The sequence below is a fragment of the Micromys minutus genome (genome assembly GCF_963924665.1).
Source record: "Micromys minutus genome assembly, chromosome: 14".
In the NCBI taxonomy this organism is placed as follows: Eukaryota; Metazoa; Chordata; class Mammalia; order Rodentia; family Muridae; genus Micromys; species Micromys minutus.
In genome coordinates, this window is record NC_137983.1 from 7,075,014 (window position 1) to 7,219,192 (window position 144,179).

The 144,179-nt window shown below is 44.3% G+C and overlaps 2 protein-coding genes across 3 annotated transcripts; both read left to right on the plus strand.

The window, feature by feature from the left end:
- Positions 1-5,466: 5,466 nt before the first annotated feature.
- On the plus strand, positions 5,467-111,342 carry KLHL2 (kelch like family member 2). Its single transcript, XM_080928320.1, has 15 exons — positions 5,467-5,661; positions 19,774-19,899; positions 32,633-32,739; positions 42,962-43,083; positions 72,685-72,847; positions 87,693-87,802; positions 91,844-91,960; positions 93,252-93,401; positions 97,501-97,618; positions 99,074-99,271; positions 99,986-100,087; positions 101,861-101,989; positions 102,520-102,660; positions 108,197-108,340; positions 110,217-111,342. The coding sequence occupies exons 1-15, from the start codon at positions 5,636-5,638 to the stop codon at positions 110,243-110,245; spliced, it is 1,782 nt and encodes a 593-aa protein (XP_080784446.1). The 5' UTR covers positions 5,467-5,635; the 3' UTR covers positions 110,246-111,342.
- Positions 111,343-118,595: 7,253 nt separating this feature from the next.
- On the plus strand, positions 118,596-131,469 carry MSMO1 (methylsterol monooxygenase 1). Of its 2 annotated transcripts, none has more exons than XM_080928790.1 (6): positions 118,596-118,663; positions 122,256-122,540; positions 126,555-126,703; positions 127,099-127,225; positions 129,193-129,347; positions 130,510-131,469. In XM_080928790.1, the coding sequence occupies exons 2-6, from the start codon at positions 122,286-122,288 to the stop codon at positions 130,703-130,705; spliced, it is 882 nt and encodes a 293-aa protein (XP_080784916.1). In that variant the 5' UTR covers positions 118,596-118,663; positions 122,256-122,285; the 3' UTR covers positions 130,706-131,469. The 2 variants fall into 2 exon arrangements, with proteins under 2 accessions (XP_080784916.1, XP_080784917.1); XM_080928791.1 differs by having other exon boundaries at positions 118,597-118,663; positions 122,219-122,540.
- Positions 131,470-144,179: the final 12,710 nt, after the last annotated feature.

The following is a 144,179-nucleotide window of genomic DNA, read 5'->3' on the forward strand; positions in this document are numbered from 1 at the left end:
GAAAACATAGCTAGAAATATTGTCATTATGATTTAATTTTAGCTGGTTCTTAACAAAGACTTCAAAATGGCTGCTCATGTTGATTTTTAGTTCAGTGAAGAATAACTCTCGTATACATGTAGTTTGAAATTAACTCTTGTCTGACTGGATCATTATCGAGATCCAACAAGGAAGATGAAGAAATATAGATGCTTCAGGGAATAACAACTTACCTTCTGTATCTGGTGTACTTCTTCAAAGTTCACCAGAACAAGAACTAAGGATTTCTTGGCAAAGGATCCTTATGTGCAGAAAGAATTCTAAGACATGGGCCAAACTCACATTTTGTGATTTCTCTGGAAATTCCAACATATCTTTTTACATTGCCATGTGAACAATTTGGAGAAGCAATAGAAACTTCAACAGATTCATGCTCAAAAGGTTTGTGGTTCAAAAAGAATATGTTCCACCTGCTAAATTCGACATGGCTTCTTAGCAAGCAAAGTAAAGCGTACTTTTCATAGTGTTGTGTAGTAAAACAACTGTTAATGAAAACAACGTTTAAACTTTATGATTCCTGCCTATATAATGTAATTTAAATAATATGGAAGTCATTAGAATGCATCCTGGAGTAAACAGAAGAGGAAATTGAGATTTATTTAGCTACAATGCCAACACAGTGCTAGGGATTGGCTCAGTCCATAGAGTGCCTACGTAGAAGGTACAAAAACCTGGGTTTGACCAGCTGTGCAAACTGGGTATGGTGGCTGTGGTGGTCTGATTAAGTTTGGCCCATGGGAAGTGGCAATATTCGGAGGCATGGCCTTGTTGTAATAAGTGTGGCCTTGTTGGAGGAAGCATATCATTGTGTAGGTGGGCATTGAAGTATGCTAGTGCCCAAATTCATCCCAGTGTGGAAGAGTCTCCTCCTGGTTGCCTTTGGATCAAGTGTAGGACTCTCACATCCCTCGCCAGCACCACATCCACCAGCAGACTACTGTGCTTCCGGCCATGATGATAACAGACTGAACCTCTGAACCTGTAAGCCAGTCCCAATGAAATGTCGTCCCTTCTAAGAGTTGCCTTGGTCATGGTGTCTCTTCACAGCAATGAAAATTTTAACTAAGACAATGGCACACACCTGTAATCCTAACACTTGGGCAGCAGAATCAGAAATTCAACCTCTTTCTTGGCTATATAATGGGGTTGAGGCTAATCTGGGCTACGTGAGACTCTGTCTCTATGTATCAATAAATCAGTGTGTGTGTGTGTGTGTGTGTGTGTGTCTAAATATAAGGTTATTCCATGTACTGGAGCGCCACCCCATACTCATTCTGTTGACTGCTACCACATCATTGCAGATGTTTACTGGAAGAGGAGAGGAACACAGGAAGTCTATAGACAGTGAGGGCTAGCAGGGAGGTGTATTAAAGCTAACAAGGAAAAGGGGGAATTGGAAGAATGAGAATGTCTAAACAAACTGATTCAGAACCTGCTTGGGGTCTGTCCTCACATTCCAGTGTAGGGGCAACCAGAAGCTGTGGGTGGGTACTCCTGTCTGTGTGCATGCATCTGTGTGATCCGAGATGAACGGCCACAAGCAAATGGTACTTCACAGAATTTATCAAGAGTTTGGTCTTGCTTTCTCCTTCCAGCACTGCTGACTGTGTAGAAAGCTGTTTAGTTCTAGATAATTCTACAATGAGGCATTACATCACCAGACCATATAAATAGATACTATATAACTATATACAAGTAAAAATAGATTAAGTCAATTTCTTTTCTTAAAAAGACACAGAAAATGCTCACCTGATATGCATTAGTGTGAAACCTATTTTGGGCTACTTCCTGGACCAACTCAAACAGATTTTTCAATTAAACTTCACAGCAAATGATTTTCTTTCATTTCTCTGGGAACTTGCGACACAGGGTAACGGGCAGGTGTGGCATGCTGGAGGTGGGGAGGGACTCCTCTAGACATAAAAACAAGGAAACAAGCATTTGTAGATAAACTGAACTTGCAGGCATAAAAGACAGCATGAAAGAAAGGCTTTTCTATTAGTCTGGAACAGAAGAATTACATTACCCCATCTGGGATGGTAAGGCTTACCAGAAAGACCTTCATGTATTGTCAGATTCCCAATAACAAAGACTCTGGAGGATGTTCTGAAGTGCTCCATAAGATTCTACGTACAGTAAGCCTTCAACCCGTAGGTACCCAAGCAAACCCTCCAGCTCAGAATTACTGCACCTGGGCACGGTTCCACACACCAGCGATCCCAGCCAGCTCTTGGAGAGACAGAGGCAGGCAGATCTGAGATCAAGGCCAGGATGCTTGATACCTATGGAGTTCCAGGCCATCCAGAGCTGCTTGGTGAAACTCCATCTCAAAATGAAAAGGAAAAAAAAAAAATAATAGTGCAGCCATTTAAGTGATGCACTTTAGGCTAACTGTAGGGTAGAAACTTTTCAGAAGATTTCCGGTTTCCTTAGTACTTATCTGTCTCGGTTTTAGGGAAGGGTCTTTTTTGTGGCTCAAGCTGTCCTTGTTCTTCAGGAAGCAAATGACCCTTGTGGTTCAGCCTCCTGAATGGTGAGCCCGTGTCACCATAAACCTGCATGTCTTTTAAAGACAGAATTTCCCAATAGAGCTGAGGATGACCTTGAACTCCTGATCACGCTACATCTTCCTCCATAGTGCTGGTGTTATAGGTGTGTGTCATGTCACCATGTCCTGCTCTATGAGCTACTAGGATCAAACACAAGGCTTCCTATCTGCTAGGAAAACACCCCATCGACTGAACTACTTCCTCAGCTCCCAGCTTGTCTGAATGAGTGACTTTCTTTCTTTCTAGTACTTTCTTTCTGTAGAAGGGGTTTCCAATAGATGATCTGTTTGATGTTCCACAGGGGTGTGAATACTTTTCATCACAATGGCTTTCTCCTCCCAGAGGTTCTTGCTTCCTTGCTGTGACACCAAGTTTGTGCCTGCCACGTCCAGTCACTAGCTCTATTGAAACATCTGATTTCAATTCGGTTAAGTAATTCCCGTCACTGACACTGCCAAACACTCCCTCACCCGTGTGTGTGCCATCCTCTGCAAGCGGTTCTTTCTGGCATTTTAGATTCTAGTGTTTAGGGACTATTTTATTTTATAAGTATAGCAAATGGATGCAGTTTTATGTGGTTTCCTCTCTTGGTCCAGGGCAGAAGGATTCTTGAAGAAAATCAGGGATCTGGAAATACGGCTCAACCATTAAGAGCCTTTGCTATTCTCATAGCAAGCTGGGGTTTGGTCCTTAGCATCCATATTGGGTGGTTTACAAATACTTGTGATTCCACCTCAAGGTAATCCAGCCTACTTTTCTGACCTCTTTGGGCGCCTGCACGCATGTGTGAACATCATAATGGGGAGATAAATAAAAACAAGCACCCTTCCGGGTTTACTTCTGAAACCTACAAATAAAGTGGTAGTAAAAAAAATTAGACATTTAGAATATTAACATAAAATTGGGATGGACAAAGGTGAACCAGAGGAAGATATAATGGGGGCTGTCACTCAAGGTAAGTGCTTAGTACACTGACACACCCTTTAAAATTATTATTATTATTATTGCTTTTCAGTGCTGGATCGAATCCAGAGCTTTGAATATCCCACTCTCTGTCACTGAGCTACAGCCCCCTATTTAATTTATTTCAACTTATTATGAGGCAGAGTCTCCCTAGGTTGCTAAGGCAGGTTTTGAACTCACTGTGTACCAGGCTTACCTTTTGCTAATGAGCTCAAGTGCTTCACACCCACCTTTTCATTCACTCTTGACTTTATAAAGTTTTCTTATGGCTCAGACAGCTCCGTTGCTAATACCAAGGAAACACATGCAGGCCCCGCATATGGTGAGTCAGTAATGAATGGCCTCAGAATGCAGAGACATGGCTCATGGCAAGGCTTATTTTCTTTTATTAAAACAGGCCACCAGTGAGTATCCTTTCTTGGCTTCCCGAGTGCTGGGATTAGAGGCACACAGCACGTTTGGTATTATTTATGTACTTACTGGTGGTGCTAGGGATGGAACCTTGTGTTCCCCCAGGCAAGATCCATTTCAACCCTCATTTTAGTTTCTTAATGTTGGAGTGCCCCAGGGATGTCTTGGTCTTCCTTTCTGTAGCTACATTACAGAGCTTATTTCAACTAGTTTCGTGACTACGTGCCATCTACACGGGTCAACCGCCACATTTAAGTTCACTCCGGATGCTACTTTTTCTGAAGCCTGATCCATCAGGAATTCTTACTGGGTGCTTTATCATCTAGACTTCTGACCACTTCTTTCAACCCCTCTGACTCCAGTCCAGCCATCTTTCTTTTTCCTTCTGGCTAGGCTAGGCTAATCTTGACTGCTCCGTTCCCTTCCCTCCCGGAGTGTATCACTAATACAGCTAAAAGTATCCATTTGGCCAGTAATGGTCTGGCACTGCCTCAGCTACAGAAGGGAGTGTCCGACCTTAGTGGGCTCCAGCACCATCTGGAGGACCTTCAAACCGGGAATCCAGGCTCTACCTCAAGGGTGGAGACAGTAAATTTGGAGTGGAACTGGAGAATTCCTGTCTCTAAATTCCCAGGTGTTCCTTCCTCTGAGAGGCACTGGTGAATTCGGAACCCTCCCGCCTACTCTTAACGTGACAGGCGTCCGGCTGACAGGGATCCTCACTGATTTTGCCTTAGTCCAGGGCATTCACGCATCCCTTGACTTAGTCAAGGTTCCTCAAGAGGCCTTCCTGGCCATTCCCCATCATACAGCACGCTCTATCTCATCGCAATTTATTCTTCTTCCCAGTGGGCATCCTGCGCTCATTGTTTCTCCTATCACATCCAGATGGGCAGCTCAGCGACCCACGTTTGCTCAGTCACGTCCCCAAGCACAGCCTAGCAGATGCTCATCTCAGTTGTCCAAGGACCAGATTAGGAACACCCAGAAAAGACTCCCACCAGCTGCGGGCTTGGGACACTGGTCAGGCCGATCTCTCTCTTCTTGCCTCGGTTTACCCCTTTGGAAAGACAGTACCTGGTCTGCCCTCCCTCTCCCGAATCCCCACTCCCCCGGGGGTGGGGCGGGGAAGGCACGCGGACGCCAAGAGAAGGACGTGAACACACCGGTGAATCAGAGCAAAGCCGTGCACCGGCGAGCACCCCTTCCGCGCGAGCCCCCCAGCCTCCCAGCTCCGAGCCTCGGTCCCGGGTCGCCCCCGCCTGCGCGCTCGCCCGCCGCCTCCTCCAGACGCCGCGGAGGAAGGGGCGGCGCCGAGGGAGGGGTCCCTCCGCCGCGGGAGGCCGCAGCGCCCGCCCGTCACGGCGCCGGCGCCGGCCCGGAGAACCCGGAAGTGGCCGAGCAGCGCGCTCGCCCGCCCGTCCCGCCGCCGCCGCGGTCGCCCGGCACTCGGGGGAGCGCGGGAGCCGCGCCAGGCACAGGAGCGCGCGGGGCCGACGGGCCATGGCCGCGGGGGCCGCCGCCGCAGGTGGTGGCGCGCGGTGAGGAGCGCTGCGCCCCCTCGGGGCGGATGGAACGCGGCTGGGCGGGCGGACAGTGCCGGCGTCCGCGGCTGGTTATGGTGCTGGCGGCGGCGGTCGGTGCCTGCGTTCTGAAGCCCGCGAGGAGCCACAATGGAGACGCCGCCGCTGCCTCCCGCGTGAGTGAGCGGGCGCCCGGGCGCGCGGCGGAGGGAGGGCTGCACGGCTGCGGCGGGGCGCGCGGCGCTGCGGAGGACACGCCGCGATCGCGGGGGGCGGCGGGCGAGGGGAGGCGCGGGGCGTGACGGGGCGCGGCGCCCGCAGTCCGGAGGGCCACGGCGGGACCGGACTCTTCCCGGCCGGCCGGGCGTGGGTAGGGGTTTCTCAATCCCGGGGCGAATTGAACGTTCGAGATGGGGCTGTGCGTGGGGCATGGCGGGGTGTGTGTGCGCGCGGGGGTGGGGGGGGCTACGATCGCCCTGTCCGTACCCCCCCTCCCAACCCCCGAAATGCATGGGCTGATGCTGCCCATCTCGCCTACCCCTTTCTAGTGGGGAGCGAGAGGATGCACAGGAAACTGGAAAGTACCAGACGCCTGAAGTCTAAAATGAATGCAGTCTGAGGTGGCTTGCTTCTTGGAATTTCTAATAAAATTAATATCCAAGGAGCTTTTTACATCACTCCAAATGAGCTGCGGCCGTTTTAGGGCATGTGATCTCCTACCTGGCACTGCAGAAAATCTTTTATCCAGAAATCAGAGCATCTCTCGTTCCCTTGGTACCCGGGGGCACGTTGGTAGTATTACCGACCTGTTAGGCACAGGTGTCTTTTTTCCGTGGTGCCCAAGTGCATTCAAGATCACCTGCAACAAAATTACTTTCTAGAAATAAGACCTTTAAAAAATCATGTGGATGATGTTATTTGGTACAAGATTTTTTTTTTTTTTTTTGAAGTGGCCTGCAAATCTTCAGGAGTTTGAACGTTTCGTGCCCCCATCCCCCCCCCTCCATCCGTTTAACCTTTATGAAGGAGTAAAGAGCCCTTTGGATCTGACTTTTCAAACCGCAAACCTCTCCAAAAAGGGTGAACCTTTTCATCCGATCTGATTCATGGAACCTTATCGGTTTTCAGTGAGATTTAGTTAGCCAGCTTCACTCCATCCACCGTTGCTCCTCACCAGCCTCTTGTGGCTGTTTGGCAGGATTCCAGCTAAAATAAGGATATCTGGCTTGGGCTGAACTTTTTTTTTTTTTTTTTTTTTTGAGTCCTTTTGTGGATCAAATGGGATGATGGAAGCACAGTTTCTGTATGTGCATTACAGGATTTTGAGCTTGAGAGGAACAGGTCGTGGGGATCCAAAGAGTGGGTGGTGAGTCTTGGCCTGCCCCTTCTGGGCAGATAGAGATGATAGAAAAAGCAAGGGATCACATGCTTGCAGATGGTAGCAGCTTTGAGGCTGTGTGATCTGCTCATGCTCCCCAGGAGGTTGGGAAAGCCTCCTGAGCCCCCCACCCCACCCCCCCAGGAGTCATGTTGGTGGGAGGCTTGAGTCTAGTGCCAGCATGTGAGGTTTCTAACCAGCCTCAGCAGCACTGATGGCAGAGCAGAGATAACATGCTGTGTGTGATATAGGGTGTGTAGGTAAGTGACCTGTGGTGAGCTTGCCCTCTCCACTTTTCTGTCCATTCAATGCAATTTTCCCCCCACCCCCTTTGGGAGCAGAGTGAACTGGAGAAAACAAGGGGACCTTACGATGAAGGTTCAAAAAAAGGTGTGGAGAAACATAGAGCAAAAAACATAGAGGCACAGAGAATGGTTAAAAAATACACTGTAGATGACCAGCTAGATACTGATGAAGTAGATTCTGATACTTCACTTGTTTTTGGAACTAGGGGCTTGAGGTGGGTGGAGGAAGCCTGGGGTGCTGAGGTGGAGGAGAGAATCGTAGCTGGAAAGCAATAAGTCCTTTTCATTGTTCACATGCAGTTAATTAAAAATACAAAGACTTTTCATTGGCATTAGGTAGATCTAAGACTCCAGCACTCTTCCAGGGCTTCTTACCTTGCTGCTTAGGTTTCCATTGATTAGACACAGATCTTGGCCTCCTATGTTGTGGCCTCTTTGCCTCTGTTCCCTTTAACAACTCCCTTTTACTTTGGGTCATGCTGTCTGGTGGCAGACATTGCAGGTGAGGTCTTCTGGAAGGGCTTTGCTGGGCCTCCTGGCTACAGCTAGGTTTGGAGCACTCACTGGAATTGCTCAGCTCTTTTTAAGCACCCAGTGTTAGTCTGAGTATCAGTGCACAGAAAGATGTTTGACCTGAACTTAAAGGGCCTTAGATAATATGGTTGGAAGACTCAGAATTCTCTTTGTGTCTTTGTAGTAATTCATTCAGTGTGCAAATTCCTGGATGCCTGTCTCTGCCTGGAACTTTTCATGATGCTTGTCTGGGCTTCTGTGTTAAGAGCCAAGGCTTCATCATTCTCTGGTCCCACCCTTCTCCCCTTAGGCTGCCTTGGAGGGGTGCGAGGCATCTCTGCCTAGACTCTTCCTTGTTCCTCATTTTGATTTCTTTTCTGCCTTTTCCACTCTGCCTCCAACTTTTTCCCATCCTCGGAGAAGTCTCATGGATTGCCACTGTACATCACATTTCAAAGTTGTCTTTTTGCATAGCGTGTATATGTGGCGTTTAGGTTCTGTTTCTTTTGGTCTAGGTTATATTAAGACCACAGGACATTTATTTACCTCTGGTCAGATCTGAAAGATGTGCATCCAGGAAAATTAGGTACCGATGAATGAGTCGGGGAATTGGAGGTAGTGAGAAGGTTGTGCAGACAGAGTGAGGGCTGAATAGCCTTGACCTCCGGGGTACTTTCCATATTTTAACCTTTACAGTTATTTGCATAAAGGAGTTTCCTAATTATTAAACTGACCAAAGCCTGTGAAGTTCAGATTGTGTGAAGAAGCCCTCTGACAACCCCTTTGGAATAGTTTTCTTAGCTCTTGTTTGCTTCCTGTTCCTTCCCCCAAGCTGTCTTACTCTTGGCCTTTCGGTCTTGCTTTTTCTTCATTCAGCCGAGTAATCATGCCTCAGGTGCAGCCTCCTCTGTTCCCAGTGGGCGATTCTGCATCACTGGAGATGCCTGTCATCTGAGGCGTACCAGCACAGCCAGACAACTTGTTAGCCATGCTCTAGGGGCATGTGCCCCCCATAGATGGGCTGAATCAGAACAAAGGTCTCGGTCTTTGGGTTTCTTTGATCTGTTTAAAGGGGAAAGTGAAGTCCAGGATGGAGTTGGCAAGTTTCTGGTTTTGCCAAGTAAAGAAGTGTCTGTTGAAGAGTAATTAGCAAGCCCTACCACTTACCAAGAGCTATTCTAATACTGTTCTCACCAAGAAGGGATGTCTTAAAGGGATGGTGCTTTACTGGCATAAATGTAACTTTGTGAAAACTTGTTTTGTTTCCTTCATTTTGTCAGGAGAACAAAGTAATGTGTTGAAGCTTGCCGGCTTGCAATGCATCAAGCTCCTGCAGAACTAGGGCTCTTTCCCAGCTTCAGTGTGGTGAATTACCAGCCTGCAGCTTAGTGGCTCGCCGTTTATAGGCCCATCTTTCATAAAGCCTGCTGGCCCACATTCTTGTTTTCACTTCATTAGTCCAAGACATTGAAGCAGAGTAACTATCATTCTTCAAACTTTTTTTGTTAAATCTTTGTTTTATGTGCAGTGTGCTTGTGTGTGTGTGTGTGTGTGTGTTTATGTATCCACGTGTTGTGCACATGGGTCATAGGACAACTTTCAGGAGTTGGTTCTCTCCTTTCACAATGTGGGCCCCAGGGATTGGACCTAGGCAAGTGCATTTGCTTGCTGAACTATTTCAGTGGCTCAGTTCAGATTTTTTATTCCCATTTATTGAATACCTACTGTGGCTAAACTTGGGGGATTTCTCAGAAAACAACAAAATCTTTCATCTCATGGCTGAAACTGATAGTAACCAGATATAAAATTGTTGGACATGACAGAGTAGTCAGGTGCAGAGAGATATATCATGTTGGATATGATAGAAGATAGTGTGTGTGTGTGTGTGTGTGTGTGTGTGTGTGAGAGAGAGAGAGAGAGAGAGAGAGAGAGAGAGAGAGAACATGTGTGATATGCCATTCAGATAACCCTGGGAATGTCTTTAATGAGGTGAGGGAGGACTGGTATTGAAGGTATAGGGAAGAGCAAGCATACAGAAAGCACAGAGACATCCTCTCATGGTTTTCCATGGAGGTAACCATTCCAGGCATGCGTACTTGGTGTGGGCGCTTACTGCGCCTTCCTCCATTTTGGATTGTTGACATCTGCTATTCTGGCTAGATCCTCTCACAGATTCTGTCTTGAGCAACAGCCTTTGCTTTTTATGACACCACTTGTTTTGGCCTCCTCCTTTAGTTTTTTCAGTTGCTGAATGTGATTTACATAATTTTATACTTACTTAATCTACTCAACAATCTTACCCTGTAGGTCTCCTATTATTTCTTCTTGGCTGAGGAAATGCACGTTAAATTGCTTTCCCAGATTTGAAAAGCTGGTCTTCTATCACTCCCTCGGGGTTGATCAGTTTTTTTTCCTTTTGGAGACAGAATGTTGCTATGCATACCAGATTGGCCTGGAGCTCTGATCCTCCTGCCTCAGCTTCCTGGGATCGTAGGACTGCACAGTCAAGCTTTGCTCTGTGGTTGCTGCCACTCACAGGCCATACTAGGTCCTCCCAGAAGTGGGTCTTGACCTCATCTGTATTCCCATCTGTATCCTTTTGTTCATTATTTTTTAAGACAGGGTGTCTCACTCGGTAGCCCAGATTGGCATCAGTCACACAGTATAGCCCAGGGTAGCCTTCAGTGTGCAAGAACACTTTTGCCTCAGCCTCTGGAACACTGAGACATCTGTATCTTCAGCCAACACATCTGTGCTTAAGGCTGTGGAATCTTGGGCTCTGGGGGAGTTTCTTCTCTCCTGTGTGAAACTCAGTATTTCTAAGGAGTTAACTTTGTAACCTATTCTCTAACCTGCTCCCAGTGTGACTCTTCTAAGTAGGAATGGGATAGCCATCCTTTGGTTCCTGCCACTGAAAACACTCACAGTCTGTGGTCCTTCCTCCTTGGCCCCACACTTGTCTGTGTGCAGGAGCTGGAGAAGCCTGGAGTCTGTAGAACTCATCACGTCAAACCTGGAAGTTTTCAGTCATCTCCCCTTCACTCCCACTTTTGTTCTTCATCTTTTAGCCCCTCTGCCAATTTGACCTTTCAGCATCCTAGAATCACGTGACCCCTGGTAACCAAAGTCACACACTCAGGAAGCCATGGCCTGTGCCTTAGCCTCTGGAGCTAAACGGTTCACTAACTTTTCACGCCATCATGAGGCAGGAGGATGCCTGTTGCTCACACTCCAGTCTCTGCTTAAAATGATTTGGAGTTCTTGCAGGTCCCAGCTGAGCCCCATTTCCTTTACAGTTTGATTTATTTATTATCTATTTAACTCTCGACTTAAGCCCCTTCTGGCTCATTGTTAGCTTCCTATGGTATGTCCAGGCTTGCATATGTATACTGTTAGCATTTGGCCTTGCCTTGTCTATTAGATTTGAAACTAGAGCAGGGTCTTGGGTCAGCCCCTCTTATCTTGCTTTATTACAGGCATGCGCTAGGCATTTCTGAAGCCGTTATCTGTTTGATTTATTAGCAGCTGTGATTAGCTTTATATTTCAACTTCAAGTTGAGTGTTGCAATGAAAGGCCAAGGTAGGGGATATGAGAAAATGGTCGTGTCCCATTTCGTTCCCAACACCAACATTCTTCTTTATGTTTGTATCCATGTGGTATTTAATGCTTAGACAAGTGGGTGAGGAGTCATTCCCTCTCATTGATTGCGGGTCACTTGTTTAGTGCTTGGCAGAGACAGTACTACTCTTGATTCTCCCCGACTCCTGTCTTCCAGTGGTCCCTCCCTACCTCCCATCCCCCCATGAACATCTTTTAGGCCATCGTCTGAACTGCCAGGTCAGGTTGACACTTTGAAGAGATGACCATTGTAGAAAAAGTAACAAAGGAAAACAAAACAAAACAAAAAACCCAGGAGCTACAACAGACACGGAAATGTTAAATGGCTCATTACCCCCCCCCCTCTTTTCTCTATTTTGCCATCTCATGAAAATGTTTCCCTGATCCTGCTTTGTTTAATTGTTTATGAGATATTCTTTAAAAGATTGATCTTGCATAAGACATGCTCTTTCCCCATCTCTTTCCTGGTAATAGTCACCGTCAGGGACAAAAAGTGCCTGATTGTGCAGTGTTTGTCGTGTAGGTGGGAGGGAAAGAGGAGCAAGCTGGGCTGAACTGAAGTGGAGCTTTTTCCAGCACCATTGTTTCACTATCAGAGAGCAATTATGCTCCAACTTCCATCAGCCTCAACCTCAGACATCCACCCCCAGCAACCCCCCACACAGCCCAGGCCCAGGCTGAAGCAGTGTCTCCCCTCTGCCCTGCAGGAGGCTCTGGTTTGTAACCCCTATTCTTTAATAAAACTGAGCATGTTTCCTTTCCAGCTCTGAGTAATCAGAGCTGTACCTTTTAACAATAAGAACAACAACACGCACACACACAGGATAGGAGTTTAATCTCTCACTGCCTCATATTCAGTTCTAAGGACCTACACAGCGAAGATACAGTCTTTCCTCCCTCACAGCCTCACACATCCTAAGCCGTATGGACCGCCCCTGTAGTACATCCTCAGCCCAGTCCAAGCTCTGGGTATGATAGGGAATACATTCTCAATCTTTTACAAAAGCCATATTTATTTGGTGGATACTGTTAAGTTTATTGATTACAGTTCGTGCAGTGGTACCACTAAAGCCCAAGTAAAGCTTAAGTTTCATACACTTGTAGGAAAATCGCCTTTAGAACACTCCAACAACTTCATCCGTAACTTTAGTGTGAACTATATGTTGACTGAGGAAAACTCATCACTCTCTCAGCCTCTCAGTGATTATTGGGAGACGCCATGGGGGGCGGGGGGTGCCTCTGAGAGAATTTTGTTGGGAAGTCTTATTATAGAGCGGTGTGATAAATATTTATGAAGACAGTCATTAGGTTCTAGTGTGTATTCCCAGTACCTGGTCTTGTTAAGTGGATTGTTGCTAGTAACTTGCCAAGCTTCTGAAAGTACGTTGGGCAGGGAAGACAGGGGGAGCACAGGAAAATATTCTGAAGTACCGGGGAAACTTCAGAACCGTGCAGCACGAATAGTGACTTTGAAAACAACAGCTGCTGCCCTGAACTTGGCAGAAGTGTGTGAGTAATGGTGGGTGACTCACTGCAAGCCGGGGAGTCTTGCGGCTTTTGAGGTGAGCAGGCAGAGGGTAGAACAGAGATGGTGGCCACCCAGGGGCCAAGAATTTACATCCCATATGTGACAGTGTCTTTGGTCCCACGGGAAATTTTGCAGCCATAGCATGTCCATGACTTGTAGCAGCAGAAAACACCAAACTTACAAACAACCCAGATTCCCTAAAGTGCTTGTTCTCAATCTGGGATGATGGGCCTGGGGTGGGAGGGGAGGTGGGTGGTAAGGCGGATTACATCACCTGTTATTGTTTTTAAAAATCATGCATGGCTGCTGTCACCCCTGTCCCCTAGAGACACCACCGTTCTGACATGCATATTTCTGAAAAGGTCTTGCCTGACTCCTTATAGGAGCACAGATGGATCTGCATGGCTTGAGAAACTGATTGTGTTTTTCTTTGTGGTGTGTGCATGCGTGTGTGGAGGTCAGCGGTTGACTTGTGGGAGTCGGTTCTATCCGCCCATCCTGTGAATCCTAGCAATCAAGCACAGAACATTGGAATCAGGCTTGGTTGCCTTTACCTGATGCTGAGCCATCACAATGGTCTTCCATCTTTATCTTTTGAGACAGGGTCTGTTTTGGGAACTGGGGCTTGCTGGTTTTATTCTGCTAGTCTTGGCTGGGCAGCAAGCTGCAGAATTTCCTTTCCTCCCCAGTGCTAAGATTCCAGGTGTGTTTTAATTTGCCCTGCTTTTTATGTGGGCACTAGGGAATCAGATTCAGCGCTCCATGTGTCCGCAGCATGAACTTTACCCTCTGACCCATCTCTCCAGATGTGGATTGGATTTTTCTGCTAACCTTTGTGTATGTGAGTGTGGTATATGTGTGTGTAGTCTGTGGACTCTGGGTATGAGCATGCATTTTTGTGCCAGAGGAGGATGTTGGGTGTCCTGCTTTGTGTTAGTTTATTTCCTGCTATGTGATAAACATAATGACCAAAAGCAACTTGGGGTGGGGAGATTATTTCATCTTATAGGTTACGCAGAAGTCATGGAGGAATGCTGCTTGCTGGATGGCTCTAGCTCTCTTTGATAGTATCCTTCTTCTGCTCAGGCCCTTCCAGCTTAGGGGTGGTACCATCAGCAGTGGACTAGACTGTCCATAAACAAGAAGCCAAGCAGCTCCCATGGGCACACTCACAAACGAGTCTCAGGGGAACAGTCCCTCGAATGAGGCTCCTGCTTTTAGGTGACTCTAGTTTGTGTCAAGTTGACAGTGAACAGTTAACCATACAAGCCTGGTCACTCTCTTCCTGCTTGCCTTGAGGGTCTCTCTGAGCTAGGCTGGTCAGCAGCAAGTTCCAGTGATGGGTCTCTGTCTCTGGTCCCCACAGTACTGGGATCAGGGGCATGTGAACAATTCTGCCTGGCTTTTCATGTGGGTTCTGAGATCTAAACTCAAATCCTCACGCTTACATAGGTTCTTCTAACGGCCATCTCTTTAGCCCTTTCTCATATTTCTATCCCCCACTCTTTAAAACAAACCCAGAAACCACTGTTCCAAATCAAATATCTTGGAAGAGATGATACGTCCTGTCTGCGTTGCTTTTAACCCTTTGCCTGGTCTTACAATCTTGACTCTTTAAGAAGTCTCCAGGCTAGAGTATTTTCCTGGAGTCTGAGAATTATTACTAGGCAGGGTGGCAAGGTCACCTCAGTTACAGACAGCCTAGGAGTCTGTGGAGGTCAGACATGCGGGTAAGGTCTGAGGAGGGTCACCTATGCAGCCTAGTTAAACTGGATGTTGGAATTTTAACTTTCAGAAGTGGCAGCGGGTTCTGGGGCGGATGCTGGTGGCTCATGCCTTTAATCCCAACAGAGGCAGGTGAAGCTGTGTGTTTGAGGCCAGCCCGGCCAATGGATCAAATTCCAAGAAAGCCAGGGCTACATAGGGAACCCTTCCTAAAAAAACTAAATCCCCCCCCAACAAAACAAAACAAAACAACAAAAACCAACCAACCAAACAAACAAAACCTACCCCTTTTCCCTCCAGAAAAATATCGAAAAGAAAGGAAAGAAATGACAGCTCTATAGAAGTGTTTTAGTAACTATAGGCACCTGTTAGAGAAGAGTCTTTGTGGAGTGTAGAGTTGAGGAGAGAAAGGTGAAGGGACATTGAAAAAGTGTCTCCTATTGATATTCCGTAGAAAGCAGTGCCCAACGTTCCTGGAAGAGGCTGCTCTCTGTTCAGAAGGAAAGGAGGGACAGGAACCAGGGCACACATGGCATAGTTTTCTAGGGTAAACTTTAACACACATACACACACACACACACACACACACACACACACACACACACACCCTAGCCAGGTGCCCTCAGCTACAGGTTCTACTGATACAGTTTTAACATGATGTGTCCTGCCTGTTGCTCAGTTCTGCTAATGACCAGGACATCTGACAAAGCCGTATAGGAACGGGGGGCTTGTGGGAAGGGCTTTAGTAGTGGAATAGTGGGGCTGTGTTCCTAAGTGGCTCTCGGTACAAAGAACACATGAGAATGGAAAGCCAGCATTACTTCTTTCTTACTCCTTCCACCCACCCATCTATCCACCCACCCACCCACCCACCCACCCACCCACCCACCCACCCACCCATCCACGCACCCACCCATCCACCCATCCACCCATCCACCCATCCACCCATCCACCCATCCATCCACCCATCCATCCACCCACCCACCCACCCACTCATCCATCCATCTATCCATCCATCCATCCACCCATCCATCCACCCACCCATCCATCCACCCATCCATCCATCCATCCACCCACCCATCCATCCATGTTGAAGAAGGTATGTACTTGCCACATCAGGTGTGTGTAGGTCAGAGGACATGAAGAGGGAGTTGATTCTGTCTTTTCACTATATGGGTCCCTGGGGTTGAAGTCAGGTTGTTTAGCTTAGGGACCAGTGCGTTTACCCCCTGAGGCATCTCATGGGCTCCTGATTGCTTATGTAGGTAGGTATACAGCTCTTAACCGTTAAAAAGCACAGTTCTTCTTAGAGCAGAGTCCATTTGCTTCTGTTCTGAACATTGAACACTCTCCTGTGATTATTTCAGTAATTTTCACTTACAGTATTTTCTGCCTGCTGAAACCTGATTGGACTGTATCTGTGCATATATGCTGTATATGTAGGAATTCCGTATGCATAGCTAGAGAGGGGGTTAGCCTGGGTTCCACACACTTCTGTTGGAATCCCCGTTTCCTGTGCTGTGGGATTGGAGATGCCTGTCTTCTGTTGTAATACACCTCTCCAGTCCTCTCCCTCCCCGCCTTTTACACTTACCAGACCATTTCCTTTCCAGGATCCTGTTCCTTTTTAACATCCGTGCACACGTGTAGTGCACAGGTGTTTGGAGGCCACAGGTTGATATTGTGTGCTTCTGTCTGCAGGTGTCCATCTTAGTTTTTGAGACAGGGTCTTTTCACAGAACTGGGAGCTTGCTCTTTGGCCGGAAGCTGCTCAGTCAGTTCTGGGGATCTTCCATCTGGACTCCCATTGCTAAGGCTGGAGCCATATGTCAGATGCTTGGCTCTTATGTGGGTGCCGGAAATCTTCATCTAGGTCTTTTGCTTGTGCAACAGGCACTTTTCCATCTCCACAGCTTTCTAACACCCTTCTGAAAACAAACAAACAAACAAACCTTATTTTGTCGTTGTTTTGCCTGCATGTTTGTCTGCACAGCATTTAGGGCTGGTACTGACAGAAGCCGGAAGACGGTGGAGGATTGCCTGGACCTGGAGGTACAGAAAGGGGTATGAGCTGCCATGTGGGTGCTTGGGAACTGAACTCAGGTCATCTGGATGTGTAGCCAGTGCTGTTTAACCACTGACCCACCTCTCCAGCCCCAGGACCCCTTCTTAAACTATTCTATACCTTCTCCCCCATAGCTAATGTGCCTCCTGCCTCCTCTTATCTCTCACCGGCAGTGGAATTTGCCTCTGGAGGCTATGCCCGGAGTTCAGCCAGTTGTTCCGCCTTAAGAAACAAATACTGGGGAAGTGGGGCTTCTGTCTGGCTCTGGTCGACATCTGATAAGGAATCAAGTGCTACACCAGTGCTACTCTGGGTCTGGGGAAACAGCAGATTACTGTCTCAGAATTCTGTCACCGTCTAAGTAATGATAATTAATGTGTGTCTACAGCTTTGGGAGTTGGTTCTCTCTTTCTACCTTGTGGGTCCAAGATTGTGAGACTTGGCAAATGTCTCTGCTTGTTCAACCATCTCACCAGGCTGCTAGTTAGACTTTTCATTTCCAACTCGAGGCCGTCTTGGCATTTTTCTCCTGACTTTTGTGCCTCCACATCAGTACGAACTATGTGAGCATGATCTTCAATACCCCAAACTAGTTCCACCCATAGCCTTCCTCTTTGTTGATGAAAGCCCAGTCCTTGTCCTTGCTCAGCCTTTGTTCCATGTACACGTTGGTTTTGGCAACAGATCTTGTTGCACCTTCCTTGACCATAGCAAAAGCTGGTGTGACTTCCGATCAGTGCTTTCAGCCTTCCTAATGCCGCCACCCTCAGTACACTTCTTCACATGCTGACCCCAACTGTGAAATTATTTGGTTGTTACTTCTTAATTGTAGTTTTGCTACTGTTATGATTTGTAATCTGACATATAGGACATCTGGTATGTGATCCCTGTGCAAAGGTCACAGGACCCCCAAATATGCTGGCTTGCTCTCTGGCTCCTGCTCAGCTAACTTTCTTATATATAGAAGTAGAAACAGTCTGACAGACACATCCATGGGTCAGTCGGAGTTAATTTCTTTGTTTGAGGTCCCTTGGGTGATTCCAGGTTGTGTCAAGTTGACAGTCAAACCCAACCTGCCACCTGGCAGTCAGTGGGCTTTGCAAATATAAACTGCAGCCCCTGTTACTTCTCAGCCCCAGCACAGCAGCCTGGCCCTGCCTGTGCCCTCCCCTGGAACCTCCTCTCACCTCCTGGGTTTAGAGGATCTCAGTTCCCACTTCCTGTCCTTGGGCACTCCCTTTCATTCTGAAAATCACCCCTTCATTGCCACCTTCCTACTCTCCCACTTCCTGTCTCATTTGCCTTTTCCTGTAGCACGGTTTCTGTGACATGCTACCTACCCAGGTTTTTTGGAGTCCCAACAGACTGTAAAAACCTTTGTTTTATTCACTGATGTCTTACAAGTGCACTTATAAAAGTTGGTTGTAGGAGTGAATGCATAGTGTTGTGTTTTGTTTTTTATTTTATCATCATCATCATCATCATCATCATCATCATCATCATCAAACAAAGGAACCACCCTTTTAGGGGCGGAGCATGAGAAGAGCAGGTCCTTGTGAGGGACTCTGGCTGCTGTTTTTTGAACGACACATGTACAAGTGTGGTTCTCAGGAGTCTTAAATGTGGTGCCTTGGTTTTTAAAAGTTGATTTATTTTATCTTTATGTGTGTTAGAGTTCACTTGCATGTATATGTGTGTGCACTATATGTATGCCTGGTGCCCAGGGAGGGTGATGGAAGAGTGTGTCAGATCTTTTGGAACTGAAGTTACAGATGTTTGAAAAAACAGTGTGTGTGTTCTGGGAACTGAACCCAGGGCCTCTTCGAGAACAACATGTGATCTTAAGCTCTGAGCTCTCTCTAGTTCGGTTTTTTTTTTTTTAACCCTGTTTTTTGAAGTATAATTTATATTCTGTAAGAATATGTGTAATTCAGTGATTTGTAGGAAATGTCCTGAGTTCTCCGTATATCACTTCAAAAACTTCCTTTTTGTCCATTGAGTTTACAGTTCTTAGCTCACTCCACATTCCTAATTTTGACAAATTTTTTTTGCCCTCACCTCTCAAAAGAACAGTTCACATACAATACTTAAAGTGTTGTGTTCTTAAACATCATAAATGTAGGGTCTGGGGAGCTGGAGGTACAGAAAGGGGTATGAGCTGCCAAGTGGGTGCTTGGGAACTGAACTCAGGTCATCTGGATGTGTAGCCAGTGCTGACAACTCTCGGTAACTCTTGCCTGAGACAAGCCGGCGCCCTCCTGCTACCCTGAACAACCTCCAGCACACAGGTGCATATTCATATCCATTAGAAGAAAACAGAGCTTTTCTTAAAAAAACGAAAACTGACCCTCTGAATGTGAGGTTGACTGCTTTGATGGAAGAAGTGGTAGAGAGTGTGCTCTAGAGTAGAGAGTCCTCAGGTTGGCTGTGCCTTGTACCGTGCCCCTCATTATCTCCTCCCCACCTCAGTCTCTTCATCTGTGAAATGGGCTAATTATGACAATTAGCTTCCAGAGTTGTTGTGATGATTATAAATAACAAGGGCATGCTATTATGCACAGAAGCTGCCATGTGTTGAGAAATTTAGTTAATATGATTAATCTCTTTCTAGGGTAGGCCCAAAAAACATGGGCTGTGTCTTTGCAAAGAGAGCACGTTTAAATCAGATTCTGTATCTTAAGTTTGCTTGAAGTCTAACTCTGTTCTTAGTTTGTAAACAAACTCTCTCTCTCTCTCTCTCTCTCTCTCTCTCTCTCTCTCTCTCTCCCTCCCCCCCCCCCCCCGCCCCTATATAAATGCATGTGTATGACTGTAGTTTGACTGTAAAAGCAAGTTGATTTCCAAGGGAGATTGTTTTGCAGCATCTTTATTTAGAGAGCTCTGTTAAGCCATTTTCCCTGAATCTGCCATGTTTATATTTGACAGGTCTTTGACAACAGTGAGATAATTACCCACTTTTTTTTGTAGAAACCACAGTGAACTGTGGGAAAGGCTCTGACTCTGCTCTGACTCTTGCTTGTGGACAGCCGCCTTCTAAATGAGCAGGGGAGGGTGGCAGGCATTCAACTTGTCTCTCATAGCTTTGACAAGCCCGAACTGGATTATCCTTTACTGAGATCTTTGTCTTCTCCTTTTGTTCTTTTCTCTATGTACAGATGCACAAAGCAGGGTCATCAGAAGCCCCTCGATTCAAAAGATGAGAATCTTGAGAAACACTGCCCACTGACGGTGAACCCTTGGCACATGAAGAAAGCCTTCAAAGTCATGAACGAGCTAAGAAGGTAACATCACTCTAATGTACCTGGACCCGTTAGCCTTCCTTTTATTTCTCTTTCTCAGTAGGTACACCCCTACCCTACCCCACCCCACTCCACCCCACCCCCACTGTTGCTTGGATACAGGGAACAGCAAAAGCTTTCCTGGAAGGGTTTTAGGAGAAGCAAGGAGATCAGAAACGAGGTGATCGAGGGCTCGTGCTCTGTCCAATAGCTTCTGTCACGGGTGGGGAGTGTGAGTTCAAGCTTTCTCTAAGAAAAGTTTATCATGGCTTCCCAAGGAAAATAGTTTATTTGTTTTCTCTTTCTTGCCTTTCCTTTTTTAGTATTAGTGCCGTTGAGATAAAGTCTTGTGTGTTCCGGGTTGAGGCTGACCTTGAACTCCCTTCCAAGGAGTTCCCTTTCCCATCCAAGGCTGGTGACAGTTCTACCACTGTGCTCCGGCTTATAAAATAGGTTTTTAATCTTTAACATACAGATTGTACGTTCGTTAAACATCAGATATTCTGCTTGTTCATTTGCTCACTTATGAGTGTGTGTATGTATGTGTGCATGTGTGTGTGTGTCTCTGTGTGTGTGTGCATGTATGTGTATGTGTGTGGTGTGTGGTGTGTGTATGTGTGTGTGTGTGTGCATGTATTTGTGTGTGTGTGTGTATGTGTGTGTGTAGTGTGTGTGTGTGTGTGTGTGTGTGTGTGGTGTAGCACACATGTGGATACACTGGCAGTTAAGAGGAAAGCCTGTGGGAATCAGTTCTCTCTACCACTGTGTTCAGATATTTGAACTCATGTCTTCAGCTTTGATGGCAAACACTTTTATCCTCTGAACCTGGGGATGCAGGGATTTAAATGGAATATTTTATTGAAATTAATCATGTTTATTTTTAATTTTTCAGTGTGACTACTGGAAAAAATCGTTACTTGAATTGTATTTTCATTTATTAATACTGCGGACTGGCTTCTAATTCCGGCCATAAGAATGGAGAGATACTTTCAGACAGAAACATGTAACTTGTTTTGGTGGGTTGTGGTTGTTGGGGACAGTACCTGCCTGTTGCTAGTAGGCTATGGGTCATGGCCACACACTGGACCTTCCTGCTACACACTTGCAGTCCTAGCACGCGACAGGCTGAGGCTGGAAAGCTCTTGGTCAAGCCCGAGAACACTACATAAAGAGATCTGGTTTTTGGAAAAGGCTTTGGCAAGGGTGACATTAAAAGCTGGTAATGTAGGTCTGGATAGATCGTTCAGCAGTTAGAACTGCGTGATCCTCTTGCAGAAGACCCAGGTTTGCTTCCCAGCACTCACGCTTTGGCTCCAACAGTCCATAACTTCAGTTCCAGGAGGTCCAGTGCTGCCTTTCAGCCTCTTTGGGCAGCAGACATGCATGTGGTGCAAACACGTACACCCAAGCAAAGCAGTCATGCAGAAAATCCAATAAACCTAAAAACCCAAACCAACTAAAAAGATTCGAGTTTAGCAGGCACCTCCCCCGACTCCCCTTCAACCCTTCCTTCTCACTCCCCCTACCCCTGGTGTCTGTTGGGCTTTGTAGCTTTGGTTTCCCTTTTTACCTTGGTCTCTGATTGACCTGGACATGATTCACTACAGCACAGGAACGCAATCCCTACTGCTCCTTCCCCTGAGGCAAGTGACTGTATTTTCAGCTAGGCTGATGTGAGTTGTTGCTTTATCCCAGGATTGTTTAGCTCTGGCCATCCCCAACCTGTTGTGGGTGTGGACTACACAGCTATTCATTGTGTTGCATTATTTCAGGAGCCAGAGTCCCTGGCCAGTGGTTCCTGCTGATCTCCAAACAAAGGAGAGCTTTGAGTAGTTGCAGCTGGCTGCTGCTCTGGAACCAGGTTTGCTCTGACGACGTCACTATCCAACAGTATTTCTAAAATGTACTGCCAGGCTGGCTCAGTGGGAAAGTGCTTATTGCACAAGAATGAGAACCTTTGGAACCTCAGGGCGCACATCAGTAGCCTGGGGCATTAGCACAGGTCTGGCATCTCAGTGAGACGGGAGGCAGAGACAGGAGCGTCCCTGGGGCTCATGGGCCAGCTAGTTCTGCCAGTCTGCAAGCTTCATTGAGAGACCCAGTCTCAACAGAGGAAGAGGCTTGAGGTCAACCTTTGGCCTCTGCGCATTTGCAGGTGAGCACACAGGCACATCCACCCGTGCACATGTGCACATTCACCAACACAAACGGAATGAGCTGCACAGCTGGCAGATGGATACACTGGACGGAGTAGACTAACGCTTATATTCCGTACAATGTATAGAAAAGGCTAAGAAGGAAGAAGGACAGACTCCTGTTTCAAAAAAGGCATTCTTGGGCAGTGTGATGTTGCATGTTTTTAATTCCTACACTGGGAGTCTGAGGCTGGAGGATGTCCGAGTTTAAGGTCTACACAGTGCATACTAGGGCTGCCTAGTGAGAGTCTCAAAAAAAAAAAAAAATAGTCGTCTTTATTTCTTATCTTTAGTGTAATTCTTTAAAAAATACAAACAGAAGAAACTTGAGGCTTTTTATTGTACAGCTGAAAGTCACTAATGACTTCCTGTCCCTGTGTCAACTTCCTGTTGCCAGAAAAAAACGGTAGCCCAGGGTGGTTTCCTGACTGCTGGGAAGAGAGAACTTCCCTGTTCTCATTGCTGTGCCTGGCCTCCAGTGGCCTCCAGCCCTGTGGCTCTAGCCTCAATGTGGCAGTGGTGGGAGGTAGGGTAAGGGGGCCTCACAGCTGTGCATTAGGAATGGCTTTGGTGAACATTTTGCTAGTGGGAACAAAGTCCCTTTCATGAGTCACTGTGTAAGGTATGGTTGCCCACACGTCTACCTCCGGTTAGAGGTAGGAAGACAGGAGCTCTGGGAGAGAGGTTTAACTGAAGACAGACCACGCATCCTGAATGTGGGAGGCACCGGGACTGTGGACCTGGAAAAAGCCATCCGAGTGCCAATATTCCTTCTCGATGCGTCCTTTCCTACCCAGACGTGAATGAGCCCCTGCCAGCATCCTGTCCCACCGTGACTGCACCCTCAAACTGTTACCCGAACAAGTCCCTTCTCTCCCACGTCCCAGGATTCACATACAGGGCTAGGCACAGCAGTCTTTTGTGGTGTAACCAGTTGCACAGCCAGGAAAGGACAGACCTAAGATGAGTGAATGCGACTTTGTGCTGGTACTGTGTAGACGGTGCGAAGCCAGAGGAGAACAGCACCCTGCTAGGCTAGAAGAGTGTGGGTTTTCACCGAATCTTCTGGGCAGTGTTCTTCACTGATGGTTTCTGAGACCACGGGAGGGTGGCTGTCGCACGGCCCTGGTTCTCTGCTACTTTAACATTTTTTTCCCAAGTGCAGCGGGAGGAGTGTGAGTTCAGAGTGTGAGTGCTGTCAGAATCAAACAGTGGACCCGTAACTCCACACTGCTGCCTGGTTCAGTGTGTTCTCTCACTGTATCTTTGAGGGTAAGACTTGCCTGGACAGTATGTCGTTAAAACTATTTACCGTGTGCTACGCGGGGGTGAGTATAGGAGGGGACAACGAAGCAGGGAATGGCACAGGTACCTTTTAAAATTCTGATCAGGGTCTCACTTTGTAGCCTTAGCTGGCCTGGAACTTACCATGATCAGGTTTGGCCTCTAATGCAACCAAGCCCCTGCCTCCAAGTTCCCAAGTGCTGGGATTAAGACGACTGTTACCTGGCCAGCTTTCCCCTTACTCCCATGGTAGAGAATGTAGCTAAGGATAACTGTGACCTCTTCATCCTCCTCCATGCACCTTCCAAGTACTGGAATCCCAGGCGTGCACCGTGCACCGCCATACCCGGCTCTCAGAACTGTTACTTTAATGTTTGTAGACATTAAAGATGGCTGCAAAAGGGGCAGCGTTTTATCCTCAAAAGAAATGAAAAGAAACGCAGTTCATTTCTAGGATATGTGATTCTGTCTGAGCTTGTTGCCGTAATTCTTACTGAGGGTGTGGGCGGTGGGCAGTCGCTAAGTTTTATTAGTAGGAATGTAATTTTTGGCCCTTAAATTAAATCTAGGGGCCAAGCGTGTTCTGTAAGGATGAACTGTGTTTCACCTGTGTGTCTTACATAATCCATACGTACTTGGTTATTCTCCAGTAGTAGTGGCTGTTACCTTGTGGAGCAGGAACACAAGACTGGAATCGTTCCCTTAAAGGAATGAGTGTCACTCTCCGCCCCCACTGTACCCCAGGATTTGACACAGGGAACCCAGCTTCCTTCTGGGATTCTGTGATCTGTGCTGCACCTGCAGACAGACAGCCGTGGCGATTCCTACGTGGCTGTTCACTCTTTGTTACCTAGAGGTCAAGGCAAGTGGATTGAACAGTGAACTCAGACAAGGCCGTTTTGGTTTTGATCCCTTCCTGTCAGTGTTTTAAAGAGATTTTAGAAGGATCACTTAGGGTGTGGCTGTTTCTGTTCTAGTATCTCTGAGATGGTAGAATGTTGCCAGGACTTTTTGGTTTTGTGCACTACAGTGGAATACAAGATCTCCCTTGAAGGACAGGAAGCCCTTCAGTTCTTCCAGATGTATTTATGGAAGAAAGATGGAGAGACAGCCCGGAGAACGAGCAGAATTAACCAGCAGTAGTCTGTAGGGTCTCATAAGCACTGGTGGTTGATTTCTTTTTAATGGTCTTTATTGAGCAGGGAGAGGATCATTAAACTCTTCTAGAATGTGGAGAAGCGACAGTTGAGAATGACTTCACTAGAACAACCTTCTCTCCTTCTCCCTGAGACGCATGAATTACCCATCGCACCACCTCAATTTGCCCTTGGTAGCCTCAAAACCAGAAGTCAGAGTCTGGCCCCCTTTCCGTTTAGTCTCAGCTGTTGCGTCATCTCTCCATCACACAGATTTGTTTCCTTTGTTTCCGTGTGTGTGTGCTCCTGTGAATTCGTGTGCACGGCATGCATAGTATGGCCCCAGGGGCCAGAAGAGGGTATTAGATCTTTGGAACTGAAGGAAACAGTTGTGAGCGGTTGATCTGGACATTTGGGATAGAATCTCACCCACTATAGTAGCAGTAAGCCAGTCGGTGCTCTTAACTGCTGGGCCATCTCTCTAGCACCCCTACCCAGTGCTAGAGAGCTAGGGCTCACGGGCTAGCTCCAGGCCAGCGAGAGATCCTGTTTCCCAAAACAAAAATGGATGACTCCACAGTGACACCAAGCCTGTCATATAAACATATGGACAGATAGATAGGGACATGCAAACACACACACACACACACACAAACACACATATACACATACACACACAAAGACAAACATACATACACACATATATACACACAAACACAAAGACAAACATACATACACACATATACACACACAAACACATATACACACACACACAAAAAGACAAACACACATACAAACACAAAGACAAACACACACACACATACACACACAAACACATATACACACACACAAAAAGACAAACACACATACACATACAAACACAAAGACAAACACACACACACATACACACACAAACACATACACACACACAAACACACATACACACACAAAGACAAACACACAAACACATACACACACACACAAAGACAAACACACACAAGCACACGCACACACATACACACACACACACACACGTGTATGTGCACTGCACCTGCAGACATGCACAAACAGCTTACCTCCTCACTGCAGCTCCCCAAAGCCCAGAAGCCTGCTCAGCTTTACTTTGCTGTGGCGAGGCTGGTCTGGAAACTCCTGCTAGGATTATAGGTATCCTGTGTATGTCGTGCAGGCTCTACCCTGTAGCTAGTCTCACCCACATATTCTAGCCTCCCACTCACCCCCAGCTCCCCAGTGTGACTGTTCTCTCAGGGAGGCAGCACTCCCCACCTCTCTCTCCTCTTCGCCTTTCCTGTACCTCTTCTTTTTCTTCATCCGTCCTTTTACTTTACTCATACAGAAATTTGCTTCTGTTTTTCTTAAGAGCAGCGAAGTGTTTCTGTAAGTCTCCAGATCTGCAGACATCTCTTCTCCACAGACAAGAGTCCATGCTTTCCCCAGGGTCTCCTTGTGGCTCTGCTGTGTCCTTTTTCCTTCCTGTTCAGCTGTCTGAAGTCTGTCCTAGAGAGATGATAGATTCTCTATTGTGGGAGCCATTACTAGTGTGAAGCAGTTACTAAATCGTTGGCAATAACTGGCTTTCCTCCGAGTTCCCTGGTGGACTGTCACCTTGGCTGTGACTGGTTTCCTCTAAGTTTATCTGTAGACCGTCCCCTCTTCATGTGTGTTTGCAAGTCTGAGGCACCGTAAATCTCCTGAGGGGCTGAGTGCTCTCACAGCTCTTCCCACACTGCTGAGCCTTGTCAAGCCCAGGACTTGGGTTTTTCTAATGTTTAGCTGCCACAGAAATTCACAGGTGTCTCCCGCCAGTGTGGCTTTAAGAAGAAAAGGGAAGATAATGGTGACATTTGTTGTACTTGCTCTCCTGTTCTTTGAGACCATTGATGTTTTAGCCCGAGTATACCTGCTGTTCTAGGTAAGGACGTTGTCAGTCTTAGATTTGGTTAAATCTGACTGATTGAAATCAGCAAGTGGGGACTCTATGTCCTGAAAAGCAGCTGGTCAGCCAAAAATATTTCAGTCGACCAAGCACCTTTGAACCCTTGAATGCGTGCGTACAAACAAAACACTGGTGGTTCCCGAGAATCCGTCCATATAAAAGGCTGGAAAGTGGCGGCATGTTGTATTATGGTCTGGGTGCCCCACTCTGCTCCTCCTGGGTAGCTCCTCACTGCAGGTCCCAGGGAAGGCTGCTTCTGGTGTGCTCTGCCCACAGGAGTCAGTGGGGTGCCGCCAGACCTGTGAACTCTGGCAGGCCAGGGCTCAGCAGCGTGCTGAGACTATAGCCTGGCTGACCAGGGCCATAAACCCCTGCCTGCCTGTTAGAAAAGTGCAGAGCCTGGGGTAAGGCTCTGGAATAGAGCTTTCACAGAGGACGAAGGAGTCAGTACCACAAAAGAGCGAGGACCAAGGAGAAGGTTTCAACGTGTGTCTTTATTTTCTCGTGCCTCTTTCCTTTGTTCTGTTCTTTTTAAACAGCCCTGGATCCAACCATTGGATTCCCATAGTTTGCCTCTAAGATTGGCCATAGTTGTTTTTCTAATGCTATGTGTATGTGTATGTGTATGTGTGTGTGCGTGTGTGTGTGTGTGTGTGTGTGTGTGTGTGTGTGTGTGTGTGTATGGGACTTAGGGATTGGCTGATTTGGCTAGAGTCTATGGTACTCTCCTCTGTGGAGGTGGGGTTTGGGGCTTGCCTAGAGCCTTGAACATCTGCCCCATTGTGGTGCATCCAGGAAAAGTGGATTTGCAATCGTGAGTTCAGAAAGCACCTGCCGGTTGACAGTTACCTGTCTTCGTGGCTTCGACTGACCTCAACCATTTGCATTTCCAACTTTGACCCTTCAAACCCACAGCGGCACACACCTTTAATACCAGCACTTGAGAGACGGCGGCACATGACTCTGAGTTCAAGGTCAGCTTGTTCTATGACAGCCAGGGCTACACAGAGAAACCTTGTCTTGAAAAACCAAAAACCAACCCAACCCAAAAGCCAGTATGGTGGTGTGTGCTTATAATCCCAGTGTGGGAAGGCATAGACCAATGGGTCCTCAGGGCTTACTGGCCAGCCAGCCTGACCTACCTGATGAGCTCCAGGCCAGTGAGAGATTCTGCACACACACACACACACACACACACACACACACACACACCTACACTGCACCTGCAGACATGCACAGGCAGCTTACCTCCTTACTGCAGATCCCCAGTGCCCAGAAGCCAACAGTAGGTCACAGGGCCAGGTCCTGAGAGGAGCCCACCCTGGCTCACCCTCACCTTTACTTTCTGACAGTTTCTAATTTCCTTGCCTTTCTTTCCTTGGGCCTCTTTCTTCTGACCTCGTGGTCTAGTTTCTCTGACACCTACGGCTGCTCTCTAGTGCTGAAGCTCTCCAAGCTTCGGTGTGCAGGGATCCTCACCGACAGCTTTTCTCATAAGCCTGGCACCTCAGGGCTTGTGCTGACTTGCTCCTTGAGGCAGGAGGGGCCTCCATACTGTCTCTGGGACCTTAGGAGAGGGGACAGAGTGCCCCCACTTCCAGTCATAAGCACATTTCTTTCATATGACAACTAATTATATCTGATACCTTCAAGTTGGATGGCACATTTCCTTTAAGAAGACACTGCATTTTAAAAGCAGTGGCAGGTTCCTCTGCTCTTAGGAATTCACTTATTTTATATCACAGAGCCAGACATTGCCTTTAATATATTCTAACAGGTTTTATCATTTTCAAAGATTTTTGTCTTTTTTTTCTTCCTAAGAAAGACCAATATTTATTAAATTGTTTCATTTAGAACAGTGATTGTCAACCTTCCTAACTCTGCAGTTCTTTAAAATTATCTTGTTGCTACTTCATAGCTATAATTTTGCTACTGTTATGAGCTGTAAATACATGACATGCAGGACCTCTGACATGGGACCCCCGTGGGGTCGAAACCCACTGGATGAAAATCACCGATTTAGAAGATCAATTCGCCTGTCTCCAGTGCTGTTTGCATTGTACATAGATCTGTAATCTCTGTCTTTTGCTAGGGTTGACTTGTTCTCTGAAGCTTTTTCGGAGTTGGGCTCAGGCTCTTTTATCCTAGACACCACAGGTTTTCTTGTTACAGCTCTGGCTGTGTCTCTTTGCATCTCCTGTATTTTGAGGCAAGGCCTGGCTGTGCTGGTCTTGGACTGACGTTGAGATCCTTCCTCCTCCACCTCCACATGCTGGGGTTACCGGTGTGAGTCACCAGGCAGGCCCTCGTGGGTTCCTTTACTATGATCCATTTCCGGGTGCGCCTCTCCACTCACCTGTATAGCCCTAGCGGTCATGACGCCGCCTTTCTTGTGGTAAGCTGCCAGCCCACGGAGTCTGGTAGGCACCCTTGGAGTGGCTGACAAACAAGTGGATGCAGTTCGTGCTCAATGACAGCTCTAGGTCATTATTTTTGACGTCCTTTTCTGTCTGCAGTCTATTTTCTTAATAGATTTCAAGTAACAGGAGCACAAGCTCAGAAGTTCACTGTAAAAGCTAGGGCGTGAGCTACTCAAGATGCCTTATTTCTGACATCAGACTTTTTACTCCCAGTTTTGTACACCCCAAAATTCAGCTTGTGAGAAAGCACCGTGAGAAGAGGAGTGTGGGGCTGGAGAGATGATGGCTCAGCGTTGAGACCTTTGGTTCCCAGCACCCAGTTCCCAACTGCTGTACCTCCAGTTCCAGGGCATCTGACGCGCTCTTCTGGGCTCCATAGGTACCGGAGCACCCGTGGCATACATTCACACAGATACATACACACATATGCACATACGACACAGGAGGCATGCACTCACACATTTATGCAGATGTGAGACAAACTTACATTCATGCACCCATGCACATACAAAGAATAAAATTTGAAAAAAAGAGAAAGGGGTGACCAGCTGTGCATGCTGATGTATGTTCACTGCACATTCGACAGTGCTGGTCAGGTCTTTGTTTTAAAATATGCAAAAATATGCTTGACCCAAAAGGATGAAACGCAGGTCTAAAAGCAAGCATGTCCACCGTTCCTAATGAGGCCCTCAGACTTCCCACAGCCTCACCCAGGGTGTGCCGGTGTAATATTTTGTTAATGTTTTAGCCTTATTAGTTAACTGACATCAACTAATAAGCCAGTGAGGCCAAGCTAATTATGCAGCAACCAGCAGGTGTTATGCTAGAAGGGTTGGATCAATGAGTGACTGTAATTGAAGTGGACTGTAATTAATTACGCGATTTTTGAGGTAGTCAAGTGTAATGCTATTTAAGATGCATCTTTAATCGAGAGCGGTAGGAGGGATTGCTGACACCAGGAAAACATGGCGAAGATGCCCTTGCCTTGGCATTGACTGGAGTCCACATTCCCACTCACTGTGGGAGAGGCAGCTCTGTGGCTGTATGTAGAGGTGTGTCATCCTACTGACCCCCAGCTCACTGTTCTTGGGCCACAGTTCCCCACTATCCTTTGCGGAGGGCAGTCTTTGCACAGGACAAACTGACTTTATTTTATTTTTTCTGTTTAAGATTGCCTACTCCTACTACTCAGCTATTAGAAACAATGACTTTATGAAATTCCTAGGAAAATGGATGCATCTAGAGAATATCATCCTGAGTGAGGTAACCCAGTCACAAAAGAACAGACATAATATGCAGTCACTGATAGTGGGATGCTAACCCCAGAAAGCTCTGAATACCCAAGAAACAACTCACAGATCATATGAAGCTCAGAAAAAGAAAGGCCAAAAAGTGCAAGCCTCAGTCCTTCTTAGAAAACAAAAAAAGTGTGTAGCACCCACTCAGAGTGGGGTACACCTAGATCATTAATAACTCAAAAGCTAAGAGGATAACCTTGTGACAATTTATGGTATTTAAAAATCATTATGTTTAATCTTTACACACCAAGAAAACTTTGACTGTTTCCATGTTATGTTTTGTTTTACATGCACTTTATGCTCATGGTAACTAGTAAGATTTCAATGCATACTATCAAACATTTAAAAAAAATCAAGTACTGACAAAAATATATTCATATAGTTTTATGCCAAGATGCTTTTAAAAATCTGTACATGTATCTCCGTTTTTTAAAAATAAAGTTGGGAAAAAAAAAAGAGTGCCTTGTTCCTTCCTGATTCATCCCTGTTTCACTATTGCCCAAGGCCGGGCTGGAACTTGTCACCCTCCGGCCTCTTGAGTCGAGTTGGGGTTACAGATGTGAGCTACCCAGTCCCCGGTGACATCTCTGTGGAAGTGCTTTGCACTCTGTCTGATAATGCCTGTCCTTCGCTAGGTGCCTTAGGGCAGAGATGGTCTTGAAGTGCTGTTCTGAACGAATGCACACACTTTAAATTTTTTGTCAATATTTGGTAGAGATAGTCCAGCTGAGCCTTTGATCAGCTATATGTAACATTTAATAATTTCTTGACTAGGCTTGTAAGTGACATACATCTATATCCCCAGCACTTGGGAAGCCAGAGCAGGACCATTAAGAATTCAAGGCCAGACTGGGCTATATAAGAACAGCTCAAGGCCAGTTTGTTTTGTTCAAGCTTTAAGAAAAGTTTTCATTACCTGCTTAGGTGATTGTGTGGTGGGGCGGAGGCGCTGGGTTTGAATAGTGATTACTTGGGGGAGGGGAGGCTGTAGGTAGGTTAGCCCTATGTGTGTGGTGCTGAGGATAGACCCCCTAGGTCTGGTACATACTAGGTAGTCCTTCATCATTGAGGTACATCCTTAGCCTGGGATGTTCACTTTTAAAAACTTTTTCTCCAAGTGTTCATTTTGGGGAATCTGAAAAATTCATATCTTGCTGACCGAAATGGGCTGTGCAGAAGAAGGCCGTCCCCAGGCCTCCACCCTTGTCAGCCTGGCTTACCTGTGAACCCTGCCTGCCCTTCATGGAGTGCAGAGTGTGTGATCCTGTGTGCTGATGGTAGACTTTATCACTGTGCACCCGGGCTGGAGGCATTCCAGATGAGTGCCTCCTTTAATGACTCTAGCATGGGACCTTCCTGATACCACCCACAAGCACACTTCAGTCTGAATGGCCCAGCAGGCCTGTCAGGAATTAGGCCACAGAACACTGTCATATCTCATAGTTTCTCAGTTAAGGAGAGAAGAAGTGAGGTACACTTCCCAGAAAGCTTTGATGTGACCCCCCAGGAACTAGTTCATGAACAAGTGAAAACTGCAGGCTCCTGGGCTAAGTTCCTGAGTTCCTGCTGCTTGTGGGCTGACAGCAGGCTGTCCTTGAAGGAGAGAGGCAGAGGGTTCCCTATGCACACGGGAGCTCAGGGCTCACGTGTTTATGGGTGGGAGGCCTGTCTGCACCGTGTGTGTGTGTCCCTGTCTTCCGTGACATGACTCCCTGCAGACGGCTGGGCTTTGAAACCTTCCTGCTAGTTCCAGAATAACTAGCTGTCAGGAACTTATTAATTACTCACAGAACGCAGTATCATGGAAGCACCCAAAAAGTGCTCACCCCACATTTTAAAGGGAATTAAATGTGGGTGTTTTAGAATTATAATTATGGATTGAAGAGTGTTTGCTTTTAGGTTTTGTTGCTGGCAGTTCGACCTTAAAGGATAATATAGTTTATGTTGGTAAAGTGGTCTAGGTTATGGTTTTTAAGACCAAATGCTTTTTAAGCAGCCAGTGCTTGTTTTAATTTTACCTTTGTGTGGGAACCCAGGGTCACACAAATTTGGCAGGAGGGGTGATTTTGGCTCAGTTTGCTTGTGTGCATTCCTGTGTCATACTACTGTGTGCGTTTCTGCTGGCGCTGTTCTTACTGAGCTGTGTCCTGGGAGTCACTGCTAGTCTGCCTCCGTGACTGCCTGTTGGGTGAAAGGCCAGTGATCCAGTGTGGGTAGATTTCTGTGAAAGGACAGGTCATGGTGAGGTGGACCTATATAGTTTTATGTATTCTTACCTTTAGGCATCATGTTAGAAGGGAAGGGATTTTCCTTAAAGTAGACAAGATTTCAAAAAAAAAAAAAAAAAAAAAAACTGGGTTTTAGCAGCAACAGTTTTGTATAGAATAAATAAAATAATGCTTTTATTATCGGAGGCATTTACATTTTCCTTTTCTCCCGGGAACAGTCAGAATCTGCTGTGTGACGTCACGATTGTGGCAGAAGACATGGAGATCCCCGCTCATCGGGTGGTGCTGGCAGCCTGTAGCCCTTACTTCCACGCCATGTTTACAGGTAGGAGAGATGTCCATTTCTAAGGTGTATTCAGACCTGAACCTGCTGTACGCTAGCCTTTGTTTTTGATGAAATGAAGAAGTATAAAGGGAAAGTATCCCCAGCATTTCCCCCTGAGAGTCTCTGCATCAGGCCTGAGCATTCTAGAACTTACCATGCCAACCGCGCTAGACTGTCAACTGTCCCCAACACCCACACACACCTTTGCTTTGCTTTGTTGTCCTCAGTAAACGTGTTGCACACTGTGACCTAGGTGTCAACTCAGCATTGCCACTGCAGGGGACATTCCCATGTGTCCCCTCAGTTCACAGCATCTTGGGCTCTTAAATTTTTATTGGTTTGTTTTTGTGTATACGAAAGGAAAGGCATCTTTTACTGTTTCATATTTCTTTTCCAAATGGGTTTTCCCATTTGCTGTTTCCAGTATGTATAGTGAACTAAAGGGTTGCCTTAGATGATTTATTTTGGAAATCTGAGAGGAAGGCTGCTGTATCCATACGCTTAGGTTTTACTTTGGCATGTATGAATGTGTGTAGCGTGGTGTTAACACTTTTGGAAAAGAACTAATATATGCTAGTGATGCCTGAAGTGTCGCCAAAAATAAAAAGAGAAAACCAAAAAACAAAACACCAACTTAGAGGTGGGGGTAGAGCCCAGTGGTGCAGAACATATCTAGTATGCACAGGCCCTGGGTTCAGTCCTCAGAAGGTACAGGCTGAAGAGAAGAGAGAAAAGGCGGAGGGGAGGGAAGGAGAGGGAGGTTAGGGGAGGGAAGGGGCTAGTCCTCTTACAGTGACACCCGAAACTGTGGATAGGTCCAAACTCGATGTTAACTGAATATTTTTATGTACACATACCGTCCTATACTGTTTAACTTACAAATCAGGCCAAGAGTAGCAGCCTCGTCTAGGAGTAAATTGGGATAATAAAAATATGCTATGATGAATTAGCCGGTGTTACTGTTTTGTGCTTAGGCGATATTATTCAGTGCAGTAAGGGTCACGTGCACATGCACTTGGCAATGCCATGGCAGTTGATTGACACCCCAGGAGTTGTTGATTGACACCCCAGGAGTGACTGACAGATGGGATGTGCTGTGTGGCTGTGCTGAACAGAGAGACGGTTCATGCCCCAGCCGAGACAAAAGCAGGACATCTCCGAGAACAGGGTCCAGTTTCAGACTTAGGAACTTTATTTCTAGAACTTTCCGTGTAACGTGCTTGTACTGTGGCTGGTACAACTGATGAGGGGCCACTAAGTGCAGTGTGGCACAGGGAACTTGGTTATGTGATCAGCGAGTTTAGTCTTTGTCTCTCCTGCTGCACCAAACAGAAAGCATGTGGTTGGCACGCCAGAAGATGAACAGGTAAAGTTGTAGCTAGGCATGGTGGCATGTACCTTTAATCCCAGCAAGCAGAGGCAGGTGGATTTCTGTGAGTTGGAGGCTGCCCTAGTTGACATGGTAAATTCTAGGATAGTCAGGGCTAATCTAGACAGAGCCTCTGCTGGGGACAGTTGACAGACTCTTGAGCATTTGCTGTGCCTAACATATCAGTACGTCAGGAGAGACTCGAAAGGTATAACTCTGCTTCCTGCTTCAGTGGCTCATTGTGCAGCCGAGGGGGTGAGAGGCGCCCAGTTTAAATGTAGGATGTAGACCTGGGCCCACACAGTGAGTCGTTTGGTCAGGCATCATTGAGAGGAGGGTCCCGACCTTTCCTGTGAATGCAGAGGGTCTGCCAAGGGGACAGGGTCATGTAGGGGGAGTGGGAGCAGGGAAAATATCCTGTGAATCCTAGCAGTGCACCAGACCGAAGTCTTGTTGCTTTGCTCGTTCTGAGTTTAGTCATAGGAATGGAGGAAGGTCAGCCAATGGGTTGTGAGCCAGGTCAGGAGGCACTGTCAGTCAGGGTTGTGAAAAGTCAGTGCTGACATGGCAAGGGTGGCCACATTTCCGTGCACCAACTTTCACTTTATCATCCTTGGCCTAGATCATTCTTCTCTTGGTTGCCTTTCTGGAGAGGGTCTTGGCTTCTGAGTGTTCTCTTGATTGTTGGCCTGGAATGCTCTAGGAAAGACTATACTATACTTGTGGGAACCACTGGGTCTTTGGAGACCGTCTTGAATACTGTGGGCTTCACTTTCACCATATGCAAAATGGATAATATACAGTGAGAATACTGCTCACATTCTGGATTTTTGTAAAGATTGGATGAGGCCATGTCTGAATTTCTTCGCACTTCTCTTGGCTGTTAGAAAATGCTCAGCCTAGCTGGGTGTGGTGGGGTACATCTGTAACCCCAGCAACTGGAAGGTAGAGGTACTTAGTGAATTTGAGGCCAGCCTGGGATACAGGGCATCTTGTTTTTAAAGAACAAAACTTGAGAATGTGCATGCGTGCCTGTGTGTTTATGTGTAGGTGTGTGTATGTGCGTGCGCACATGTGCGTGTTTACAGTAATTAAAGAAGTAGTAATAGATTTGAAAAGATATGGGGGAACAGAGGAGGACTGAGAGTTCAGAGTAGGAGGGGAAATGATGCAGATATATTAGTCATGTATGAGATTCTCAAAAGTATTTTTTTTTTAAATTAAAGGCAAACTAAAAACCAAGAGAAACTGCTCAGTTAGGGCCAGCAGTAAGGATCACAGCCATCTCATCTGAAATTTCGTTTCATTGTATAAGAATAGGAGATCTAGCAAACCTTAGGCTAGATACTTACATTCTTTTCTTAAGAAACTCAGTATATATTAACTTTACAAAATAACTTTTCTCACTGTGACATTTCACACACACATCATACCATGATCATATGCACCCTCTGATGCCTTCTTTTATCTCTCCTCCCCTTGTCTCCCATGCCTTCCGTAGTAACTCCCCTTCCAATTTTATAGCCCCTTCCTCCCTCATGCCCTCCCTCCTCTCCTCCCTCCTCCCCTTCCTTTCTCTTCCCTTCCCTGCCAGCCTTCCCCTCTCCTCTCCCATCTTTTCCTTCCTTTTGAGACTTTGTCTCCCATAGCAAGATCTGGCTTTGAACTTACTGTGTAACTGAGGATTCATAAATATTTTCTTTGCAACATTTTTTTATTCCACACAGAGTAACAACAATGTAGTTGTTAACAACTTAGCTTTACCAGCAATGCGCAGCCGTATGGGCCTTTATCCCAGCTACATGGAAGCCTGTGCCTAGGAGCTGGAGATAGTATAGACAACAATAGTCAGGCTCTAAGTGAGGGGATCGTGTTATATTTATTTAGTTTTGATTTCATGTATGAGTGTGAGCCGGTGTGAGTTTCTGTCCATGTTTATAGGAGCTGCAGAGGCCCAAAGAGCAGCTTCACCTCCTGGATCTCGAGCTTCAGGTGGCTGGGACCTACGTGACACGGGCCTAGAACCTGCATCTGGTCCCGTGCAGGAGCAGTGAGCACATTTAACCACGGAGCCCCCTAACCAGTCCAGCCCCTCACTTTAATCTCCCATAGACTGCGGGTGAAGAATTCATTCAAATTTTAGGATGTAAAAAGAATTGTGCTACTCCATGTAGTTTGAAGTACTGAATAGAGAAAGAACGTGATAAATAATTCCATGGTGTAGTTACAGGTTTTCATCTTGTGAAATCTGGGACTATTTAGAGCCAGACCAGGTGGTTAACTGTGACTTGGGAAAGAGCTTAGCAAATTGGGTTCGTGTGTTTTTAAACTGTTCACTAAAAAACGATTTTGCTGTATTTGGTGGTACAGGCTAAAATTCTTTTTTTTTTTTTTTTTTAGTTTATTTATTTATTTATTTTAAATTGTGTGTGTGTGTGCACACACACACACGTGTGCGCACATGAGTGAAGCTACCCCTGGAGGTCAGAGGTAGGGGTATTGGTTGCATCTAGAGCTAAAGTTACAGGCAATTATAAGCTGGGTGCTAAGAGCTGCACTCTCTCTGGAAGAACCACAAGTGTACTTTTCAGTGAGCCATCCCTCCAGCCCCACAGGTTAAAAGTCTTAAATACTAGTCACAAATAGTACTGTGTACTTTTCTGGGAGCAAATATAAATACAAAGTAGACAAAAAATACAAAAAGAGCCAAGAGACTATTGTTGACTGATTAAAGGATCTAGATGTTGAAAGTTACATGTACGGCTCTGTTTGTCTAAGGCTCATGCTTTGGTGCATCAAGAAACTGAGTGTCTTCCATTTGCTAGATGCCATAGGCTTCAAGGACCACGGACAGCAGTGGCTGTAGAGGCTTGCTGACTGTTGCCAAGTGCTTTGAAGAAAGTGAAATAGGATGGTGCGGGCAGTGAGCATGAGCTAGGAGGCCCGAGGCGTCAAACAGGCCACTCCAGATGGGCCAGGTAGTAAGAAGTAGGCACCAGGCACGGCTGAGCTGCACCCTGAGAGCTATATTAGGAACCTGCTTCCTTCTGTCTCTTTGCCCCTTAACATCCACAAATACCTCCAGGCTGCTCTTCTGGGTGGAGGGTGTCTGCAAGGGTGGAAACAGTTTCTGAGAGACGGAGGGACGCTGTCTCCTTTCCCTGCTCCCTTAGAACTGAGAAGTCTTTACCAAGTGGGACTAAAGCCACAAGTCCAAGAGTTTCCCACGTTTGCCATGTTTGAACTAGGGCAGCGCTGTGGGCCATGGCTGCTGTGGTGGGTGACTGGTGGTGGCCTGTGGAGTCGCTTTGCCAGGCCGACATCCTAACAGCTTCGTGTAGCCCAAACTAATCAGGAACAGGTGTCAGTGATGAATATTGTCAGCGACAAGTAGAACTTGAAAAGCAGTGGGACGGAATTAATTAAATATGACGTCCAGTCTGTAATTAACTTGTTTCCTTTCATTGATTTCTTAGATTCTCGGTGTAGTCAAAGCTTCAGTGATAAGTTTTTGTTTTTTTTAAGTACCCTTGATTATAAATAAAATGGAAATTAGGATAATGGACTTTTTAGTGGACTATATTATATAGCGTTTATTTTAGATTTTCTTTTGCTTATTCTTTAAAATATATTTTTAAGTAGAAATAGAGTTACGTCACGCTTTCTCCCTTCCTTTGCCTCCCTCCAACCCCTCCCAGGTTTCAGAGTTGGCCACTGCATCGGATGACAGAATGGGCTCATTCCTGGGAGAGGCTATCTTTCCTTCTCTCAGTAGTCACTAGTTTCTTTGGTCCTTTGTCTAGGTGTAGGACTGCACAGAAAGTTCCCCTTCCATATCAGCGTGTTCGTTGTTCTGGCCTTATTTGTACAGCCATCTTGGAGAGACTTTTTCATGTCTCTTGGTACCCTAGGATGCTCTCTGAGCCGTGGATGCAGGAGGTGTGGTTATGTACCTTTATCTGCAGGGGCTGGGCCCCTCATCACCTGCTGAGCTCGGCTTTGTGTCCCGTTGTAGCTTTCTAGAGGGTCTTCATTTGTTATGGTGAGAGGCTTTGATGAAGGGAGGTAGCTGCACACATCCAGGAAAGATAGTTTCGCATATATACGTTTACTTATGTCTTAGTTATGTGTGTGGTCTTGCGCAGGAGTGCAGTGCCCACAGAGGGCAGAGTGGGGCATTCAGTCCCCTGAAACTGAGTTATAGGCAGTTGTAAGCTGGGGGCTGAATCCCAAGTCATTTGTAAAGCTAGTTGGGTGCTTGTAACCTCCGAGCCATCTCCCCAGCCCCCGTTCACTTTTAATTTACCTCATTCAGAACGGATAAATGAGGCTAACAGTTGGTGAAGGGCCTCAAGAGTCCTGGTTGAATGCTCTTGATGGAAACATTTTAAGCCACAGTTATATCTCTGAGGTTTTAAAACTTGGATATCATAATTAAAAAAAAAAAATCAAGTAGATGATGTGTTATTTGCTGACGAATCTACGTAACCCAGCTTGCAGCATAGAGCATCGGCTGACTGAAATCCTTCACAGCATCCATGAGCTCAACATTGTTATCTAAGTAAATATGTTTCCCCTTAACTCGGCATGCTTTCCCTCATTTACTTATTAATTCTTGCAGCCAACATTGGGTTTCTATCCAGCATCGTGGAGTGCAGAAGAAGGCTGTCAGCTGTGTCAGGAAGCCCACAAGAGCTAGGGAGGGAGTTCATTATGTTGAAGTCGGCTTGCATGACATGCCCAGCTATAGGGTGAGAGTCCAGTCCAGCTGTGGGCCACCAGCAGATAATGCATCCTGGAGAGGTTCTAGAAAAATCCTGAAGAATGTGTGGAGGTTGGCCTGGGAGTGGGGATATAGAGTCTAGTAGGACAGAGTTCAGCTCAGGTAGCAAGGTAAGAAATTGCTTGGTTTGTGTGGAAAACTACAAAGCATTTCCTACTGCTCTGTTTTATGTCTGGAAGTGAGAGGGGGAGTATATGAGCGTAGGTAGTGAATTATAGGCAGGCTATGCATACTTGCTTAGAGTTTTGCATACTTGGTCAAGGAGCAGTGGACTGATTTAGAACATGGTCATCCAGTTGGACAGTTATTGAGTTTGGTTCCCAGTATTGATGTTTGGTGACACTCAGCTGCCTGCAACTCTAGCTCTGGGGAATCCAAAGTCCTCTAGGACACCTGTGCTTGTGTGCATATACCGTAATGGACCCATGCATTTTCAACTGGGAGAAACCACTGGGGGATGGCTCCATAGGTTTCCCACAGAAGATGAGAGTGGGAGATTGCATTGTCATCAAGCTTTACTTCATTCTGCAGGCTTTGGTGAGTGATGGATTGTGGGTAAGGAAAAGGGCACTGCAAGGCGACCGTTCCTCAGGGTGTTAGCACAAGCATCTATGTGGATGCTTTAATTTAGATAATCGTAAGTAACTTGGTCCACTGAGCGTGTAGAAAGTTCTGAGCGATACAGGAAGAGCTGCACAGCATCATTAGATAGCGCCCCTGCCCGTGAAGAGCTGTTTTCTGTGTGAGTACACAGATGCCTGCACAGCAGTATGCGTGTCACATGCATGCCTGGTGTTGGAGAAGGCCAGAAGCAGGCGCTGGGTTCTTAGGAGCTGAAGTTACAGATGGTTGTGAGCTACCGTGTAAGAGCTAGGAACTGAAGGCAGGTCTCTGTAAGAGCAGTAAGTGGACCTTGCCTGAGAGAACATTAATATGAACCCAGGTATGTCAAGCTGTGTGCGTGAAGTCAGGAGCCATGTAGTTCCTACGTATGCACCTCAGGTCGTCAGCAAGCAATTTCGCCAATGAACCATCTCGGTTGCCTCTGATGGCTTTCAAAAATCCGTTATCCAATACAAATCTCAGAAAGAAAACTGTTTAAACATATGTTCTATAAATATGGCAAAGGGCAGTAACTAAGACGCCGTGTAACACTAAGACTGGATATAAATAGCTCTCACTTCTCCTTCCCTGTGCTTTGTTGGAATTTTTAAATTATTAATGCATTTGGTAGCAAGCTTTTGGGTTTTGCTACTTTAACTTTTTGGTAAAGTTAAGATGAAGATGTAAGATTAAGTCATTTTAAGAACATAATTGAGGTTGACTTTGTTGGAAGTAGATGATTTTTCTGGCGAGATAATCTTTAAAACTGACATATGAGGAAAAGATGTGATTTAGCAAAGTACCTTTTCATAAAACATAATAGTGAGAGTTGCCTGGCATAGGACCATTTTTTACCCCAGCCACATACATGAATTAAGAGACTCATTTTTGTCTATGGCTTTGTCTACACCAACTGATGGTGAAATTTGGGAACTAGGTACACACTTTGCACTTACATTGCCCTGAGCTCTGACAGACTTTGCAAATTCTAGGGGCACTGTGGATGAAGCAAGGTAAGGTGTTTATTTAAGGTCTAGTTTAAATAACTAGAAGGGCAGTGGGGAGATTGCTTAGCTGGTAAAGTGGTTGCCCCATTTCCCATGTTAAAAGGCAAAGCGTCAGAGTAAGTGATTGGGAGGACCAGAACAAAGCCGTGTCTTCAGGCTCACACTGACTCTGTAGTCACTTGCATTAAATCGAGGCAGTCAACATCCTGTCATGTAATGAGAAGGCATTCATGAGCCCTCACCCCTAACCCATAGCTGTGGGCAGTCAATGAGTTCTGACAGAGGGTCAGTCAGTTTTCTTATGGACATGACTCCTGATAGGTCCACCGTGCCCCAGTGTGCGGCCCCATACTTGGAAGTATATGGACAGCACAAATTGGAATTCATAAAATTTAAGAAGAAAAAGAAAAGAGGACAGTTAGTTGGGAGTAAAGAGGTCAGGGGATCTGAGAATAGTCAAGGGAAAGAGTTGGGCGTGAATATAATCAAAGTAAATGAGGGTCGGAGAGATGGTTCAGTGGTTAACTGGCTGTTCTTCATAGGACCCTGGTTCAATTCCCTGCACCTCCATGGCAGCTCACAACCACCTGCCTGACTGGCTTCCAGTATTATCAAGCATGCGCTGGGTGCAACGACTTGCATCCGGGAAAAACATCAGTACTCAAAATAAATAAATAAAGTACATTATATGAAATTCCTGAAGAATTAATAAAAATAAATAATAAAAACCCCACCTCACTTGGTGACACATGCTTACAGTCTCAGTACTGGAAAGGCATAGGCAGGTGGATCTTTGGTGCTCACTGGCCAGCCAGCGTAGTCTAATGGGCGAGCTGCAGGCCAATAACATGCCCTGTTTAAAAGATGATGACATTCATTATGATACTGGAGGTTGTCCTCTCTATCCCCTCCCCGCTCCCCACAACACTATAAGTAGGAACAAGTGTCTTAACGTTGGCACTGTAAAGGCCTTCAGATTGGACCAACCCCAGAGATTGTGAGCCAGGGAGAAGAGGGGTGCATAGGGAAGGCACTGCATATGCAGGTGAATTAATTTCTGTATTCATCCGTTCTTTTTAAAGCCACAGAAACAATGGGATTCTCTCCTCTTTTGTACCCCACATGGATGTTTTCTCCTTGGGCAGTGACAGGGCACAGTTAGACACAGTGCAGCCCTGAGACGAACAGCCTCTTTCTGAGTTCTTGTCAGACCCTCTCTAGGAGAACACACAGTGAAGTGTCTGTTGCTGTGATTAGCACCCCCTGCCCCCATCCAAGGCTTCTCTTTGCAAAGGAGTCTTGTGACATTGTAGATTCCCATAGGCCTTCTGATAGTTCATGGAATCACACTAAACCATGCTGTCTGAGACAGAGATCTTGGGGCCACTGTTATTTTTATTACTGCAGGATGCGGGTGAAGGTGAGAGGTCGTGGCACAGTTTCCCAAGCTTCCCACGAAACCTTTCTGCTGAGGGTTGGTCCTCCTTGGGGTAGCTGCTTAGTTTATAACTGAGGTCGAGTGCGTGCATGCGTGCGCGGGTGTGTGTGTGTGTGTGTGTGTGTGTGTGTGTGTGTGTGTGTTTTATTTCCAGACTGGGTATCACTAAATTACCCAGGCTGGCCTTGAACTCACTGTCACTCACACAGGCCTTGGATTTGTGATCTTCTGGTCTTAGTCCTGAGTGGCTGCTCACCAGGCCTGGCTAGGTAACTAAGGGTTGTCCTCGTCACGATTTCACTGTGTCTCCTTGTATCCTACAATGTTTTGCCTTGTCCTGTTGCTCCAATCTGTTCCTTGTCCTTACAACGTCCCCGTGGTGTGGGGTCATCATTGTTTTCTCTCTCCATCTATATCTGTTTCTGTCCATGTTTGAGGACCAGGAAGAAGGGGTTGTACCACTGTTTGTCAGGCTAAGATGCGGAGGGCTCCAGATTGTATGGCTCGTGCACACACACACACACACACACACACACACACACACACACTAAAAGTCTTAGAAAAAATTAAAAATAAAACCCCAGCCGGATTATGGTGGTGTTCACACACCTTTATCCCAGCACATGGGAGGCCGAGGCAGGCAGATATCTGAGATTGAGGCTATCCTGGTCAACCAGTGAGTCCCATGATAGCCAGGGCTACACAGACGAACCCTGTCTTTAAAACAAGCAACCAACCAGAGAGGAATTCATGAAGGGACAGCATCGGCTGCAGTTTCTGCAGCTGGGCGCAGGGTGCCTTCATTCCTGCCATGTTATCTTCAGGGTCAGATGCCTAACAGAAGCATAGTGTGGAGTTTGCTCAAGACAGCTTTTAGGAGAGTGGCCGAGGCCTGCAAAATGCAGCAGATCCCGTTGCCTGTCTGACTGGGTGTGTTGCGGGAAGATGGGTCAGCCTGTCTCCTGTTGGCCTTTCCTCAGCAGCCTCCTGTTGTAACTTCATCTCACTCTTGGGTGTTTCAGGTGAGATGAGCGAGAGCCGAGCAAAGAGAGTTCGAATAAAAGAGGTCGACGGCTGGACCCTGAGGATGCTAATTGATTATGTTTACACGGCAGAAATTCAGGTCACAGAAGAAAACGTACAGGTAAGGGCCCACACTTGACGCCACTCAGCTCCTCCCGATCCAAAACTGCATTCCCACACAGCATGCACTTTGTGCCAAAGTAAAGATTCATCCTTGAAATTTTATTTCTGAGAGACACTTGGGATGATTGCGTCTTTTTAATGGTGTTTCTGATTTCAATGCCTTTTATATCTTTGCAGACCTGAGACACATCCTTTCTCTGAGTAATGTTCCTTCTTTTGTGACAACACTGTCATTCTTTATAATTCCTGCTTCATGCAGCCCACAGTTTTTCTTTATTCCTTTGAAGGATAAAGTCTACGAAGGATGTTTTTGACTACCAACATCCTTTAATTCTTTATTACTTGGGTATCCTCTTTAAATGAGTCTGGACTTTAGTCAGAATTTGATGTAGCATCTTATTTTCTGTAGAGAACAAGTGTTTTCCAGACGTTTGTTAAATAGATATTTAAAGTTTTAGGTGACATAGAAGGATGTTGCAGGCAAACAAAAAAAGGGAAGTCTCTTCTTAAAATGGCCTGTGCTGGCTGAAAGAGAATGGTCCCCAGAGGCTCCTGCAGCTGAAGGCTTAGTCTTTGGGGGGCGGAAGTGTTTGAAAAGATTAGGATTAGGAGGCCTGGCCTTGGAGGAAGTGTGTCATTGGGGTTTCAAAATCCCAGGCCAGGCCTAGGGGCATTGTCTCATCCTGAGGACCGGGATGGAGGTCTGTCTGCCTTCCTGTCTAAAGCGAGCCCCTGTTAAGTGCTTTCTTTTCTAAGCGTTGGCAGGCTCATGGTGTCTCTTCACAGCTGTAGAGCAGAGACTAGGACAGACCCTTCTCTGGGATCCACCCAACTCCCTCACTCCTGTCCCTCACCCCCATACCTATCTGCTCCCTGAGAAGGATAGCTGCTGATCTTTGAGGGAGACGGGCCCCTCAGCCCATTATCCACTCACCGATTCAAGTAAACGAGTGCATTTACAGGCATGCACAGAATTGAAATTTTCAGTATGTTTTTTTTCTGTATTTGTTCAGAAACTTTGCTTTTCCCCTTCCTTCACTGAACAGAATGGCTTGTTCTTTTGTGTGGTGTCTCATATGGTAATGGGTATACAGAATGCTCCACTTTTATGGATCGCTGCAGTGAATGGGCATCTTAATCTTTGTGTGCAAGAAGTCTACAGGCTGGAACTCCTGAAAGTGGATTTGGTTGAGCAAAGAAAACAGGCATCTTTTAATTCTGGGTGGTGATGCCCTATCAACATTTAAATATTGTATTTATTTATAGTCCTTTCAGTAGGGGGACTATGTATTTTAAAGGTAACAAAGAGAACTTTAAGCTTTTGATAAACTATTTAAGTGCTTGTGTGAGTCTGTGATGCAAGTGTGTGTTCGAGTGCTTGTGGTTTCTGGAGCTGGACTTCCAGGTGCTTGTGAAGTCCTCAGCACGGGTGTCAAGAACCAAGCTTTGCCTTTCTGGAAGAATAACGGAGCACTCTCAACTGCCAAGCCATCTCCTCAGCCCCTGAGCCAGACTCTTAAGAAACAGCTTCTACATTCTACTTGTACAAACAGGGTATGGGTTTTGTGTTTTGTGCCTCCGAGCAGCTGCGGTGTGCTACCTCATGCTTGAGTGTAGACTGAAGAACTGCAGTTGTAGAATGTCACATGCTGTGAAATGTCAGCCGGAGAACCTGAGCCTCCTGGGGACCCTTTTAATGTCCTTTAACTTTGCTGGAACTTTTCATTTATGAGGCAGAATGTTAGAAAGATGTACCATCTGTTTTGGAGTTGTGACTAGGGGTGATACGGTCCTGTTTTTAGTGAACATTGCTTATCTATCTATTATCTATCTGTCTGTCTGTCTGTCTGTCTGTCTGTCTATCTACCTATCTATCTATCTATCTATCTATCTATCTATCTATCTATCTATCTATCTATCTATCTGTGTATGGGGGGCATACATGCCGTAGTAGACATGTTGCGATCAGAGGACAGCCTTGAACATCATTTCTCCCCTTCCACATTATGTCAGATTCGCTGGCCAGCAAATTTCTAGGGAGTCTCCCGTCTCTGCTGTAGGGACTCAGAGATTACAAAACCTGCTACTATACCTGGCTGTATGTGGGGTCTGAACCCAGGTCTTTATGCTTGCATAGCCACCATTTTACCCACGAACCCGTCTTCAGAAGTTCAGATGAATGTTCGTTCCAGCGTGAAGGAATGTGCTGGTGTTATGTCTGGAAATGAGAGAAGGTTGCGGCTGCCATCTTCGGCTAGACTTTTCTGTACACTCAAACCCTTGTCGGGTGATGGAGGCCTTGTTTTCAATAAGGATGCACCTTGTGCTGTTGTGCTTTTTCTTTATTGGTGTGCATGGGGTCTTTATACTCAATACCTACCAGCAAATAGATTGCAGATTTCTTTGACACATAATGGCCACGTGGAGGAAAACTGCTAAGGATGTGCAGGCCTGAAAGTCTGAACGTGAGTTCAGTCTTTCCTGTAGCTGGTAGCCGGTCTTAGGGGAACGTTGCCTGTTAGGAGTGAGACCACTCTACGGTTCCTTTTAATAACTCTCACATCCCAGGCTTACTCCGTTAGTCACGGACTTTGAGAAGAGCCACTTGTCATGGTGGCTTGCCTTCTGTGTACATAGCTCAGGTCCGACGGCGTACTGTAAGAGCTGCGTTGGGAGGCTTGGCTCGATGCTATATTGATTTTCGTTAGAGAGGAAGGTGCTTCTCTTTAGCTTAGGGGTATGCTGGTTTATGAGATCTGTACAGCCCACCAAAAAGGCTGTGTTTTGGAAGGGTATTTGGAAATAAAACTCATGAAGGCAAGCCTCCCTTTTTGTAACAAGTATTTTTCAGTGAACTCTGGGATAAAGGCTTCATAGATGAGTGTGTGTCAACCTCTCACTGTGTTTGTCCAATATGTTCTAAGGAAAGGGGCAGTGCAGTGGGGGTGTCTGGTGGCCTCAGGACAGTTACTCTGAAGGTCTAAGTGGCCACCCAGTGAGACTGATCCGTGTACTGTCTTTCTAGTAGGAAAATCCTAGTGTCTCTGGGATTGTGTGGTGCACTGAAGACTCTCAGTGCTTTAGGATTCCTCGGGCCAGCTGTCTTCCAGTCAGCTGCTGACAGAGCACGGTTTTATCCTGTTCCTCCTGACTTCTAACTTCAGTTCCTTTCCTGCTGTCTCCTCATCACACACTTACGACACTGTGACGGCTGTTTGAGGTGAAGGTTGTTAACTGAGTCAGAATGAAGGAGTGAGTAATTTGAAGATTTCACTCCAAAGAAGGAAGAGTCTCTTCTGTATTATATAAGTAATAGAGCTATTTCAAGTTTCCTCGATTTTGATCATCCCCCCCCCCCCCCCCCAGCTATTACTGGTTTGCTGTTGTTGTTGGATATTTTAAAACTTTAGTTTGGCTGTTTTGTTTCATATATTTCAAAGTTGTCGAACAATCCGAGCTAAATGAATTTACAGTAATTTGGAATCTGAAGGAAAGATGGAAAGGAAATGGGTATTCCTCCTTGCTTCAGTTTCCATCCTCCTTCTAACTGGCTGAAATGTGCTACCACATGTCTGGATTTGGAGACTCCTTCTTTAGCAGACTTTATAAATATTATAAATATAGGGAATAGAGAAAACAACCCTGCAGCCTGCTCTTACGCAGCTTTTTAAACATCTGTGAGTCACAGACATCTCGGAGCCTCTCAGCTTCTCCTCGGGGCAGGGACAGAAGGCCATGCGTGAACTTTTGTGTAGTTCCAGAAGGTCCGTGGGGGCTTTGCTCCTTCCTCACTGCCTTACAAACTCTTCGCAAGCCAAGCACCGTGGCGCATGCCTGTGATGCACGATACATCCTAGTCCTGTGTGGCTCTCAACCTTCCTAGTTGGGATACCCTCTGAGACAGTTCCTGATGTCGTGGGGACCCCCAGCCATAAGACTATTTTGTTATTATTCCCGAACTTTAATTTCGTTACTGTTATGAATTGTAAGTATCTGATAAGCAGCCCACAGGTTGAGACTCACAGCAGGAGGGAGGCCCACTGGGAGGATCCTGAGTTCAAGGCTCCCGAGGGTCAGAGGACACTGCAGGTGTGGGTGTGGACAGTGATCTGAGAGGAGGTGAGGAGGAAAGAAAACCTTGTTCAGATTGATTTCATCAGTTTGAATCAAACCCCGAGGAGTCTACTGGTCCTTGAGGTTCATTGCCAGCATATTTGCAGCGCAGTACAAGGGGAAAGAGCCCAGACAGCAGTCATTCCTATTCCAGATGTACAAAAGAGCTGAAGGTGTGCCTACTTAGAAACTCCCTTACCGCGTGCATGTGACCGTGCAGGTGGGCTCTGTAGCTAACGGGGAGGCTCTGCTGTGGTCTCTGACCAGGTATCAGAGGTCAGCAGGTCATAAAGTACACGTGAAAACTCCCCTAAGGACGAGTTTAACTGGGAGCTAAAGATAATAGTCTAGGAAGTGTTGGGGTTCAGGAGCAGACCACAAACCACATAAACACCAATCTCAGTCAGACAGGGATGGTATAGTGAACGTGTACCTTAAGACTGACGATAAGGGCTGAAGCTCAGATCTCGGGGGCTGAGGCTACAGCCTCAAACATTTCTTGGGGCTGGCTTATATGGGGGAAAAAAAAAACATATTGAGCTCATGTGCAGGTATAGGAAGTGCTGCCCAGTGGTCAGCTCTGACTTAACCTATGTTGGCTAGCTAGACAAAACAGCTCTAACTGACCTTTATTCTGATTGGTCCTAAGTGGAAGTTTTGGTTGTTGAGTTTCTTAAGCTTAACTGACCTCATAACATACAGAAGATAAGAGGGTGTCTAGTCAGTGCGACCCTGCTCTGAGCCAAGTTATTTTTCCTGGGTCAGTGTCTGACAGGCAGATTACAGCAACAATATGAAAGAGCTGTTGGACATGGAATAAAATGGCTCCGGCTGTGCTAAGGGAGCAGGGCTCAACAGGGAGGAAGAATCTGCTGTAAGCATTCTGGGGGATTTAGGTCTGCCTTCACCAGGTCCTAAACAACATCCACTCCCAGCCTTCTGGGTGGAAAACGGGCATTTCGTCACCTCTGCTGAGGAGAGCACCCCCACTCCCCACCCCCCACCCTTAGTGTTTAACATTGCTGGTTGGTTTCCCTGCCATCTGTAGGCCTGAGGAACCTTTGTGCCTCTTATTGGGGTGGGGGAGGACTTAGTAAGACCCCGTCTTGAAAAAAATAAGTCTATGATTGTATGTATCATTAGTGCAAAGGTTTTAATCAGGTATATACTCAACCATGCATTTTGCATGTATGTTGCTTATCTTATTTGATGGTTTTAGTGTTATGTAAGGCATTCATTAATTTTGCTGTTGAAAAAAAATAGGCTCAGAAAACTTAAATAATGTGTTCAATACCATCCTGCATATAAAGAGACTTATTTTATATGTATATGTACACTTTTGTGCATATGTGCCAGTGGTCATCGTGTGTGTGTGTGTGTGTGTGTGTGTGTGTGTGTGTGTGTGTGTGGTGTGTGTGTGTGAGGCAGGCATTGTGTATCACTCTCTGCCTTATTCTTCTGAGGCATGTGTGGTTTCTCCCTGAACCCGGAACTTGCATTTTTCGTTCAGTCTGGGATTCAGCAATCCACTTGCCCTCCCTTCTCAGTGCTGGCATTCTAGAAATGCGTGGGGTATTCCTGGCTGCCTGCATGGGTCTTAGAATCCAAACCCCAGTCCTCATGCTTGCCCATCAAGAACTCTTAGCTGCTGAGAGCCTCTCATTGAACCTGGAGCTTACCAATGCGACTAGTGCGAGTGGCCAGCCAGCCCCAGAGCTCATTCTGGTGTTTCTCTGACGCTGGTGATATGGATTGTCCCGTACCGCACATCTGGATGGCTCACTCTGTCTGTCTGTCTGTCTGTCTTTTCCTTTCTTCTTCCTCTTCCCCTCCTTTCTTTCTTCTTTCCCTCTGGATGCTAGGAATCAATCAGTCATCATATTTGCACAGCAAACGTTATCTATTGAGTCATTTCCCCAGTCCTTATAAATATATTTTTATAACTAGAAAAAATATTGACTGTGGATATATAGTTCCATTGTAGAATACTTGCCAAGAATGTGCAAGACCCCGGGTTAGAGATGGGTATCGCCAAAGGGAAAAGAAACTATCTTTATAACAGAAAAGAAAATTTCCCATATCCCAAAGGTACCAGAGTCAGGTATTAGCATTTTTTGGAGACTAAAACATTTCCCGTTCTTTCACCATTTTGTCCTTTGTTAAATGTGTAGTTTTGTTCCATACATTTTGACGTTTCAGCTTCAGGGTATGTTTAGCTTGCTAAAAGTAGGTGTTTTCCACCTAATGTGAGTGTGAAAATCAAAAATAAAAATGAAGTGTGAGAAACAAAGGATGATAATAGCCGGTGCTGGTGTGAACAATGCTCACTCACAAGGACTGACCGTGAGCACTCATCTGCAGGCTCCATTGCATTAGCAGGCTCGCACTGGGAGGGCGTGGCGGGATGTAAAGAGCTGTCTGACAGCTTCAAATGCATGAATCTTGAGCAATTCATGAAACTTACATGTTGCAGCAGCAGGAATTGTCTGGGATGAGAACATCTCATTTCTTCAAGAAACAGAGCAGAATTGGAGATGGGCATTTTTCACGAGAGCTTTAGTGCCAGTTCCTGGTAATGAACACATTAATGTTCAGCGGGGTTGCAGTGCTGTAGAAAGTTCACCATGGTGTGCCTATTTCACCGGGATAGACTAGGATACACTAGGTTGTATTTGAAGTGCTGCAAATGTGTTTTCCACTGGGTCGGGGGCAGCAGAAGGACTCGGGTTCTGCCAGGCCTGTTGGCGTTGAAGCGTTGGTGGGAATGGAGGACAGGTGAGCGTACTGTTGTCTGGTTCCAGCACCATCGTGGTAGCTCACAGCTCATGACCATCTATGCACAACTCCAATTCCAGGGCATCTGATAGTTCCTTCTGGTCTCCGTGGGCACCAGGTAGGCCTATGGTGCACACATACACATGCCAACCAACACGAAAAATGAAAATAAATCTTTAAAGCCATTTAAAAAAATTAAGTAAGTCACTTAAATCAGTAAAAGGCCATTAAAGTCAAGGCACCATTAAAACATGCATTAATCAGATATTTTATTTTATTTTAACCAGAATAAGTACATATACGATTGTATATCAGTTTTCTGCTTTTGAGCTAAGTGTGATCACTGGATTGGAGATCTCCGTGATTCGCTGCATGGTCACAGCATAAACAGCATCAACTGTAATTTTCCAGGCTAACCATTTTCCTGACTCTTGAGAACTCCGCTCATGTATGCAATGGAATAGGATCATATTCGCCATCATTCCCTGCCACCAACTCTGCTCCTATCCCCTCAGTGCCAGCCCTGCTGAGTTCATGTCTCCTGTGTTCCCTTGAGAGCCGGGGCACTCACAGGGACGTCTCAGTGCAGCCTCTGAGTTACTCACTCCGTGGCTCTGGCACCCGATTAGATTCTTTCCTTCATCCGCACACATTGATCCAGTCACGGCGTCAGTCAAGGCTGTTTTCATAGACACTGCTTCCACAGATCTTTATTATATGTGCACGTTTAGATTACCTGAGTTGTTGTAAAGAGGGGAGTACCTGAGTTGTTGTAAAGAGGGGAGCAAAGCAACGTGTATGAGCTGGCCAGGTGCAGCTGAGCTGGAGAAACAGGAGAGTGTACAGGGGTCTTATTTAATCAGTGAATAGATCACTTGGAGTTTGGTAAGGGTGCTTTTGTTTTGTAAGTTTCTTATATGCAGAGACATTGAGATAAAATTCTCATTAGATGGGTGTTTGTCTTAATGATGAACTGTTAATTGTTTGAAACAGAATCCTATTATGTAGCCTTGGCTGTCTTAAACTCAGAGCTCCACCTGAGTCTCCGTCTGACATGCTTCACCATGCCCGAGCATTAAAAATGGACATTTGAGACATCTCTGTTAAAGGCTGAAGAGGTGACTCAGAGGTTAGGAGCACTGACTGTTCCTTCGGAGGACTGGGTTCTGTCCCTGACACCCACATGGCAGTTAAAACCATCTGTCCCTCCAGTCCTAGGGGATCTGACACTTTCTCCTGGCCTCCATGGGCACTGCCCACACGTGGCTCACAGGCATATGTGCAGACAAAACACCCTAACACATGTTCTTTTAATCTTAAAATTTCTAAACAGGAACGAAACACCCAGTCATTTCAGCAGACATTGATGGATCGTGCTAAGCACGCAGTCCTGGAGCCATGAAAAATGAACAAAGAACAAAACATGGCAGTGGACACCTTTGGACAGGATTTACCTGTCCTGTGGCCAGTTTCCTTAACTTCTCTGGGCCTTGTTTTTTGGGAGATTGTAAGGGCTTTTGAAACTTGTTAGATGACTTGCTAATGTAAATAGGAGACTAGTAAAAATCTGATTGAGATCAGCTGAGACATAAATGACTATGGGAGGAGTAGGGACACTGATTTATGGGACTTTTTAAACTTATGACAGCATTAGTCTAAAGTTAAGTAAGGAGTAACTGGCAAATTCAGACTTGAATGACACATTACAAGGGGCATGGTATTAAGGGTCTTGTGGTAATGATGATGGTAGAAAAAGTGGTGGTGGTGGTGGTGGTGATAGTTATGGTGGTGGTGGTGGTGATGATGGTAGTGGTGGAGGTGGTGGTGGTGATGGTGATAGTGGTGATGGTTGTGGTGGTGGTGGTGATGATGGTAGTGGTGGAGGTGGTGGTGGTGATGGTGGTAGTGGTGATGGTTGTGGTGGTGGTGGTGGTGATGATGGTAGTGGTGGAGATGGTGATGGTGGTGGTGGAGATGGTAGTGGTGGAGTTGGTGATGGTGGTGATGGTGGAGGTGTTGTTGTTGTTGTTGGAAATGGTAGTGGGGACGATTGTGGTGGTGAAGTAGGTGGTAGTGGTGATGATGATGGAGGAGGTGAGGAGGTGGTGTAGGCAGTGGTGATGAAGGAGGAGCGATATTGCTAAGAGCGTTAGTGATGACGGGGGAGGTGATATTGATAATGGTGTCAGTAGAGGAGGTTGTATTGATTGTGTTGGTAGTGATAGAGAAGGCTGTGGTGATGATGACAATGATAATGGTGGTGATGGTGTGGTGATGCTGTTGCTGGTGGTACTCTTGGTATAGTGGTAGAAATGGAAGTGATGGTTGAGGAGGTGAACATGGGGGTAGTAAAGATGGTGGATGTGGAAATGGGAGAGGAGGTAATGCGGATGTGATGATTATACCTCTTAGGCAGATGGTAGTTTCTGGTTCATGATGGGATACTGTTGTGTGAATATGGCTTCAGCCCTATACTGTCTGCATTCTGGTTTATCTATAAAGAGATTTGGTTAAGGATTAGGTGATTTCCATGTCTGAAGGCAAGCATTGGGATTGTGGAGTGCTTGTTTCTATAGTGGACATGGTGCTGAAGCCCAGGATGTGAGGCTTTGGCGTAGTAAGCACAGTGTGTTTAGGGAAGCACAGTCATGTATAGAACAGCCGAGTTCATTGCAGACCAGACTGTACACACTGATTTGGAGTTTAGTTAACTTGGCAATCTAGAGCAGGACTGGTTTCTGGATAAACGGTGCTTCAGTTCACTGGAAGACATGAGGGTGTCAGGACTTGAATATGAACGAGGCAGGTCATCAGTTGGGTCAGGGTTGGTAACTACTGCTGTTCCCTACACATGGCTTGCACCTTGCCTTTCTGAAGTCTGAGCTGTTGACCTTGTACATTTTTTTTTCCACTGCCAGTATTGATTTGATGAATCCCAGTGTCTTAGGGTTCTACTGCTGTGAAGAGACACCATGACCAAGGCAAATCTCATAAAGGACGACATTTACCTGGGGCTGGCTTACAGTTCAGAAGTTCAGTCTGTTAGTATCATGGCATCATCCCGGCAGGCATGGTGCAGGAGTAGTTGAGAGTTCTACATGTTTATCTGAAGGCTGCTAGTGGAAAATTGGCTTCCAGGCAGCTAGGATGAGGGTCTTTAAAGCCCACACCCACAGTGACACACCCACTTCAAAGAGGTGACACCTCCACTTAGTGCCAATCCGTGTGCCAAGCATATATTAACCACGATACCCAGTTCTCAGCCAATCATTTATTAAACATTTTTGGAGTATGTTATTCGGTATGTGCTAAGCAGTTTTTTTTCTTCATGGACAACTCAGTGTCAGACAGGGAGACAAGGTCCCAGTCTGGAAAGCCTTTATGTTGTAGAGGGGGGAGGGGCAAGGCAAACAATTAGCCTTCAGATCCACCAGGTAGTTTCACATTGTTACTGAGTTCTGAGGGGGACTCGCTTGAACCAAAAGCAGAATCAAGACAAGTAAGGAATTATGCAGAGCAGAGGGCAGAGACTCTCTCGAAGAAGGAACAGCTGGTACAGCAATGCATAATGGGGGGAAGCTGGGCGGGTTTAAGGCCAAAAAGTCAAAGCTGATTAATTTTTTTGTTTGTTGTATTTGTTTGCTGTAGGCTGTCTCAGAACTCACTGTAAACCAGGCTGGCCTGTGTCTCTGAGTGTTGAGATTAAAGGCATGTGCCACTATGGCCAACATAAGGAGATTCTTGTTTGAGGAGAATATATTATAGAAAGAATGGAGAGAGATGATACTGGAAAGGTAATAATAGATCTAGATGAAGCAATTCCACTTTAATGAGGAGGGAGGGTTCATTCATTTGTTGGACATTAGACATTGCTGTCTTCTTCCAGTTGCTAAGTGAAAGTTGGGAGGTATTTATCTTTATTTATATATTTAAGTGTTTATGTGCATGTATGTCTGTGTACTACATGCATGCCTGGTGAGAAGGAGGGCAGAAGAGCGTGTCTGATCCACTGTGTCTAGAGTTATGGACAGTTGTAGTCCACTATGTAAGAAGAGTGCCATCTCCAGCCCAGGAGGTCATTTAAATATCTGCTGAGGTAAGCCGACAGAGGGACGAGGGCTTGACGTGAAGTCAGGGTTAGACTTGGGAGATGCTTGGAGTTAGGGCCAGTGATACTGGTGTTTGCCTGGAGGGTGATAAAGGTTAACTGGGAATATCGTGAGCAGTGGAGCAGGCAGTCAGATGGTGAAATCATGGGATCGGGGTACTGCTAAAGTGTTGCTCATCACGGTTTGATTCTGTGCTGGGAAGGGGTTGTATGTCACAGATTGAGCCCCTAGGTGCCATGTAAGTCCCTGCAGAGAGAATGGAAGAGCAAGAAAGAATGAAAGGCAGCCAGTGGCTGCCTGGAGTATTCTATAGTTTGCAGGAGCCAATGAGTAGTAGCCAGGTATATAGAGGGAAGCCACGGGCATGCTAGCCTTAGAGGAGCGAGTCCTCAGAGGAGGGACCCAGGTGTTTGCTGCAGGCCAGGACTGTGGAGGGTGAATTGATGTTGACTGGGGAGCATGCGCAGGCCGAGTGTTATTACTGGGCAGTTTAGCTCACACGGTGCCAGGTTATACTGATTATCGGGTGTCTTGTCTGATTAGTGCTAACTGTACTTGGGATGTTCTGGGTGGGGAATGGTGAACGACAGGGTCACACTAGTCAACAATGACCCTGAAAAGCGGTTTGGATGTGATGTGAAGAATGAGAACTTGATTGGAGTGGCTCGAGGAGCTGGCGGAGATCACAGAACGCTCATCTAAAGCATTTTGCCCTGAAATCCAAGAGCGATGTGCTGGTTTGGAGGGGAAGAGGAGGGTGATGGAGGGATTGTTTCTTAATGTCAGTGTTGTTGAACAGGTTTCTACAACAGTCAGAATGACCCATAGAGAAGCAAAGGGAGGTGAAAACAGGAGACAGAGAGAAAAGGGTATGATTGGGGAGGTTTGACAAAGCTAATAAAAGGTTAAGATCTGAAAGTGCACAGATTTACCTGGGATGGGACAGGGATGTTCCACCATTGAGCCAGAGGGACTGCAGACATGCTTAGAGTTCAGTAGGTTAGTGGCTCTGATGGTGGTTAGCTCCAAGGCTACGTGTCCTGTCAGCCTGCCCGTGTTTATGAAGACGGGTGTGGTGGGAAGTTACCAGCCTAGATGAAGGCTGGGAAAGTGATAGAGACCAGCAATGCTAAGTCGTCAGATTGGAAAGGACAAAGGTGACTTTGCTTCTGAAGCACAGTGAGTAGAAATAGCTTGCCGAGGGCTCACTGGAGATTTGCAGTCATAGTGATCACCTAGAATGGGGGTGTGACTTCTGTAGGCACACCCAGCCGGTTCCCATTGTTCCTATAACAAAGGTGCGGATAGCTACTACTGTAAATGCTGCAGAAGAAACGACAAGCAGATTGACAGGTTTGAGTCACCTAGGTTGAGCGACTAGATGTGTCTCAGGTGTCTCTCATCCTTCCAGATGAATGCAATCTAGGAGATAGAAAACTGGGAGAAACAGGAAGGACTTGGTTGTGCGGTGTCCAGTTGCAGAGGCCTGCTTTAGGAATGATATTTGATTGTGTTTTTGCTCTCTCTGGATCTCTGCACTTTCAAACCCTGTCCACAGCTGTGTTGTGGAGAAGAATGGTGATTTAGGTTTTTAAAACCCGTCGGTAGGTGAATAGCAGTGACTTAGGTCATCGGATAATCCCAGGAGAGTAGGCGAGTGGGAGCTTCATGGAATCTGTGCCTAGGAGGAAGGAAGTACCAACTGACGTCTGTCTGTCACGAAGCAGCGCTGATTTGTAGGTGTGGATGGTAACCAATTAGTGGGATAATTTCAGTAAGTCATCATAAGAAACTAGAAAGATCTATTGCGTCTAAAGACGATCGCAAGTCTATGAAGTAGATTGGGAAATAGGTTCTAGAAAGTTTCCATGTTCTGTGAGACTCTTGAGTTGTAAATTGTAATGTACAAGTCTTACATGGGGTGTGATTTTACCTGGGGTATGGGAGGAAAAGTTAAATAAATAGTAGCTTCATGACTGAATTCTTACTAACTCTGCATAAACACACTGTTCTTTGGGGGTATTTTATATCACACCTTTTTATTCAAACTGCATTATAGTATTGTGTATTGTGTGTATGTATGTGAGTGTGCATGCCACAGTATTCCATGTTTGAGAGGCCATTTTCACCTTTCACCACGTGGGACCCAGCCTTCAGGTCTGTCTCTCCAGCCCCTCCAGACCGAATCCTTCTGGGAGCATTTCTAATATGGAGGTGCTCAGTATGTGGCTGTTGGACCATCAGGGCCGAGTGAGTGCTCAGTAGTAATCCAGGGAGGACATTTTCTTTCCGTGAACAGACATGCAGCACTGAAGATCACGTGGAGTGTCAGCTGGACTTGGAATCCTGGTTAGAAACTGTTTCATTAGCTTCTTTGGGGTCCCGTGGGCTTTTGGAAAGTAGATCAGCTTAGTCAGAATTCAAAGATTAATCCGTGAGTTTTAGTAACCTTATTTTCAGGTATTTCTATGAAGTGTAACATATGTTTATATTATGTAATGTGCACATAGTTTTGTGGTGGAATTTGTAATGAGATCATCAGGTGGGGAGCATGGATCCTAGGGGGAAAGATACTTGTCAGAGATAAAGAGGTGGGCAGAGCCCTACTGAACTCTTCATCTACCCATGTGCTTCACACAGTATGTGTACTAAGTGTTCACTGTGAATCCCAGTGCCCTACCCTTTCCCAGGCTGAACTGGGAAGACCTTAACAGTTAGTCTTCACATAACCTGTGTTCTTGTTTACCAAGTTGGTAGTTACGCTTTTCCTCTCTGGACACTATGGTGGGTCACTAAGACAGTGGTTCTCAACCAGGGGGCCCTGGAATTTTGAGTTCTTCTGATATTTCTTGTGGATATTTTGTAACATGGAATTTAAACTATTAAAAATACCATATACTTGATTATGGGCTGGCTCTCCCTTATCACTTATGCTGAGGATTGAACGTTTAACCTCGGGAGCGTATTAGGCAAGCACTTACAATTGAACTGTGTCTCCAACTCCTTGGTTATGTTTTCTGCTTATTGAAAAGTTCCTTTTCAGGTCTGCTCCCCTACCACAACCCTTTGGTCATCTCAATAGAGTGACCTTCCTTCCTTCACCATGGGGTTACGTTTAGAAGTTGCTCAAGTACCACGAGAGTGGAAGTTCAGTAGGAGACATAGCTTCTAGGTGAACAAGAGCAACTATGAGCAGCTTTGTTCGTGGCCTCTAAGGGACTCATCACTTAAGAGTATAATGCTGAGGGTTTAAATGACAGCTGAACAACTCAGAAAAATAATAATAAGCCCTTAGAGCTGCTCTCTGCTAGAAAACTCCACGGGCCAATGGGCCAATGGACCCTGGCTAATTATCATATGATCATTTATAGCTAACATCCTGAATTACCATTAGCTTCAAGAATAGATTTGAGTAGGGCATTAACCTTTCTGTCTAATCGGCCATTAAGTGAAGCCAATAATGTCTTGCCACATCACAGAATTAGTTAGAGCTTGCAAAAATATTGAAAAGCTTCATGAATGTTGAGCAGAAATAAGAAATGGCCATCAATAAAAGACAAGACTGAGGAAGATGAAGAACTCATTGCAGTTGCCTGGTATCACTGGGTAGAAAATGGTCTTTTGACACTCTATATTCTGAATAGTTTATTGTTTTTGCTGCATTTGTTGTTGATTTGCTGAGGTCTTTTTGAATTTGACTTAGTGTTGAGATAAAGCTCTGAGTGGCTGTTGTACCAAGATGTAGATTTGACTTACAGTAGCCTATTCCTTTGATTTGACACATAGCGACTGGGAAGAAGTAGTACTTCTCCCAGCATAGCACAGGAAGGGCTGCTGCCTTCTACTAATGTTCTGTTTTACTGTGTGAGAACAAATACATCCCTTGTTAGATGATGTGCCTAGAAAGCATAATTGGAAACCTGAAAAAAAAATCATACATAAAAATCTCTTGGACTAGACCCTCAGAACTAACGGTTGCTTATAGCCAACCATTATAGCTGTTCATCAATGAGGTTGTGTCATTGGTATGGGTACCCGATATTCCAATATCCAGTAATCTTCTTAAATATTGTATCCATTGCATCAAGATGGCACACATGTGGTTTTAGTACTATCCAAAGGCAGAAAAGCTTAAATTACTTATAATTAAGTAGTTTCGATGTTGTGTCTTCCTCGGTGGAAGTTTCATTTTGGTTTAATATTTGCGTAGTGGAAACATGCTTTTTCTGGTCATTCCAGGTATGTTGTGTTTTATTCTATGTAAGTTAGGGGTATAGAGCACATAAAACTCTTATTTAAATGTGGTCTGTTCTCATCATTTGGTTGGAGGAACGTGAAGCCGTACATAGCATAACAACATCTTATAGAACTAGGTGGGTTAAACCTATGCTATGTGCTCGGTATGCTAGGTGCTCATCTGGGGCACAGCTGCGTTTCGGAAGCTTTGGTAATTAACTTTCTTGTGGCTTTGTGTCATTAAGGCACATGATCTTTCAAGATGTCCATATAGCTGAATCATTGTAAGACTGATATTTTCAGTAGCTTCATGTGGTACATAAAAGACATTTATCTCAGTGGACAAAAGTGGCTTTACACTGATTAAGACATTGCAAAATGGTAACGATCTCATAGTCATTTGAGCAATAATGAAAATATAGAGGTTAAAAGCCCCAGCAGACAGACCTTTTCATGGTCTTTGATGTTTGCTTCATGCTGTCTAGGTATGGAGCCTGTGTATAGCAACAGTTGCACCAATGTGCGTGCCCTTGTGTTACCGACGGTTTGACTCTTCAAACCGGCTTGGCTAGGAGGGCCTGAGATTCAATTATTTGTGGAATTGACACATTAACTTTGATATCAAACAAAGTTTTGTGAAGCCTAGCTTTATTGTTGTACACATTTTAAAAACGAGTCTGACCTTTTGAACCTTGATATCTTAGGCCCGTTGGAACGTTAAGAAAAACCTGAATACATCATTAACATGTATTCATGATATTAGTGGTCTGTCTTGTGTGTGTGTGTGTGTGTGTGTGTGTGTGTGTGTGTGTGTGTGTGTGCGAGCTCGAGTGCGGTATGTGTATGTGATGTTTGTGTGTGTGATGTATGTGTGTGAGTGTGTGATGTGTGGATGTGTGAGTGTGATGTGTATATGTGTGTGAGTGTGCACATGCCTGTGGTGTGATTAGAGGTCACAAGTTGACATTGAGGTCTTCCTATGTAGTTTTCCATCTTATTTTATAGAACAGGTTTCTCACTGAGCCTGGTGTTTGCCAATTGGCCAGACTGTGTGGCTAACCCCTAAGATCTTTCTGACCCACTTTCCAGTGCTTATAGGTCTATAACCAGCTTCTTATTGTAGGTGCTGTGGATCTAAATTCAGTTCTTCATGTTTCCACAGCAAGCATTTTACCCAGTGACTCATCTTTCTGACCCCAATTAGTGTTTTAAATGGCTTTGTGAATCCTAGGGTGGGAATTTTATTACATAACTACATTTGACATTTTTGTTTTTGATTTATTTTAAATTTTGGATGCTACCAGACAGGGTCACTATTTTCCATTAAAAATAAATCAGGTAGTATGGCTTTATGAATGCCACACATGACCTTCTGGCTGATCTCCAGTGTGTTTTGGTTTTGATGGTGATGAAAAGCCTATTGTATGCAGCTTCTCCACTCAGCTACCTCCGAAGATCTTAGTGTGGATTTTAAGGGCTTGTTGTCTTTTCCATAGTGAGGTATGGTTTATAGCTTAACTGTATAGTTTGCAGAGTTTTAGTAAGTGCAGATACTTATGAACCATGGCGACATCAAGATATTGAACATGCAGAACCTTGGACATCTTTCCCAGACCGCAGACGAGATTTCTGGGAGGATAGTTTTAGCTGTTTTAAACTGTGAAAGCAGAAGCATCCAGGACATGGGGTGGGGAGGTTGCCTTCCATCCCACACTGCATTTAGGTGTTTTCTCGGCAGTCTTTTCCCTCTTTCCTGGGAAATGAACCGTATATGTATTGACTCTGATACGGTGTGTTGATAAGCACACCCGTGTTAACAGTTTGGAGTGTTACAGAAAGACCTGAAGAGCTTTGATGGGGCACACCGAGTTTAACAAATGCGCTGGAATTAATCATTTGTCCGGGTCAGCCAAGCTTTCAGTAAAATGGGTTGATTTAATTTCCTATAAAGTAAAATCTTATTTGATCTTTTTCCCCCTTGGGTGCTTTGCTATGTATCTTTCTTTCTGTTTTTTTTCTAGCAATAATTTAATCTTACTGTCTTTTTTTTTTTTTTTATGTTCCACATTAGCTTTGAGACACAGAGTTAGGAGATGGTTGTATGAATATTTAATGCTAAGAGGTTTCAGAAGACAGATGTAATTTTTTATGAAAAACAGGATGTATCTGTCAAGTATTGATCTCTCCTCCTTTGTAAAAAAAAGTGTGTGTGTGTGGGGGGGTGTGGTTGTGTGTGTGTGTGTGGTGTGTGGTTGTGTGTGTGTGTGTGGTGTGTGTGGTTGTGTGTGTGTGGTGTGTGTGGTTGTGTGTGTAGTGTGTGTGTGTGTGTGTGTGGTTGTGTGTGTGTGTGTGTGTGTGTGTGTGTGTGTGTGTGTGTGTAGTGTGTAGTGTGTGCGTGAGAGAGATAGACAGACAGACAGTGGAAGCATGAACACTCTAGAGCATGTCTGTGGAGGCCAACAGAACACCTCATATGTCATCCTTAGGAACACCATCTGTGTCCTTTGAGTGAGACAAGTTGTCTCATCAGTTAAAATAGACAGGCCAAGAGAGCTGGCTGTTGAGTCCTGGGAGTCCTCCTGTCTCAGCCTTCCCATCAGCTTCACAGCACTGGGATAAGGAGAACATGAACTGAGCCTGGAATTTTGTTTGTTTGTTTGTTTGTTTTTTTTTTTTTTTTTTTTTTTTTTTTTTTTTTTTTTTTTTTGAGACAGGATCTCTCTATGCAATCCTGGCTGTCCTGGAATTCACACTGTAGACCAGGCTGGCCTTATCACAGCGACCCACCTGCCTCTGCCTCCTGAGTGCAGGCCTTAAAAACATACACCACCATTCCTGGCTCTGGCATTTTTTTTGTGGGTTCTGGAAGATGACCTCAGTCCTCATATTTGTAAGCCAAGAACTTTACCAATTGATTTATCTCACCAGTCCCTAAAATAGTTCTTCAAGGGTTAAGATTATATTGTTTATGTATATCTACGTACATGTTTGATTTAGTATTGTTTCTAAGGATATAAAACAGCAAAAAAGATTAGACCTCTCTAAAACTTTAAAGATTTCCATTAGAAAAAAATTGTGTGTGATTTGGAAAGGGGATGAAGCCAGGCATGGTGGTGCAGGTTTGTACCTGCACTGAGAGGGCATGGGCAAGCAGGTCCCTGAGCATGAGGCCAGCCTGGCTTTGTACACGTTGAGTTCCAGGCTGTCCAGGGCTGTGTGCGGAACTCATGTGTTTCAGAAAAAGAATGGGGGGGGGGGGATGCAGGTGTAGGAGAAAGGTCAAGGAGAAGGGGAACAGAGGAAAGATCAGGAAGAGGAAAAGAGGGCAAATGTAATAAAGCAATCAGTGTCCCCAAGGAAGTCTCTGAATTACCTCCCCAGTGTAGGGAATGATTGCCACACAGTGAGGCCATGGCGGTAAATTATTCTCACAATTATATTTGGCATTTAACTTGGCAGTTGTTATCCACAGTTGTGAAGGTGCCCGTGCTCCGCCTCTGAGAGGCAAGAGCATCCTTAGTCCTTCATCTGTAACCTAAACATGCCTTTTAAGATTTTAATGTTTTAAATGTTTGAGGTCTCCTGAGGGTGCAGACTGCTTTCCGTTTTCCATTTCAGACACTAAGTTGGTTCTTCAGCTTGCCAAACTCATTTACCTGCTCTCATTTTGGTTTTTTTTTTTTTTTTTTGTGACAGGCTGGTTTGAACTCGCCGTGTAGTTTAAGATAGCCTTTAGCTTCCCATTCTCTTGCTCCCTCGCCCAGTTTTATGTAGTGCTAGAGATCAAACTCAGGGCTTTTGAAGGCCAGGCAAGCACTGTGTGCACAGCAACATTTTAAGCCCTAAATTATGTTCTTGGAAGGTGGATAGGAACTTAGTGATAGCCTATGTTTTTAGTTATTTGAGAGATTCTAAAGGCATGGAAAGGAGGAATTGTGAATGATCTAATGTGGACATAGATAGCAAATCTGATTGTGGGGACACAGAGCTGTGTTCTCGGTGTGCTCAAAGCAGAGGCCCGGTGTGGGCCAGATAGCATGACCCTGTCTCAAAAACAAAAGCAATATGAACAAATAAACCAAAGCAAGGCACGTGTAACTTGGAGCTTTTTTGATGTTGGTTTTCAGGTAGGATCTTGGATTGTTGCTCAGGCTGACTTCAAACTTGTGATCCTCCTGCTTCAGCTCCTGAATGCTAGGATTACCAGGATCTGCGTTTTCTCATTTAGTGACAGCGTATGGAGACAGAAGTACAACACTTTCCAGAAGGGACCACAGGATAGAAGGCTTGTTCTAAAGCAAGGGGCTGCCTGGGTTCCGAGTCTCAGCCAGTGGGTGGTTTTTACAGCATCCTGGACAGAGGGATGTTTTACAAATGAGAACAGTGTGGCACAGGAGGACTCAGGCTTTCCAGGCTCCGTAGCTACGGTGGAATGATTATAGATTCATGGCCAGAGTGCTCTGGACAGACTGTGGCCTGGTGTCCATTCTATGTTCTTCTCAGTCTTCATGCTCCTGGCGATTTTAGGAACACAGTGACAGTCTGGTGTTAATGTCTACAACTCCTCAACTCCAACCTCAGTCATCCAGGCTGTGGAGTTTGGAGTTCGAAGACCTCTTGGAAGACTGTGCCTACCATACCGGGGTGAAGTGAGCCGTGAATGTCCCACTAAATAAATGGAAGACAGTAAACTAATGCAATCCTTGTTAGCATCTGAGCTCCAGGGTGGCTGGTGGGTTTGTCTCTTGTTCATTTCTGCATCCCTAGAACCGATATCACAGATTCGTGTAGAGGTGGTTGTCCATTACAGATTTGTTAAATGAATAATAAAGAAGTCATTATTAAGTGAGAATGCCCACAAGTTTTTGAGGGTGAATAGAAATTAAGCTACTAAGTCTTCCTTGACATACAAAACAGAAGAAACCCGAATGGAGGCATCCTCAGTCCCAGGCTATGACCCTGGACAGAACTCCCGCCCAGCAGAACCCTCCAGAGTATGAGAAGGTGGGACAGGAGAGAGGAGGTGGGACAGGAGAGAGACCCCGGTTAGTGTCACTGTGGGAAGGGCAGCTGAGCTCTAACTGGGTCTGGGGAATATCTTGTCGGAAATCTAAGGCTACATTAGCAGTGGCATTAAGTCAGCTGGCTTCTTTATTGGTTCAGAACTCTGTCCTGATACAGACAAGATTGGACATAGATGCAGGGTGTGTGGGCAGGAGCCAGGCTGTCATTACAAGACCCAGTAGATCCCTGTCTTTCCTCATGTATAGCAGGACCGATTGTGTGTGAATAACCAGCTTTCCCCCTTCGTTGTAAAACTTGCTGGTCATCGGGCTTTTCTAGTGTGTGAGCACGTCTGTTTACTTTATAATATTATTATACGTTATAGCAAATATTGCATTTATTTTAATTTTGTGGTGCTGGAAATAGAGCTCATCATCTGGCATATGCCAGGCAAAGGCTATACACTATTCAACTATATCCACAGCCCAGAGAAATGGTCATTATTTTAAAAACCGTATTAATCTTGATGCCTGGTATGCTAGCACATTCCTGTAATGCTGTAGTCTGGGAGGTTAAGCCAGGTCAGATATGAGTTCAAGGCTTTCCTGGGCTACATAGCAACTCAGTCAGTCTTCATTTTCATTGATCATAAAACATTTTATCATGTTGCTTTTTAATATTTGAGTCAAGAATTGCTACATGCTTTCCTTGTGCCTCTGAAAAATCAACACTACAGTAAAATGTGTTGTTACAACTTGCTTTTCTTTGTTTCTTTCCTTTCTTTTCTATTTTCTTAGAATATATTTTTAAACATATTCCTGTAGAGTCAAAGCTTCCAAGTGTGTGTGTGTGTGTGTGTGTGTGTGTGTAAATAACTATGGCTTATTTACTTTCTAAGAGAGACTAGGGCCTTCCTTCATGCACATGCATTCACGTTATATATGTGTGTACTGTAATTATACTAATAGTTAATAAGTTCCTTTCTCATTGTTTTAATTTATATGCACTTGATAACTAATAGAGCACTGAGTACTCTTCTCATTTCTTATATATAGATTCTTCTGTAAATTACCCCTGGTCACATCTACTTTTCTTTTGAGAAAGGGCATTACCCTGTTGCCTTTGTTAGTACATAGGATAGCCCAGAACTAGAAATATAGCCCAGGCTAAACAAAAGCTTTGTACTAATCCTCTCTTCCTTCTGTCTCCTGGGTGCTGAGATTACAGGTTGGCATCTGATTGCATCTTTTAAGAATATTTTAAATGTTTTATTGACATTTTAATTAAAAATACTTTTTAATACAATACATTTCCATCACAGTTTCCCTTCTTCCAGATCCTCCCCACCTCCTCCCCCACCCAAGTTTATACCTTTTTTTTCTCTCATTGGAAAACCAGCATCTAAAAAAATAAGTAAATAAATTAAAACAAACAGAACAATAGGACAAAACAAACAGGAAAAAGCACAAGAAACACAGAGAGACAAACACATTCTCTCACACAGATGGCTCATAAAAACACAATACTGGAAACCACAGTGTAAGTAAAAGACCTGTAAGATTAAAAACAAGACAAAACAATCCCAAAGCTCAGAAAGCATTACAGGACAAAAAAGTCTCTACAAAAGTACCACTGGGTTTGTTTTGTGTTGGCCATGTCCTGCTGGGTGTGAGGCCTGCCCCTAACTGGTTTTTATATCCACTGGGATTCTCTTGGAGAAAACTGGTTTTTTTTTTGTTTGTTTTTGTTTTTGTTTTTTGTTTTTGTTTTTGTTTTTTTTTCTTTGTCAACAGTTGTTAATTAGGAATAGCTTCTGGGCTAGAGGGGCTGGGGGGTGTTACTAACATATTAATTATGGGTAATTATGGGTTTCATTTTAAGAATATTTGATCGGAAAGGGAAATTTAAATGCAGGAAGCAGTCTCATCTTGTGAATGAAGAGAGTGGATCCTCGTGTTTCTTCCTCATGGGACTGAATCCCCGGTTCCAGAAAATAGAAAAGCCCTTTAGAGACAGCGTTCGAGACCGTGGGCCGGGCTCCGGGTTAAATGGTGGATATGTTTTCAGCAGCAACGCAGGCAAGTCAGGTGTTGTCCGCACTATGTGGTTGCAAAAGCTCTGGGTTGCAAAAGATAGAATTAGCAGCTGTAAAAAGGATGGTGAGGGGGCGTCCAGACGGCCTGAAGACTGTGTGGCCCCTCAGTTTTTCTTTCCAGCTCCTGATCATACCCTAGGGAAGTCCATCAGTCCCTTATCCGTCATCCCGTTAGAGTCTGTCTCTTGAAACATGAAATGTCTTTGGCAACACTCTCGAGATGTTTGTAATGTTAGCTATGATGTGAAGGAATGGAGGAGTTGTGGGCCCTCCTACTGCTAAATATTCCAAGCCATGGAGCTTGGCTAAGGGTGTGTTGGGCAGAGGAAGGGTGGGAGACAAGGTGTGCTTAGGGGTGACAAGTTCTGGGTGGGTGCTTAGAGCTTCCTGGTTGCCAGGCTTCAGTTCTAAGAGGAAGAAGTGTGACTAAGATGCTAGCAGGGTGCCAGAGACAAACACTTCCTGTTTGTAAACCGCTTGGTGGGTGTAGTCCTGCATCCCAGAGAGAGGAAGCGCAGGCTTCCTCTTCCTTTCGGTGGGGGTACCCGCAGAGGTCTCAGCCCTCAGGTGGCAGTGCTGCTGAGTGGTGCTGTGGTGAAAGGCTGTCCCAAACAAACAGCTGGATAAATAAATAAGATGGAAAATGATTAAGGCTATGCATATGCGCATAGATGTGCATACATGGATGGAGACACACACACACACACACACACACACACACAAAACTCATTGAGAAATAAAAATCAGTGCTTTCCAGCAGCATTCTGAAATCTGCACCCAGTGTCTGTAAGTGAGCATCGAGTTGAGAAAACAGCCCTGTAGAGGATTACTTACATAGAGTCTGGGAACTGGGTGCACATGTTGGGTGTCTTACTCAAAGTCTTTCACTGAACCTTGAGCTCACCAGCTCCACCAAACTAGCCAACAAACTCCAGGAGCCTCACTCTCTGCCTCCCCGGTGCTGAGATGAGAGGTGCTTGCCACTGCTTTTGCCTTTGGTTTGCTTGATTGTTTTTTTAAACTGTGGGCTCCAGGGGGTTAACCTCAAGTCCTCATTCGTACACAGCAGATCTTTGTCCACTGAGTTAGTTTTCCAGATCCCCACGATGAGAATCTTACGACAGCTTCATGTACAGAGACAAGATCATCTCTCTGTCCGTGCCCTTAGGCAGCTATTTCCTTTTTTCCTTCCAGGTCATTGTTTCTGAGATAAATGGGAAAGTGTTGGCACATTAATAAAAACCTACACTTTGGTAGTGCATTTGTGAGTTTACAGTGGCCGAGCTGAGCTGTCAATTTTACATTCATGTTTTCTTAGGTATTAGACTATCTATAGTCTATATCTAAGACTATACTGTATCTCTCTATATTAGTATATAGATAGTGTATAAATATACTGTGCATATAGTATATACATACTATATGAAAGGTACCCAGAACCCTTTGTAGTCTCTTCTTAGTAAACAGACCGCCAATGGCTGAAGTAAAAGATATACTATATAAATTATTTTCCCCATGGTGGAGTGGATACCCAAGCTGAAAATACACTACAGATTCTAATAGCCAGAAGACACGTGCTTGTCTGAGCAAAGCATTGCACGTGTAATTTGGCTTGTCAAATGTGAGCTGTGCTGAAAGCATCTTACTTTAAAGTGTGCAGCTGGTGAACATGGCAGAGGGATGCTAATTGTTCTGCTTGGGCTTCCTTGTGTAGCATTCTACTTGTCTTTACTAATCAGTAGTCCCCTGCCCCCCACCTTCTTTATTCATCACGGAATACTTCTGAAGTATAGCCGGCTATAAGCCTTTAATTTGTCTTGATGTGTTTGAAATTAGCATATCTAAGTGAAAAAATGTTTATTTCTAAAATGACAGCGTTTTAAGTTAGGTTTATTTAATTAGCTGCCATGATATCTTCCCCTTCATCTTTCCCCAAATATGTAATATGCTGCTGACCGCAAGAGCACCAGAGAGATAAACGAGAGATGTCTGGGGGGTTATTGTGCCAGGGTGATTCCACTTTTCTGTGAGATGCGTATGCTGGGGCTGGCGATCTGGCACAGTAGAGCATTTCCTAGTGTGGATGAGTTTTTCCATTTGAGCCCAGTTCCTCTCCTTCCCCCAACAAACAACAACTTAAAAAAAACCCATTGTTCCATTGTCTTTAATCTAGAACAGTGGTTCTCAACCTGTGGGCCACGGCCTCTTTGAGAGTCAAATATCAGCTATTGTGTTTGTCAGATACTTAAATTGCTATCCACAGCCATAGTTATGAAGTGACAACAAAGTCATCTTATGGTCAGGAAGGGGGTCAGCACCGCATGAAGAACTGTATTAAAGAGTCACAGCGTTAAGAAGATGGAGAACCACTCACTCATCTAGCAAGTGAGAAACAAATTTTAGAAACATAAATCTGTTTGTCGGATCTTTTTGTAAGTTTTGTGCATTTTCTTTGAGGTAGTGTCTTATTATGTAGCTCTGGCTGGTATAGGAATCAGAGATCTGCCTGCTTCTGTCTCCTGAGTGTTGGGATTGAAAGTATCCATGTCACGCTTGGCCATGACTAGATATTTTTATCTAAAAATTCTTTCTTAGGTGTTCAGTGCCGCACACTTCAGATCCTCCTTCTGAGGACAGAGAGAAGGCAGGCTTGGGGCTGGTAGGTGGAGTGAGATCCTGCCGCAAAAGATAAAGAAACCTCCTGTTTTACTTCTGGGTTTCCTGTCTCGAAACTAATAGTATGGTTTAGCCAGCACAGAGGAAGTAATGAGCCTATGTTATGACAGCCCATGTACCCTTTTATTGACATGTAAAGTCACAGTGAATACTGAAAAAATGAGACAGTAAATCTGATCTCAGAAACAAGCCTTTTCCAAAGCACAGCCCTTTGCATCACCGTGTTCAGGATTATGAATCCTAAAAACCTTTTAATCCCTTCCTCTACATTGGCTTAATCTTTGCTTAAATGGACTTCTATAATTTAAATAAATGGAAGGTAGCCTTTAGATGCACTGCTGTTAGTTTATATTTTAACATAATACCTATTGATTCTTTGAGAATTTCATACAGTGTGATTTGACCATGTTCCCTACTTTGCGCCTAACCACTCCCAGATCAGTGTCCACTTGCTAGGCCCTTCCAGCTTTGTATCCAGTTTCTCAATTCAGTAACCCATTGAGCCACATTGGTGCACAACATTGTTTTAATGTTTAATAATTGTGTGTGCATGTGTGTGTGTGTGTTTGTGTGTGTGTGTGTGTGTGTGTGTGTGTGTGTGCCTGTGTCCACAGAGGCCAGGAGAATGTTGGATCCCTGGAACCATTGCGAGCTACCCACTGTGGGTGCTGGACACTGCATTCCAGCCCTCTAGAAGAGCAAGCATTTTTTAACCCCTGAGCCGTCTCTTCGACCCCTGGTTCACACTGTGAACCATGAACACAGAATGTCTACCTGCTATCTGAAATAGTTACCCCATTTTGGTTAATACTACTCTAGGCTTGTCTTGTCTCCATGTCATATGCATGGCCTTAGGTGAGTTACACAGCTTCTCCAAGGCTCTGTATTAACTTCTGTATAATGGGGATAATGAGGTGTTACTGGCCACAGGCTCTCTGCCTGTCCTGATACTATATTCAATGGAAGCTACTCTGAGAATGATTTTATTGAGTGGTTGTTTAGCACTGTGACGAAAAGGATGGTGTGGGATACTTAGAAATTATGCAAACACTTCCATTCTGTACCCAGACATGAGAGTGCTGGAGTAGTAAACCAAAAAGCTGGCCAACTGCATTCTGTCCCCAGCTTGTCATGGTGTGGCCATATGACTTAGACATTTTCTCTAAGCCCTCTTGACTTTGGGTTCTTTGTAAGGCAGAATGGAAACTTGATGGAGCCTAAGGTGCACAGCCCCAGGCTCTCTGCTACCTGAGTGGCTCTGGTAATGGGTGTTTAGCCAGATGTTTAATTGATTCAAAGGCAGGTTGTTGATGTGACCTTTGCTACTTAACTGTTGATATCTTGAGTGACAGGGGGTCACCAGATGTCATGTTGACAAGCTGGGATAGTAATTTTTTGTTTGTTTTGAGGCTGTATGTAATTAATTACATAATTATGAATTCTTTCAGTTTGGTCATAGTAAAGTTGCATCACAAAACTAAGTAAGGATTTACTATCGATATAAAAATAATAATAAATATTTTATACGGTTGACACACATGTTCAACATGTTTTTCAAGCCTATAAAAACAATGAAGTCATTGTACCATCCATAAAAAACAATATCCAGGCAGTCTGTCCTCAAAAGAACCTTTCTAGCTCTGCTTTCAAACACTTGTGTAGACTCACACAACTGTAAGTTTCATGATCTTCAATCTTTGAATGGGCTAGCTCTGCGCTTCTTAGTGAACTATATTAAAACCAGTAACGCAGATGAATAAAAATGAAGGGCTAAAGAGAGGGCTTGGCAGTTGCAAAAGGCTTGTGTGTTCATGAGCACGGGAGGACAGATTCCAGTACCCACGCAACAAGCCGACATTGGGCGTCTCCCTATATCCTTGCCCGAAGGAGGGTGGTAAAGGGAGGACCGAGAGACTCGATTAGCTTCTAGACTAACCCAAGAAAGTGAGAGCCTCAGATTTAGGAAGAGACCCTGACCCAGAGTCACAGGCTGAGGAAGATAAAGGAAAATACGTGCACCCTCGTGTGGCCACTGTGAACATGCATAAGTGTGCACACACACAGACACACACACACACACATACATGCATACATACATACATACATACACACACAGACACACACATACATACACATACATACATACATACATACATACACACACAGACACACACACATACATACATACATACACACACATACATACATACATACACACCCACACATACATACATACATACACACACATGCATACATACATACATACATACACACACATACATACACATACATACATACATACATACACACACACACAGACACACACACATACATACATACACACACACACACACACATTTTTAAAGCCTGCTCTAACTGCTTTCTTGGGTAATAACATATATGTGTGGGTGGATATAATGCCTGCTAAAATAGATGCACTGCTTGCTGAGATTTTCATTTGAGAATGCATTGTAGACACTCCATTTGTACAGTTTTTTGTGCAAGGTGTTCCACTGAAGGATGGTAATGGCTGTGTAAGTGGTCTCTGTATGATTCAGGCCCCACCTCCAACCCACGTTTACCCACAGTGACAGTGAGGTGGTCCTCTTCTACAGAGGAGCCTGAGAACGTGTTGGGGAGTCAGAGGATATGAGCCTTGGCAGTTTGGGTTGAAATAAACAAACTGTTCTTCAGTCAGTTCCCCGAGTCTGAATCCGCACTAGCATGTAAGCAAGCTGATTGCTTTCTTCTCGGCCCCCACGCCCCCACGCCCCCACCCCGCTCTGCAGTGTCACCAGTACTGTGGAACCTACTGAAAAGCACCGTGTCATTGCTGGGGAAAAGCCGAGTAGATGGGTGATCGTTACGGTTTATTTGTATAAATTCCAAAGAATGAATATTACACTGAAGACCACTTTGCAAACTATGTATGTTTGCTGAATTAAATAGCTGTGCTGTTAAGTGTCTTGGAAGGTATTTTACGTTGCTTCGGAGCACAGTTATACTAAGCATAGAATATCCTTTCAGTGTGAACGTGATCCACCAATTAAAGCCTTCTACGGAGAGTCATTCCCTTAATGTAGCGAACTACACTCTGCACACGCTGAAGGTTTGGCTGTAACCACCTCGTCTATGTGTTATTCCCATGGTGGATTCCTTCCGTTCTCTTCAGATCTTCTTTCTGGGTTTTCAGAGAAAATGGTAGTTATAGACTGGGGCTCGATCATGGTAAGACATCTTAGTGTTTCATTTTGATAGTTGCTACTGCTGGTGAATAGCATCAGCGAACAGGTGTGAACACACACACAGCCCCACATTCCAGAGTGAAGTCCTCTATGCTTCATGTAGGAAAGTAAGGGGAGCTTGTGGTCACCCCCAAAGAAACATGTTCTCTTTCTCCACCTTCGTCTTACTACCCAGACATGGAAAATCATGAGTGTTTTTGTTTTGGGCTGCAGTGTAATGCATGTTAAAGTAATACTGTTTTTTTTTTTTCCTACACATTCTACATTGAGCTGCATCCCAGCCTTCCAAACGCCCCTGAAGGGACTTAGAAGGTTGTTTTTCATGCTCCTGTAGTCTCTTCTAAAATCGACTGTTTATTCTAATAGTTGACTTGGGGGACAGGGGAGCTGGCCTTCTTTAAAAACAGCAGGAATTTCATGACTTCTTAGATAATTTTTTTTCCCTTATTTTGACTTTCAAATGTGGTATTTAAAATGACAACATCCTAATTCTTTTGCAGAGAAAAATGTTTGCACTCTTGACCTGTTGGATAGTTAACTTGTGATTGGAATTAAATTGCTTGGAGTCACTTAAACACAAATACACATTTAAACATTGCTAGGCAGTTACCTTTTATATATTACTTCTTAGCATACATATTAATTTCTAGAGAAACTGTCTGTGGGAGCTGGAGATGTATATTGAATTTGAAGTTGTCTGATGGATGTCCACCCCATCCTCTGTTTCCCGGGCAAAGCTGGGAGTTACGTTAGTCAGGCAGGAGAACTTTGAGTCTTTTATAAAATATAGTCTTGTGTTATGTATCTCGGGGTCTATCCATTTGCCAATCCTGGAAGTCAGCAACTCCTTACACCAAGGGAACAAAGCTTCTTGTTGAACCATAGCGCCCCCTAGCATCCTAATAATTTGTGTTCTAAAAATTACAGAGAACTTGGGAGATGGGCCAGCATGTAAAGACGATTGCCTGGCAGGCAGTGCTGCCGTAACTCAGTCCTTGGAATCCATGTCAAGATGGGCGAGAGAAGTGACAAATGCCAAGTTTGTCCTTTTACACACATACACACACACACACACACACACACACACACACACACACACACACGATCTTCACACATTGCACACATACACACACTACCAAGTAAAAGCTTAAAAATTCAAGTGGCTGTTTTCTGTTTATACAGTGAGCCATTGAGAGAATCCTGTGTGGTGTCCGTCCATCCATTCGTTTGTGTGGACTATGGGAGAGATGCTAGCTCTCGTCTGTGGCTGGACCCACCGCGTGCAGACATGGCTAGGGGAGGGTGGCTGCCCGCCGATGCCTAAGTGTTTCACTTGTGTGTTGCAGGTCCTCCTCCCAGCAGCCGGCCTGCTGCAGTTACAGGATGTGAAGAAGACATGCTGTGAATTTTTAGAATCCCAGCTTCACCCTGTCAACTGCTTAGGAATCCGGGCTTTTGCTGATATGCATGCATGCACAGACCTCCTGAATAAGGCCAACACGTATGCAGGCAAGTGTAACAGATCTTGACGGGATTTGAGACTGTTGGGAATCAAGCCCCCTGAGATCTCTGTGGCTCTGTCGTGGACTGTGGAAAGTCACGTCAGGCTTCTGGGTCTGCAAAGTTGAAACGTAGTCTTACAGTTCTGAATTTAGAAGCAGCTGTAGGGCTGGGGGTGTAGGTGGCAGAATGCTTGCTGGCTAGTAGGCACGGAGCCCTGGGTTCGATTCTCTAGCATCACATGAACTGGGACTGGGGATGGACATCTGTAACCCCAGCACTTGGGAGGTCACGAGTTTGAGGCCATCTTGTACCTAGAGTTGGAGGCCAGCTTGACATACGTAGTCCTAGTCTCAAAATATAAAACAAAATACAAGTTATTGGGGCTGAATGACAAGAGCTTTTTTATGTAAATATTGAATCCGTAAGCATTCTTTCAAATGCATAGTCTTATGAGAGAATGCGTGCATGCATGATTAAATTATTTTGCCTTTGTGATGTCTTATACCTTTTCCACTGTATCCATGGAAACAATGTTATGGCCTAAAACTCTTCAAAGTAGTGAAATCTTAATGTGCGGGGGCCGATTATGGCCTCTGTGTTTGTAGACGCGGGTGCCATGCCTGCCTGTGGTATCAGCAGAGATTCATGTGGCTGCTGTAAGGTCTGCTCGGACCAACCATCCGCTTCTAGAAAGGAGAGGTTGGCGTTAGGCCTTTGGTTGAAGCTAAGGGTCACAGAAGGAGCTTGTATTCTTGAGTTTATAAACATGTAAAAATGCATGTTAAAGTGCTCATCAGGGAGCATCACACTGGTTTAAACACGCGTGACAGAAACTGTAACTAACCCTGATAGGAGGTGTCCCCACAGCTGCCGCAGACTCGTCCCTTTCTGTTTGTCTGAGACTGGGTCTGCCCTCAAACTGTAGCCATTCTCCTGCTCCAGCTTCCAGGGTGCTGCCTTAGGAGTATTGGGCACCACTCCTAGGCGACAAGTGCCTTCCACTTAATGTGTGGTGTCTTGCCTGCACAAACATCTGTGTACCGCATGTGTGCAATGCCAGCGAAGGCCGGCAGAAGACCTCAGATGCTCTGGAACTGGAGTCACAATCGGTCGTGAGCTGCAGTGTGAGTGCCGGGATTCGAACCTGAACAGCAAGTGCTTCTCACCAGCCCCGACCCCTCTTTTCTCCCCTTAGTAGGAACTGAACCCAGGACCTTGTGCTAGGCATGTTGTCTCCCTAAACCACATCCTTTTATTTTCACGTTTACTGAGACAGAGTCTCTCTCACTACGGTGGCTAATGGTGCCTTGTGGTCACATAGCTCAAACCTGCGCTCTCCTGCTTAGGATGCTTCTGCTTTCGCTCCCTCGGCAGCTGAGGTTGCGTCACTGACACCCCACCCCTTTAATTTAATGTAGCCCAGACTGGCCTTGAGCTTCTGCCCTGAGTCTGAGGATTTCACAGGAGAGCCATACCCCAGTCTTTCCAGTGCCATACCCCGCTTCTCTCCAGTAGGTCTGATAGTCATAGGGCTTTCTTTGGGGGCCACCTGCTGGCCTAACTGCCCCCTGTGAAAGCAGAATTCCAGGAAGCTGATTTGGAGATGAGCTTTTAAAACCCATGCTTAAGTAATGTGGGGCTTTAAATTCACCGATGTGTTCCTTGTGTCAATAGAGTTGTTCCCCAGCCAAGTAGAAAATACTCCTTAGAAATGCATTAGCCAGATTCGGTGTGTGTGTTTTAAGTGATTTACATTAGGACTGCTGGGGTAGCTTCTTTTTTTTTTTTTAATGTGTATAAAGCGATCATTATTTAGCATGTCTCCCCTGAGTTGCTTCTTGTTGACACTGCACTTGATAAATGTTGACTCTTAATGTGGAGGAGGGGCCATAAGGGGAGGAAAGCAGGATGAATGCAGAAGATAAAGCATTCGGGAGACGGGACCTGTGAGCACTGGAGCAGCTGAGCCTGCTCTGACGGCGAAGACCAGCACGCCACTGAGCTGTGCTCTTAGGCGACTCGTGGATTCCATTACATTTTCACTTATTGAAAGGTATAGATTTCTTTTGGCATACTGCAGAACCCGGAAAAAGGTATTTTTTTCTCAGAGGTGAAAATCGATGTTCTCACCCTGTACAGTTCTTCATGAATTCTTCTGAGAAAAAAAAAAAAAAACACGACGTTTTCCGTAAAAGTACACAGAAACATGCATTCTTCATTTTTAGCATGCCATATTTTAATTCAGAGTCTCGTCTTAAAGATTATATTGCTTTTATGTTTGCTTCTGAATTTTACATTTGGTTGAGGTTTTTAGGTTTATAGGTAACATATGTGTGCTAAGGCACCCCCATACAATCAGTCAACCAACCAACCAACCAACCAACCAATCAATCAATAAATAAAATATTTTAAAAAGAAGTCACAGTAAAATCCACTAATTGATAAGGATTAGTGATAGTAATAAAATTAAACTTTCGAGTGAAGAATTAACCATGGCCTCCGCCTACTGAAACTAGGATCGTGCTGGCTGGGGCAGTCTTCTATGTGGTTAGGTGATCTGTGTAGTTTAAACATTTCCCAACTCAGTGCAACCTTTGTCTTTAAGCTGCTTTTGAAAGCAAGCTAGAGACGCAAAGAACCTGGAAATGCAGCTCCTCAGCCTAGATGAATTTTAATAATTTTAGTGAAAAGGATATTTTGGAAATTGGATTTTAATTATAAACTGAAATATGAACTTTTAAAAGCCTTCCTTGTGGTAGTAGAATTTCATGATTTCATGCAGAAACAAGGGGAGAAAAGTCTCGGAGTCCTCACTGTGTCTGTCCACCCCTCCCTCACCCAACTCGCCACTCTGAAGATGAGAAAGTACTTGGTTCCCATTGTAAGTGACCTGGGGGAAACTGAGAGTATCACAGGGCCACAGCCGCCATTGTGGGGTTGGTGAACGCCCAGCTTGGCAGTGCTGTCTGTGTGTGCTCCTCAGCCCGGGGCCAGTGCTCAGCCTTGCGCAGCCATGCCATCATTGCCCCGATGCTTCCACTGGGCCTGTCCAACCAACGGCTACTGTTTGAGATGTCTCGATGTTTGGTATGCGCTGTCCTTTGTCGTAATGTGGCATTACTTTACAACTGCCTGTCACAGGCAGAGGTCTGTGAGGCCACTCTCTCCAGCTCGTTGGGAAGTCATTCATCCTCTCGACCATTGCTCTGTCTTGTCACCAGCCTTGGTTCTGCATGCTGTCAGAAGGAGGAGGGTGAGCACCAACCCTGGGGCTGGGAGTGGGCTGTGGCCCTGAAGTTGGCATTCTCTCTGTAGCCCATCTTCCCCTGTGCCTCCTGTGCACCGGGATGATCTTTTCCCTTCCATACTTTGTCGCTGCGTGTACTGTTGGCACAGCTGAAGCCCCTCTTCTTGGGTCCTGCAGTGCCATCGTTCCTGCGCGAATTGGCTTGTTTCCTCAGACTGACATCTCAGCACACCGCAGGCCTGGCTGATATCCAGGGCTTTGGTGCTGACCATCTTTCTCCTCTATTCGCTCATATTGCTTCAGAAGTCTGCGGTCTCTGATCCCATGTCTCCTGTAAGACTCAGGAATGCCGCAGCTTACACTTGCTGACTTATTTCAGAATCAGCCTCCATTCTGGGTCTGCTACTGCCGAGCTGCTGTAGGTACTGCCTGAGCGCTAGGTTCCATGTGTTTCTCTCCTGCAGAGCCCTCAGAAGGTAACTTGAAGTATGCCTTTCTCTCTATAAAAGTGGTTCCCCTGTTGCCTTTCTGCTTTCTTTCTTCAAGACAGAGGTCTCTCTATGTAGCTGAGGATGGGCCTCAAGCCTGCACTTGTCCTCCTGCCTCAGGTCCTTGAGGGCTGGAATTTCAAGTATGTACCACCATACCTGACCAGAAGCAGTTCTACAAGATTTTAATTCTGCACAAAGTTTAACTTGATTAAATTTTTTTGTGTCCACCCTCCCATAATCAGGCGAGCAGACCCTGCTTGGTGTAAATGTCGGTCAGAATAGACTACGGTTCAAATGCCGCCCTCTCGAAAGCAGCACCTCGTTGAGTAGGTGATGGAAGTACCGGTGTCTGACTTAGCAGTGTCACGTGCGTCCTGACGCTGAGCATTTGAGGGTGGGGCAGTGTTCACGTACTGGTACACGAGCACTCAGCGTATACTCTGTAACCACGCCCACTCACTCTGCGTGAGGCCTCTTAAGAGAACCAATCATTTTCAGTGTCCCATTATGGCCTTGCCTGTGTCTTACTGAACTACACGCAAGCCCTGCTTTGCTGGCAGTTTTTCTAGTGGAGACGAGTTAGCTGCTTTCAACCCTCTGTGGTAATGAACTGCTAGTAGGAAGTGTGTGGGGATTTTTTTTTTCCTCCTAGAGATTGAGGATCAGACTTGGTGTTACCATGTGTAGGAACTGTGGCAGCTATGCAGTTATTTTATGAATTAGGAGCTTGAAGATAAAGTAGGTACTTATTTTCCCAGAATGCCCTGGCTAACAGACTGGGCTGTTTCTACATCCAGGTGCTACCAAATACTCACACACTTGCTGTGTGTTGCCTGCCTTTCTTCCGCTTATCAATAAGCCTTTGCTGGAGAGACACAGGAGGAAGTTTCGACTGCTTTAGTAAGGGCAAGCTCTTCCACACTCATACACTCAAGAAGATTGCATGTGGGTGCTATGTAATTTATAGTGCAGTATATATATCTAATATGTATTGTATACTAATGGCATAATCCATGTGGTTGGAATGTATTCTCTATGGCCGTTATGTTAATGACTCAGAGAGGAGGGGGAAAATAATGTCATCATTAAATGTCCATAGGCTTTATTCAGTGGCCAATGGTAAACTACTCCAGGCAGAGTAACCACTATTGTCACAGTAAAGCTGTATTGTGATTGGATAATGTCTGAGTGAAAGGATCCAAAGCGATGGGGTGATAGCGTATGTTGCTAACACAGCTAAGAACGAGGGGCCAAACAGACAACAACAAAAACTGAGACCTTTAAGAAAACATAGTACTTTAAGAAAGACTTTATTATTTTTTTAAATTATACGTAGGTGCATGTCTGCATGTGGGTGTGTGCTCATGAAGGCAGAGGCTTTGGATGTCTGGGATCTGGATTACGGACAGTTGGGAGCCACCTGAAATGGGTTCTGGGAACCAAACTTGGGTCCTGGAAGGGCAGCAAGTGTACTTAACCACTGAGCTTTCTCTTCAGCTCTAGAACAAGCAGTGTTTGAGTGAGTACACTCTTATTTGAGTAGAGGAGTGTGCACATTGCTGTTGTTCAGTGGCCGCCAGATTTTCCTCTTCCCTGGTGGGAAATGTGGAGAAAGCCTTCACTCTGTGACAGATCCTGAGCTTGTGTTAGTCACATTAATCCGGTCAGGCTTGACCTTTAGTTCAGTGAGGGTCGGTAATGTAATCAAGTCTACACGTGTGTGAAGTGCATGTCCCATTCTGTTCTGCCCACATCAGATCACAGCATTGTGTTAAATCAGCTCTTCGCTGCTGTGACAAACACCCGAGAGCTTTAAAGGCTTTATTTTGACAAGCCCAGAGTCCCCGGGCAGGTATGTGGTGGGGTAGGACGTGTTGGAAGAAAGGTGTGGAAAAGGAAAGCTGCTCTTTCTGTTTAGACAGAGAGATGTCTCAGTGTTGAGAACACTTCTTCCAGAGAACCCATATTTCATTTTCAGAATGCACATGGTGGTTTCCACCCATCTGTACCTTCCTCTTCTGCCTTTCCTGGGCACCATGCATACATGTACAGACATACATGTAGGTGAAACAGCCAACCCCTCCCATGACCTCCTTCCTTCAGCCAAACCCTGCTTCCTAAGGGCACTTTGCACTAATACAAATAATCTATTTATGACATTAGCACCCTCACGGTCTTTTAAGAACAAGTTTAGACAGAAACTGTAACAACTGAAAAAGCCAAGTTTTCAGTTCCAGGAAAGGTTGGTGATTGAGGCCTAAATTCATAGCTGTTGTAGCAATGAAACCCTTCGGCCTATTGTACAAGGAGATCACCAACACTGGGAGTCCTTAGACCAAGGAAAGAACTTCTGGGAAAACACAGTGCCCTTTGTGAACCTTTGAAGAGGTTCATAAGAGATGCATTAATCCTGTTCTGTTGCACATGACCGACAGAAGTAATGTTGGTGTTATAAGAGGCAGTAAAGTACCAAGAATTAATGGTTGGGGCTGGAGAAGTGGCTTGGCAGTTAAGAATGTTTGCTGTGCCCTTCCACAGGACCAGAGTTGGATTCCTAACAGCCATGTGACAGACCCGCCACTGCTTGTGTGTCTAGCTCCAGGGTATCCGACTGCCTCTTCTGGCCTTCACAGGCATCAGCACAATTTGAGCATATTTACACACATGCACATAAATAAAAATATGTTTGTTCGAGTGTGGTAGCAGACACTTTGAATCCCAACATTTCGGAAAAAAGAGGCAGGTGAATCTCTGTGAGTCTGAGGCCATCCTGGTTTACATTGAGAGTTCTTTAGGCCAGCCAGGGCTAGCTTTTATGTCACCGAAGAGGAGGGAAGCCTCATCGGAGAAAATGCCTCCTTAAGACCAGGCTGCAGGCAAGCCTGTGGGGTCTTTTCTTAATTAGTAACTGAGGAGGCCCAGCGCAGTAGAGTTGTACTATCTAGGCTGACATAAGAAAGCAGGCTGAGCAAGCCTGTTGGACAAGCCAGTAAGCAGTGCTCCTCCAAGGCATCTCCATCATGCTCCTGCCTCCAGGATTTTGTTTTGTTTTTTTCTCCCCTTGTTTGAGTTTCTGACTTGACTGCCTTAGATGCTGAACTAGAAAATGAAAGTGTAAACAAACTACACCCTTTCCTCTCCAAAGTTGCCTTTGGTCATGGTGCTTCATCACAGCCGCAGCAGTCCTAACGAGACACCATGTCAGGGGCGAGAGGTTAATTTGAAGGAACTTCCAGTAGTAAACATTTAGGGGTGACATGCCTGTCTTACCTTTTGCTTATGGCCTAATAGTGACTTATTATAAAAAACTTGGAGATTATTTATATGTGTTAATGCAGTGTGTTTCTGATGTCCTGTCTCTTCACACACACACACACACACACACACACACACACACGGGGGGGGGGGGATAAGAGAAAGAAAAGAACAGTCAACTAATTTAGACTTGGCATCAATGGAACCATTAAGACATGAAGAGAACATGGGCTGTTGAACAACTGTCTGTGCTTTGACTTCCATTTCTCTGCTGATGAGTTACGCTAATGACTTTTTGTAATCTTATTGGGTGTTTCTGTATGGTCTTTGGAGCTATGTCTATCAACCCTTGCTTTTTGGTTGTGTTATATGTTAAGGTGTTGTTCTAGATACAAACTCACTGCATACGTGCTTTGCACGTGCTGTTTCCTGATAATTGCAAGATTTTATTACTTTTATATCTTATACATTTTATCATATACCTATGTCTCCTTTCTGTATGTGACTAGCATATATGGCATGTGTAACACTGTGTAGCTAGCATGTTATATATACTGAGCTATGCCTTATGTTCTCTTATTTAGCTGTATTTCCTAAAGCTCTTTTTATTTTGTAAGCTTCCCTTTTAGCATGTAGAGACTATTCCATTGCATGGCTACACTATATTTTAAACAGTGCATACTGGCAAACTTTTAAATAATTAAAATCAGTGCTCCTCGTAAGTTCGAGTCTCCAGCTTTGAGCCCAGAACTTCTACAGACTCTGCACAGTGTGGCAGCGGGTAACTCGGAGTATGTCATTTCCCACGTGGCTATGTATGTTTGTGGGAGGAGATGCTGCTCCCTGTGGAGTTGTCCATGTGCCCTCTAACCTGCAGTGTGATACGCATACATGCACACACATGCACATTCGAACACACACACTCTCATACACTCACAACGTACAAGCTCACACACAGGCTCACAGTGGAGGTTTGTAAGACACGTTGGGCTCCATGGCTTTGTGGGTTGAGACTGGAGAGGTTTAGCCATATCGTTTTTATTTTATTAGTAGTAGTTGTGATATAAGAGCCCTTCATGTCATGAGCTAAGCATGAGAAGTAAATCATGTGAATGAAGAACACGTAAAATAACAGACAGGCATCGCCTTCTTGACTTTCTATTGTTTCTATCCAAATGTGTTGTTGTGTAATGGCACTGAGAAATTGCTGTTATGAGATACATTGGATTCATTACATAATATGCACCTGTGCATATGGATATATGTTAGGGAAGTAGCTTGCCCTATGGTGAGAGTTTCACACAAACTTTAAGTGTGGTTTCATTCTGTGAAAGCTAAGGAGGCCAAGCGATTCCCGTTAGAGATGTTTTGGATGTTGCATTTCTCCACTGCAGCGTACGCAGCTCCCTCTGCCCTTAAACGTTTGAGGTCCCTTGTTTTCCTTTAACAAGTATGAAGTCAAACTGTGTCCCTAGAAATGGTAAGATTGGCTTTATTTAAAATGCTTTGTTTGTTGATGTGTGTGTGTGTGTGTGTGTGTGTGTGTGTGTGTGTGGGTGCATGTGTTCTGTGGTATGCATGCGGAGCTCTGGAATCTTCCCCCTTCACTTTTATGCGGATTCTGGCAATTACATGCAGGCCTTCAGATTTGTGTAAAAACGCCTTTACCCACAGAGCCACCCACTGGCTGCTACATTTAAAATTGATTTATTTGGGATTATGGATAGTTAATTTTTTTCCTTACCCTAAGATGTGCCCCACCTGTCTACAGGCTGTATCCACTCAAAGATAACTATGACTGTGTCCCAGCTCAAAAATGGTAAACTCACTTAAAACGTGAGATTGTGGGTGTGCACGTATGATTCGTTAAAAATTTGAATCCTATGTGGTCAGTTTTTCCCAGGATTCTAGCTCATAATAATACTTTTAAAAGGTTTGTTTTGTTTTATCCTTCAGACAGGCTCTCACGATGTAGTCATGGCATCGAACTCACCATCCTCTGTGTGTCTTCTTAGTGTCGGGATTGAATGTGCTTGTCCCCACGCCCGGCACAAGTGGAACCCACTCAGCTTAGAGTTGGGTGATCACCTAGTGAGACTAGCAGATTCCTCCTGAACGAGCGCATGATTCAGACATGTTTTACACCAGCCACTAATTGGGGCTATTTTGTCATCTGTCGGGTGTTGTCTGCAGCCCCAGAACACAGAGGGATTTAGAGAAAGGAGGATCAGATCAGGGTCATCCTTGGCTGCATAGAGTCTGAGGTGACACTGTCTGGGACAAACACAGCGAAGAGATGTCCCACTGCCCAGCAGTCACTGATGTACTCCTTTCTCTGTTCTCAGCAGTGCTCTGCAGAAGGTCACGCCAATAACTTGTTCTTCACCAAGCAGTGTTTCTTTTTAATTTTCCATAGGAGGGTTATAAAAGAAAAAAGACAGGCCAGGCTTCGTGGCTAGTGCAGGCCCCAGCGCCCAGGAGGAATTCAAATTTGAATAATTTTAGAGCCCATGCATATCTGCAATTGGATACTTTAAACTTGAGTATTCCTTCTTCCCGTTTCCTCCAGACTAATTTGTTTTTCAGACAGGGTCTTTAGCAGCCCAGGCTGGCCTCAGACTTGCTGTGGAAGTACTGCTGTCCAGTGAGATGGCTTAGCAGGTACAGAGGCCCATCACGAAGCCTTCTGACCTGAGTCTCATTCCCTGTACCCACACTTGAAAGGGCAGAAGCAACTCATGCTAGCTCAGGTAACCTCTCAGCTGCACACATAACCTCACACACACTACATATACACATAACCATACATCCCACACACATACATTTCTTATATACACATAGCATACATACACTCACCATACACAAATAGATCATTGTTTTAAAGAAAGAAAAACTTTCAGAATGGTGTTTTTGGATATGGAAGGGATTGTGGTCTATTCTTTAACTCCAAGCCCCACCGGGTGATTGCTCCATACAACATTCCCTAAACATTAGATACCTCTCAATTCCCGTTTCATATTTTTCCAATACCGATTTGATACCTCTTTTGTAATTAACTTTTGGTCAACTTCAAATTTAACTGCGGATTTATTATTCCTGTTGTTTATCAATACATTCTTCTTTTTAACGGGATTGCCATTTTAGAAAACGTTTAGGTTTACGGAAAATACTAGAACAAAACACATTCACCACCTATTTCCTTAGTTCCTCTGTTCCGTTTGGTTTTCCCTGTTATAAACACCTTAGGATCGTCTTCCAGTTGACAGGCTGGTATGGACATTATTAAAAGCCTGTAGTTTGTCATGCTAGAGTGCACAGAGAAAAGCCTTTAGAGCCTCAGCCATACACAGAACTACAGGCAACCAAGCAGAGACGGGCACGGGAGTGGTGGCCTTCTCCAGGGAAGGACACATCAATTGTTCACTGCCACTGTGGTCGGTCCAGAAGACATTTATACAGGTAGCGTTATAGGACCGAATAGGTAATATTTAGGACTGTATACAAATATGTATGTATGTATGTAGTAACAGCTAGTGAGGACAGAGGCCATGAGTTTGAAGGCCAGTAGGAAGGGGTTTATGGGAGAGTCTCGAGGGAGGAAAGGGGAGGGGGAATCATAATCTAAAAGACGCCTGCAGTGTATGTGTTCATTCTTTGCGTTGTACGTTCTGTAGCTTCTGACAAATGTGTAGCACACACACCTCCTCACCATCACAGGATGGTTGTCCTATCCTGAAAGTCCTCATTCTCCCCCACTGTTCCTTCGTCGGACATGGGCATCACTGGCCTCTACTGTCTCTACTTCTGCCTTTTCTAGAGCATCTTCTTGTAATTGTCAGTTTAATAGACGTTCAGATTGTCTTCCTTTGCTTAGTAATACATACCTAAGAGTCCTTTAATTTTTTAGTTCGCTAGCTGAGTCTTTTGAACAAGCCAGGCCTGGTGACACATGCCTGTGATCGCAACTACTTGGGAATTGCGATTCCAAGACCAGCCTGGGCTAAAAAGTGGATCCAAGGCCATTCTGGGCAATTTAGTGAGAGGCTGTCTCAAAATAAAAAGTGGAAAGAGGGCTGGAGATATGGCTCAGTAGTGCCTGCCTGGTATGAGCTAGACCATTGGCTTAATACCCACCCCCACGCCCTAGTTCTGCTATACAACTTTACTGTGGTTAGTAAATAAGGCGTGCCTGCTTACCTCAGGGGGATTTGGTTTGGTTTTCTGTTTTGTTGTTTGTTTGCAGTTATAAATAAGTGTGTCCACACAAAATCAGTAAGGATGAAACTCCAGGTGAATTCACTTGGCATCTATTAAAAAACAAAAACAATCTGGGACATACAGTGTAGACCAGGATGGTCTGATATGAGTACTGAAGAAGGAAGGAGGTTAGATGGGTGATCACGCTCATGCACGCATGTGTATGAGCACACATGCATGTGTGTGGGGCCCTGGATATCCCCTTGTCTCCATTGTTCTAGCACTGACAGTCACAGCCCACACCACTTTCCATTTCCCCTGTGGCTTCTGGGCATTGAACTCATGTCTAAGCACTCTATCAACTGAGCGCTCTCCCCACCTCCCAGACTGGGGTTTCACTAGGAACGTGGGACGTTATCTAAGTTGTTTGGCAGGAGGCAGCATCTTGTAAGGCCTGTCCTGTTCAGACTGCCTGACTTCCAGTGGTTGGCTGCCATGGTTTGTAGGTGAGAGTTAGGGTCTTGCAGTTCAGTCTGCGCCTTGTTGTTTTGAGTTGTACCTTGAGTGTTTTTTTTCCCTGAGCCACCTTGTTTTATTCTGATTAAATATGATAGAAATTGTTCCTTTTTTGTGATATACTTTTTATAACTGCTATAATTTTTTTTAGTTTAAAATTTTTAATTAGTGTACAAAGTAGCCCGTTTGTCATTTCCATAGTCCTAGCCTTGTTGGACTCTTCCTAATACCGGAGCTTTTGCCCGTTTCTTTCCCAAAACCTGCTGTATCCTTCTACCTGTAGGACACCAATCCCTTCCAGTTACATATTGTACATGTTTAGTTACTCTCTGGCAGTTTCTTGCTGTTTACTCATATATAATATAGATATTGTGCATGTGTACATATATATATGTAAAAACTGGAAGCAAGGGTCTGCATATGAGAGAGGATCTTTTTATCCTGGGTTATAGAATGCAATAAATTCACTTTTCTTCATAGCTAAATACAAAGATGCAGGGTCCTAGGAACCCTCATTCACTGTTAGTGAGCATATATACTAGCAGTCACTGTGCAAATACATATAGAGGCTTCTCAAGAAGCTGAACATAGATCTAGCACATGGCCCACTGTACCCGCCCTGGGCATATCGTCCAAGGACTTTACATCTTACAAGGCACGGCTCACCTGTTCTCAATGCTTCTCTTTTCATAATAGCCGGGGATGGAATCAGCCTATGTACCCATCAGCAGATGAATAACAAATACAGAAATCGTGGTTCATATGCACAGTGGAAGTTTATTCGGCTGCTGTAAATCACTGCGCTGGGCTTTGCTAAGAATTCCTATTGGGGCACACTGCCATGGTACATATATGTGGAGGTCAGAAGACAATTTGGGGAGTCAGTGCTTTCTTTTATCCTTTGTATTTAAGGCAAGATTTCTTGTTTCTACTGGATGCCCACTCCAGCTAGCTGGCCCTGGAACCTTTGGGTGATTCTCCTGTCCCCACCTCCCATTTTTTTCTTGGGTGTTCTGTTGTCACAGATGTGGGTTCTGGAGACCAGTGTCTGACCTCAGACTTTAGTGGCCAAGGCTTTTACCCAATGTCCCATGGGTTTGGTTTTTTGTTTTTTCTTTTCCTTTTCTAAAAGCAAAGTAACAAGAGTCTCTGTCACCCTGTTTTTGATGTTTTCAGTGTTTTCGGGTTTTTGTTTGGAGACCAGGTCTCTGTCCTGAATTTAGGTTGTTCTAACAGCTGTGCAGATCCATAGGATGCTGTCGCTCATGGAGGGACAAGATGACAGGTGTTGTTTGATGTGCTTGTTTTCTACCTTTGTGCATTCTTTGAGGAAGTATGTATTCAGATCTCTTGCCCATTTGAAAAATGGGGCTATTTTCTTCTTGTTGAGTTTTAAGAGTTCTATGCTTTACATAATGGTCTTTTGTAAGATAAATGTTTTGTGGAATTTTTCTCTTTGTTTCATACCACGGTTGTCAGGGTCAAAGCTTTAGTGTTAGTCAAGTCCAGCAAGCTAGTTGAGTCTTTCATCTGTCTTGCTTCCTGAGATGTGGAAGGGGAGTCATCACAGGGCTGGCACCCACTAGGTTTTCTCCTGACACTTTGTGCTTCTAAGGCAGTTGTCTGATCCATTTTGGGTTAATTTTTGTGAAAAATATAAAGTCTTTATCAAAATTGTTTTTGTTTTTCATGTGTGGATGGCCACTTTTGTCTTAGTATTTTTCTGGATAAGGTCACCCTTCCTCCACTGAATCACATGGCTTCTTTGTCAGAGTCAGTGTATGTGGAATGATTTCTGGGCCTATGGGTTGTTTTTTTTTTTTTTTTTAAATCCCCATTTACAAAAGAAATTCAGTCTTCTTTCTAATGCTTATTTCAGTGTGTTATCTTGCTTACCTAACCCAGACACTGACACTGAAAAGAACTGTGTCTGTTGGTTTTTGTAAATCCAATCATTTTGTAATTATCCCCAGAGTTGCTCATTATGTTTGAAGTCCTCTGGTGAGGAGCCTTTTATAGAGTGAATAGGTATTCACGAGCTTTGTGAAAGTACACATTTTATTTTTTCAGATATTCTAAAGAGGAAGCTAATAATTTTCTTTAGGGTATTTTGAAGTACGTATTGAAAGGAACCTTTTATTTCACCATAGGGAAGTCTTTCAAACTTACCGTTGGAGCACAGGCAGTTTTGGAGGCTAAGTGGGAGGTAATGTAGGCTTTCTAGCACATGTTCAGCATTTGGAGGTTATAGGGCTAACGAACCCTGTTAGAGTTCTCAGCCTCCTCCACATAGTTCCTCATGCTTTACACACCGAGTAACCCATTCATACCTTTATTGTTCCTGGTATCTTTCTGAGCCTCCACCGATGTAGAAGCCATGGTTTAGGGGATTATATAATCAGCCCATATCATACAAGCCAGCACATGGAGGGGCTCAGACAACAGCTTGGCGTGCCTAAATGCAAAGACCAGACCACAGTCTTCTGTTTCCAGCTCATACCTGGTGAGCGTGAGCGAGGCTTGCAGAAAAAGCTGTTTTGAACTGGATACATCCTTTGTGAGCTTTTAAACCATTAATTATGTTAATAAAGTCATGCCATTATGTTTCGCCCTGACTCCCTCAAAAATAAGCATAGTCAAGAAGAGGATTTGAATGTTTTAGGATTTACCAATTTTACAAGTTTCCTGGGAAGAACTTGAGGTATAAAATTAATCATTTTCCCCAAATAAACTGCGTGTATAGAATTTAGATGTATTGTAAACCTTTGGTTTTGTTTCATCGTAATCAACTAATTTTTCACATGTTGTCCACATATTCATATCGAGTGGAATCTAAGGCTTTCAGTTTAGTTTTCATTACAGTTTTCTCCCATACATTTAAGGATGTGCGTTTACATTACCACGTGCTTTGTGTGACCAGACGTTTTATAGATTTAAATATGGAATGTGCCATGCTGCGGCGTAGCTTCTTAATGTGCACCAAGTTAAGCCTTAATGTGGTTCTGCCGGTCTGTGTTCATGAAGGCAGCCTTGGTATTGGTTCTGGCCCAGAAGAGATGGCACTGGTGTCCTTTCTCTTGGGTTAATTAATAGATGTTTCCTGTTGGCTTGCGTGATGACTTCTCTCTCTCTGGCTCTCCAACAGAACAACATTTTGCAGATGTCGTACTTAGTGAAGAGTTTCTCAACCTCGGCATAGAGCAGGTGTGCAGCTTAATCTCAAGTGATAAACTCACCATTTCCTCAGAGGAGAAGGCAAGTGACACCTTTGCTCTTCCCCGTTGCCTCTTCCCCTCCCCCTCCCCCCGCCATCTTCTCTCCACCTCCTTCTGTGGTGCTGGGTAGTTTCCTGTCATTTTTTTTGGGGGGGGGGGATGTGGGTGGGGGTCAGGATACAGTGCTGAGTTAGAGACTCTCGCTGGCCTGGAATTCTCCAGTAGGCTGGGCTGACCAGCCAGGGATCTCCCTTTGCTGAAATTACAATGCCATGCCACCATCTCTAACCCTTTTGACCTAGGTTCTAAGAATCCAAGTCTGGTCTGATGCTTCCAAAGATATGACTGATACATTTCCCCAGCCCAGTGTTTCCTTTATTTCAGTTTTCCCCCATAATTAATGCTTCTCTGTGAGTAGAATCCTTGGGGCCTAGAAGAAATATATTCAATCTCTACAGGAAGAGCTTATACACATCGAAGGATTCAAACCACGTCCCTTTGGGGGAATGGGTTCTTTCTACAGCTGGGTACCTATACGTATTTGACACAAACACCAATGACAAAAACTCATTAGTTTTGCTGTCTTGTGAGTTGAAAATTCTTTAAATTTTTTAAATTATTATTTGTGTGTGTGTGTGTGTGTGTGTGTGTGTGTGTCTATGTGGGTGACTGCTCTGTGTGTGACCAGAGGGAGACCAGAAAGTGCTCCTAACTACACAGTGATTTCTCTAGTCCCGAAGATCAATTTGTTACTGTATTAAGATTTCAGCCTAGATTGAATACCGTTGAATGTTATTATCCTTTTAAGTTGTTTTTTGAAATGTACTTGTGAATCCTATAGTCAGCCTGCTTCCCTCCCTCCGGCCCATGCACTTGCTTTTTCCGAGGTCACATTTCTGAACCTTTCATGGTTGGAAGCACAGGCTTCTCAAAACTGTTTCCTCTGGGCAGTTTGTAGCTCATGGGAATTGGGAGAGAAAAGCTTACAGAGCTAGGCATGATGGCGTACACTCTGTTCCCAGCATTTGGGAGGCAGAGGCAGGAGGATCTCTGCGTGTTCAAAGCCAGCCTGGTCTATATAGCCCCAGCACAGCCAAGGCCACCTAGCCATGGAGAAACCCTGTCTCAAAACAAGAACAGTGAATAGAAGCTCACAGAAATAGTACATTTAAAGTTGTAGAGGCTCTGGTTCTATTTCTCGGGGCATCCATCTCATGTGAGGAGAAAGAGAAACATTTCTCTCTGATTTACAGTGTGAAAAAGTTTGCAGAACTGAGATGTTCACAGTCTTAGCGGTTGACAGAGGGTGGCACTCCTGCTGATGGAAGAGATGAGTCACTGTCTCAGAGCCCTGGATTTGAGACTGACCAAGGAGACTCCCGTAGTCATAGATGAGTGGGAAAACCAGCGGAGTGACTGGATTACAGAGCTCTGCATGGGGCGCTGTTTTGTTTTGGGTTGAGGGGTGGTTCCTCAGCTTGGTTTAGATGTAGGATCCATACCTTTAAAAATGAGCTAGAGCTCATCTGAGGAATGGAAAAGGATTTGATGGGAACGCATTCCCGGGTACGGGAATAGACTACACAGATGTGAAGGCCGTGAGAGTAAGATTGCTCAGGGGTGGCTGGGGTTAGAATAGTTGGGGAGAGTGGTACGAATGGGAGGAGAACAGCATGCGTGTCTTCAGCTGGGTTAAATACCCCGGCCTTCCCTGTGCTGGTGAAGAGCTGCTTCCTGGCTGTACTCAGGAGGTGGTGAGCCCTGCATGACAGAAAGATCCTGAGGGCTGCTTTGGTTTTGCACTAATGCCTGGTGTACCACCCTGGAATGTAGGGGGACGCTCAGTACCAGTTTCTATCATGTGTACAATTCAGTGGTTGAACTCCATGGAAGGTGTCCAGGGCAGCTTGCTTCTGTGCCATAGCATTCAAGGCTTCCGTCAGAGCGGTCCAGATAACTGACATGTCTGACCTGACGGCAGGAGCAGAGATGTAGGCTTCTCTATTGTGTGAGGTTGCAGTGACTAGAGTAACTCCTTCGTTAGACATACCAAATCCCAGTCTGTCCTCTTCCTCTTTTGTCACTTTCTGGAGGTTTTCACAGTGTGGTAATCATTGCAGGCAGCTATTTTTATGTGGCATATATGGATGTCACAACAAGCAATTCAAGGAGCCAAGGTGAAAGTTGCTGGCCTTCACAGTCAGAAGTCACAGAGCAGCTTCTTGTGTCCACACGCTGTTGTTCGAATGAGGAAAGTTGAGATTGATTGTGGAACGTTATTGCACTGGTGTGAGCCTTGGAGACAGGACTTATGGGAGGAGTGGCGGCAGAGCTGGCTTTCCTGGTGATGGTGGCAGTGAGCTGAAGCCCTTGTGGCATGAAGGCCAAACAGGGAAAGGGTGAGGTTATAGCAGTAAAAACACCTGATGTAGGGTGGTGGAGGCTGTGCATGAACTGACAGAACTGCGCTGACAGAACTGAGCTGCCCTGGGCAGAAATGGCGAGTGCCAGCTCTTTACTTCTCATCGTGGGCACCTGGCGTGCAGACAGATTTAATAAGTCCTGGTTGACAGGATAAATTAAATGCAGGTGATAATTAGAACACACACTATTTTTAGTTTCATGCTGTATCAAAATAACCTGTTTTTGTTTCCAGTAACCATTTGCATAATGCCTTCTGTCAACCCTTTAAAGATTATCAGGAAGTGTATCCTTCGGTCTGGGAAGAGGTTATGTAGAAAGACACGCCTTTTTAATTAGCATATTCTCTCAGAGGAATATGTTGGATGGTGATGCTCTTTCTGGTGGCTTGTAAAGATGTTCAGAATACCACATTTAAATGTGTTCTGGGTTAACCCATTTTGTAGACCATTGATCTATAAGTGTATGATCCAAAATTCGTTAATAAAACTAAAGAGAACTTCAAAGATGAGTTATTTATAAGGGTGCATTTATTTGTTAGCTCTGTGTTGCTATGAGCACAACACTTGACAAACCACATAAAAGAGAAGAGCTTTATTTTGGATAGTGGTTTTAGAATGTTCAGACTCTCATAACACGAGAACATGGTAGAGCCACAATTTCCTGTCGTGGGAACTAGGAAGCAGAGAAAAGGGGGCACTGGTACCCTGCTGGATTTCTCCTTAATGCATCTGGGTCCCGAGTCTTTTCAAAGGCATCGCCTACATTTAAGATGAGTGGTTCCCCCTACACCCAGGCTGTCTTTGTTTTGTTATTTTTGGCTTTGTCTGTTTGTGAAAACACCTTCATTCTAAAGCAGCCACACAATCCCTGATTAATCAGTACATGATGTGGTGGTTTGAATAAAGATGGCCCCCAGAGACCCATGTATTTGAATACTTGCTCCGCAGTTGGTGGAAATGTTAGGGAAGATGATTAGGAGGTGTGGCCTTGTTGGAGAAGGCATGTCCCTGGAAGTGGGCTTTGAAGCTTCAAGAGCCATTTCCTGTTAGTCCTCTCTGCCTCTTGGGGATGGAGATGTGATCTCTTGGCTGGCTACTGTTCCAGCACCATGCTTTCCTGTCTGCCTGCTGCTGTGCACCCTGACGTCACAGTCTTGAACTCTAACCCTCTGGAACAGTGAACCTCAAACTAAACCTTTTCTTTTATAGGTTGCCTTGATCATCACGTTTTTTTTTGACATGGCAGTAGAAAGAAACTGAGACACATGGTTTGGGGTGTCCCTGTGCTTTATGATTGTCGGTGGCTTATTTTAAAGGATCATAAGTCTGTTAAGAGAACTAACTGCACAGCGAAGGAAGGTGTGGCTGTCATTTGTCACTGCTACCGTCCAAATGCAGTGAGATTTATGATGAGCTTGGTGAAGTGCTTAGGAAACACAGAGTGGAAAATGATTATCGAGCAAGCCAAGGCACTTAATGGGGTACTTCATGTATCAAAAGAAAGAGAAGGGAATGGAGTAAATACCCTGTGTGTTGCAAGTCAGGACTTGAGAAGAGTTGAGCGTTAGCAGTGCTGTATGTATGATGTGACACATCAGCTTGTGGATGTACGCACATAGACGTGTGGAGCACAGCTCAGTTCTCTTTCTCTCTTTAAGGTCTTTGAAGCAGTAATAGCCTGGGTAACCCATGATAAGGACGTAAGGCAGGAGTTCATGGCTCGGCTCATGGAGCATGTCCGCTTACCCCTGCTTCCTCGGGAGTACTTGGTGCAGGTAAGCGTACACGCATGTCAAAGGCTGTGGACAGCATCTGCTTGCTGGCCTGCCGTCATATACAAACCCATCCCACAGTGGGAAGGGCTGCAGCCTCGGATCTCTGCAATGTAGGAAGGAGGACAGCGAAGGCACCCGGCACCTTTTCAGCTGCCCCCATATCCCTGAGCCCAGTACCTGTTCCTAGAAGTTGGCTTCCACCCCCTTTCTGATTCAGCAAGGTACAAGAGCTTCCTGAGTCACATTTGTGCCCCTCTGAGTGTAAATAAATATCTGAGTTTACCCCGCACTGGCATCTTCCTTCCTTTCTTCCTGTTGTACAGCGGCAGTGTACAACAATCTGAGGTCTGACCCAGTAGCTCTCATTCTACCCCACAGTTCCATAGGGATGTAGATAGGGAATAAGCTTCCTTATTTCAAAGGTGAAGAAAAGCCGGGTATTTGAAGGAAACGGAGATGAATGATTCTTAGTCATCCTTAGGGTATTTTAAATTTACTCTTTGTTGTTTATTAATGTCTTTCAGGAACATCTCAGCATTAATTTCTGAAATTGAAACCATTTGGAAGGAGGCATTTTTGATCAGTAGATTAGGTTTTCGCATTTTAATTGGAATTTAATTTAATTTAATTTAATTTTGATTGGAACCTCATTATTCGACATGGCCTGTAGTATTCAGAAAGAAAAAAAGAAAAGAAAGGAAAGAATAGAAAGCTCAGTACCAAGGTCAGACATTGCCAGGGAAAAACAAACAAAATTGCATAGGTATAATGTTTTGTAGGTTGCATAATGTTTTAAGGTGCTTTGATCTCTTTTCGTTTGTTCTCTCATCTTGGAAGAGCCTGTTATGAACTACTAGCCTAGCTCATCACCAAGTCCATCCGCCTAGATAAAGACTGCGTCATCAGCACGTCCGAATAGCTCACATCGTAGCCTTCATAATCCCTTAGGGTTGTGGGGACATCATGGGGGTGAATTCTAAGGTGAAGCCCCCAAGTTCCCATGCCCTGCTCTTCCCACGTTTCCCTTTTTGTTTTCTTTCCTTTCTTGTCGACTCTTTGGCTTCTTCAAATGTCAGGAGTAGGAGGGCCTGACTGTTGTCCACAGAGTTCGTCTCTTCTCTTGCCAAGTCTGAAGCTCACCGCCTTCATTGCTGTTTTCTCTGTAGCCAAATGGGGGAGCAGACGTCGGTGTGGACAGGACAGTCACTGCTGTGCTTCTTTCCCATCTGTTCCTTAGCTGTCTCTACACTAGCTGTCACCCCTCACAGGGACTGTCTGTTCTCTCCCACAGAGGGTTGAAGAGGAAGCATTGGTGAAGAACAGCAGCGCGTGCAAAGATTACCTCATTGAAGCCATGAAGTACCACTTGCTGCCCACAGAGCAACGCATGTTAATGAAGAGCGTGCGGACCCGGCTGAGGACACCCATGAACCTTCCCAAAGTAGGACCTATTGTTCACAGTTCTGCTTGCCCCATCTGAAGGCCCACTGCAAGGAAGATGTGCCTAAGAATATATGGTCTAGTCTCCACTGGCTACATGTTTAAGATTGGGACCAAGAAAGCATCATAGAATATATGATTTAATTTCTGTTGCCTTCATGCTAAGATTTGGATTATTCAGTTTATTTAACCTTTTATAAAACATTTCCCAATTATTTCTAAGGCTTATTTTATTTGTGTGGTCTATGTACACACATGGAGGTCAAAAAGTGGTATAGAGTCCTTGGATCTAGGATTACAAGCATTTGTGAGTCACCCAGTGTGGGTGCTGGGATCTGAATTGTATACCTTTGAAAGAGCAGTAAGTGCTCTTAAGTGCTGAGCTACCTTTCCAACCTAATTTATTCAAATGTGTGTGTGTGTGTGTGTGTGTGTGTGTGTGTGTGTGTGTATGTGTGTGTGTGTTCTGGAACTGGTGTTAACAGATGGTTGTGAACTACCATGGGGTTTCTAGAAGAGCATCTAGTGTTCTTACCCACTGAGCTGTCTCTCACACACATGCAGGTGTGTGCACATGTGGCTAGCAGAGGATGACTTGGGAGTCCATTCTCTCTTTCCCCTGTGTGGGTCCTGGAGGTTGAGCTCACGTCATCAGACTTGGGGGCAAGCACCTCTCCTTCCTGAGCCAACTCAACATCCCCACTTAACTTAAGTACTTACAAATATGTCATGTCTAAGAAAGGAAAAATAAAAGCCTTCTTAGTTCGTGCTCTATCTGGAATTTTTAGCTGCAGAGAGGTCTTTTGAATAAAGATGAATTCAACCTAATTTCACCTAATTTCTAGGCTAAACGAGGCACTTTTGCAGTGCTAAGGAACTCTTGGTAAAATCCTGTCAAGTGTTTTCTCTCTGTAAGGTGTAAGCCATCTATTCAGCTATGTTGTCTCCTGAGCCTCTGCTATGGCCTACCTTTCCCACTGTTACATCCTTCCAGAGTTTTCCATGTTGTAGCTCATGTCTGTGGTATGCATGTGGATTCGTGGAGGTTCTCTGGTATTTAGCTTCCTTGCGATTTGATTTCCCTTGTGGAAGAGTCCCAGATGTGGCCAACAGTTTAAACACCGCCACAGCTTTGAGTCTGCGTCTTTGTATGCGCCAGCCTTTCTTGTGCACACGGGTTGTAGAAAAGGTGCTTGCGCTAGAAGTTTCCTATGATACCGTTCGTCATTAAGCAGTGGTTGTATTCAGGATTTATGGTCAGAATGAAGCAGGATGAAAGTGTGTACATATGTATCTTATAGGGGTACTATCTTTATCATAACCTCCACGGGTCAAATAGAATAAAGCACAGTTACCATGCTGAGGAAATTACCATACGTTCGTATATTCCCACCATAAGTGGCTTTTCTTATGTTACTGACTGCACTAATCGCACATTGGCTTTTTAGTTCTATACATGACTTTTGTATTCTGGGTTAACTGTGCAGATATTCTGTGAGGCTTCTTTGCATTTGGATATTATAAACAAGGAACTATATGCTTTTTAGGTGTTTTTTATAAGATGTATTTATTTAATGTATGTGAGTTCACTGCAGTTGTCCTCAGACACACCAGAAGAAGGCATCGGATCCCGTTATAGATGGTTGGGAACCACTATGTGGTTGCTGGGAATTGAACTCAGGATCTCTGGGAGAGCAGACAGAGCTTTTACCTGCTGAGCCATCTCTCCTGCCCTTTAGGTTTAGTTTTAATTTTTATTTATGTGTCTGTGTGTACAAATACGCAGATACGTGCAGGCACACAGGACATCCAGAGGAGGGCATTGGATTCTCTGGAGCTGGGGTCGCAGGCACGTGTGAGCTATACAGCCTGGGTGCAGGGAACTGATCTAGTGCATACTCTTAATCAGCCATCTCTCCAAGCCCACTATGTCTGCCCCTGTGATTTGTTATCTCTGCTAACCCCTCCCTTTTGGTAAATGAATATTTCTGGATGAAGAAAGTCTAAGCAACCTGCATTTAGGGTAAACTTACCTCTTTTTACCTCTTGGTGTTCCCAATGTTACTGTTAATTTTTCTCTACAAATAAGTCACAGCAGTTTATGACATATATGACAACTCCTTTGTTGATTGCAACTCTTGTGTTTCTCAGTGTGACCCACTCTCTCCCTGCCCTCACACCTCCTGTGCATGCACAGTGGTGGGGTACATATTTCTATCCCACTACGCCTTTCCCAGAGACGTACAGTGAAGATGCTATCCTTGTCCTCTGTGCGGACATGCTTTCTCCTCGGTTCTCATTTCATGTAGCAATAATGAATTTCAGTGTGAGGATTGTGAAATCTATCAATCAGCGTGCCGGCTGAGGATTTTAAAATATTCTAGGGCTGGATAGATGGCTTGAGGTTCAAGAGTGTACACTGCACTTGAGGGGACCTGAGTTTGGTCCCCAATACTCCCATCCTGTGGCTTCTGCAGGCACCGTTCTCAACGTGCACACATTCACACTTAAACACACACATATGCACATAATTAAAGTTAAAGACACACCCGTTAAGGTATCTACATTCTGCTCTGAGGTTTGACTTTTGAATTGTTCTTCACTGGATACATCACTGAGGACCCTTTTTACACTGTGTCATTGTCAGGCCAAGCTTTGAGGTATGAGCACAGGTCTGTGTGCACAGGGCTGAGCTTGATATGCTCATGCAAGACTGGTTTTACAGTCTTTCTCCCACTGTCCTTGCTGTAATGATCTTCTTTAACGCTTCCTATTTATTTGAAGTCAGAACAAGAGGAATAGCCTGAATTGTTCACACCATTGGTCTATGCTAAGTCTTAACATGTCTAAGGGGTTCAGCTTTCCTTGGTAACTAACGCACGCTGCGTTTTTTTGAGACTGGGTTTGCTGTCAGTCGGTAATCACACTCTGTGCATACCATCCTGTACTTGTTAATACAGGTAGGCGATCATGCTCCAGGACCACAGACCACACACGTGTGAGCATCTCCACATTGGGCTTGTTTGGACTTTTATTTTCAGTATTTATTTTCCTTGTCATGGTCTCATCTTCCCCTCAAAGTCCTGCCCATTCTTTACAGTTTTCCATCCCAGACTGTCCAATCATGTATCGACTTAACATAAATCTACAAACTGTGACATGATCCTGACGTCACTGTTTTCATTCCCCTTTGCCAGAAAGTCCCCTTGTGTATGGTAAAAGACAAACACAGGAGCTTCTAAGTCCTGTCCATCTTACAAGGCCTTTGTCCCGGCTCCTTAGGAAGCTTTCGCTGAATTGTGGTCACTCCCCTTTTTCTGGTCCTCAATAGCAGTTACTGTCAGATAGGTATCCGACTGTATAGAACTGTATATTGGTCTGGAATTCCATCCTGGAAGTTAGTTCCTTAGTGAGGTGTGTAAGCTCTTGGCAGGTAGAATGTGTCCTGTGTAGTCTCAGCCTACTTGTTAGTGCGCTGTCAGGCCGACCCGAGGATACTCCACAGCCCTTGTTTATTTCCAGCGGTAGGCTAACGCTCCCGTGGTTATTATGAGCTTAACGTCCCCATTATGTTCTGGTGGTGATCTGCTCATGTAGCTTCAAAAGGGGCCTCTTTCATTTAGGTCCGTGATTCTATATTCCCATCCACTCCGGGTACTCTTTTCAACATGATTTCTCCACCTAAGAATCCTTCACCGTCCTTTTACTTGTTGCCTGGTAACTCGTTCCACTTCTGTCTCTGACGTCCTGGCAGCCTTACCTCTCTGATCACTGCAGAACCAGCATCTGGTTTACAGCAAGCTCCATGACACAGCCCTGTCCTTGCTGGCTCCTTCCTGTTTTCCCTTAAACACTGCTTTTGCTGGAGTGGCCAGAAGCCTCTTTACATTTCTGAAAGCTGTATCCTTAAACCAAATGTGCTAGATGATAGAATTGCTGTTCTGACACGTGCCCCTTGCTGGCGTCGCTGGTGTGTTGGATAGACAGGCATTTCCTTCCAGCTTGCGGCGCCCGGCACGTCTCTGGTCTTTGTGGGCTATGGTCACTCTCTTGAGAAGGTGATATCGTTGGTTCAAGCACTTACGTTTTTTCCCTTTTAGTTGATGGTGGTGGTCGGGGGCCAGGCACCAAAGGCTATCCGAAGCGTGGAATGCTACGACTTCAAAGAGGAGCGATGGCACCAGGTGGCAGAGCTGCCGTCCCGGAGGTGCAGGGCAGGTGAGCATGGGCTGTCACAACAGCTCTCTGTTGCTGGGCCTTTAGGAGCCGTTAGGAAAAAAATGTCTATTAGAAAGCCAGGCATGGTAGTCTGTGCTTTTAATACCAGCTCTTCAGAGGTGGAGGCAGGAGGATGAGGAGCTCAAAGTCATCCTTACCTGCATAGTGAGTTCAAGGCCAGCCTGGACTATGTGAGGCCCTATTTAAAAAAACTAGAGGGAAGAGAAGGATGTTCTTTAGAGGCCTAAGTGAACCCATTCTGTGGAAAGGTTAGCAGCTCTTTCCGTTTCTATTCTATTTTATGTTTTGAAGACACGGCTGGCCTTGAATTTTCCGTTCCATCTGCCTCTGCCTCCCAAGCGCTAGGATTACCTTTGTCTTCCATTACTCCTGGCTGCTGCCCTGTCCTCACCTTCAGGCATTGTTCTGATTTGGGAGGTGATTTGTTGCCTGGTTTCCTTGTTACCTTAATGCAATATGAAGAGAGAGAACTCTTTAACATTGGGCCTTTAGTTCTAGGAAATGTCCAACTGAGCTATAAGCAGCAGTTGCTTACGGGCATGTTGAAGCAGATGTTATGTAGCTAAAACTACTCAGAAGAAGCAGTTGCAAATCTTGAATCCCCACTGGAGCTGATGGACCCGTTGTTCTCATCTCCCTTTATAAAAGGAGCTCTAAATGTGATGTCTTTCCATGAGGGTAGCATCCCAGCGGCACATCCTGGGGATGTTACCTGCCAGCGTACCCCAAGTCACTTTATCCCGTCTGAACAAGTAAAGGGCTAGGAGTGTACTCCTGTTAGAAAGTACTTGCCTGGCATTGATGAGGGGCAGGGTTCAATCTCTAGGACATACACACACACACACACACAAACACACATACACACTCTCTCTCACACACACACACACACAAACACACACACACACTCTCACACACACACAAACTTTCTCTCTCTCTCTCTCTCTCTCTCTCTCTCACACACACACACACACACACACACACTTATACTCTCAGATACACCCACACACACATACACGCTCAAACACATTCACACACACATATTCTTTCTTACACACTCACACACTCATACACTCTCCCATGCACACTCTTCTTCCCATCCCCCTTTCTCCCCTCCTCTGTGCTGCTGTTCCTTTGTTGTACTGGGTTTGTTTTGAGTTCCAAGACCAGGTGAACACTTCACCACTAAAACTACCCCACTAGTTCCAATTGGACATTATATTGATTAACCACGTCTCACAAGAATCTGCAGTAGTGGATTCCAAATATCACCATGGTGCACTTCCGACATTATGTTTCCTACAGGTGAAGAGAAAATTTCAAGACTGATTCAGTATTTAAAACGTTTTGTGTTCCAATACTGTAGGCTTTCCTGAGTGCAGCCGGCTTTGAGATCAGGGTAGCATATGCATCCTGAATTGATGTCTTCCTTTGCAGGGATGGTCTATATGGCTGGACTTGTCTTTGCTGTTGGTGGCTTCAATGGCTCACTAAGAGTTCGCACCGTGGACTCCTATGACCCTGTGAAAGACCAGTGGAGCAGCGTGGCCAACATGCGAGACCGGAGGAGCACGCTGGGGGCGGCTGTGCTCAACGGGCTGTTGTATGCCGTGGGGGGCTTCGACGGCAGCACGGGTAATCTCTCGCCTGCACTGCTGTGACATGTTATTGACATGGTAGCCACGGTTCTGGTACAAATTATAATCAAATTAGCACACACTAGTGGTCTTAGCAGTTGTTTCAGAGACGTTTCAAAATGATACCAGGAGTTTCTTTAAAGGCAAGAGATATGAGTGGATGACGGATTGGTGTGTTGAAGAGTGTTTGCTGCCCTTTGGAAGCCCCAGAGTTTGATTCCTAGCACCCAGGTGGAGCAGATCACAACATACTGCAGCTCCGGCTCTGGGATACGCAGCTCCCTCTCCTGGCCTGAGGAGGCACTGCAGTTACATGCACAAAGCAATGTACACACACATAAATAACTTCTATGTAGGGTCATGGAAACACCTAAATAACTGTTTTAAGGAGGTGTGGCAATACAGATTATATTCCTTTTGTTTCTGATGCGTTAATATCCATCACTCTTCCATGTTTAAAAAGCATATAATGGCACCAGCCTGAGTAGAAGCTTCTAGTAAAGAAGCCACTCCTGCCATGTAATTAGCATGTTCTTCCGTTCTTCTAGTAGGGAAGCCACTCTTATCTGTAATTAGCACGTTCTCTCATGTTCTTCTTTTAATTTTAGTCCAGTATAAAATGCCTGATATTATTTCCCCCAGTGCTATGTATAGTAAAGAACAGCAGTGTCTTTTTGGAAGAGGAAATAAAGGGTATTATCCTCTGTTACAGGTTTATCGTCTGTGGAAGCATACAACATAAAATCTAATGAGTGGTTTCATGTCGCTCCGATGAACACCAGGAGGAGCAGCGTGGGAGTTGGTGTGGTTGGAGGTAGGTCTGGCAGTTGCAGCAGGTGAACACTTGTGGGTGCTCTGGAGATCTGGGCACTGTTTTATGAATGGACGGAGGAAAAGCAATAGTTACAGTTTTTAATTGTTCTCTTTTAATGAGCTCGTTTATATAAATTAAACTGTGGAAGTAAGCCCTTCTATCTGCTTCCTCTCTCCTTTGTATGTGACTTATACAGGACTGCCAACTAGTTTTTTCTTTTTAACATTACTCGGGATTGAACTCAGAGGCTAGACAAGTACTTTATTCCCTAAATGACACCCAGCCTTTCACCTGTGCTTCTGAGACTTGCTGGGAAAACAGTTCAGGTCATTAAACTTGCAAACATCTGTATCTGGACTAGAGCCCTTTAGTTGGTTGTTAGTGGCTTTGGTTAGTTTCTACCCCTCTGCTCACAGCTGAAGGAAAACTGTCTTATTTCTTCAGTGTGATTTTTTTTTTTCTCCCTCAAATTCTAGCTTAGGCAAATTTATGTTTTTCTGTTTTTTTTCCTCTCTAGTTGTAAAATTCTGTATGCCTTTATTTTTTTAAAGACAGAGTCTAACTATGTAGCCCGGGCTGGCTGCCCTGGAACTCATTATGTCGACACGGCTGCACCAAACTCAAACGATCCACCTGCTTCTGCCTCCGAAGTGCAGGGTTAAAGCGGTGCCACCAGACCCAGCTTTCTGTAGGCTGTGAAAAGAACTGTTTTCCAGCGGACCTGAGTTAGGTTCCCAGCACCCACAGTAGGCTGCTCACTATCCAATGCCTCTGGCTTCTGAGGGCACCCACATTCACAAATATATATTAATAAAAATAAGTCTCCGTTAAAGTGGCTTTCATAAAACACAATTGAAATGTCATAAAAAGTCCCATTTGACTCAAACAGTGCCATTCGTATCTATCACCCCAAGTCATTAAAGAACATTTTTGTTACCCAGTAAAACCATTTCTACTTCCTTAGCTGTCCCCTTTAATCCACAGTCCCCCATAACCACTAGCTACTTTCTGTCACTATGTATATTCCTGTGTTCTAGACATTTCATGTGAGTTAAATCACACAGCATGTTTTTGACTGGCTTGTCTCATTTGGCATGTTTTTGATGTCATGCGCGGTGCACGTTACCACTCTGTCCATAATGTGCTGTTAGTACTTCATCGCCGTCTCTTGTTTCATTGTATTCTGTATTACGTTCTGCACCGACTCCTTTAAAATGTATATGAGTGTTGTGCCTTCATGTGTGTTTTGTGCACTGTGTGCATATATGTGCCCGTGGGTGCCAGAAGAGGGTGTCATATTCCCTAGAACTGGAGTTGGACATGGTTGTGAGCTGCCCTGTGGGCGCTGGGGATTACACATGGGTCCGTTAGAAGAGCAGGCAGTGCTGTTAACTGTTGAGCCATCTGCCTAGCCCCTCTGCTGCTGACTCTGGGTTTAACTCTCTTCCCCAACTGATATTCTGTTTCCGAGATGTTGTTAATGAATCAGCTAGTGTTGACCCAAGTCACAGTGTCCTGCTCTTGCAGTGCCGGTCACATCAGTGACAAAGGTATAAGACATGTAAGGAAAAAAAAGTACAACCTCTGTTCCGTGCAGTCTTCATAATAGGGTTTGATCATTCCACCTGCTAGCAGTTGTCAAGACTAACATATATCATGAACATTAGAAATACAGTAAGGGGAAGCACCATAACCACAGAGCAACAAATACGAGTGTCTTACGCCAGGAAAACGGGCTGTTTATTTGGCTTTTCTCTGTGGTTCCATGTCCAGGCTTGCTCTATGCTGTGGGGGGTTACGATGGAGCTTCGCGCCAGTGTCTGAGCACAGTCGAATGCTATAATGCCACCGCCAACGAGTGGACTTACATAGCAGAAATGAGCACCAGACGGAGTGGAGCAGGTACGTAGAAGCTCCGGCCAACATCTGGGCTGGACCGACTGGCGGACATCTGTAAGTGGGGTTTGAACTTGTGTGCTGTTTCTCCTGCTTCGGCTAAGCAGGCTTAAGCAGCAGTGAGAGGCGGCTCTTCTGTCCATTTTCCCAGGGTAAAAGCCTCTCTGCTTTCCTTACATAATGTTGTTTTATCATTCGCTCAGTGAGGAAGGTTTTTCATGGTTCTTCCTTTCCGACCGGATGCAAAGCTGGAAGCACAGGCTGCAAGCTTTGGAGAAAGTTGTTTGCGAAGGGGTTTATTAGGGGGCTCTGCGTCAGTCGCTTCTCCTTGACCCTCCTCTTGTGTCAGGATAGGGCCTCTTACCAAGGTCCATCCCCTTGCATTTCTGTAGCGCCAAGCCTCCCTGTCAGTACCCATTTTGTAAGAGTTAAGACTTCAGCTTTGCATCCCAAGGCACCTGCATCAACTGCACTGCAAGTTTGCAAGTTTCTTGTCTGCCTTGCTCGACCATAATTGGCTTGGTTGTGTTTTCTAGGTGTTGGCGTGTTAAACAACTTATTATATGCTGTAGGGGGTCACGATGGTCCTTTAGTACGGAAAAGTGTTGAAGTATATGACCCCACCACAAACGCCTGGAGACAGGTTGCAGATATGAACATGTGCAGAAGAAATGCAGGTATCTATGAAGCTGCAGATCCTGCCATCCATGATGCATTTAACGGATGTTTTCTTAGTTTGTGTATTTTCATTGTTTTTTGTTTGTTTGTTTGTTTGCTTGTTTCTTTGGTTTGGTTTGGTTTTGGTTTTTGATATTTATGTCATTTCTTGATAGACTTTGAGCAGTTCCAGCACAAAACTTCTTTAAGAAGCCCTTACAGTGAATACCCAGGGCTGGAAAGCAGCTCAGTGACAGTGGTAGAAAGCTGGTCTCGCATACGTAAGACCCGGGATTGATCCCCAGCGCCAACATGACTTTTTATGAATTTAACAAACCAGATATGGTGGCTTATGCCTGGAATTTGGGGTGCTGAGGCAAGAAGATTTTAATGAATTTGAAGCTACATAGAGGGTTCCAATATAGCCCGGGCTACAAAATAAGACCCTATCTCAGAACAGACACCTGTGAGAGTCTATTTGGTAGAATGCTTGCCTGCATCTGTGAGGCCCAGGGTTCACTCAGTAGAACCAAATCAGTCGGGCATGGTGGTAAATCCTTGTAAACAGAACTTTTAATCTCAATAGAATGATATTTTTGGAAGCAGAAGCAGGAGGATCAGAAGTTCAAGGTCATCTTTAGCTGTGTGTGTCTGTGAGAGAGAGAGACCATATAATCTACCGGCATTTGGTGATGGATTGTAGAGTGGTTGTTATACCCTCTTTGTTTGTTACTTGAATTCATTCACTTTTAATGCAAACACATTTGGCTGGTTTTGTATGTCAGCTTGACACAGCTTAGAATCACTAAAGAGAAAGGAGCCTCAGTTGAGAAACTGTTCCCGTGAGATCTAGCTATAAGGGCATTTTCTCAATTAGTGATCAGTGGGAGAGGGCCCAGCCCATGGTGGATGGGGCCATTCCTGGGTTGATTGTCCTGGGTTCTCTAAGAGAGCAAGCCAGCAGGCAGCATCCCTCCATGGCCTCTGCATCAGTTCCTGCCTCCAGCATCCTGTCTTTGAGTTCCTGTCCTGACTTCAGCTATGAACAGTAGTATGGATGTATAAGCCAGATAAACCCTTTTCTCCCCAACTTGCTTTTCAGTCATGGCGTTTTGTTGCAGCAATAGAGACCCTGACTAAGACAAATGCCTGCCACATAGCACATACTAGTGGGCTCGGTTCTTAGTGAACTTGCCCAATTGGGTAAATATCCACAGCAAGTAGAGGCACTTGAGCCAGGCATGGTGATTCACACTTTACCAGCACTGGGAGGTAGAGGCAAGAGGATCTTGGGTTCCAGCCATTATCAACTATGTAACAAGACTTTTTATAAACAAAGCAAGTTATTATCTGATTCTGAAGGGAAAGTCTGAAGAGCTTGACCTGATATAATGTAGTTCAAAATTCATAGAGAAATCTGTAGCCACCAAAAAAAAATAATAATAATTTTAACAATACAGAGCTCTTGAAGGTCAGAGAACTGCAGTTGCATGTCTCCTACAGACAAGATGCACATTTTGAGAAAGGGTTTAGTTGCAAGTGTGTTTCACAATGTAAACATCACATTTAAACAATCCAAGATGTTATATAGGCCAGTTACCACATGTGGTCTCTTGGTGCAATAAAAACCATAAACTAGTATATGTAGTATAGTAGCAGTAAACTGTATAGGGCTGCGGCCTGCGTAGCAGTACACTGCTTTATAGTAAGTGTTTCTTTGACAAGTGGAAGGATGTTCTTCAAAATAACTAGAAAATGCATATGGCCAGCAACATGGTTATTTACCGTGAGGTATCGTGTCATTTCTAACTCTGCTTGCAGTGTTTTTCCAGATGGGGTGTTTATATCAGAATTGCCTGAAACACATGCTATGGTGTCAGGTTAGCTGTCCCAGGCTACGGCATCACTAGACAGGGATTTTCCATCTGTTATGCTCTCATGGGATCGGCACCTCTGTACAGTTAGGTGGCGTATGACTGTACTCTAAAGATTCTTGACTCGTCCTCAAAGATACTCTGAATTCTTGGTGTTTCTCAAGGTTACTGTGCACCATAGAATCAGGTTGTTAGATGGGCTCCCTAAAAATGTTTTCTTGTTTCTCTTCTGTGACCAGAGGGGAACTCAGAGTACAGTACAGTCAGGATGGACAGCAGCTGAACAGAATTTATAGTTAACTCTTCAGTCGTGTACTTTACCCAATCAAGTAAGTTTAGTAAGATGGTAAAAGTCTTTCAGTAAGAGATAATCTAGAAGCATTGCAGGACACACAAGTCTGGCCCTTGGTAGCGCAAGTGTAATTAAGGGTATAAGGAATCAAGATTAAAACTGTTGGGTAACCTTCATCTTGTGTTTCTAATCATCTGAAATGTCCATCTTATAAGCTCTGTACATATAGGCAGTACTTAATGTAGGATAAAGGCCTCATCCAGGACCAGAAGTTTAGGTTAGCAACCAACTTACAAGCCATGTTTTAAAACTTGTCATAAGTACAGTAAACTATAATATCAAAATTAAACAAAGAAAAATTCAGACATGGTGGCGCATACCTGTAATCCCAGCTCTGGGGAGATGTGGGCAGTCCTGCATTACAGGCTACTCTGCATGACACACAGGTTCTGGGCTAACCTGTATTACATAGGGAGGAGATACTGCTTAAATACTAACAAAAACAGGATGGAGGAAAAGGGGAAATTGTGACGTGGGGGACGGTGGGATTGCTGACATGGCTGTAAACAGCCTTGCCACCCTTTGGACCCCTGTGATAGGCTTTCCATACCTGTTTGGTTACAATAGAGTAAACCTAACAGACCAGACGTGCCAAGTGCTTGAGGAAAGTCTGTTCTTTTGGCAAAGTGGTTTGTTCCCAACTGCCTAAAGGACTAGTGTGACTTAGGACATTTTAGTATAATGATAATCAACACTCAATTAATCTAATTAATTTACATAACTGAAAAGATACTGGCTTTGCTCAGATGGATACGGGAACCAACCTCCTCCGCAGTGGGATGCTCTGTGTGTCCGTCATAACTCTGTGTAGGAGCTGAGGCATAGCCCTGAGCTCACTGGCCTATCCAGGCCTCATTTGGTTTTCATACCATCATCTGTCTACCAGTGAGTTAGCATGGACCTGTGGTCACGTGTGAACCTTCACAGTGAGTTAGCATGGACCTGTGGTCACGTGTGAACCTTCACAGTGAGTTAGCATGGACCTGTGGTCACGTGTGAACCTTCACAGTGAGTTAGCATGGACCTGTGGTCACGTGTGAACCTTCACAGTGAGTTAGCATGGACCTGTGGTCACGTGTGAACCTTCACAGTGAGTTAGCATGGACCTGTGGTCACGTGTGAACCTTCACAGTGAGTTAGCATGGACCTGTGGTCACGTGTGAACCTTCACAGTGAGTTAGCATGGACCTGTGGTCACGTGAGAACCTACAGAAGCTTGTATGTGGGCTTCTACTCTTAAATACTTTGAATTGTTTGGAAACTGTGAGTTTGATTCTTGTAAAAAAGACTACAGTAGTGATAGTTGGGAGACTGAGCAAAAGAGAGAGGAGGTTCATTCCATTTTATTGTGGTTTTGGATACCAGGCATCTGTGTGTTTGAGACTAGGTCTCACTGTGGAGCTGTTGGCCTCGATCTGCTATTCTTCCATCCACATGGAAGGCATTGTTTGAATTCGGCACCAAAACTGACCAGCCAGGAACAACAGCACAGACTTGTAACTGCACCTTCCAACGTTCATCTTAGTAAGCAGATGACAGAGACTTACTGGGCTCAGGCCCTACTGATAGGTCAGGGCTGCAAAACAGACTCAACCCAGAGCCACGATGGTACAGTTTTTAAGCCCTGAATCCACTAACATTTGTACCAAGTTACAGGTACATTTTCCCACCAATCAGGATTTAGGTATAGGGGACTTCCTTAGGAACATTTTTGTGTGTGTGGTGTATTTACCCAGTTCCCATTGGTTGGGTTATTCATCTGTGGTAGGGCATTTGCCTGGCATTCATGTCTCAACTTGCCAACCAGGGTGTCGGTTACCCGTAATGAGTTCAAGGCAAAGTGAAATCCTGTCTCCAATAAAGTAAAATAAAATTAATATTCTCCTTTTGGTGTGAAGGAAAGTTTGTGCTGGTAATTAGTAGAGGTCTATATTTTACAAGTTATTCTACAAGTTTTTGAACTTTTACAAGCAAAAAAAAAAAAAGGTTATTCTAGTAACTACCTATTTGTTTAAGAGCTAACATCTCCTTTTATTTGTTTCATTTTGGTTTTTTGTTTGTTTGGTTTCTTTCAGACAGGGTTTCTCTGTGTAGCTAAGGTTTTGTGTAGAACAGGCTGGCCTCTAACTCAGAGAGATCCGTTTGCCCCTGCCTCCTAAGTACAAGGATTAAAGGCCTGTGCCCCCACCATCCGGCCCCACTACCTCTCTAAAGACAGGGATCCAGTCGATCCCCCAGGTTGCCCTGGCCTGAGCATCTTCCTGCCTGTGCCTGTGGAGTCTGTGCTTTACAGCATCCCCTAACGTGCTCAGGAAGTGTGCTGCTGCCCAGCTGCTAACAAGCTTCCTTTAATGAAAGCAAAACAGCTTAGCCATCCAGTGCAAAACTTGAAGTTTGGAATAGGGTTGGTTTTGTTTCTTTCTTTTTTTAACCTTCCAGGCAATTGATCTACCACTGTGCTAGGTAGCCCCAACTCTCATTTCAGCCTTCTGTTAATAAATGTTTTCTTATAATTCCCTAAAAAGCTAACATGGACATATTACCACTCTGACCTTTTTTCTTTTCTCTCCTATCCTTCCTACCTTCCTTTCTTTAAAATGAAGGTGGGAATACTCTCTAACCTATATGTAAAGCTGTTTTGGTGACTAACTGAATTAGTCATATCTAAAGCAGCTACTGTCGTCATGGCACACAGTAGGAGCTTCACAGATGTACTGCTGTTTACAGAGAAGGTCTTGGATACCATCATCCCCTTCTCTGCCTCTGTCGAGGCCTGGTCCCCTCACACAGTGGTAGCCATTTTGTTCCAGGCTCACCAGCTTTTTCATATTATGTAATCTGCCTGCCAGACATTGACCCAGAAAAATAAATTGGCTCAGAGCAGGGCCATGCTGACCACATACCCTGTTATGTTCTATATGTTACGAGGTTTGTTAATCTTAAGAAATCCCACAACCATAAGCTTCATGTAGGAGCCATCAAATTAATGGTCAGTATGAACTGTCATATGTAAAATGGCTTGAGTCAGGGCCAACCACTGGGCAGCACCTCCAGCACCTGTGTATGAGCTCACTGTGCTTTTTGCCTTGACAAGCTGGCCCAGAGAAATGGCCAGCTCAAAGCTTTCAGCTGTTGCCCTGGTCAGTCAGTCTTTAGGCGTGTGATCAATAAACCATCCCTGTGTGACTGAGGTCAGTGTTCGTGTGGTCTGTGGAGCCACCCCAATTGCCTCCTTTTATGGACCATCTCTTGTGTCGTCTGACTTGGGGGCTGTTCTGAACTTGCCCGGAGGCTGTGAGCAATTGTTTTCTTTATGCATAACTTTTTCAGGTGTGTGTGCAGTTAACGGTCTGCTGTATGTTGTCGGAGGAGATGACGGTTCCTGTAACTTGGCATCGGTAGAGTATTATAACCCCACCACAGATAAATGGACAGTTGTGTCCTCCTGCATGAGCACGGGGAGAAGCTACGCAGGTAAGGCCACCCCGTTCTCTGTCTCCTGGCATACATTTAACATCAGATTCCCTGTAAGAACATCTTCTGTGTCCTGTGCTTAAGCTGTGTGCCTTGGATGTGTATGTTCACACGAAGCATCAGCGTTTTCATTGTGTAATACTTGAAATCCCTAGTCTGCAGCTCAGATTGTTTAATAGATGTTAATGGCTAAATACCGTTTATGATGGCAGGCTGTGCATTATTCAGTAAGGCTTTCATTCCTTAACCAGAAAGTATAGCTAAGGGGCTCACGAGAGGGCTCAGCGGGCAAAGTTTGCCAGGCTCTGTGACCCGAGTTCAATCCCTAGGACCTACCTGATGAAAGGAGCACAGTTGCCTCTATATGTGTGGAGTGAGACGTGTGCCTTCTTGACTCCATTAAAAAGAACAGGTGTGACCAGCTCAAGCATGGCCCAACATGGTAGAATACCTTACTTCAGTACACCATGGCCCAACATGGTAGAGTACCTTACTTCAGTACACCATGGCCCAACATGGTAGAATACCTTACTTCAGTACATCATGGCCCAACATGGTAGAATACCTTACTTCAGTACACCATGGCCCAACATAGTAGAGTGCCTTACTTCAGTACACCATGGCCCAACATGGTAGAGTGCCTTACTTCAGTACACCATGGCCCAACATTGTAGAGTACCTTACTTCAGTACATCATTGGTTGGATTAGGTGACTTCTGGTTCATTCTCTCAGTAGGAGAAATTCTAATAATCTTTAATATAATGATGCCTTTCAAACCTCATCTTACAAGCGGTGTGTGGTGAGACATATCTTTAATCACAGTACTCAGGAGGCAGAGACAGGCAGATCTCTGTGAGTTCAAGGCCAGCCTTGTCTACAGAGAGTTAGTTCCAAGAGAGCCAGAGCTGCACAGAGAAACCCTGTCTTCAAAAACCAAAATACAAAACAAAAACAATAAAAGCCCTGTGTTTTCTATGTTAAGTAATTCTGATGATGTCTTAAGTATTAGAATGTTAGCGCAGCTAATATAATATTGGAGAGAAAGTTAATTTTTACTGATTAATCATCACTGCTGTTTATCTGTCTTCCAAAATGGCACATCCAGAAAAGTATATAGCAGGATACAGAATAAGATGATGTAGTGTTGAGGAAAGAATTTTCCAACAACTTCCCTGTGTCATAGCTGACATGGAACAGCTACTGTGTATTTCGGTATATATGTCTATTGGTACTCGTACATGCTCACAAAACAGTCCCCATGACCAGGATGATGGGCGTATCCTCCCTCCAGCAGGTCCTTGATGACCCTTCAAGTACCAGGTGCAATTTTTTTAATTTTCTGACTAAAGCAAAGTCTCTCCAATAACAGCTTCATAGGGAAAAAATAAAGTTCTAGGCCAGGTAGTAAGATGTGGAATTTATTAAGGCCTAAGTAGAACTTTCGGAGATGTGTATGTTAAAATGGTGCTAGGAACAGGAGAGATGGCTCAGGGTTGAACGTGCTCGATACTTCTACAGAGAACCTCTAGCTCCAGGATAGCCCATAACTTTGGAAACGTGTACACAGACCCATACCCAGGCACACACAGATTCGCAGAATTAAGTGATGAAAATAAGGTTGTCACAATTAATTACCTCTAGCCTAGTGCCTGGGATCCACGCCCTTCTCTGACTTCTGAGTTCACTAGGCACACATGCATACACACATGCAAAACGCTCACATAAAATAAAGTGCTCTAAGTTTTAAAACCTGGTGCTGCTCACTTGGAGGAAAGGCACTCAGATACTGCCCCCGTGGCTTTAGCAGTACAGGATTGTCTCAAAGGCACCGAATGTTGCCTGTGAGGTGTCTTATGTCTTCGTTTCTTCATGCAGGGGTCACAGTTATTGATAAACCATTATGAGCCTGAAGGACATTTTCAGCGTATCATTCCATGAGAACCAGGCGTCAACAAGTATTTCTGAAGGGACTGAGAGCCTAGCGCTTCTCCTCTCGTTGTCGCACTTTAAGTCTCAGCAGAAGATGAGACCATCTGCCTTCAGAGGCCTCGGATACTGAAGATTATTTTTGGTAGAAGCACTGTGTAGGCTTTCTCTGCGCCGAGCAGCAGCTGACTGACTTTCCAGGAGACCTAGACTGCAGCCCCTCCACTGTGGTCTTCAAGCAACAGTCACTTTCATAAAAACTAGTTCGTATCAGCTTCGAATGACTACAGAGTTATTTTGTGAAAGAGAATAAAGTTAATGTGTGTTCTTGTAAAATTAAGTTTTATCTTTATTCTTTCTCCTGAAAAAAAAAAAAATTCTCCCGGGAGCAGAATCTTTGGGACAGATTAAAATCTATGTAAGTATCCAACACTGTTGAGGGATGGAACTGTTTGCTTTTATAAATATCTTTGATTACATGACTATAATAAATTGTGTGCATATAAATGTGTGTCTATATGCTTTCCTTTAAATATGTTTGAAAAGACTTTGATTATCTGTTTATAATTGGCACAGTACTTTGAATTACGCCAGTACTACATTGTAAAACAGAGTTGTATTTTTTGATATTTAACAATGCTTAACACTTTAAAAGGCCACTTCTGAGGAATGAATGAACATGGCGTAACACATTTTAATATGTGTAATGCCAAACTTTTTTAAATAAAATATAAATTATGCTTATTTATTATTTTTCTTTTGTTTAATCTTGATCATGTTCTTGTGTGTGTTTTTATTTTTTTTCTTAAAGTAACACTTTTGGCATGAACATACCTGCAGGTTTTTCGATGAATGTAATGAATGTGTGGAATTCAACTGAATTTGCATGGTCTTAAGAATTTTTTCTGTGTGTATAAATTTAGCTGCTATCACTGGAAGAGAAAGCGTTCTGTGACTAATCATGTGTATTGAGCAGATAGTTTTTCTGAGATCTTCAATTAATCTCTTTAAAGATGACCAACATGTGTCTTTCTTGAATCATCTTTGAATAAAAGTTTGTATATTTGTTTCACAATGTCCTTGGTTTTACCAGTGTGACTTTTTTCCCGTTTCTTTGCACACCTTGGGTTCTCCGACTTCATAAATTGATACAGTTCTTTTTCATGTTTGGAACAAGTCTGTATTTTTAATTTTTTGCTAAAGTAACCTGTACACTGAATCTATAAAGCAATAACTGATACCACTGTGGTTTATTCTTGGGGGGAAAAATTGACCTCAGCCGTCAAAGTAACAGATTGACTAAATTTAAAACTTTTTAAATAGTTCCTTACTCTTTGGGATCAATAGCACACAGATTAAAAAAGAAAAAAGCAACAAGCCGTGATAGAAGGGGAAACAGTAAAGCAACTGAGAGTCCGTGACTTTAGTAATAAACACAGAGAACTGGAGGGTGAGAGTTAAGAGTGGGTGGCGTGCTGAGCACAGCAGAAAGTGTGGGATTGGAAGGAAGGAACCACTTGTGATTATCTGTTGGAAGAGGAATCTAAAGGGTGAACTCGGACTGTCGGCCAAAGTCATAATCATCAAGAAAGAGATGATACAAACTGCTCACATGTAAACAGCCACATTACACAGTCGAGGTCTCCATTATGAATGAAAATAGAATTTAATCAGAAAGGGTCTGTGTTCAGTTGATGAAACATGAATTTCCGCGTGCAGCCTTCCAGTGTAGCCATTATTAGCAAACATGTCAGGGGTCTAATGAATTTGGAACTCAGCCATGTCTAACAGCAGCACCAAGAGAAGAATGCAGACATGCTCTTTCCCAGTCAGTTCCTAGAAGGAGGAAGGAAGGGTCTATCATGACACAGAATATTCCTGTGACTGCATGTGTGTGGAGGGCCCTCGCACACAGCAGCTCTCTGAAGATTATTTTCTGGTTCCGTTCTATCCAATCAGATGATGTCAGATCCCACAAGACTGAGGGCTCAGCCGCAGCAGCCTCCCCTCCCTGACCAGATGCCAATCACTGGAGGTGCTTCCCAACTGACTAGAAGCAGACAGCAGTGATACTCCCTCCTTGGGTGACCCCTGTTTGCTAAGATAGCTTCCAATTGGGAAGACACATTCTGCTTTGCTTCGTGTTTTTTTCTTCTTCTTCTTCTTCTTCTTTAGACAAGGTCTCAAATGTAGCCCTGACTGTCCTATGTAGACCGAAGTGCTCTTAAATTTAAGAGACCCACCTGCCTCTGCCTCTGCGTGCTGGGACTAACAGTTTGCACCAGTACTCAGCATATATCCTGGTTTGGCTTTAGAGATACTGCATAGCACACAGATGGAGATGTCTCTGAGGTAAGGCAGGGAATTGTCAAATTCTCAGAGCTAGCACTGTCTCAACCAGGAGCTTGCCTAATAGTCTCCCTGCAGGTGGGGCTGAGAGGATCCTTTAATCATCCAACCAATCTGGCGATTTAGGTCTTCCTGGGAATCAAAGATGCCACACCCTAAGTTGTCTCATTATCATAAACTGAGGAGTGAGCAAACTTTGCTGTCTGGGTAATCAAATCAGACTTTATAGAGAATGGCTTTAGGAACAGTGACAGAGATGGGACCAAGACCTAGCACATTTCATGTGCTATGCTTCTAACTCTGAGTCTAAGTTACACCTACAACTTTTAATGTGTCTTTTTAATTTAATCTCAGTCTATTAGGATAACAGATTAGCAACTTGGCTTATCAAACAGCCCTTGTTTTGGTTTTCTGGTTCTAGTTGTCTTGACTTTCTGGTTCTAGTTTTCTTGCCAACCTTTGTAAGTCGCTGGATTCCTAACTGATAGTAGGCGACTTTGGACCTGCCTCCCTCCCCATTCCAAACTTCATCTTCCCAGTTTGAAATTCCTGATATCTCGTTGTTTTGCTTTTCTCCGGACATACAAAAGATTATACCTGAATGTTCTTTTACTCTGTAAGAAAGAGTTCAGAAGTTGAGGCAGAGAAACTCAGAAATTTTACTAAGAAAGCAGCCCCATCCCCGAAGTGGTTTTCACCCCTTGGCAACAAAACATCCTTTCCCAACTGGCAGAGATCACGGCTGGAAACCACAACTGATCAAAGTTCAGAAGATGAGACCATGTGGCCCTCAGTCCCAACAGATTCATCAGGATTCCTGCAACCGAGACTCGGGGATCATTGCAGAAGTAGGTGGAAAAGTGGTGTGAGCTTGAAGAACAGGGAATTGGCTGTGAGCTGATGTCTCTTAAAGAGTCAGAAAAGACCCATGAACTCTTATCACAAGACCGGAACAATAAAGGCTACAACAAAAGACATGCTGTCAGGACACAGGGAGAACTTAGAAGGCCTCAATGTAAACAAAGAACTGTAGGCAACTCAGGACTGTGGAGATCAAGAGCTATAGTCTTCCTCAAAGAGTCCCACTCCCCACCCCTAGTTAGGTTATACAGTACCAGATGCTCATCCCTAGAGACATAGATACAAACAACATTATACAGACTGAGTGGGTTGTATTTTTATATTTATGAATATATCTAACAACAGTTTTTTTTTAAAGGCTCTAAACTTGAGAAAAAACAAGAGGGGGTGTATAGGAGGGGTTGGAAGAAGGAAAGAGCCAGAGGAAATTAGGTAATTTCAAACAACTATTTAAAAAGAAGAATCCATCTGGGCTTGAGTAAAGTGCAGGGCCAGATCTGCTTGCTTGTTTCTCCAGGGAACTGGTTTGCCTGCTTATCTTGAATCTACTTGTTGGCTAAAAGCAGAGATGTCTAAGGTTGGGGTCAGTAGTATATATGCTGCGACAATGTGGTTCTTTATTGCAAAGCCCTGACTCTGCCGTGTATTGTATAGCACTGTATTGCCTGGTTGTGTGCAAAGAATGCCTTATTTCAAGCACATGGCCTTCTACGGACCTTCATTTTGGAGTGCAGGTTACATGGTTGAAATGAACAGAAGCTTGCTTTGAAACTGGGTTTCTTAGACTTTAAGCCTAGGCTTCTCCACTGTACAAAGGAAAGTCTCCAGTGTGTTGAACCCAGAGACACAGAAACCAGGTCTGTGTCCTGTACTTGGTATACCAGTTGTGAGTTTTAAGAAATTTCTTAGGCTTTTTTTATGACAAAAATTAAGACAATGAGTAGTGTTATATCACAGAATTTCGTAGGGTTTGAAAAGGGGAGGGGCATGCTTTGTGCCTGAACCCCTAGATAGATTGCATTTCAGTGTGTTCATCCTTTCCTTCAGGAGGGTAATCCGAAGCTACCATATCTCCGTTTCTGTCCAACCATACATTTTCAAGGTTTAGAAACAGTCCTCAGGGATACATATGCTTCTTCTGGGGCTTAACGCTAAATCTGAATCCATAACCAGTGTTTCCTGAGCACTTTTTGACTTGTGGCTTGATCCTCAACGTCTCACACGGGCTCTACCTCCCAGCCTACTGAATTTGGTAAGTGAACATACTTGCCAAGGTGTCTGCTGTTTAAAAATGGCAAACCTGCTCAGTCTGACCCCACAGTGTGTGACCAGCACAGTTCCATCCACAGCCTCAGAGAATAGGAGGCAGGTGATCTGGAGCTGGGGTAGCCAAGCAAAACAGCCTTGAACTGAGGTTAAGAGTTACAACCTTTCTTTCAGTCTCTGCTCTACTCTTTGTTCCTATATTTCCTTTAGGCAGGAGGAATTCTGGGTTAAAATTTTGAGAAGGGTAGGTGGCCCCATGCTACAACTGGGAGCCATGCCTAACCTCTGGATATGGTCTTTACAGGTTCTCTCTTTCCTTTGTTGAATATTTCAGCTAATGTCATCCCCACTGGGTCCTGGGAGCCTCTTGCTTTCCTGACGTCTGGGACTATCCCCAGTTCTCCAACCCCCAATTGCTACACATCTCTTCAATTTCCTGACTCTCTGAACATCTCACTGGTCTCTTCCCACACCTGATCCTGCCCCCCCCCATTTTTTCTCCCCCTCCTCTCTTCCTCCACCCTTTTCCTCCTGTGATTATTTTGCTCCCCCCATCTAAGCAGACTAAGGCGTCCATCCACACTTTGGTCTTCCTTCTCCTTGCGCTTCATATAGCCTGTAAGTTGTATCATGGCTATTCTGGGCCTTTTCCCTAGTATCCCCTTCTTAGTGAGTACATACCATGTGTGTGCTTTTGTGACTGTGTTACCTCACTCAGGATATTTCCTAGTTCTATCCATTTGCCTTCGAATTTCATGAAGTCGTTGTTTTTAGTGACTGAGTAATATTCCATTGTGTAAATGTAACATATTTTCTGTATCCATGCCTCTGTTGAAGGTCATCTGGGTTCTGGCCATTATAAATAAGGCTGTTGTGAACATAGTGGAGCATGTGTCCTTGTTATATGTTGGAGTATCTTTTGGGTATATGCCCAGGAATGGTATAGCTGGGTCCTCAGGTAGTACTATATCCAGTTTTCTGAGAAACCTCCAGATTGATTTCCAGAGCGGTTGTACCAGCATGTAATCCCACCAGCAATGATGAATTGTTCCTCTTTCTCCACATCCTCACCAGCATCTGCTGTCACCTGAGTTTTTGATCTTAGCCATTCAAAGGCCATCCAGAGACTGCCCCACCTGGGGATCCATCCCATATGCAGCCACTAAACCCAGTCACTAGTGTTGATGCCAAAAAGTGCTTGCTGACCGGAGCCTGATATGGATGTCTCCTGAGAGACTCTGCCAGAGCCTGACCAATACAGATGAGGATGCTCACAGCCAACCATCAGACTGAACACGGGGACTCCAGAGGAGTAGTTAGGAAGCTGAAAGAGTTTGCAACCCCATAAGAAAAACAATATCAACCAACCAGACCCCCCAGAGCTCCCAGGGACTAAACCACCAACCAAAGAGTACACATGGAGGAATGCATGGCTCCAGCCGCATATGTAGCAGAGAATTGTCTTATAAGGCCTTTGGTCCTGTAAAGGCTCAATGCCCCAGTGTAGGGAAATGCCAGGGCAGTAAGGCTGGAGTGGGCAAGTGGTTGGAGGAGCACTCACATAAAAGCAGGGGCAAGGGGGGTAGTTGAGGGGTTTTTGAAGGAGAAACCTGGAAGGGGATAACATTTAAAATGTAAATAGATAAAATAACCAATAAATTAAAAAACAAAAAACAAAAAGAGTTCCAGCCTTATACCCCTGGAGCAGCCAATCACCAGTCTCAGACTGCTCAGTAGAAGGAGTTGGTTCTGGTTACACTTAATAGCTGGAGAAGAATTGCTTAGGGTATACCCCCACCTTCTCTGAGACACAGTTTACCTCACTCAGGCCTAACAACAGATACAACCTTAACCTTACAAGAGACACATCCTTTTGCTTTGAGGTGACCTGCCTGCCTCCACACTTGGCAAAGAATATGCATTCTATAGGTGTGGACTACTTAGCCATGAGGACAAAGTCCACTGGATTCACCAGAAACACCCGTCAACAGAACTTGTTCAGAAGAGGAAACCCAAGTTGAAGGGGAGGGAAATCTGCCAGTTCTAGGCAGTAAGGGGCAGGACAATGACATCCTTTTTTTAGAAACTGTAGAATGGTCTTCAGTGTGCACTTTAGTGAAAATGTAGACTTTTCAAGGAGATGGGAGCAGGCCTAGCCTAAGTGATGCCCTTGTGCAATAATTTTTTTTTTCTATGAAATGATTGTGGTAGTACTGCATGCCCTTACTTCCAGTACTTGGGTAGCAGAGGCAGGTAAATCTCCATTCATGGCTGGCCAGATCTACCTAATGACACCCAGTCTCAAAAAAAAAAAAAAAAAAAAAAAAAAAAATCCATTTTTAAGATAAAAATCATGTTATATACCCCAGGCTGGCCTCATTCTCAGAACAATCCTCCTGCTTCAGCATTCCAAACACTGAGATTGTAGGCATATGCCACCATTTCTATTGTTTATTTAGTTTTGTTTGGGAGGTTGTTCTTGTTTTGAGGTAGGACCTCCTCACTGGCCTTGAACGTGTTAGGTAGACAAAGCTGATCTTGAATCTCTGATCCTCCCAGCCCAACCTGCCAAGTGCCTGGGCTACACCACCACAGTGGATATGTCCTTGGTTTCTTTTTTCTTGGTTTTTCCAAAAGGCACCTTCTTTAAGCAAACGATTGGTTTCTTGTTATCTCTACACCGGATTTTTACAAGAGGTGTCAAAGAAGCCTAGAGCTGTAGTCTAAGTTCTCCAGTGTTTGGGCACCCACACAGCAACTAGAGTTACACAGGCTTGGGTATGCTTAGCTCATTTGCTGGTTTAGGGCCAGGGTCTTAACACCCCAGGGAACAGATAACTCCATCCACTTAGAACCAATTTCTACATGTGGAACCTCAGCCTCCTGGAGTGCTAAGCATAAACTCTACCACTGGGCTGCCTTGCCAAGGCCTCAGCAGAATCATGCCCCTCCCCAGAGCCTCTCAGAGAATTGTACTCTCACCAGCAACATGGGAATGTTAGCAACTACACCTCAGAGCTATTGCAGGAACTACATTGAACTAGTACCCTATGTTGCATGTACAGAGATGTCTTAAAAGATAGTTACCAGGCTCAATGGGCATAAGCCTGAATATCTGAGGTTAACCCTCAGAACCACAAAGTAGAAGGGGAGAACCAACTCTTCTTGTAAACACAACACACACACACACATACACACACACACACACACACACACACACACACAATGTAATAATAATAATAATAATCATTTTTAAAACTTTACTTATTAAAGGACGTAGGAAGCAAGATGAATGATACAAGGGAGGAGGATTAGAAGTCAAAGCCATCCTTGGGTTACATATCTAGTTCAAAGGCCAGACTGTTCATGAGACCTGCCTGTCTCAAGAAAGATCGAAATCCAGAATAAACCACAGGAAAGCAAGACCAAAAACTCAAATCAGTCTTTAAAACATTTATACTACTTTTCCCCCGGGGTTCTGGATGAAGCCAAGCCAATGTGGGTAGCAAGATGCTACCCAGGGCGCGCCCACAGCACTGGAGCCCGCATTGGTTGCCAAGGCGACGCCGCGTGCGCCGCTGCCCCGCCCCGTCACGCCGTCACGCGCTCCCGCGGCGACCCGCCCCGAGCTGCGCTGCCGCGCGGACGACTGGCTGGCCGCGCGGGTCTCACTATCCTCACTCCATCCGCGCAGCCAATGGCCGGCGCCGCCAGGGGTTCGTTGACGTGAGTCACACGCTGCCCGGCCTCGGCACGGACCAATCGCTGCACGGCGAGGGCAGGGCGGGAGTGGGGCGGACCAATTACGACAGGAGGGCCCGGTCACGGCCTCCGGGCCCCGCCCCTGAGCCGGCAGAGGTGGTGAGAAGGCCGCTGCACCTGCCGGCTCTGACAGACCGCTGTCAATCGCGGGACGCCAGGTAAGGAACTCTCTAGCCTGAGCCGGGTGGAGGGCGGCTGAGAAGGGAACAGGCGGGGTGGGGTCCGGCTAAGGCCGGAGGATGCGCTGGGAAGGAGCCGAGCTGTGCAAGACTCCGGGCAAGGAGGCGAGGTTCTCAAGTGATGGAACTGGAATGCCAACACTTCCTGCCCTTTAAAGAGTTTGCAATCAACTGGAGTCTGGATCGTTGACTTAACTCTTTAAAACTTTTTACAAAAACACCATTACCACGTGGGGGGCGGTTGTTCATAGGATGTGCTCTGTACTAGTGGATCTGGGAAGGCGTCTCCGGTACTGAAGGATGTGGTTCCAAGTGGGAGTGGGGTGCATGGAGGAGAAGTCTAGCCTTCACCTGTAGAACTACCCCGGCCCCCGCTTGAACCATGAATGTTTAACTTTTGTTTAGGTGGATCCTGACACTGCCTAAGGGTTCTTTAAACTTCAGTGCCAAAAGGGGCTGGAATTATCAGCCAGATCCTAAGTTAACCTACGAATGCATTTCTTTCATCCTTTTTTTTTTCTTTTTTAAATTCGAGGATCTAGTCTTCCTGATTCAGATCGGATTTCTAGGCCAGCAGTCCGCTCAAAATTGAGGACGCAGGATATTCATTTCAACAAAGCCTGCTTTTCCCCTTTCTCTTTTGATCACTTTCTCTGCCTGACACTTTGTTTAACTACATGCTCGTTCTTTTTTTTTACTCCCCTCATTATAGAGTGTGAACTCGGGGTAACTGGACTCTGTCTCAACATTGTGTGGAAGGTGGAAGTTAGAGACTAGGACACTTTCTTTGGAGGTGAAGAAGTTAGGTGTGTTTGGGAGGGGCATCTGATGCTTAGTAGGATGATCTGAGGTTTGACCTCCAGACTGCCTTTGAGTGGAGATGGCCAGCATCCTTTTGGATAATCAGAACCTAGATCAGGATAGGAGTTACAGATGATGGGTAACAGCTTGCTGTTAAGCCAGGGCACTTCTGCTGTAATCTGGTCTCTTCAGTGTCATGTCCAGGTCACAGTGTAGAAAGTGCTTCTGCCTGGAAACCCAGGGCCCCTTTGTCCTCATAGCTCTGAAACCTCCCTTGCATCTTACATGTCACATCGGTTAGTGACACTTTGGGACCTCCAGGAGTAGGGGCAGGGATAGCGTTACTAACAACACATCATAGACAGTTATTTGTTAGAGGGGATCTATGAATTCCATGAGAGTAGGAAAAATGTCAGTGGAGAAATGTCGGTCGAATCCCAATTGTTGCTGGCTGTGTGGATGAATACAACACTCAGTGGAGGGAGGGGGATGAGGAGTTCAAGGCCATCCTTAGTTGCGTAGTTTAAGCCTAACTTGAACCAAAGCCTTCATCTTGAAAGAGACAGAGAGATGACCATCCAGATTGGTCAGATGAAGTAAGTTCCAAAGAATACTGGATTTGATTCTGATGAGGACAGAAAACAATGGGAAGTGTGAGCGAGCCTCTTCCGGAGGCCTGGGTAAGCTATATTCCTCCACTCAGCATCTGTGCAGCGTTGGACAGGTTACTTATTCATCCTAAAGCCGGCCCACCATTGGAAAACCAAGAACCATAGAGAGTCCTGTCTTTCATGCTGGTGAGGCAAGCTTATAGTGACAGAAGATGCTTGATAATCCTTAACTTATTCTGGGTGACGTGTGTTGGGCTTATGCTCAATACTTAACATTACTGTTTATTGGGTTTCTTGATGAATTATTGTTGAGACTGTTTTCAATAAAATTATGGCTCAGGATCTTATCATCCCACAAGATCTGGGGCATGTACCAAGGAAGTGGGTGTTCATTTGGTCATTGTCAGATTTGGTAATGACCTCAGGAACAATGGAGACTGGAGTGATAATCTTTTGTTTTGTAACTTTGTAGTAGACAATTGACAACATCTTCGTGTGGCTGGGGAGCCCAGTGGTAGGAGATCATTGTGGGTGGAGGAGGGAGGCAGTTGTGAGCCACAAAATGTGGGTGCTCACAACTAAGTTCAGGTCCAATCAGATCCTGTGGGTTACTCACCACCAATCCATCTCTCCACTCCCTCCTCCCCCACCCCCACTCCCCAGAATAAAAGTTTAGGGCTGGAGCAATGGCTTGGTGGTTAAGAGCACTGACTGCTCTTCCAGGGGACCTTCATTTCCTTCCCAGCACCCACATGGCTGCTCACCACTGTTTGTAACTCCAAGATCTACTCAGCTATACATGCAGGCGGATCACCAGTTCACATAAAATAAGAATAAATCTATTTTAAAAAAGATTCAAAGTGCCACTGCTTGCCTTTGAGAATGAAGCAGGAGGTGGCAGTGGGCATATGTGGATGCTGACAAGCTGGGTAGGACAGGAATGCACTTCACCAGTTTCTCACCAAGGTTTGCATCTTTATCATTTAGCTCTTTGGTTGTTGATTCGGGCCATCTTGAGGACATCTTCGTATGTAGCTCAGCTCACCTTGAACTCTTTGAAGTCTTCCTGCTTCAGGCTTTGGCCACTGGCATCACAGGTGTGAGCGCCACGTAGCTCCCTCGTTCTTATAAGCAGCTGCGGTATTACCTGTGGAGAGATTTAATAGCAATTATGTAACTCACCTCTTGCCTGTGGACTTGAATATTCTTCCCACTCTGCTGCTAGTTAGAAGCGATGCTTCCTTCTAGCTTGGCACGGGTATTGTTGAATATTAAGAGGTTTGCTAGTTTGGCAAAAGTATCTTCTATGAGGGAAGAAAATCTCTTGGTCTGTGTGGGCTTGCCTGCCTGTGAGTGCCCTAGGGGAGGCTAAATAAAGGTCAGCCGAGGCTGTTTCAGTTGCTCTGTACCTTATTTTTGTCAGATATCTCACTGTCACTGTGAGAGCTGGGGTTACAAACGCCCGCTGCTGTACCCAGCTCCTGTGTGGGAGCAGGGGCTCTGAAGCCGGCCCTGTGGTCACTCTGTTGGAGCCATCTCCCCTGTCCCCTAACTAAGCCTGTGGGGGACCATTTAGCTTTACTGTTCTGTGAACTGCCTATGAATGGCCTTCGATATTTTTTTCCACTAGATTTTTCTAAAGCACACTGTGTCCCTTTTTTATCACGTGTTGGGATGCTTTTTGTAACTTTACGTTTGAACTCTGGCCTTGTTGACAAGTACAGTTTTGTTCCTGGCAGAACTTTCACACAGTCACTTTGGGCAAACGTCTTGGTTTCTTTTTGGTTGTATGTTATGTGCCTCTGCATGCGGGCATGTGTGTAAACCAGAGGACAGTGTCGTGGAGGGAGTTCTCTGTCTTTACTTGAGTTCCAGGGATTAAACTCAGAAACTTGAGAGGCAAGTGTCCACTGAGCCTGGACAGCCTAGGCCTAATGCTAGCTTGATGAAATTAGAAGTTGTCCACAGAGACTACATACTGAAAATCTCTTTAAAGTTAGCTGGGAATTCCCTTCACACTGTTTTTTTGAGATATTGCAGTAGAAAGGAGCATTTAGTTTTTAACGCTGTCTACACATAGAGACGGTAATAGCTTTCTGTCAACTTTGATGCTGTTTTTCAGAATTTTATTGCTGTGCGTATCTGTGTACTTACCGTAGGAACCAAAGACCCCTCGTGGAGATCTGAAAATGGCCACAAACAAAAGTGTTGGCATCTTCAGTTCTGCATCCCTGGCTGTGGGATATGTGGATTCCCTGCTGCCCGAGAATCCTCTGCAGGAGCCCTTTAAGAATGCCTGGGTCTACATGTTGGACAACTATACGAAGTTCCAGATTGCAACCTGGGGCTCGCTGATAGTTCATGAGGCCATCTATTTCTTGTTCTCTTTACCTGGATTTCTGTTCCAGTTTATTCCTTACATGAGAAAGTACAAGATTCAAAAGGTGAGTGTGATGGGCTTTCCATCAAATACTGTGACTGGTGTTCTTTGAGAGACCCAACATGCTGTCCAGTAGAAATATAGTGATTCCACTTACATAACTTAGGAAGGAAATAAGGGAATGGGGACGTTAATTTCATAATATGTTTTATTTAACCCAGTAATGCTCAACTACTCCACCAACCAGCCCAAATTAAGCTGCTTCGTGAAACATTCTGGTGTTTCTGTTTTCATAATTGTGTGCAGGTCAGTGTGTGTTTGTGCTAATTTGGAAAGTGCTTGTACCTTGCGCTACTGGTTGATGGTGTGTTTCACAAAATATGATCATGATTGATGCTGTTTCAAAAAAATGTCTGTAAAAGTGGGCTTTAGGAAGCTGTAAGGCTTATCTAATTGGGGTTTATAAATCTTAATTTTTAAACTAGTTGGCAGGTGCGGTGTATGTATTTAAACATGCTCAAGACCCTGGATTTAATTATCAGCACACCTATATTTTTTCTATCCCCACCTGTGCACCCCAATCCTGATAAAAAGAGACACTGTGTGTGGGGGGGGGGGGAGAAAATGTGCACAGGGACAGTGGCTGCTCGGCTGCACCTCTTCCGTCTCCCAACCTCAGCAGATCTAATTGGATGTTGCTATGCGAAGATTCCATATATACAGGACAGGAAAGCCAGCAGCTTCTGTGTGGTCCCGTGCCAGGGGGTAATGCCCCTCGTGTCTTTGTGTTTGCTTCAGTGTGTTAGATGTGTCTTGCAAGACCACTGAATGCATGACATGATCCCTAGGGATGCAGAGCACTTTTCTTAGTTTTAAACACAGACAGCAGGATGTACTCTTACTAATATATAGGTTATTTTGCTTAGCATGGTTTCTGAGATGAATTTAGACAATATTAGTTCTTGTTTTGAGAGAACATTGTATATATCCCAGGGTGGCCTTCAACTTGGGATCTTCTGACTTGCACTTCTTGAGTGCTTATAGGCAAGGACCATGGCCAACTGCCATTTTTTTTTAAATGCCACTATTGGCTTATCTAAATAATCATAACCAGCTAAACTCAGGGGCACACAGCAGTGGCACAAAGTAGATGCTGAGCGTTCATCTGGTTCTCTGGGTGTGCAGGTCACGTCTCAATCTCTTGGCTTTCTAGCCTCTCCCAGTGAGTCACTATGAGGAGGGCTCACACTGGTTCCTCTGCAGGTAACCTAGGCACACCTTGGGGTACCTTCGACTCTAGGACAAGAGGAGACAGGGGAAAGGGAATAAAAACAAATAAAGAGAATTTTAAAAAAGAGGCAGCTCAGAGGCTCCTGTCAGCCTTTGTCAAAGTCAAAATACTTCCAGCGCACTTTGATGGAAGGACCAGAGCTGAGAAACAGCTCAGTTAGAATGCCATAAATTCTGAGTCACTGAAGTGACTCTGTCACCACTGATTCATTGAGAGGAAAGGCTGAGTCACCATGTGGCCAACAAGCTGAAGCATCCTTTCCTCCTCCGCTGCCCTCCACAGCTCACTGCTTGGTCATGGTTGGTGGTACCTTTCAGAGGAGAGCTGTTTTAGCTTAGGGTGTGTGGGTGGCCTTAAAAGGAAACATGGCAGGACAAAGAATGAACTGGGCTTAGGATGTAGTAAATGTGGGAGTGCTGGCTTAGCACACACAGGCTGGGGTACAGGCACACACATGAAAGCCACATCCTAATTGGTTAAGCGTAATGAAAGGCTGAGAGCGTGGCCGTAAGCCGGTGCTCCATGTCATCCTCTTAAGTTTCACAGCCATCAAAATCCAGGCTGTGAATATATCCGTACTTATTTATCGATGCCAAATCAATACAAACTCTCCCACCATGAAGGGGCTGAGAAGAAAAGAAAGCATTTGCCCAGCCTGCGCAAGACCTGGATGCAGCCGGTCGAGGCAAGAGAATCTCCATGAGTTTGAGGGTAGTCAGGCCACATCGTGAGACCTTGTGTCAAACAACAGTACAGAATAAAGCACAATAAAATAAAGCAAAAAAAAAGAAAGGCAGACAAACCCTAGGCTACCCCCCCCCCCAATTAATTAAATGACCCGCACACACAAATGGTGGAGGCTGCTTCTGTTTGTGAGATGTGACCCACATGCTGTGATTGAAATGTATACAAAATGGTTCATGTCTTTCCTTCAGTACTTTAGAAAGCTCAAGATAACACAGTCAACAATTATAGTAACACATAGAACACGCTTTAATTTAAAAAAATTTACCCTTGCCCCCACAACAGATGTGGCATACACTTGTGATCCTAGTGCTTGAATGGAGGGGGATTAGGTTCAAGGCTATTCACTGCTAATTACAGGAAGTTTGAGGCCATAGGATACCTGAGAGGCAGAGTCAAAAAATATTGCACACCAACCCCCTAGCCAAAAACAAAACAAAAAATATGAGCTAGGAGCTGGAAAGATGGGTCAGTGGTTAAGAACACTGGCTGCTCTTCCAGACAACCTAGATTTACTTCCCAGCACCCACATGGCAGCTCACAAAGGTCTGTAACTCCAGTTCCAGGGGCTCTAATGCCCTCTTCCAGCCTCCAGGAGTGCCAGGTATACCTGGAACACATACATGCAGGCAGAAGAGCCACACACATGAAACACAGTGCTTACACAGCAGTAAGCGCCCTCCGCTTCACAGTGAATAGGCACCTGGGCAGTCAGTCCATGTGCTTGCAAGTTAGAGGAAGTTTTATGTGCACGCAGGTGAAGCAGACTTGGCTGGGATTCTTTCTTTAAAAAAAAAAAAGGCATTTTTCTTTTTTCTTCACAGCAGAAGTGTAAGTAAAATATCTCTAAGTTCTATGGCCCCAATGGGGGTGTCCCTTCATACTGGGGTACAGATGTACTACATGCCAAGTAAGAACCTGAAAGCTCTGGTATTTTACTAGGCATACATTTAAATGCCTTCTTGGCCAGCTTGCACATACCATAGAAACAGCATAGCCTGTGGGTTTATTCGCTGTAACAATAGTAGCAGTTGATTGTTCTAGTCTCACACTAAGGAAGCCAGCGTCTCACATATGATGGGTGCCATTTTCTGCTGTTCTCTTTCTACCATCCCAACCCCCCAAGCTTGGTTATTTTTCTACATAGAACTACCTGAGTTTCAGAGTCTAGCCAGGAAATTAAAGACGCCATCACAGATAAGCCCAAGTTTTCGGGTGACTTTTTGTTCATAGGCTTGAGGTTTGGAGTGGGGTCAAAGGTTCTTTAGAACAGAAATACTAATGCAGTCTAAAGTTACTGTGTGTCGTTCACTTGTTTGATTGCTAAGGAAACTGACATCACCGTGGGTACCATAGCTGCCTGGTTAGTTCAGTATTCTAGGCCAAGCCTATAGGTTGATTGTTAGATTAAGGATTCATTTTTGTTTCGTTTTCCTATATATTTTATTGTTTGTATTTTACGTGTGCTCGTACACTCACTCACCAAAACACACGTGTCAGGGTATCTTGAGATTTTACGAACAGAAGCTCACCTTCCGTTTTGTCTTGAATGTGAACATTATTGTCAGGAAACATCTCTGAAGTTCTCACAACTCATAGCGCTGCCGTCACGTGTATACAGAAGGTACTTATTTCTGCGGATGAAGACCGCTGAATGCCTGGATGCTGTGAGCTACTATTGTAGTAAAAGCTCCAGCTGCTGCTTGTGCAGGCTTTCTGTGGGGCACTTGATGTAAAGGGAACGGAGCTTCCTTCTCTCATAACTTCTGAGTGTCCCATGGGCAGCAAACCCTGGAGAACTCTCTAGTTCCTTCTTGCAGGAGTTTTGGGTCCCTATCACCATATTTGTTATTAGTATTTTCTACACTTGGTTAAAGTACTTGCAGATCACTCACCGCTGTTGTATAAACTGAACACAGCACAGACCTGAGGGACTATATCTATTAGAGAAAGTGTTAAGAATTTAGTTCTACCTGTTCAGCTACTGCTGATAGCAGACTACTTTTAAATATTGTGATTTATTTATTTATTTTTCCTCTATAGGATAAACCAGAAACCTTCGAAGGCCAGTGGAAGTGTTTGAAAGGACTTTTGTTTAATCATTTTTTTATTCAGTTGCCTCTGATTTGTGGAACATACTATTTTACGGAGTTTTTCAATATTCCTTATGATTGGGACAGAATGCCAAGATGGTATGTCACTGATAATTTGATGTTCATATTCATTCATGGTTTATTTTTTAATTATTACATTTGGCTTAGTGTTTGTCATCTTCACTTGGTTAATATCCTGATATTTATTATATCCTATCAATATTGTTTCTTTGAAAGCAAGTCTCGCTGTGTGGTCCTGGCTGGCATGGAGCCCACCATGTCGGACAGGTTGGCTTCGAATTCAAAGAGGTCTATCTACCTCCGCCTCCCAAGGGCTAGGTGTAAAGGCGTGAACCACTTTGCCTTGCTCAACTCTCTTGAATTTGATGGTTAATATATGCAGTTAGATCAAGCTGGGTGTTGGCTTTATTTAATGTCTGAGCAGCAGCCTAAGGCATGGCTACTTTGTTCTCATTACGGTTTGCCTCTCACAGGTATTTAACGTTGGCAAGGTGTTTGGGCTGTGCAGTCATTGAGGATACCTGGCACTATTTCCTGCATAGGCTCCTTCACCACAAGAGGATTTATAAATATATTCATAAAGTCCATCACGAGTTTCAGGTATGTCAGAGCCACAGTTCAGGCTTTTTCTAATGAAGTAGGAAAACATGGTTTATTGTTTGGATATTTTAAGAGCTGTCAGTAGTATTTTTGTGTGTGTGTGCATGCACACACATGATGTGGTGGGTAGGATACATGTATAGTCAGACAACTTTGTGGAGTCAACTTTCTCTTTAAAAATATAACAATCTCGATAATCTATATGCTCCTGAGTATATGTGTTCACCCGGTGTTCAAATGCTGTCAGAGCCAGAAGAGGTTGTTGTATCTCCTAGAACTGGAATTAGAGGCAATTGGTGCCACCCAGTATGGATCCTGGGAACTGAACCTGTGTCCTCTTGTATGAGCAGCAAGTGCTTTTAACCACCAAACCGTGTCCCCAGCCCTCTCCCTTCCACAATTTGATGCAGGCTCTAGAAATCAAAAACAACTGCAGGTTTGCACAGCAAGCCTCTTTACCCGCAAGCCATCTCTTGGTCTCCTTTATTTCCTTTCCTTTGGCATAACATGAGGTACATGTACACACAGAGCCATGCCTAATGGTTTTCGTCAGTGTCATACTGTCATGGTGGGACTGGAGAGATAACGGAATGCTTTAGAACCCATCCTGCTCTTGTGGGAGATCGGAGCTCAATTCCTAGCATTATACTAGGCCACTCATAGCCACAAGCACCGGTACTCACGTGCACACATACCTGTAATGACGTAAATCCACGGTTACCGAGACTTTAGAGATTTACACAGAGCAGTTCTGCCCCTCATTTCTCATCACGTGGGGCATTCAGGTGGTGTCCCCATAGCAGACGACTGGCAGATCGGTAGTGGGTATAGTAACACTACGTTTAAATGAATGGGGTTGATAAACAATACGCACTTACTGCTTAGACTAAAGCAATTGCTCAGTTGAAGTACATTTTCAGACTAGAGTTTTTTAAGTCAAAGCAGTTTTCATGAAGGTCTCAGGGGATACCTGAAAACATGGATAAGATACCATACTAATAACTAAGAGAGCCAAGAGTGATTACTGGGCAGACAGTGTGATCAGGACAGAAACACTGGACAAGAGTCTCATTGGGAGGGCTGAGACTGATAGGACATTCATTACACAGAATGATGCACCATTTAAAACATGTCTCCAGTGTCTTCACTTAGCACTTTAGGACAATAGTTAATCTAGGGTAAATGGAACCTGGGAAAACAAAGTCATGACTGAGGATAGCCTACTGTGTGCACGTGTGTAGGTGTCCCCTTGTGGCAAAGTAACTGTAGATTTATAAATTAAATATTAAGAGCTTAGGGCCTAGTGACTTCAGTTTGATCCCTGAATCCCACAAGGAGGTTAGAGAAAATTGCCTCCTAAGGGTTGTCCTTTGACCTCAGTGCACATGCACACACACAGATGGGTAAACAAGGAGTGTTTAATTAGGGTTGAAGTTACATAAGCGATAAGACATTCATATCACAGGACCTTCTGATTGGTAAGGAATTTGCTAAGGACTGCTATTGTTATGTATATGTATAGCTCAACTAACATCATTACTTATACAAACAATGTAATTTTACAAAACTGTATAAATGGAATACATTAGAGTTCTCCAGAGAAAATCAACACAAAGCTAGTATGAACACAGGTTTATTTGAAGTCTGGAGGAAGTATGTACCTATAATCCCAACACTTAGGCTAAGGCAGGGACATCATGAGTTCAAGAGGAACTTCAGCTATATAGATCCTGTCTCAAAAAGAAAAACATTGATTTTTTCAGTATGAGGTTGCAGAAAAAAAAGCTGGGAAGTGAGGTGTGGTCTCTGTAGCTGGGAAGCCTCTTTCTTGCTCTTAAGACCTCTGACTGGCTAAATGGAGAATGAAATCTGCTGGTTCAGACATTAACCACACCACAGCTGGGCACTCGCAAGCTGACACAGGACTCACCATCACTATCGTAAGGACTCCTTACACTGTGTTTTAGGCTCCGTTTGGAATCGAAGCAGAATATGCGCATCCCTTGGAAACCCTGATTCTCGGGACCGGGTTTTTCATTGGCATTGCGCTTTTGTGTGATCACGTAATTCTTCTGTGGGCATGGGTGACCTTCCGTTTGCTAGAGACCATCGACGTGCACAGGTGAGTGATGCTTTTGTTCAGGTAAAAGACATCATTTTTCTATTTTCCGTGTGTGTTAGTGTGCTTGTGTGTGTGAATGCATGTTTGTGTGTGGGGGGGGGGTATATGTAAACATGATCACTCTTCCAAGGCAGGGTTTCTCAGTCAAACCCACAACTTGACCGTCTTGCTAGCCAGCTTTCCTCTGTGGCTATCACATCCCTGCCTTTTGAGGCTTAAATTACAGGCAGGCCACCCGACTTTTATATGGGTTTCTGGATATCTGAGCTCCAATCCTCAGGCCTGCAGGACAAACACTTTAAGCACTAGCCCTCTCTCATGTTATTTTTTAAAAGAGGATCATAATCAGTGAATGAAAGTTCAAGTAATAGGTGTTTTTATAGACTGATCTGTTACTATTCACTGAGTGACTACAGCGTACAGCATGTGTCTTATCAAGCAAAACGCTGAGTACTTCAGTGAGTCTCAGTCCCAAGAGTGCCTTGAAGCCCGGAGCCTGTGCCATGCTAGGTCGTTGCTGGTCTCTGGTTAGGGCTAACGAAAGCCTGCACTTAGGGAAACCACTGTGTGTAATATGTATGTGTTTTAGATGCTTCCTTTCCACAGATTGGAGACAGGATAAAGAGTTATAACCAATTTAGATACCAAGATTAAAGAGAGTAGACCAAACAAGAGTCTTTTTGAAGGATTCTCCCAACTTAAACAGCACAGTAGCGTTTTAATTTTTAAAATACTTGTTGCTGATTCCATACAATCTTTTTTTAACACAAGTAGTGTTATGGAAATCACCTTTTCATTTGCTGGCATCAGATTTCCATGTGTCTTTTAAGGTAGTCAAATTCCCGAACATGTACTTTCTCTGTATGTTTTGTTCTTGTTATGGTTGTTTTCTTTCCAACTGGGGCCTCAAAGCCCAGGCTGACCTGGAATTTGTAACTTAGGCTGGCCACAAACTGACCATCCTTCTGTTCAGTTTCCCAAAATCTGAGGATGGAGTGTCTGCCACCACACCCTGCCCAGTTTTATCTTTTGTAAGCATATGAGGATTTAAAGATTTGGGTAAAGAGGAAACATAAGCTTGTTAGCGAGCATATGACTATTAATGAAAATAGCATTCGTTCAACATGTGTCTCATGAATAACCTGTGGCCTTTGCATTTCAGTGGTTATGATATTCCTCTCAACCCGTTGAACTTCATCCCTTTTTACACGGGCGCTCGGCACCACGATTTCCACCACATGAACTTCATTGGGAATTACGCCTCCACCTTCACGTGGTGGGACAGAATCTTCGGGACAGATGCCCAGTATCATGCCTACACTGAAAAGATGAAGAAGCTTGGGAAAAAGTCTCAGTGAATACCTACCTGCTCTGCGCCTTCCTCAACTGCAGCTGGCAACTAACATTGCTTCTGGGGAGCAGGAATAAGCACGTGACTTGGCTGCTAAGTGATAAGAACATTAACAACCTTTAAGTACTCTTCCAGATGAGAACTTTTCTACTTTACATCCAAGAGCTGTATATGTGGGAGCAAATAAATATATATATATATTTAAGTACAGTTTTCACGAGGAGGTTTTAAAGGCCATGTTGTTAACCTTACCAACAGGTTTCAGGAACCAGAGGAAGGATTAATGTACAACTCACCACTTCACACCACCCGGGACTGAAGTTGATGTTGCCTTTTAAGCCTTTTTACATACACTGGTCAGTTCAAAAAAATTCTCAACAATAATGTCTGCCTTCTAGTTTAAGACATGCTGTTTTTTAGAATTTACCTGAAATGAAAATATCACAAAGTAAATACATCAGCTGGTGAGCCAGTGACTGAAACCTCGCTCTGGTCTGAGATTGACCAGTTCAGAACTATTCTTTCTGTGAAGGATTGTTTGATTGTAGTAATTTTATCAGCATCTTGTAAATTGGCTCATTTCCTACATGATGTACATAGAATATTATAGCCTAAAAATTTTCTAGTCACTTGTGGTCCTTTTAAATTGAGGAGCCCCACTTGAGCTGTCCACCCCTTCTCTGTGTGTGTCAGGTGGTCTTGAGCTTTGTGAATTCACTTCTCTATCTGTACCTGTTGGAGCTGGTAAAATAAATGTGATTTTTGTCTGATCCTCTGGCTTTCAGTATTGAAAATTAGCTTGTTTTATTCTTATAAGAAAAAGAACAGAAATCATTAAAGTAAGTTTTACAATAAAGGAATGGTTCCATTTTTTTTTTTCTTGCTGAGCTTTGCTGATGGTTGTACTGTGTCCTTAGGTGGCTGATCTGTAAGGGGAACTCCACTGACCCAGGGAACAGCTTGCTGGCCTTAAATGGTTTTCCACACAAGTATAAGGATACTTATACATTTTTTCTAGGTCACTCACTATATCCCAGTCCTTAGGCATTTTTTGTTGTTGTTTTCCTCTTTCATACAGGCTCTGTCTCTCTTAGGCTGATCTTGAATCTGTAATCCTGTTTCAGCTTTCTAAGGCTGGAGTTACAGGCTAACTGACCATGTAGCCCAGGATGGCCTTGCTAATAATCCTCCTGCCTCAGCCTCCCAGTTGCTGAAGTTGTAAACATGAACCACTGTACTATGCTTGGCCATATTTATTTCATATCTGCCTCACATGTGTTTGTGTGTGCTTGTGTGTATGCACATTTTTACTTTGAAGCATTTTGGGGCAAGACATAAAATTGTTCTGTGCCATTTGGTTATATAAGATTACCCGAAAAGTAAATCTTTCCCTTTTACTTTAATGCCTGTGGAATATACAAACTGGGAGGAAAACAACTTCTTTTAGAAATGGTGGTAAGTGTGCTTAAATAAGTTGGTGCATGGACTGGAGAGTTGGCTCAGCTGTTAAGAGCCCTGGCTCCTCTTACACAGGTTCTGAGTTCAATTCCCAACAAACACATGGTGGCTCACAGCCATCTGTAATGGAATACAATGCACTCTATTAGTGTGTGTCTGAATACAGCAACAGTGTACTCACTTTGAGGTAAATATAAAAAGGTTAATTTTTTATCCTGCACTAGTGCTGGGTCCCATAGGGCCACATGGCACTGTGGAGTATCTGTATCTTAGCAGCTCCATGTTGCCTCTAAGTACTCACTGACATAGGCTTCTTTTGACCCAGGTGGTTTACTCTACCCTCTCTAGCTGCTTTTGTTCTGGGTGGTCTACAACTTCCCCAGCATGTTGCATTCATACACTGCCCTCCACCACTTGGTAAAAACATGACTCCACAATCATTAACTTATCAAACAGGTTTATATGTTAAATTCTCAATCCACAATCTCTTTACACAATAAGCTTACAACCAATAGACAAAGATATAAACTGCCCACCTAGATAAGATAAAGGCCCTTAGAAATAATCATAACAATTGTATCTAGAGATGCGCCAAAACATCCGTGTTGCTTCCTCTTGAATCTCCTCTTTTTTTCCTCCTCTCTCCATACCACCCACTCTGTCCCCACCCACTCTCTACTGTCCAATCATGTAGCACCTTGACGTCAACCTACATACTCATATAAATAAAAATAAATAAATCTGAAAAAATAAGTTGGTGAATGATAAAAGCATTCACTTTTTTTCTCTTTTTACTGCTGTGGATCAAAGCTCTAGATGTGTGCATCCTAGACAAGCAATATACAAGGCTAGAGATGTGTGCATGCTAGACAAGCAATCTGCAATAGCAATTCCACCAACCTACATAATAATGAGCTAGCATTCTCTGATCACGTCTCATACCCTGAATTGCGGTGTGTTTTTCTTTTCAAGTTGATAAATAACAATTTTATTTTTTATGCATAAAGGTTGATGAAAAACCATTACTAGTTCTAGTAAAACTGAACTTTTCAATCAAAAAGCATAGTAAGTATACTTATTAAATACCACTTTCAAAGTACAGCTGTAAAACATCTAACATGCTTTTTAAATTTCAATACAATGGATCCAAGACCAAGAATACAAGCTGCATGCATCAAGGCTACATTACAATTTATCATAGTCATCATCATCATCGTCATCTTCATCATCTTCAGGTTTTTTTCAGTGCACTTGCTAACTCATTGGCTGTATTTTGTGAGACCATATTAGTAGCAATAATAATGCGGTTCTGGCCTGGAGAGAACTAGCTGATGGTGAGCCACTAAGAGGCAGCAAGCAATGCTCCTTGTGGGCTTTTTCCAGTGGGGTTCCTGCCTTAACCTCCTCCTCTGACTTCCTCTATGATTGTAACCTGGAAGTATAGCCTACATAAAGCATCTCCTCCCCAGGTTCCCTTTGGTCAGAGTGTTTTATAACAGCAACAGAAAGGAAACTAGGACGTGCATAAATAAAAATAAATCTTCAAGAGATTCATATTCCCAGATATGTTTGTACAGAATAGACATTACTCAACTCGGCTAAAACCCTGTCAAAGTTACATGAATTAATAGATAAGAAGGCTGAACCATGAATCCACAACATATGGCTTTGATTCTACCCTGGAGAACAGTTGATAACAGCTGGGTGTTACAATGCATGCCTGTGGTTCTAGCGCTCATGAGGCAGAGGCAGGTGGTCACAAGTTCTGCACCAACCTAAAACACTTTTTGCTTTCCCTCTTGAAGCCAGAATTTTTTTTCTTTTTTTTTTTTTTTCCCCTTTTAAAAGATTTGCTTCTGTTTATAGGAGTTTTGCTTGCACGAATGCTTGTGCACTGTCTGCTTATCTGGTACCCTTACTCATCCAGTCCCCAGTTTATGAAATGTTGCCAATCACATTCAAGGATAGACTTCCTTAGTTAACGACCCCCTGAACCTCCCTCACAGACACACCAGAGTTTTCCAAGTCATACCAGGCACATCCCAGAGTGATGTCACCCATGTACTTCCTCATTCAACCAAGGCAACAGCCAACATTCGTCATTATTCCTATGTTAGATTTCTTTTCAGAGAGAGTCTTACTATGTAGTTTATGCTGGCTTGAGATTTTAGGGGTTTTGAGGTGGCTCGGTGGATAATGGCACTTCCAGTACTCACTTGATAAAAGGAGAGAATCAATCCTTGCAGGTTATTCTCTGATCTTAACAGGCATGCTATGACATTGATATGTGTGTAGACATGCACACACACACACACACACACACACACACACACACACACACACCTACCCTAACAAGCAGAGGTTTGAATTAGAGGCCTCCAGGAGCATGTCTGAATATTTGGTTCTGTAAGTGGAACTGTTTGGGAAGAGTTAAGAGGAGGGGCCTTTGAGGAGGAGGTGTGTCACTGGGGGCTTGGCTTTGAGGTTTCAAAAGCCCATGCCAGGTTCAGTGTCTCCTCCTCTTCCTATTGGACCGAGATGTATAGTATCTCAGCAAGAGCTCTAATGCCATGCCTGTATAAAACTGCAATTAAGTCCCCAATTAAATAACGTCTTTTATAAGAGTTGCCTTAGTTATGGTGTCTCTTTACAGCAATATAAAATTAGCTAAGACACACACAAGCAAACAAAAAGAAAGAAATAAAGAAAGAAAGGAAGGAAGGAAGGAAGGAAGAAAGAAAGAAAAAAAAGAAGAGGAGGAAAAGGAGCAATTTCAGGCCAATTTATGCCACACAATGAGATTCTATCTCAAAAATTAATTATTGACTAGCTTGATATAATTACTAAATACACATTTAGATTTAAATTATACACCGTACACACAGCAGTTTTATTAATAAGAAAAAATTTTCTTCAGTTTTGTTGAGTATAGGCTCTTGTAGCAGGATCTGATAATTTTTTGAATTTCCTGCCCTACCTAAGCATCCATCCCATATGCAGCCACCAAACCCAGTCACTATTGCTGATGCCAAGAAGTGCTTGCTGACAGAAGCCTGATATGGATGTCTCTGGAGAGACTCTACCAGAGCCTTACTAATACAGATTACGATGCTTACAGCTAACCATCAGACTGAACACAAGGACCTCAATGGAGGAGCTAGAGAAAGGGCTGAAGGAACTGAAGAGGCTTGCAACCCCATAGTAAGAACAACAATATCAGCCAATGAGACCTCTACCACCACCACCCAAAGTTCTCAGGGACTAAACCACTAACCAAAGAGTACAAGTAGGGGAACCCATAGCTACAGCCACATATGTAGCAGAGGATGGCCTTATTTGGCATCAATAGGAGGAGAAGTCCTTAGTCCTGTGAAGGCTCATTTCTCCAGTGTAGGGAAATGCCAGGCTGTTGAGGTAGGAGTGGGTGGATGAAAGGGCATCTTCATAGAAGCAGGGGGAGAGGAGATAGGAGAGGGAGCAACTGGGGAAGGAAATAACATTTGAAATGTAAAAACATAATCTACCCAGTTTAAAAAAAAAAAACACTTTTTAGTTTTGTTTTCAATCTCACTAAAAACTACATTAAAATGATATTTTTCATTTTACATTTCTTTTTTTCTTTTGTTTTATATTTGTATTTTGAAACAGCATTTCTCTGTGTAGCCCTGGCTGTCCTGGAACTTGTTCTATAGCCCAGGTTGGTCTCAATTTAGAGATCCACTTGCCTCTGCCTCTGCCTCCAGAGTGTTGGGATTAATGACATGCCACCTCCATTTTTCTTTTCGTAAGAATCTTGTCCCTTCTCTGCTCCCATTCCCCTCTCCTCTCTTACTCTCCTCTTCCACAAACAAAAGTGATTTTCTGTAGGAAGGAGGGCTGTACTGGATTGAAAAAGTCAAATAACTTGGAACTAGACAGTTTAGGCGACAAATCCCCAGAGAACTTAATTTATCATCAGATAATTTTTTGATGTTTAAAAATTACTATTTCTTTCTTTTGCTATTCAGATAGAAATTTTTCTCTGGTCATGTGTGATTGTTCCACTAAACTCAAATATTAGAAAGAATTTTTGTGCAGATTGAGACTTTCTCTGGACCTTGAGAGGAAAAATATTCCCAAGACCAATTGTCAGTATAAAGGAGATTTATTTGTCCCAGGGGGACAGAGAAAAGAACAAGGGACAAAGACAGGAGTTAGAGAAAGAATGTTGGGGTAGTGAGGAGAGGTGGAGAGAATTTTCCTGGAAAGGAAGAAGACAAGGGGGACTAAGGACTCTCTCTGGATACAGCACACAGGTAAATGGTGATTTATAAAAGGTAAATAGGAAACCCTGTATTAGGATGAGATGCTTAATTTTGATTGGGCATGCTAATTAGGTGATCCAAAGGAAACCTTTGATTGCTGGACTTCAATACTTTGATAGTTGGGCTCTTGGCAGTCAGTTCCAGGTGAAGGAGGGGTTTGCCAAATAAGGGAATACACCTTGGTGACTAGCTTTAAGAATGTAGTCTAAAGACTTTTAGCAAGGCCATGGGCATGAGAGAGAAGGATAAGGCCTGCCAGAGCTTTGCTCGCCATATTCATACTGGCCAGAGTCCCCTCAGAAACCAAGATGGTGCTGGGGCTGAGACCACACTAGTAGATAAAGCTCCCGTCGATGTGTCCTGCAACTTGATTTATACAACCTGAAAAGTCCCAAGCTGAGAACTGGAAGATTACCATCTAACCCTGGCCAAGGGATGTGAGGAGCAAGTTAGAAATGAAGGTTTCCTCATCTTTATTTAAGATCAGTGATAATAACCTAAATTAATCAAGATAATAACCTAAATCCTTATCCCCTCCCTTCTTCCATCCCTTCTTAGTGTACAAGGCATTTCTATTTATTCTGGTTGCAACAGAGCAAGATCTGACTGGTTTACCCACATAGGATTTCAAAACCGAGGCCTGGCAGGTTCCCCTAGGTTACAAAAGGTGTTTCCATGTGAAGGAGCAGTGGTCGTAGGTGGTGGAGCTTAAAAAATAAACAAACAAACACAAACCTCTTCCTCTAGATCTGCCTATGCTCATACTCAGCAGCTGTTCCCATTAATTAAAGAAATGATTGCAGCCTAAAAACTCTGGACATTCCACCTTAAAACCAAACACCCTACGCCCCCAGCTCCAAGATCAACTTCTAAACGTCTGCAAATGAGTGAGAACTTGTAGCCGTCCACACATCCGCACGTTCACTTACGACAGTATCTTCCAAGTTCATCTTTGCTGTACCTTATTTTGATGAATGGATACCACTCTATTGTATATACCTCACAGTTTCTTTATCCAGTTTTCTTTAACAAATTTTTGTTGATTATATTACTATTATTATTTGATTTTTTTTATTATGTGTTAATTTGATACAAGTCAGAGTCGTCTGGAAAGAGGGAACCTCAAGCTGAGAAAATTCCTCCGTAAGATTGGCCTGCAGTCAGCTTTATGGGTCATATTCTTTTTTAAAAAATATTTATTTATTTATTACATATAAGTACACTGTAGCTGTCTTCAGATACATCAGAAAAGGGCATTACATCTCATTACAGATGGTTGTGAGCCACCATGTGGTTGCTGGGAATTGAACTCAGGACCTCTGGAAGAGCAGTCAATGCTCTTAACCACTGAGCCATCTCTCCAGCTCCTATGGGTCATATTCTTGATTAACAATCAATGTGGGAGGGGCCAGCCCGCTGTGCATGATGCCACCCACTCCTCCTTAAGGGTCCTGACTTGATGAGCCAGTAAACAACATCCTTCCATGGCCTCTCCTTCAGTTTCTGGCTCCAAGTTCCTGCCCTGACTTTTTTCAGTGTTAGAGTATGACTTGGAAATGTAAGCGGAAATAAAACTCTGCCTTGCCTGAGCTACTTTTGGTCACTCTGGTTTATCCCCTGGCTTGAGCTTGTGTCTTGGATACTGCGAGGCATGCCGCATGCAAGAAGCAGATGATGACTGTGAGTTGTCCCTAGGAGGATGCTTACTCTGAGTGTGGTGCTGCCTCTTCATTGTGTCGATTTGACGGTCCCAGTGACGATGGAAGGTGAACACTTCGACATTTGTGCGTCCCATTTTAAGAAATGTATATTCAGGTCATTTCCTAACTTCTAAAGGTGGGTTATTTGAGTTCCTTTTGCATTCTGAATATCACTTTTTTTTTTTTTTTTTTTTTGGTCAGTGGTTCCAAACGTTTTCTCCCATTTTGTAGGTTGTTTCTCTGTTCCGTTGACTGGTTTTCTTTGCTATGTGGAAACGTTTCCTTTGACTCAGGGTCAGGTATCTGATCTTTTCCTTTGTTCTTTGTACTTTTGGAGACTGAAAAAACTAACAGGTTAATAATCATGAAGGTTTTGTCTGTTTCTTTCTAGGAACTACAGTTCCAGGTCTTACACTTAAATCTTTAACCCACTTTGAATTAACTTGGGAGTATCTTATAAAGCAAGGATCCAACTGCTTTCCAGTACTGTTTGCTGAAGAGAATGTACTTCCATTATAGTGTATTCCTGATTAAGACCATTTAGAGGATCAGTTAACTGTACATGTGGATTCATTCTGGAAATGTCATTAGCATCCTGTGGTCTCTGTGTTTGAGGATTTTGCTGCTGTGTAGTTTGTCCTTTTTTTTTTTGTTTGTTTGTTTTTTGTTTGTTTGTTTTTTGTTTATTTGTTTTTCTGGTGCCAGGGGTTAAACTCAAGACTCTGTGTGTGCTCAGCAAACAGCCCACCTCTGGAATATATCCTCAGGGCCTTTTCTGTTGTGTGTAGTTTTGTGCTACTCCGCCTTAGCTCCGGGATCAGGCTGTGCTACCAGCCTTCTCCCAGTTTCCCTTGAATCCACAGAAAAAAGACACAAACAGTTGTTTGTTTTCAACCTTCCTTTTTGGCACAATTGCTAGCCACTACTATCTCCCACCTGGAAAATGTGCCCTTATTATTACTCTAAGTTCCTTTCCTTACACCTGCCCTAACTTTAGTTGGTCAGTTGAATTCAGCCCCTGCTAAACATCTCTGACCACTTGCCTACAGGAATAGCCATGGCCCATCACTCCTCTTGCCTCTAGGGACTCGGAAGTCCCACCTATCCTTTCTGCCCAGGTATTGGCCCATGGCTTTCTTTAATGACAGATCAAGAACCGACTGGAGAACAGGAACTTAGCATCAGCCCTGCCCCTACACTTTTGTTTTACTTGTTGCTGTTTTAGTGTTTCATGCTGCATTTTAAATTTGAATTCAATATATTAATAGTATTATTATAAGCCATTCCTTCCTGTTCTTCCTTTCCCTCCTCTGTAAGCACCTGTAATGGTGCACATGTGAAGGCCAAAGGTCACTCTTGTATAGTCTGTTCTCTTCTTCCACCTTTACTAGGTTCTAAGCATTTGATGTACTTTACCAGGCTTACATACTCAGATAGCAAGTTTCTTTGCCCTCAGAGTCATCTCACTGAGTCTTAATGGCTTTAATTGCTCACTTTTTATGGATTTTGGAACCAAGAAGTGATGCTTTTACAATAATTTCTTGCACAGACCTGTTCTGGCTATTGCAGTTCTCTTGTGGTTCATTATGAATGTTAGACTTTTTTGTTTTCTATAAAATGGCATCGAGCAGGTGATTGACATTCCTTGCATTTAGTTTGCTTTGAGTAGTGTGGTCATTTAAGCAGTACATTCTCATAAGAAATCAACATGTGATGCCTATTTTATTTGTGACTTCTTCATTTGCGTTCACGAGTGACTTGTGATTTTCAGTGTTAGCCTTTTAGTCCTCTGGTTAAATTGACTCCTTCATATTTTATTCTTTTTGAAGCTACTGTAAGTGGGATTATGTTTCTCATATATTTTTTAATAGCTTGCTGCTTATATTCAGAAACAACTGATTTCTGGAGGTTGCTTGTGCTTCCTGACTGTACTCATTTAGTAGCCTAGCAGTTTTCATTCTGTCTTTAAGATTTCCTGTGTACAAGACACACCCTCTGCTCAGAGGAGCTACTTAACTTCTTTTCCTTTTCAGATGCTGTTGGCGTCTCTCTCTTCATGTCAGCCAGTGCTCTGGTTGTCAGCTCCAGCCACTGGCTTGGGCATTCTAGTCTTGTTTCAGACTTTAGAGGAAAATCTTTTATTTTTTTTCCTGTTGAGTATACTATAAGCTATGAACTTTTAATATTTATTATGGGGTGAATTTGTCTCTATTTGGTTTTTTTTTAAATCATAAATAGCACTGGATTTTATCCAAAAAGTTTTTTTTCCCATGGGATGTAGTTCAGATGGGAGAGTATTGGCTATATCTGAAGCCCTGGGTTTGATCCCCAGACCATGTAAATCAGGCGTGGTTGTCTTTTTGACCTACTTGTTTATAAGTGTCATACAGTTTTTACATATTTGTGAGATTCCCAGGTTTCTTTCTATTTATTTTAGTTACATTCCATTGTGGTTAGAAAAGTTATGTAGTATGCTTTTAATCTTCCTACATTTACTGAGACTTTTCCAGTGAGCTAATAAGCAATCAATCCTTGAAAACATTCCATTGTGTGCTTGAAAAAAATGTGTATTCTCTTGTTGTTGGATGGTGATTGTCTCTCTCTCTCTCCCCCTTGTATGTGTGTTTGAGTGTGTGTCTATATGTGTATATGTGTGTTTGTATGTTATTTGTATGTTATTTGTATGTGTATAAGTATATTTGTATGTGTGTGTGTGTGAGTGAGTGTGTGTGTGTGTGTGTGTGTGTATGTGTTACTGGGGAACAGGAGTTTGTTATTGTGGGTCTTTAGCCTTGTAGATAAAAGAATTTAAAACCAGCCTCAGGAAGGTCCATTCCATTGAAGTTTAAAAGAAAAGCAATAGAACAGACAAGTTAAACTTGGTGGCTCCTTGAAGAAGGCATATAGGTTTTCAGAAAAGACATAGCCATGCCTTGAGTTAAAACTCAAGAAAACAGGCACACCCAGCTCTGAAGGTTGGTAAACAGCTGCATGGGGTGTGGGCTTCAGAAAAGCCGAGGAAATGTGACTGCTTGACTGTGTTCATTTACTAGACTAACTCAATTTGGGCGCATCTTCAAAGAACAGAACAAAAGTGTTGAAAAGGAAACATTACACTGTTTGAGTAGGAACTCAGAAAAGCAGGCAAGTTCAGGAATGTTAATCTGCAGTAACCATACGAGGGAATTTTGGGAAGGTGGGATGGATTCAGTACCTTACCTCATTAAAGGGTGAATTATTCCTTCCATCCCTCTAGTGTGTTTTCAGATGATTCAGCTTCTCTGAGGAGCGGGATCCTCACCAGGTGAGTGACAGGTCTAGTTGGAGTAACTCTTAACAGAAGAGATAGTAGTTACATAATGTTTTGAGTGCACAGAATGTCAGGCACTCAGTGGCCATGATTGAGCTAAGATTCATTCTTTTGATCTGGGCCAAGTTATTTTCTTCCTTAATGGGTATTCATAGAGCCCTGATACCTTTATCCTCCTTTTCAAATTTTAAGAAGGGATAAAGACATTATGATACACACTACATTTTCTCTACAGTGTTGTTTGAGTGTCTCTTCTGCATCTGTTTTATGTCTGAATGTTTCATAAACTGTGGGGTGTGGAATAATGAAATATCCTATATTACCATGTTCCTATCTATTTCTTCTTAGATCTCAAAGTGCTTGCTTTATTTTGATGCTTTAGTATTGGTTTTATGTGTAAATGTATGTGTGAATATATATTCATAATCATTTAATTTTCCTAAGAATTGCTCCTTCATTTTTAAAGTATTATTTTTAATGGCTCATTAGATGTAGATATTGAATTTTGGTCATAGTCCTCCATAATGTTTTCTTGTTTCTCTTTATCCCAAAGAAACTGTTCTTCTCATCAAATTCCTATCTTAGGTTCATGACTTTCTCTTCCTTCCTTCCTTCCTTCCTTCCTTCCTTCCTTCCTTCCTTCCTTCCTTCCTCTCTTCCTTCTTTATGACTGAGTTTAATTAGGGTTGCTTACATGAGCATCTTTGCTAGATATGGAAAAGATATTGCTGGTTATACCATTAAAAGAAACGACAGTCTCATTTCCCACCACCGACTAACTACCAATGATTCATAGGGGCGGGGCCACACCCGTGTGATGTGTTGATAGGCTCTATCTTGCTTGTTCAGGTCTTGTAGAGGAAGAGATGGCTACTGTGAGTTCATTTATGAATCGTTTTGCCAACCTCCATTGCTAACATCCTGGCTTTCTTGGACCATCCTAACAACAACAACAGAAACAAAAACCTGACTTTCTCTCTTCCTCTTCTTGTTCATCTCTCCCCTTTCTGCAGGCTTCCCGAACTGACGGCTTTACTGACCTTGCTTTCCTCTCAAACTCTGACAAAATTGGTGGTGAGTTTCTTTCTAAGCCCATTTTTAAATAATTTTATTGGGTGCTGGATAGGAATGTGGGTCCCCTGCCCCCGTCGGCCTTTGTGTACTGTGTGGTCTCAGGATTCCGAGAAGCTGGGGAACAAGACCTCAGACAGTTGACCGGGGTGAGTACTGGCCGTGGGAACGACCTGGAGACTGAGGCAGAGAACAGGAAATAGCTGGGCTAGTTTATATCACTCGAGTGGGGGTGGGGGAAGGACCAGGGACGAGGTCTCTCAATCCTTCCAATTTTATCAGCTAGATTAGCAGTTTGCCAGTCACATGATTTCTGAAAGTCAGGGAAACAAGTCTAACAGCTTTATCATGACGTGGACTTTGTTTCTATGGAGTTGAGTAGGCCAAAGCCTGATTTGGGTAGGGAGCAGCCCCACTTTGCTGTGTTCTCTGATAAAAATCCAGGGTACAGGCATCGCTCTACTGCCCCTTATCGGCCTTAGGAACTTAAATCGGGCGATCAGTTCTCCCAGAGAACCTGGTTTCAATTCCCAACATCTACAAAGAGCTCACAGGCATCTATAACTCTACTCTCAGGGGATCTGATGCCCGTTGTTTGCCTTCCTGGGCATTAGGGACATATATGGTACACAGACATATGTGCAAACAAAACACTCATACACATTAAACAAATAAAATTTTATTTTATTAATGTGGTTAAGACTCTATAGGTGAAACCCAAGTTTTCATGGCTGCACTCTGACGAAGGCTGAGAAGTGTTTAGAAGGCAGTCCATTTAGCAAAACATCAGTTGTCTTTCAGTATGTCTCTCAGCAGGGGGTGGTATTATAGGACTATTGTGTCAAAATATATATCTCTTATAGACATCATAGTCTATTCAGTCTTTTCCTTCCTTCCTTTTTTCCTTCCTTTCCTTCTTTCTTGCTTTTGAAGAATCTAATCCATTTACATTTGTTTTAGTCACTGTTTTATTTCTGTGAAGTGACACTGTTACCAAAGCAACTATGTTATATGAGAAAACATGTAACTGGGAGCTTGCTTACAGTCTCAGAGGTTTAGTCTATCATCATGGTGGAGAGCGTGGTGGCACACAGGCAGACATTGGGGCAGTAGCTGAGAGCTATGTACTCATCCATAGGCAGACTGGGCTTGACATGGGCTTTAGAAATCACCAAGTTTACTCCCAGTGACATACTATGTCCAACAAGGCCACATCTCTTAATCTTTCTAATCTGTTGAAATAGTGCCACTCCCTGGTAACTAAGCATTCAAATGCATGAGCCTGTGAAGACCAGTCTTATTCAAACCACAACAGCATTTTATTGAAATGATTAATGGGTAGGGATTTCTTTACTACTCGTTTCTGTTTCCTGCTTCCTGTAGTTTATCTATTCTTCTTTCTCTAGTCCTACTGTTCTTTGTTGGGTTTATAATTATATGATTATTTCCCTTCTTTTGTTTTTTTAAAATATATTTTACATTTTTATCTATTGTGGGTCTTTGTCATTTCATGGTTCCTATGAGACCTACAGCATCATGAAAACATGACAGATTATTTTAAGCTGATGTATATATAATCACACACATAAATTGTGTAACACACACATATATCATATATACATATCTATATATATCTAT

Excerpts from the sequence above, each read along its gene's own strand:
- KLHL2 (XM_080928320.1), top strand. The coding sequence starts at position 5,636 with ATGGAGACGCCGCCGCTGCCTCCCGC. Across the intron at positions 99,272-99,985 it reads GGGCTTCGACGGCAGCACGG|GTTTATCGTCTGTGGAAGCA; the intron begins GTAATCTCTCGC and ends CCTCTGTTACAG. Across the intron at positions 101,990-102,519 it reads CACCAGACGGAGTGGAGCAG|GTGTTGGCGTGTTAAACAAC; the intron begins GTACGTAGAAGC and ends TGTGTTTTCTAG.
- MSMO1 (XM_080928790.1), top strand. The coding sequence starts at position 122,286 with ATGGCCACAAACAAAAGTGTTGGCATCTTCAGTTCTGCATCCCTGGCT. Across the intron at positions 122,541-126,554 it reads GAAAGTACAAGATTCAAAAG|GATAAACCAGAAACCTTCGA; the intron begins GTGAGTGTGATG and ends TTTCCTCTATAG. Across the intron at positions 129,348-130,509 it reads GAGACCATCGACGTGCACAG|TGGTTATGATATTCCTCTCA; the intron begins GTGAGTGATGCT and ends TTTGCATTTCAG.